This window comes from Lynx rufus, unplaced genomic scaffold, assembly GCF_022079265.1.
Source record: "Lynx rufus isolate CCGP_SWC_20201006 ecotype Redwood Valley unplaced genomic scaffold, mLynRuf1.p SCAF_9, whole genome shotgun sequence".
In the NCBI taxonomy this organism is placed as follows: domain Eukaryota; kingdom Metazoa; phylum Chordata; class Mammalia; order Carnivora; family Felidae; genus Lynx; species Lynx rufus.
The window spans coordinates 10,111,170-10,253,244 of record NW_025814897.1 but is presented as its reverse complement, the minus strand read 5'-3'; the positions used below and the strand labels follow the sequence as shown (position 1 = coordinate 10,253,244).

Below are 142,075 nucleotides of genomic sequence, written 5' to 3'. Positions count from 1 at the left end.
AGTTGAACTGGGCCATGCAATTTCCCTCCTGCTAAACTTCCTAACCTTGAATGTGGGAGGGAGAGGTTGGACCCCTAAAGGAAGAGGTTCCTGAGTTGCTCAAGATTTTCTATCTGATCCTGAGAACCATGCACATTATGAAACTGGAAAGTGGGGGGGGAGGCAGGGAATACAGTGACATTCTTTTCCACAGACAACAGAGAAAAAAGTCACAATTCTGTAGCCAGCAAAGGCCCATTCAGTGGTTTCTTTGAGTAATTTCTGCTGTAAGAGATTTGCAGCCTCCACTGACAAGTCAAGCAGCAGTATAATCTCCAAGTTTTCCTTTACCAGGCAGCCAGCTGCACTTAAAATTAATTGGTTTAGAATTGGAGAAATAATTTTGCTGTATTCTCTCAATACAAAAATTCAGGTTTGAAATTAAAGTTTACTTTTTCTTTGCAAGGAGGAAAAGAAATGGGGTAACTTTTAGAAATAGACAGTGAGATAGGTAATCAGATTAATGAGTAGTCCTACTGACATTCAGAAGCAGTCACACTGTCTCCCCCAACACATACCCTTTTTGTTTTGAGAGCATAAGACTACTTCATTCCAAAACACCCCAAATTAGAATGAAAAGTGCAGTTAGTTTTGTATGGCTCGGAGTCTTTTTCATCATCTTTCCTTTTAAAGGGATATTACAATATTCCTAACAACTCATACTTTCTTAAAGTATATAAAGGAAAAGTTCGAACTAAAATGGATCAAGTAATGGGGCACCTGGGTGGCCCAGTCGGTTAAGCATCCAACTTTGGCTCAGTTCGTGAGTTTGAGCCCTGGGTCGGGCTCTGTGCTGACAGCTCAGAGCCTGGAACCTGCTTCAGATTCTGTGTCTCCCTCTCTCTCAGCCCTTCCCCCGCTCACAGTCTGTCACTCTCTCTCTTTCAAAAATAAATAAACATAAAAAATTTTTTTAAATAAAAATAAAGTGGATTAAGTACTGTGATTATTCAAATAGCTACAGCTATCACCACAGTAATGCCAGTGGACTATTGCCTTAACTTGCAGATGCCAAATTGAGCAAGAGGTGTGGGGATTTCCACTCAGTTTCACGGGAAATGACCTGAAGACAAAATTATATTGAGATTAAGCAGCTCTTTTACCCCTGTGACTGGCCTTGGTTCATAAGTTTCATGGGCTCTGCTGACTCACTTCTCTATTTAAGATGTTTATCACCCAGGAAATAACTTACGCCATCAGAATCCATTTCCACTTTGAATGATGCCAAAGTTACAAAGCAACATGGGAAGAAGCTTAATTCCTTATGTGTGTCTTACAACATGAACGCCAGCAAAGAAAAAAAAAGTTTTACTTTTTACAGGAATCCTTTAATTGTCTGGCATTCTTGACCATCGTTCAGAAATAAAGAAGGGGCAGCTGACTGACCAGGCTGGGCTCCTCCGTTTGTCTGAGCCTTAGTAGGATTATATGGGGTCATGGAAATGGGCTTCAGGTTTCAGGACCAGATCCTTACACTTGTCCAGTTAACCGGTAGAGATTAAGTTCTGGCTGTGCTTTTAAGACACTAATTTATAAACCAAATGCTAATTTATTCAGTTTTTATACATTCACATACATACACACATAGAGACACAATAAAACTGTCAAAATTCTGGGGTCCACTAGTCAATATATATACTTCCCAGTTAAAAAAAATCTATTTAAAAACCAACCCATTTATTAGGGTGCCTGGGTGACTAAGTCAGTTGAGCATCTAACTCTTGATTCTGGCTCAGGTCAGGATCTCATGGTTTGTGAGTTTGAGCCCCACCTGGGCTCCATGCTGACAGTGCAGAGCCTGCTTGGGGTTCTCTCTCTCCCTCTCTCTCTCTGTCCCTCCCCAACTCCCGTGCACACATGCTCACTCTGTCTCTCTCAAAAATAAACATTTAAAAAATAATAATAAATAAAAATAAAAACCAAACCATTATTAGAAGTTTACTTTTGAGTATCACATCCTATCTATTGTCTTATGTGCATCCTCATTGAGCTTATAAACTCCTGGAGATCAGGAGCTATATCTTTTTCATTTTATATTCCCAGGGCCCAGCCACAGTGCCTGGTACATACACAGATATCTAGATTTTTTTGTTTTAAATTTTTTTAAAGTTTATTTATTTTTGAGAGACAGAGAGAGAGCACAAGCAGGAGGGGGGCAGAGAGAGAGAGGGAGACACAGAATCTGAAGCAGTTTCCAGGCTCTTGAGCTGTCACTGGAGAGCCCAATGCAGGGCTCAAACCCACGAACCATGAGATCATGCATGACCTGAGCTGATGTCGGACATTTAACCAACTGAACCACCCAGGTGCCCCAATATTTAGATATTTTTTAATATATGAGTGAATGAATAATAATGATGTATGTGAAATCTCTTTGCAAAGTGTAAAGCACTACATAAATGAAGAATGACAATTATGAATAAGGAATGTGTTAATGGCGCAGAGCCTCCTTGGGATTCTTTCTCTCCCTGTCTCTGCTGCTCCCCCATTCACACTGTCTCTGTCTCTCTCAAAATAAATAAATAAACTTAAAAAAAAAGAAATACTAAAAATACATTTTTGAAGCTTTTATTTATTTATTTTTGAGAGACAGAGAGAGTGCACAAGTAGGGGAGGGGCAGAGAGAAAGAGAGGGACAGAGGATCTGAAGCAGGCTCTACGCGCACAGCAGAGAGCCCGATGTGGGGCTGGAACTCATGCACCCTGAGATCATGACCTGAGCCGAGGCTGGATGTTTAACAGACTGAGCCACCCAAATGCCCCTGAAAATACTTTTAAAAAATAAATAAATATAAGCAAGATTAATGTCATGTCAATTAATGTTTTAGGTAACATTCTTAGAGATACACAGTACAGAAAATCAGGTTCTAAAGCATTTTGGATGACCAAAATATAAAAATGAAAAATGAATTGATATGAAGAGAGAGAAGTAGGGGATATCAAAAACTAAAATTTAATATCTCTGTACCATGTGTTCACCAACTTAGAAACTCAGGTTCTATACCTAATTAAAAGAAAAACAACTGGGCAATGTCTCTGCAGGAGACTGAAAATTTGTTTGCACTTCTTTTATCCTGGGAGTGGGGATGAGGGAGAACAAAAAATATGGGTCAGTCAAGAAATATTTTCCGGAGAATACTGTCAGGATCCTCTTGCCTTACAGAAAAAAAATGAGATCATATTGATTGTGTTTAGGTAAGATGTTGAGTATATTTGGGTTAACATGAACACCTAAGGGGGAGATAATCAGTAGAGGTTAGACCCTGATCTGGCCAGAAGAATGTTTGGATATTCCTAACTCTTTATCTAAGACAAAGAAGCTAAATTAAGTTATTGAATCCCCCCCAGTCTCTAAGTCATAGGAAGAAATCCACCAGTGACAAATAAGCCTCTAATTCTGTTGTAACAGCCTTGAGGGAGAGGAGCCAGTGACAGTCATAGTTTAGGGTTGGGGAACTGGTGCCCTGGCCACAAACTCACAGGGCCTCTGACACGGTTGAGTTGTAGTTCAGGAGACACCATTAATTTCGGGTCAGCCATTAGTCCCATCCACCTGCTTTAGGGGAAGAATATTCAGACCTGAAGCAGGAGAATTGGTAGGTAATAGAAAGTGCCACTTCCTTCTTTATTCACAGCATCTGAATTTCCTTTAAAGTATATGGTATTAAAAACAATAATAACAACTTTGTATTGGTAAAATATTGAGATAGCACAGGAAAGATTTGGATAAGCTAATCCTGACATCCTTTAGAAACAAAATCCCTTTCTTCCCGCGGGAAGGAGCAGCGTTCTTGCCTCTGGGTCCACAGTCTCCCTCCACCCAAAGTTGCTCCTCCCCCCACCAAAAGAGAAAAAAAAAAAAAAAATCAAACCTGTAACTATTTTTTAATTTTTGCTTTGTTGTATTTGCATTTAAATCACATGAATCTCAAATGATGATGATGATGATGATGATGATGATGATAAACTGGGTAGAAAGTTTGGGGAAACTAGTCCTTGAGTATAACCCTGGTATAACCTGGAGTTAGGGGAGGAAGCAGGTGTGATTTGGAGTTAGGGGAGGAAGTAAGAAAATCTTACTGGGACAGCATATTTTTACAAATCACAATTCCTCATGTCTTTGATTAGCTGAGACTGACAGACAAGCTGGCAACAGCAGTAAGAGGGAGATGCACTGTCAGCAGGGCAAGAAGCGCACAAAGACAAAGCCGTCAGGAACTGGGAAAGAGGCCCAGACACGTGCATACCAGTCTGCCCTCCAGATCACACTTTTGTTTTCAATTACTTTGAGAGAAAGAAAGAGCATGAGCGGGGGAGGGCAAAAAGAGAGGGGGAGAGAATCCCAAGCAGGCTCCTCACTGGTGGCCTGAGTCGTGAGATCAGGACCTGAGCCGTGAGATCAGGACCTGAGCCGAAACCAGAAGTCGGATGCTTAATCGACTGAGCCACCCAGGTGCTCCCAGGTAACATATTTTAAGGGAGGGTCTGACCATCAAGCCATTGGACAGAAATCAAAACCACAGGAAATCCTCACTCACTCTGCTTGGTAACAAACACTAAAAAAAAAGAAAAAGAAAAAAAAAAACTAAATCTAAACAGATTATCACTCTGTTCAAAGTTGAAAACAGAGAAAAAAAAGTCAGCATGGAAACTACTAGAACAAACCAAAACAATAAAGTAAGAGAAAGGAAAAAGTATTCCAGAGATTCAGAAGCTTCAGAGAAAACAAACAACAACAACAAAACTGTAGGAAATGGATGGGCATTTTATGTAAAACTGAAGAAAACGTGAATGTATAGTAGAAAAGCAGAAGACGAAAGATAAGCAAAATTTTGATAATTGTAGAAGGTGGGTGATGGGGACTTGTATACATTTTAATTTTTATAGCAGAAGTTTTTAAAACTAGAGATGTTAAAGATCATGAATTCTGCAAAACTGCAAAACATTGCATACATCTGCAAAAATACTAATTTCACTTCAATAAATGAGTTGTGTAAGAAAACATAATTTTGAAAAATCCCATTTATAACAGTAAGAAGGAGTATAGTGGGAATAATCGCATTTAGGTAATAAAAGCTACTCAGACAAAAATGATAAAACTTATTAAGAACCCTAAAACATAGAGAGGGCAGACAAGTCTAAAATAAAGTGAAGAGGGCCATGCTTTCCAAGTTAATACATAGATTTTATACAAGACCTAAAGTGGTACTGTGTAAATGGGTATAGATTAAATTTCTCAGTCTCACTTCTTTGCCATCACATTTCTTTTAAGCTCCTGAGCCTCATGTACTAATCCTATTTTTTTAAGTTTATTTATTTATTTATTTTGAGAGAGAGAGAGAGAGAGAGAGAGAGAGAGAGCACGCAGGTGGGAGAGGAGCAGAGAGACAGAATCCCAAGTAGGCTCCGTACTGTCAGCGTGGTGCCTGAACCCATGAACCCCGAGACCATGACCTCAGTCGAAGCCAGATGGTCAAAATGAATGAGCCTCCCAGGTGCCCTAATAATCCTGTTTTTTAAATTTTCTATATTTTACAATGTTTGGACATCCCTGGGGAGCCTTGCTGGCTGAGAAGAGACTGCCTTTCAAGGCTAGCTAATTCCTAACACAGTGAACAATTTTCAGATGAGTCCCTTGTTCCTATATAAACCAACCTAACCCAAGCCCATGTTCCCAAACACATCCTGTTAGGTCTAGCTCTCACACACAAGGCCAAGATTTGCCCTGCCCTGAATCATCCGAGGGCCAGAAACCAAACATGCAGAAGGGGCCCTATGCCCCACGGCCTGCTGGAATTACTCAAACTATCCAGTATTCAACTGCTAGCCTTTCCTGGCCCTGCCTTTCCTTAGAAAGTGTAACAATGGCTGTGCCCTATGCATGCCTTTGCTGCTGTCTCCTGACTAACACTGGGGCTTCCCCCTGTGGCCCTGCGAGGCATGGCAGGTCTTTCACTTCTAGTGCAACTTTTCTTTCCATGGCAATGACTTCTCTGTATTTCCACTCAGTCATTTTTATGAATTAAGAGTTGGGCACACACCATTTCACCTTTCTGCATTCTTTGGCCCTGATGTCTAGCTTCTTTGTTTTGTTTTAATGTCTGGTTTGTTTTGTCAGAAGCAGCTGTTCCTGCCAAGAAATACTTATTTAGAGCGTCACAGTTTTGTTGAGCATCTACACATGGTTCACTAGCCACACCATGCATCTGTTCTGTGTATAACACCTCCTTCCACACAGGCGCGCTTGCTCACTTGCTGATGAAAAAGAGGCCACGGAAGCCATGAGTCCTTCCTTCATTCAACAGCTTTTCTCCTGCCTACTTAGCATGCACCAGGGGTGCGAATACAAAGGCAGCTGAGACATGATGCCAGCCCTTAAAAGTGTCACAATCCAGCTGGGTAAGTAAAACAGGTCTGGATTGTAGATTTCTAAAGATTCTAAAGATTTCTAAATTGTAATAAATGTGAATTTCATTTAGGGAGTCAGTTCTTTTGCTTTGGCATCCTTCTAAAGGGTCTCCCAGAGAGCGGTTTCACAGCCATGAGGCTGATACTGAAGTCCAATTTGTGAAAGAGCTTACTTATGTTTCCAGAAGAAGGGAGAAGAGCTATTTAAATGATAAGTAGGTATCTTCTGAGTGAATAAAAGAAAACTATATAACCAAATTAAATCAAAATGGAATATTAAAAAACTCTCTAGTCAATGAAATAAATACGTTAATAAAAGAAATAAAGGGGCGCCTGGGTGGTGCAGTCGGTTAAGCGTCCGACTTCAGCCAGGTCACGATCTCGCGGTCCGTGAGTTCCAGCCCCGCGTCGGGCTCTGGGCTGATGGCTCGGAGCCTGGAGCCTGTTTCCGATTCTGTGTCTCCCTCTCTCTCTGCCCCTCGCCCGTTCATGCTCTGTCTCTCTCTGTCCCAAAAATAAATAAACGTTGAAAAAAAAAAAAAAGAAATAAAAAGGCAAAAGAAAAAAAAGATGAAACGACACTGGTGGCGACTCCGTCCCCAGTTCTAGAGCAGGTAGGCATGAAGAAGAGGCTGAGGAAGAGCTGGCAGAGAAGATAGGGAAGGCCATTCAGAGCCTCAGGGACAGGAGATGCCGAAGTATGGTAACATTTCTTTGTTTGTTTTATTTTACTTTATTTCATTTCATCTTAATTCCAATATAGTCAACATACAGTGTTATATTAGTTTCAGGTGCATAATGCAGTGAGTGACTCAACGATTCCATACATCAGCCAGTGCTCATAACGACAAGGGCACTCCTTAATCCCTCTACCATATTATTTAATGAGGGAAATTGTAGAGATACTAGCGACATTTCCCTTAGGGTTAGGAGCAAAGCAAAGATGTCAGCTACACCTGCTACTGCTCAACATTTAGTAGAGGTATTAGCTAATTCGATCAGTATGATAACATTTTTCCTTTAGCCTCTGATTGATTATCCACCTCGCGACCACACACCACTACTCAGTTTCTTCTGACCGGAAGCTTCTCTTCACTTTCACTACAACTATTAGTGCATCTTCCAAAGCGCTGGACTGGGACTTTTGCTTTTAACCAATCCTTTTCTGCATTAAAACTTGAAAACACCATGTGGGAAAATCCCTTTCTCCATTCTTTCTTCTCGGATTTACCTGTGAACTTATTCATGTATCATAGCCCTTCACAGTTTGAATCACAGACTTTCACTTACCTAAGGTCCCCCCACCCCACCAGACTCTCAAATCCTGGGGTGCAGGAATTCTCCCTTTTCCATGAATATTTACATAAATGTGGAGCAGAACCAGATAGGATGGGAAGGACTCCACCTCCTCTTTCTCATGGGATCCTCAGCAAGCCCATTTGTTTTCTCCATGGTTCCTCCTTTTCTGCCTGCTACACAGTAACATCACCCATTGTGTTATTAAGCTTTCTCATCTTTAGTAATCACTTAAGTGCTATAGTACCTAAGTGAGGTTTTAATTATTCAAAGCAAAGATGTTGCTATTTCCATGGACTTAAAAGCCATGTGTCTATTACTCTTGCTCAATTTTCTATAGGGTTGCTTACATAGATTTCTCACTGATTCATTTTCTAAGACAACACTTAGTTAATCTGTAAGACTATCCATTAAAAATAACATTCAACCTATTAAAAGGCTAGTTTTGGAGTCAGGTGGATCTGTGTTTAATTCCCAGCTCTGGGTATTTGTCATCACCTCTAAAAGGGAGATGAAAATACTTCCTCTCTCGTAGGGATGCACACAGAGATGCCATGAGTATGAAATGAGAAAAGCAGCAGTGTCCCTGGTATGTAATTACAGGTACCATTTGATGTTTACTATCATCATCATTATTAGAAATAAAAACAGCAACACAGTAATGGAAGATTATATTGGTACAGGATTTTTAAATGTTCTGAGTATTTTAACATCCTTTAAAATCTTTATAACCATCCTGTCCAGTAGGTAGGACTTTGCTAAGATAATGCATTATGTGTTCTCTCTAGACTAGAAGAGGAAATCGAGTTGTAGGTAAGAGTAAGTCGAGTTGTAAGGTAAGGTCAGACAGGAGAGAACACCAAGTGTAAGTAGGCTAGGTCTAGGAGCTAATTCAAATCACACCTTGTAAGTGAGGGAAAAACTCAATGCACAAGGCTAAGCCTGAATGGACAGGAGATTTGCATAGTATAGCCTGGATTTTCTTGAGCTCCAATATTATACGCAATGTAGAAACTCCAAGTCCCCACTTCCTACCCCAAAGATTCTGGAAATTCCTAGGAGGCATATATTCTCATGGTCACTTCTGGCTCCAAGCTCCTTCCTCCAGTGAATTGGTACATAGTACAGTCTGTGGATCATCTTGGCATCTACCATGTGCTTTCCAATAAGGATATTGCTTTGACCCTGAAAGAAATTTACTCTTGATACAATTTCTAAAATAAAACAAAACACTCAACACTCTTGCAAGATATAGTAGGTATTAGTGAAACTTCATGAGGGATAAAAGAATGAGTTATAGTGTCAAAATGCCAAAAAAAAAAAAATCTTCAAATTGTACATGGACACCCTTGTCCATTTTGGGGTCACTGCACAATCAGGCACTGTTTTCACTGGCTACTATATTCCTCTGGTCCCCGAGATCCCGGTCCCCCTCCATCTTGCCACCTCTTTTCTCATCTGTCCCTCTGATATCTCCTCTTTCCTAATTCCCTTCCTGGATTAGTTCTGGGAACTTCAAATTCTATTTTGCAGAACAATTCAGCTCCCCTCAATCTGTGCCCCCAAACTTGGGCTTACATCTGCATTTCCCAGTCCAATGCATCCTCAAAACAACAACAAAATGTTCATGTAACTGATGTTATCAGAAGACTGCACGTTGGCCTCATTCTCTCAGTTGTGATTATACAACACATTTTTCCCCTCTTTTGCATCATCATTTACAATTTCATACAGTAGCAACATACTTGGGTCCATGTCCATTCCCAGCGCTCAAATGTTCACTGGAGAAGTGAACACATTTTTTGGAGAATGAGGATGAAGGCTCCAGGTAACAACACTCTTCAGTCTGACAATGAGATTTGAGATCACCAGCCTATGTCTGTCTACTCACTACCGAAGCCCACCCAGCTAATTTCATCAACGAATGCAGAGCAAGAAGAGGCCAACACCAGCAGAATGATAAAATACAAACTACGCACTGTTGTTTTATTTTTTAATCAATCTTTTTGATTGGAATATATGTTCATCGTCAAAAAACAAACATTACAAAAAAAATTAAAAAAAAAAAAAACAAACATTACAAAAATATATAACTACTGTTAGTAGTATGGCACACACACACACACACACACACACACACACACAATTTTCTAAACAAAACTGGAATCAAACTGTAATAACCACGGCATTATTTTTAATTAAGATGTAGAAATACATCTTAACTTACACATCTTAACTTTAAGGTTAAATGTTCTTAACAATGTTTGTGCTTTGGGAGGAAGACTTAAAACGATAAAGAACATTCTACTAAAATTATTCCTTTAAGTCACATTGCTTGGACTGTTAGATTACATCAAGACAGATGCCAACTCTATCACCTTCACTGAGTTATGCACACTTCCTTAATGAACCGTGTTAGCCCAAAAACCAATCCCAACCATTAAGGCATGGGACTACTAAAGAATAAGATCAATCTTTAAATATAGTTTCTGTGGGGGCACCTGGGTGGCTCAGTTGGTTAAGCGTCAGACTTCAGCTTAGGTCATGATTTCACGGTTCATAGGTTTGAGGCCCGCATCAGGGTCTGTGCTGACAGCTCAGAGCCTGGAGCCTGCTTTGGATTCTGTGTCTCCCTCTCTCTCTGCCCCTCCCCTGCTCGCCCTCTCTTTCTCCCAAAAATAAAGAAACATTTAAAAATAAAATAAAATTAAAAAAAAAGAATACCCTTATGCCCTTGGGTGATGTTAGTGTTTACTGAGGTACTCTGTACATCAGCTCTTAGTCACCTGTCCTCTAGTTTTCTGTCTTTAAGGAAATTGAAACTTATTGCTGTGGTTAAAGATTAACCTAATATGGATGATCAAAACTATAGTAGATATAGTAGATGCAATAAAAGAATATATAAATTTGAAAACAAATGGCCATGTTTTGTCTATGTATCAAAGGTAGAAAATTCAATAAGATATGTGGTTACCTAACATGCTAAGATTAATTACATTTTATTTTTTTATTTAAAAAATATTTTTTAACTTATTATTTAATTTACATCCAAGTTAGTTGGCATATGGTGCAACAATGATTTCAGGAGATTAATTACATTTTAAAGCTAAAGACAAAAGTTTTAAATCTATTACCTATTAGTGTATTTGCATATGTGTAACCATATACATATGAAGACATATGTAGAATAAGATAGATCTTTAAAGCTTTTGTGCCTTTGTCATTCTCTTCAATCACTCTTAGCAAAAGTTCCTCACTTCTAAGAAAGCTTTCTGTTGTATGTATACATCATCACTCTAAAGCAAGATGTTTCCTTGCATTTAAGTATCTATGAGTTATGCCTATTAATAACTAATTTTCTCTAACAATTTTCATTTCTTAAGCACAAGGCTTAAATTCAGAATAACAGAATTATTAAGAAGCCTTTATATGTAAATGTTCTTGGGAATATCCCAGGTGGCTACAATTTTCTTACTTCATGAAAGGAGAAATACGAAAAACAATTAGGTATGCTTGGTATTCCTCATATCTTTTTTTTTTTTTTAATGTTTATTTATTTTGAGAGAGAAAGAGAAAGAGTACCCATGAGCAGTGAGGAGAGGCAGAATCCCAAGCAGACTCCACGCTGTCAGCGCAGAGCCCAACACGGGGCTCAAACTCACAAACCATGAGATCATGACCTGAGCCAAAATCAAGAGACAGACACTTAACCGAATGAGCCACCCAGGGGCCCCTCCTATCTTGATCAGCTAAAACACTGCATGTCCTGAACTTAAAATGTTCCAGAGCTCTACCCAAGGGATACACATGTTCATCAGATGTTCCTTTCTTTCTTTAATAACCTCTCATAATAATATCTAACTTTGGGTCTTCCTAACTATGAAACACAGGATTGTGTTTTAGTGATGCTTACTCCAAAATAGGAATCATATCAGTTCATTACTTTCCATAATATTATTTCGTTGTCTGCTTCCTTTATAAATTTTTAAAAATTTTTTAATGTTTATTTATTTTTGAGACAGAGAGCGTGAGCGGGGGAGAGGCAGACAGAGAGGGAGACACAGAATCCGAAGCAGACTCCAGGCTCTGAGCTGTCAGCACAGAGCCTCATGCGGGGCTCAAATTCACGAACCATGAGATCATGACCAGAGAGAAAGTCAGATGCTTAACCAACTGAGCCACCCAGGTGCCCCTGCTTCCTTTATAATTATTAAATTCTGCTCCAGTCAACTTCTAGCTGTCTTACTTTCCCTTCCTGAAAAAGAGTAATTTTAGTATTGTTCAATAGCTGTCAAACTCTAAGTACACCCAGTCTTGATTTGACTGATGTTATTCCAGACAACCGTGATGTATTGCCCTTTGATGATGACTCATAACTTAGAAAGAATTAAGGTATATACCTTGTGCTAAACATGCTGTAACTTCTAAAATATTGTTTTGGAATATTTTGCAAGCAACATCTCATTCTTGCTGAAAAATTAAGGATTAATGTTCATACTGTCTATGGATCAGCATTTAGAGCTGGAAATTTCAGCACTGACTGTGCAATCAAGAGTTTTCTAACCTCCTCAGACAATTCAAACAAAAATTGAAATTATTTTTTTATTGACGACACCTGAAGAAAGTTTCCTTTATTATGAATGCAGTCCATACTGAAATTAATACTATAAAGCTTACTACCATACAAAGATCCCTTCTATCCATTATCAGAGTATTATAAAGACAGTTGTTCAATCTGATTTCTGTATAAGGACTAAAGTGCAACACTGCCCTCACTATGTGTGTGTGTGTGTGCGTGTGTGTGTGTGTGTGTGTGTGTGTGTGTGTGTGTGGCGGGGGGGGGGGGGGGTAATGGGAAAGACATTTGCTTTGTCAAGGCTATTTGTATCATTTGGTAATTCCCAAACTACCTCCAGGCTGATAATATTTATGCTGAAGAGAATAATAATAGTAACAACCCAAATTACAGGAAAAAATTGTTTCAAACTGTACAAAAATATTAGTCATTTTTACCTAGGAGGCTCAACAAGTGACAAAATTTTACCCATTTTAATTATAATCTAGAAAATATATGAAGAAATGGCCACATTAAAAACCATTTGAACATTTATAAATGGATTAAGTCAGCTGACCAAATCATAATCCTTTGGGTACTTTTAAATAATGGTTTCTAACTTTTCTGATTAGACTGAAACTTTCCTCAGTTTTATGTCTAGGTTAATGACACTGCAATTTATATTTTAAAATCTCTATAAACTCTCCTATGAAACTGTTATAGAAAGACCCCATGAGGTTGGGCTTGACTCACCCTCTAAAAGATTCCATCTGTGGTATGTTGTAATTGTTACTTTTTTTAAAAAGTGAATCTCATATACGCAGTCCGTATACCCAACATAAAAGCTATTTTTCTGAAAGGCAGATCATCAGACATTTTGTGCCCCCCCCCCCCGCCCCCCCCACTGGCATGATATACAGCTAGAAAACCAGACTTATTAGAAGAGATACCCATAAAAGTCGGCCTTGGAACCACACTGGAAGTGACCATTTCAGGTACTTTGAACCTCACACAGAGGTCTTAAGCTCAAGGCCCCCAGCCATGGGTACATGCTTCCCACTGTAGCGTCAAAGTGCTTGGGATCTCATCACCAGGATATCCAGACCCACTGACTGACCCTGACATCCACCTATAAAGACTCTAGAGGAACAGAGGACTTTCCTAAGTAGACATCTACTTTTCAAGATTACATGGATCAAGAACATCAGGTGTAGGGCCACTTTCTCCAAAGTGACTTGTACTCAGACTTCCACCTCATTTTGTTTATATTCTGTGTCTGAAAAATTTTGCCAGAGTCTGAATTCTTTGTGACTAGGTTTCTGTTTTATCTGTGCTGATTCTTGTTCAGGCTGTCTCCTGTATATATTGTGATCTTTAGCTGGAAGTTCACATTCATTAGAACTTACTGGGAATTTCTGAGGCTTGTGTTGGGAGAAACCTTCCTCCAGTGAAAATTTGTTTACTTCCTACCAGGCATCTGGGGAACTAGCAACCCAAGGAAATGTTATATTAGCAGCATATAGTCTTTTCAAAGGTGCAAATCATATAAACTCAGGCCACAAACTGGCCTAAGGACTGGCCATGGGCCACACACTCTCAGAAATATGTTTTCCTCCAATCAGAACAAGGCAAGTCAGACAAGTTTCTATGCTGCTTTTTGAGGTAAAAATTATATTCCTAATTCACCCTTACTTTGAGGGTAAAACTCTTTATGTTTCCTGGTTTTAGGGAATCACCAATCAAACTCCAATTTGAGCCCAGAGCTTTGCTCCTGGCCTCTTGGTTGCCTTCTTAAACCTAGAGCTCTAGGCCACCTGAGATTACTAAATGATCCCGGGGCACAGGATGCCCTCAGCCCACCTCTTTAAATGCATGCAGACTTTGTTCTGGCTTGAGAGTATTTCCTTTGGCAAGCTGAATCACGTTTTAGAAGGTGTTCTTTATTGTTAACATTCTTAGGTGCATCTTAGGTGCATTAGCAAAATAATTTCTATGATTTAGTCTGTCATATTGCCAAAAATAGAGGTCTATAAATTCTGGGGTGTCTGGCCGGCTAAGTTGGAGAAGTATTCGACTCTTCATCTCGGGGTCGTGAATTCAAGCCCTACACTGAGCGTATGGATTACCAAAAAAAAATAAAAAAAATGAAAAAAAAAAAGAGGTCTATAAAGTCTTCCTAGATATACCAAAACTTTGGGAGCGACCTATCCCTCCACTATCATATCTAATTCTCCTCCAGAAATTAATGACCACTTCCCATCCACCTATTTTCAACAAAGAAATTGAGCATACCCTCCCTCTTCTCTTGATCTTCCACACCCCAGTAGAACTTAGTGGTTCTAACTTCTAAATATCTTTTAAATGTGTTCTCTTCTTCATTCCGGCTACTGACTTTCATCATTTCTTTTCTGCATCACTGAAACAACATAACATTTCCATGCTTACCTCCCTCAAATGCATACTTCACATAGCTGCCAGCAAAACCTATTTAAAATAAATATCTGACTGGGGCGCCTAGGTGGCTCAGTCGGTTAAGCATCCAACTTCAGCTCAGGCCATGATCTCATGGTTCATGAGTTTGAGACCCGCATCAGGCTCTCTGTTGTCTGCAAAGAGCCCACTTCGGATCCTCTGCCTCCTTCCCTGTCTCTCTCTCTTAGCCCCTCCCCAGCTTGTGTGCACTTCTGCTTGGTCTACCCTCTAGAGGCCCTCACAATTCACCCCAGCTTCCGTGGCTACTTGTCAGCTCTTTATCTTTCAGAAACCAGGTCAAGAATCTTCCAGGAAATTTGCAAGCAAATTCTTAGTGTGCCCTTTGTTATATCACTGCTTGATGTGCTTAACTGTTATTGCACTTACCACAGTGTACTGCCATCACTTATCTGTTGTCCGGATTAGACTCTTAACTCCTTTTAAAGTCAGAGGACTCACCTCTTTATCCATGGTACACATTACATGAGGTACTTAATACCTGTCAGATAAATGTATTTCATTTCTACAATACCTTTACAACTGACTCCTATGTCCCGCTGCCGCCATCAGAGTTCAGGCCCTTTCTTCCTCTATCCTCATACACGTCCTTCTGCATCTAGTTTGTCAGCCTTCCTCATGTCACCCCAGTTCTCTCTGAAACACAGTTGTGACCAGGTCCTACTTACCCTCAGAAACCTACTGCAACAGGCCCTGCCTCATTTTCACCTGCTGCGCCAGCAGCTCATAGCAACCCAAGGATCTGCCACAGCGACAGCTCAGCTGGGACCTTAGGGCAGGCAGTACCCAACCAGCCTAACCTCTGACTTCTCACTCACCATCTAATGAAGCTTATTAGCATTAGACACCTCTTCAGACCCAAACTGTGGTGTGATGGTGTTGGTGATATTCTCCAATTCCGGCCCTCCCCATTTCAACTATATGGAAAACTCTATTTTACAGCACTGGTGTTCCGGGGGCTAGGGGAGGGGGAAGAGAGGAATGACACACAGGGGGGATTATTGTCTACAGAGAACCTAAGGCCAACAATAAAACCGAATAAAGATCAGTCTGTTTTTTATGATCATCATGAACCAGCAATTTTTTTTTTGTTTTGTTTATTTATTTTTGAGAAAGAGAAAGCTCGCGTAAGAATGGGGCAGGGCAGAGAGAGACAGGGACAGAGGATCCAAAGCGGGCTCTGTGCTGACAGCAGAGAACCCGATGCAGGGCTCAAATGCACAAACTGTGAGATCACGACCTGAGCCAAAGTCTGATGCTTAGCCGACTGAGCCACCCAGGTGCCCCAAGAACACCAATTCTAAACAATGTAAGCTTCATTACTATTTCATTAGTAATATTATTACTAATATTTTATTTCTCCCTGCCAAGGCAGATAGGTCCTCCACCAACAGTCCCTGGTGAACCACTGGTATTCAGGCATCGTGCCCTTGCAAACATTTAAGCGACCCCCAAAAGAGAATTAATCGCCTCTTCCTAAACCCTTAATATACATCTGAGTCTCTGACAAGGCTGTAAGCACATTAAGGGGAGCTTACCTATAACCCCTAGTGCAGACATTCGTGAACACACTTACCCTTCTCGCCAGCCGCGCTTCCAAAGCTTGCCTCAGCTGCGCAGTAAGGTCCTCAGGGAAATGCGCCCAGTGCCAGCTCTACTATGTTGCTACGAGAAACAAACCATCATGCCTTACACTCACCCTTCAGACCAAACTAACTGCATACAGAATATAATTTAAACACCGAAGGTTGGCATTTACAGAACATCATGATGTGGAACATCATTCTAAATCCTACTACAGTTGACCCTTAAGTGACAAGGGGGTTAGGGACACTGACACCTTACACAGTCAGAAATCTGTGTGACTCCGCAAAAACTGAACTACTAACAGCCTACCAGTGACCAAAAGTTTTACTGATAACCTAGACAGTTAATTAGCATGTATTTTTTATGTTATAAGATTTATATGCTGTATTTACAATAAAGCTAGAGAAAAATATAAAAACCCCAAAGAAGAAATACATTTACAGTACTATACTGTATACATTGAAAAAATCCACATATTAACTGGACCCGTGCAACTGCTGTTCGAAGGTCAAATGTATTTAACACTCTTCTTATACCAAACCACTCATACTCAATATATTTCTGTCTCTTACATATGACTCTTTTTTGTATCACAGTACTTTGTAATTTACGACACTGCTAAGTCCTAGAAGGAAACTTAAATAGTCCTATTTTAGTGCTATATATGCAAAAGACACCAAGTACTACTGAATAAAACTATGGACAGTTAATACATAAAAGACTACAATACATTTTTATTATATAGCATTTTATTTTTAAAAAAACTTTATTTCATAGAATACATTTTCACATTAGAGATTCCTACAGTGGGAAAAATAACAATTTATTACTTACAGTTTTATATTTGTAGAACATTAGGACAAGTAAAATAAACACATTTGAGGATTAAGTCTCAGTTCAGAATCTGTAATATTTTGATACATCTATAAGGGTACCTCTTCCCTACATGGAATTTTTCTACACTCAGAAGCTCTCCAGGCTCCTCCTCCCAAGCTTTAGAAATGAGTAATGTCAAAGAGCAGGATTTCCTAACTTTAAAATTTCCCTAGGCCATGTAACCATTAATAACTGGTATAACAGAGAGGGAAGTTTTCAAAAATTAAACACTGACTAATTTTCTGCAAAGTCTTTACTTGTGAATGAACAGTCTTTCCCTTTCACCATCATTCCCAGGACAAACATAGACGTTTTATCAGGTATTGATAGTAATAAAGCTGAATTCCCTTTAAGAATTTGAAAAGCTAACAGGCAAAAGCTCATATGCAATGTTTAGTTATGCTGAGTCTTGTGAGAAGCTGGGAGACAACCCCATAAACTCACCAGAACAAGGAACTCAGTCCCCAAATTACTTGGATACAATTTCTCTCAAACCTTTTCCTCAAAGACTGAATTCTAAAAATAACCAGGCGATTAGGAGAAGAGGTTTGTCTCACCAATGGACTTATCTGTTATTTCCTCCTTATTGTGAGTTCAATGGCATGACAGAGCAGAGGCAAAGAGGTGTACAATCAATTCTCGTGGTATTAAGTCAAAAAGGTCAGAGCTTCCACAGCATGGCAACAGCTTTGCAGATGCCCACATCATGATAGTTGAAATAACACAGCCCAGCAAAGGTTAAAGCTGACAGGGCCAAAACTCCTGCCTTGGCGGTTTTCTGCAAAGCATCTCCATGAACGTAGTCAGTAACCACTTGTCCAAGGCCCCTAAAGAAAAAAATAACAGTACAAAAGAAAGCCAAACAGCTAACTTGACTGCAAAACAATAATTATCAGGTTCAAAGTACAACTCAAGGTCATAGAATCATAAACCAAAATGAAGGAATCAAGAGTTTCCCAGTAATGTAATAAAGACATCTCTATTCTTCAGATTCAATTTTCCAGAGTTACTTCTATCAAAGACAGTAGTTAACTGCCACTCTATATACAAAATCTTGGTTGCTGTTTGTTTGTTTAATTAAAACAAATGCTCCAGGGGCACCGGCCTAGGTCAGTCGGAGAAGCGTGTGACTCTTTGATCACAGGGTAGTTAAGTTCAAGTCCCACGCTGGGGGTAGAGATTAATAATAAATAAATAAATAAACAAACTTTAAAACAAATGCTCTATAGAATTTTTCATTAATTAAAAAAAATTTATGAAGCAGATATGTGCCAGAACCTGTTATAGATGCTGAAAGAACAGCAAATAAGACAGCATCCTTGCCTTTATGGAACAGATTCTAGTGAAGGAGAAAATAAATATGTATGTGCTATGAGAAAATATTTTAGAAAGGATGACCTGAATGAGAAGAACGTTCTAAACAGAAGTGACAATGACCTTGGCATCTTTGAGGAATAGTAAAAAGATTAGTGTGACTGGAGGACCAGATCATAACGGAAAGGCAGATCACATAGGGCCCTGAAGGTCATAATAAAAGTTTATTATTTCAGGGGTGACTGGCTGGCTCAGCCCATGGAGCACATGACTCTTGATCTCGGGGTTGTTGAGTTTGACCCTCACATAGGGTACAGAGATTACTTAAAAATAAAAATCTTAAAAAAAAAAGTCTGAATTTCATATGAAATGTAATGGAACACCACAGACGTGTTTTTAAGTAGGGAGTAACCTAAATAAGAAGTGACCTGGGGCGCCTGGGTGGCGCAGTCGGTTAAGCGTCCGACTTCGTCCAGGTCACGATCTCACGGTCCGTGAGTTCGAGCCCCGCGTCAGGCTCTGGGCTGATGGCTCAGAGCCTGGAGCCTGTTTCCGGTTCTGTGTCTCCCTCTCTCTCTGCCCCTCCCCCGTTCATGCTCTGTCTCTCTCTGTCCCAAAAATAAATAAACGTTGAAAAAAAAAAAAAATAAAAAAAAAGAAGTGACCTAATTTTACTTTTTTTTAATTTATTTTTTTATTTTTTTTTATTTTTTTAACGTTTATTTATTTTGAGACAAGAGAGACAGAGCATGAATGGGGGAGGGTCAGAGAGAGGGAGACACAGAATCTGAAACAGGCTCCAGGCTCTGCGTTGTCAGCACAGAGCCTGACGCGGGGCTCAAACTCAGAGACCACGAGATCACGACCTGAGCCAAAGTCGGACGCTCAACCGAATGAGCCACCCAGACGCCCCTAATTTTACTTTTTTAATAACAGCTTTAGTGAGATACAATTCACATACCATAAAATTAACACTTTTTAAAGTGAGCAAGCACTATGCCCAATGTGGAGCTTGAACTCACGACCCTGACATCATGTACCAGGCTCTACCCACTGCCCCAGCCAGGCACGCCCCATAAAATTAACCCTTTTTCAAGTGTACACTTCACTGGTTTCTAGTGTATTCACAAAGTTGTGCAACATCATCACTATTTAATTCTCGTCACCCCAAAAAGAAACCCTGCACCCATGAGCTCATTATTCAACAACTAACTTGTTTTCTATTTCTACAGACTTGCCTATTCTATACATTTTATATAAATGAAACATGTGGCCTTTTGTGTCAAGTTTCTTTCACTTCACATTTTCAAGGTTCATCAACATTGTGGCACGTACTTGGATTGTTTTTGCTTTTTGGTTATTGTAAATTACACTGTATGAATATTACTATTCAAGTTTTTGTGTGAGGATATGTTTTCAATTTTGAGGGGTGTACACATAAAAGTAGAATCGATGAGTTATATGGTGACTCTAACTTTTTGTTAGAACTGCCAAACTGTTTTCCAAAGCGGCTCCAACTTCTTAAATTCCCAGCAGACATAGGAGGACTCCCAACTTCTCCACATCCTTGAAACACTTGTCATCGCCCATCTTTTTGATTAGAGCCATCCTATTAAGTATGAAGTGGCAGCTCATTGTGGTTGTGATTTGCATTTCTCTAATAAAAAATAGTGTTGAGCATTTTTTCATGTTGCTTATGAGCCATTTGTGTATCTCCTATAAAGAAATGTAATTTTTCTTTTAAAAAAGACCACCTTGGCTGCAGTATGGTGAATGGAGAGTGCAGGCAGCAGAAGGGGGGCAAGAACAGAAACAGAAAACCAGTTAGGAGGCAAATAAAGTAGCCTCAGCAAGATTGTTGGCTCAACCTAGGCTGGTGACGGGGGAGATGGTGTGAAGTGACAATTTAGACAGGCTATGTTTTGAAGAGGGAACAAACAGAAAGAGCTGATGGACTGGATGTGGGATAAGACAAAAAGAAGTATCTGCAATAACTCCTAGGATTTTTGGCTTGAGCAACTATGATTTAATTGAGTTAGGGAAAAACAGGAAAGGAGGCAGCTTTAAGGGAAAATCAAGAGAGATTTGGGGCGGACAAGAGTGGCTTTTGGCAATGTTAAATTTGAGGTGACTATTACACATTCAAATGGACTCCACTGGTTAGACAAGTGGAATCACAGGACTGCAGATCAAGAAGAGGTCAGATCTGAGCTCGCCTCAGGAAATTAGAGAAATTAAGAAAGGAAAACTGAGCCCAGGATTCAGGGCTTTCTCGTTCACACGTCAGACAAGGGGAGAAGCTGGCATCAGAGACTGAGAAGGTGCAGCTAGTGAGGTGGAGGAAAATGGTGGGCACAGGGTCTACAGAGCCAAAAAAAATTATTTAAGGAGGGGATGGCCAATTAAGTTGAACGGTGCTGAGAGTTCAAGTAAGAGGAAGACCGAGAACAGACAGATAGATTTGGAAAAATGAAGGTTTTGGGGGATATTGGTAAGAATTACTTCAGTTATGTAGTTAGGATAAAAGCCCAATTAATGTGGATTAAAAGAGAATGGATGCTGAGGAATTAATGCACAATTATAGACATTCTTTTAAGTCATCCTGTGTGTATGTGTGTGTGTGTGTGTGTGTGAGAGAGAGACAGAGAGAGAGAGAGAGAAGGAAGAATTAGTAAGGTAACTGGAGAATAGAATAAAAAATATATATAAATATATTACGTTAGAATTCTTAATCTGACTTTTCGTTGATTTAGATGGATCTCCTGCCAAAAACCACATATTAGAGAAATATTCCTGTACTCGTGATCTAATATTTCATATGCAATGGAATCCTGTATTTTGAAAGGTCTGTAGATTAAAGGGTAATTCCCCTGACCAACCCTAGAAAATTAGGTAAGCAAAATCCCTTGTAACACTAATCTACAAAATCATTCTGATAGATCACTTAACCTTCCCCGGGGTTTAGTGTCCACATCTGTAAAATAACAGGGTTGGTTAAGATATTCCCAAGTCCTTTCAGTTCTAACAACCCAAAAATGCTTCCCCTGCCCACAATATCATGTTGTCCTTATAAAACAACATAAAATGAACTCAAAGATCCCAACTGTTATTTACAAACTTTTCAGAGGGTTCATTAACTTAGAAAGTCTAACAAACTACACTGGATAAAATAAATAGAAGCTGGGAATTCACTCATTCAATAAGTATTTACTTAGTGCGTGTCAGGGACTGCTCTAGGCATTAAATATATATAACAACAAATAAAAACAGCCAAAAGTCTGTTTTCTTTTTTTAAAAAGGGCAACACTTAACTACAGTGTCTAAGGATGCACAACTGAGTGATAAAACCACACTAAAATGTAAGGGAGTGATTACTATAAAAACCAGGATAATGGTTCCTAGTTGGGAGGATGCTGAACAGTTATGACTGAGGTAGAACACAAGGAAGAAGCTTCTGGAGTAGGTGGCAACGTTCAATTTCTTGACCTGGGCAGCATTACCCTTGCAATAATTCATTAAGCCGTGGATGTGATTCTTGTAATTTTCTGTATCAGTGCTTTCATTCTAATGAGGGGAAACAAGGAATACACAAAATGATAAATAGATGATACAGTATAGTAGAAGGTAATAAGCACTACTGAGAAAAATAAAACAGGGGAGAGGGATAAGACATACTGGGAAGGACACTATAATTGTGAATAAGTGGTTAGAGAAGGCTTCATTGAGAAGGTGACAGTTCAGATGTGAAGGAAATGAGGAATAAGCCATGTAACTAGAGAAAGAGAGTGTCAGGCAGAAGCAAAGTAGAGTCTTGAGGTCTGGAGTGTCCCTGGAGTGTCCAAGAATTATCATGAAAGCCGGTGTGAATGACAGAGAGAGTAGCTGGAAATTCGGGAAGAAAGAGAGCCAGACTACCCTGGGTCGGTAGACCATCATGAGAATTCTGACTTTTAGCCTGAGGAAGGTTAAAAGACTGCAAAGTGTTTTGAGAAGGAGAATGTCTTCATCTGACTTAATATTTTAAAAGGATCACTGAGACTGCTGTGTTGGGAATAGACAGAAGGAGGACCAGTTAGGTGACTACTACTGAAACCAAAGATGATGACCAGGTTTGAGGCATGCACAATTAGAAGAGTGCAAATGCCATTAATTCAGATCGGCAAGAGTGCTAGAGGAAGAGATCTGGGGAGTCGACGAACTCAGTTTTATAACATGCTATGTTCAAAATGCCTATTAGACATGGAAGAGAAGACATCAAATAGGCAGGCAGATACACAAATCTGGGCATACAAATACTTTATAGGTTTTAAAGTTGTCTACAGGTCTGAGTATCTCAATCAACTTCTCCCTCATCTGCAGTAACGGGACAAGCTCACAGCAAATAAATTTAGCAACGTAACACTGAAGGGTCTGCTGTACTTGCCAGTGACTATGGAGTGTGAGGGCTGCAGCCAAGGAGTAGTCCATCGCAGAGCTGGGATTCAAATAAGCAGCTGGAATTAGGCCCAGGAGCAAAACACTGACCACCCTCTCACCAGTCCAGTGGAGAGATGAAGCCTTGGAACCAGCTATAAAAAGGAGGGACCAGATTTGTAAGAGTTGAAAGGGGAAAACACACATATCTCACATTCAGTATTTGCCACAAAATAACCCAGCTGACAGAATGGCAAATAGTATGCATATGAGACTTAACTGAGCAGAAAGAGAGTAAGATAAAGAAGATAAATGAGAAAGATGCTATCTCCCTTCTTTGACGCTCTTTAGCTCGAGGTGTCACAGTGCCTATTTAAATGCATTAGAAGACTGATCCAATTTGCTGACAGGCCAGAAGATGGATGAACTACCTTTGCAGAACCACCAACCTTGGGCTTTAGTGTAATGGACAGATACTTTATGAATGTAAGTTAATACCAGCAGAGGAATTCCTTTAAAACATTACTCTTTTATTTAAACATTCTAATTTTTAGAATTTGAAGGTAATACTAAAAATCCTCCCCCCAAAAAAAACCAAACCAGCCAATTCAAAAAGTTCTGATGTGAACTTTTACGATTATGGTCCTTCTTCTGTCCCATTACTTATAAATAGTCCAAAACAGGTATGAACATGAACAGGAAAACTTCTTTTAAATAAGTGAAAAACAAAATGGGCTTTAAACATTTCTTCGGGAGCCTCTATCTTTTTTGGTTACAGATCTCTTTGGGAATCTAATAAAAGGACAGATATTCCCCAGAAAAACGCACATGGACGCATACATTAAAAACCATGTTTAAAACTTCAAGGGCTTGTTTTCAGTCCCATGCACTTTAAATTAAAACCACTCTGCTAAATTTAACTGAACTAAACAAAGGAATGCAGAAACAAAGAATTTTCCAAGACAAAATAACTCTAAAAAGCAGAAAAACTATACTTGCCTAATTTCTCATAATTCAGATGCAACTGTACATAAGTTATTGACTTAAGAATCAAGAGGAATCTTTATCTCTATAAAATACAGATCTTTCCAGACTCTAAAACTGGAAATAATAGTTAACTTACTATTCACTTACAGGTTTTCCATAATATTCACCCCAAAAATGCCATGTGATTTTAGTATCAACCTAAATAAAAATAATTCAGTTAACAGCTATAAATATGTATGACTTTTTAAATTGTCTACTATTCTAAATTACTTGTATATGGTTCCTCTCTATCAGCTAAATAAGAGTGACTATATTTTATAGACTCTTCCTACAAAACTATTTCCTTTAAAAAAATTGAAATTTTCATAGACTTAGACCAGAAGGGTTCTCTTTCAGTGTAAATGGCATCCTTCAACCATTGTGGCATTGTCTGCCCCAAGGTGCAGACTAAACAGGTCTTCATCTGACAGAGTTGGACATAAGAATTCCACTCCACAGATAGCAAGTCCTGCCAAAGGCATGAAAATTACCCAAGACAAAGATGAAAAGAGCCCAAAAAGCAGTAGCAATGAAAGAAAAAAAAAAAAACGTACCATGGTGGTTGGGTGACAGGTGAATGTGCTGTGTTCTACACTGTCCTGGGGTAGGTTGGTCCTGGAGAAATGCTGAGACATAAGCAGGTCTGACTACTGGAATTCGGAGAAACAGAGCTGAGGAAAGAGATATAAGGGAGGTCATAAACATTTCTCCTTTAACAGGAATAACAGACTTTCTAAATGACCATAAGCAAGCTATTTACTCCAAACAGGGGATAACAACTCATTTGTAAAATGAGGACAGTATATATTTCCCTGGATTACTATGAAGTCAGACTAAGTAGCCACTGAAAGATTGAAAAATCAATGAACCACTTATGTAAAAGGGCTTCACTCTTACCAATTTTATAAAGTAAATTATAGGGCACCCAGGGGCGCCTGGGTGGCGCAGTCGGTTAAGCGTCCGACTTCAGCCAGGTCACGATCTCGCGGTCCGTGAGTTCGAGCCCCGCGTCGGGCTCTGGGCTGATGGCTCGGGGCCTGGAGCCTGTTTCCGATTCTGTGTCTCCCTCTCTCTCTGCCCCTCCCCCGTTCATGCTCTGTCTCTCTCTGTCCCAAAAATAAATAAACGTTGAAAAAAAAAATTAAAAAAAAAAAAAAATTATAGGGCACCTGTGTGGCTCAGTTGGTTGAGGGTCTGACTCTTGATTTTGACTCAGGTCATGATCTCACGATTCATGGGTTCAAGCCCCATATGGGGCTCTGTTCTAGCAGTGTGGAGCCTGCTTGCTCGCTCGCTCTCTCTCTCTCTCTCTCTCTCTCTCTCCCCCCCCCCACCTGCTCGCATGCGCACTCTCTCAAAATAAACTTTAAATAAATAAATAAATAAATAAATAAATAAATAAATAAATAGTAAATTATAGTTCCTTTCTCTTTCCATTTATTCATCTGTTCATCCAACAAACATTTACTGCAGGTAAAAGCATGCTCTTCATTGGAGCAAGAGACAAGACAGTCTTTGTCCTCAAGGAATTCAATCTAATTTAGGAAGTACATCTATTACCATCTTCCTTTTCAAGATCAGTTTCTCTACTTGTACTCTTTTTTAATTTTTTAAAATGTTTCATTTATTTTAAGAGAGAGAGAGGCAGAGAGGAGGGGGGACAAAGAATCCCAAGCAGGGTCTGTGCCCTCAGCAAAGAGCTCAACGTGGGGCTGAATTCACTAACGAGATCATGACCTGAGCCTAAGTTGGCCGCTTAACCGACTGAGCCACTCAGGCACCCCTACACTTGTACTCTTGAACCTATCCCGTTCTGTCCCCTTTTTGATCCTGTCTCTTGGTTAAAAACTAGACCTAGTTCATGCAATGCCACCACTTACTAGCTGTGAGGTGATGAGCAATTAAGTTAAACAGCCTCTCTAAGTCTAAATGTCCTTATCTGTAAAATGAAAATAGTAGCACTTACTTCATAATACTCCACTGAAAATTAATATATGAAAGGTGCTTAGCATAACTCCCAGAATGTCATAATTACTCAATAAGAGGTAATTTCTCTCCTGTGTCTTTCACTTCTCCTTCCTTCCTATTGGCCATTTCCAACTATGCTTCTTTATTTTTTTTTAAATATAATTTACTGTCAAGTTAGATAATATACAGAGTATACAGCGCGCTCTTGGTTTCGAGGGTAGATTCTCATGATTCATTGCTTACATCCAACACCCAGTGCTCGTCCCAACAAGTGCCCTCCTCAATGCCCATCCCACATTTTCCCCTCCTCCTCCTGCCTCCCCCATCAACGCTCGGTTTGTTCTCTGTACTGTACCTCAGTTTGTAACTATTTTTTTCCTTCCCTTCCCCCATGGTCCTCTGTTAAGTTTCTCAAGTTCCATATATGAATGAAAACATATATGTCTTTCTCTGACTGACTGATTTCACTTAGCATAATACCCTCCAGTTCCATCCACACTGTTGCAAATGGCAAAATTTCATTCTTTTTCATTGCCAAGTAGTATTTCATTGTATATATATGCCACTGCTTCTTTATCCATTCATCAGTTGATGGACATTTGGGCTCTTCCCATAATTTGGCTCTTCCAATTATGCTTCTTTAAAGTGTTGGCTAAATCACCTCCACTTATTCACTTCCCTATCATTCTTCAACTCTGAAACTTATTGTCATCCCTACTAAAACTGCTTTAAGTTGCCAATGGTCTCCATGTGATCACATCCAACAAACACCCTTTAGTCTCCACCCTATTGGACCTTTCCTCTCTTCTGTTCTGATGAACTCTCTTCTAGTCCTCCCTTTGATTGTCTGACATCCTAGATCAAACTCCTCCTACATTCACTCTTAATGTTTTCCCAACTTTCTATCATCTGCCCATTGCTCTCCTCATGTCTTAAGACCACCCTTGGCCGTTTTGTCCACTCAGCTTATTCTACCCATAAGCTGATGACACCCAATTCTGTATCTGCAACCCTGCTATCTCTCCAGAGTTTCAGAAGTGTGAATGCCTCCTGGGTCTCTCCCCTGAGATATCCTACATGATCCTCAAACTCACCGTGCCAAAAATTACAATCATCCTTCAACTCACTTTCTCAACCAAACTCGTCTTCCATTTTTGCTTGTTCGCCACTTTATTTAATAACATCCCAGCCACTCTTTAACCTAAACCAAAAATCTGCAAGTCATGTAAAATTTCCCTCCCTAAATTATCAATCACCAAATGATACTGATGTATCTCCTTAACATTTCTTGAGATAATCTGCTCTTTGTTTGTACTACACCAACAGTGTCCTATCTCATCTCCCTGACGTGTGTCCTAGCCGGTCCCATCTCCTATGATGGCCATCTACCACAGTGTTACTCAAGCGATCGATTTAAACTGCAACTCTATGTCAAATCTTTCAATGGTCCCCTTCAGAGCAGGTAAATGCACACTCCTTATCAAGACAAGTTCTTCCATGATTTGATTCCAGCTCACCTTTCCAGATTCATCTCTCATTCCTCACCTTCAGTTTCATGCACTAATATCTAGTTTATTTACTCTCCTACTTCACATTCCTACACCTTCATCATTACTTTAGCTCATTCCAGTAGCTCCAACTGTAATGTCTTTCGTCCTGTGGCCTTCCTTATCCTCAAGACTCAAATAGGACACACTTCCTTCAGGAACCAAGAGAGGGTAACCTTTCCAAAACATACAGCTAAATATGTTCTTCCTCTGGACTACCATAATAATTTATGGACAGTACAACAGTTTGTGCTTTAAGTTATGCTTATGTGTGTTTTCCGTATAAAAATGAAAACTCTTCGAGGGCAGGAACTATGTTTTATTCACATCTGTATCCCAATCCTACTACAGTGTCTGGTTGAATACAAATGCCCAGTTGAATGATTATCAAGTTGATCTCCCGACCCCTATGCCAACTCCGGGTAAATGGGCAAGACCAGGCATTGGCACTTAGAGCCTAACACACTTTTCCAATGCAGGGTGGGTGCATTCTACCGACATTGTATGGGGAGAAAAAACAGAACTCTTATGAATAGCTTCAGCAGGACCGTAACTTCCAGGAGCTCTCTTTCAGATTATCCATCCCCACGTCAGCCCTGAGCGGGAGTGATAACGCGCTCGGGAGAACGTCTAGGCGCGTAGGCAACAGGGATTACCGCCATGGTTTCGACAGAAGCCAGATGGGCAAACGGAATGGATGGATTCCCTGCTCAAGAGGCCTCGTCGCCTGGAGGCAAATCCTCACCGCACTCCCTTCCCTGGCTGGAGACTGTACTAAGAACCTCCGGCTGCCAGGACCCCTCACCTCGGCCTCCTTGCGCACCACACAGGACACCCAGCCGCCAGAGATTCGCCATCTTTCTCCCGAAGGTTCAAGGTCACCCAGCAACCCGGAAGCAGTCACTCGATTACTCCCACCCCTCGACAACGAAGGAAAACAAGAAACAGGAAAATGCCTGGTGAACCGGAAGTCGGGAGCTGGCGCGCGTCCGCCGCGCATGAGCACACACGCTCGTAAGAAGGCCGGGAGTTCGAGGTGGACGATGGCGGAGCTGGGTGAGGCGGACGAAGCGGAGTTGCAGCGCCTGGTGGCAGCCGAACAGCAGAAAGCGCAGTTCACCGCACAGGTGCGAGGACAAAGACCGCGGTGGAGAGAAAGGAGGCTGAGGCTCAGGTTGACTTTTCAGGCCCTTTACTCAGCCCGCGAAGTGACTGCCTCTAGAAAAAAACTAGCAGAGCTCTGCCACCTCGCTACGGGGAGGCTGCCCAATGCTCGTTCTTGCTGCGCCCGGTTCTTCTCGGAAAAGAAATGAGCATGGCCCTCCAGGCCCTTGTGACCAGTAGTGCTCGGGTGCCTGTTCGGCAAACCCGGCGTGGGTGAAAGAGAAAGTGTAAAGCAGAGGAGAAAGGTTCGGGCGACGCCAAGGTCACCGGAAACTAGTTTGGCGGCGAGCTCTCTGGGCTTGGCATTCGGAAGGTCTGGGTTCTGATCCTGCCTCTGCCCCTTACAGGCCACGTACCTCTAGGCAAGACACCCACCCATATGGGTCCTGGTTTTGCAGTCGCCTGCTGCCTCACTGGATTGTAGAGACCATATGCGATAACGTATTTGAAAACGACAAAGTAGTAGAACATTAATGGAGAAAGGTGGACTCTGAAGTAGTCAGTGTGGACTGTAGTTTAGAACAAGTGTTTTGGAGCCCTTTCGCCACCGTTGAAACCCGGCCTGGTCGCTTACTAGCAGCAGGACCACTCCCAGTATGGCTTATTGCTTAACCACGTCTCAGACTGAGAGGACAGTCACACTTTAGGACCGCAGACAGTATTGACTGAGTACTCAGCATCCCAAAAAGGACGCCCTCAGTAAATGGTTAAAGAACTGCTCTGTAAGGGATAGATTTGGAGTGAGATGAATGCAGTGGTTTGGGGGACATTCATTGGTACCATACCTTTCCAGCTTACACTGGAGCTAATTGGGAAGATAAAAGATACTCACCCTGCCTGAAAATTTACAGTCTGATTAAGGACTTAACACAGTTGTAAAAAATAGACCGTGGCCTTTAAGGAGGTAAAAATTTGAACTGTGTTGAAGAATGGGAAAAATCTTTAGGGAGGTCATTCCAGGAATATTAAGGGTCGAGTATGCTATGCATGTACTTCATGGAAGCACAACAGGTTAGTGGTGAAATAAGGGAGTGCCCTGAGTGGCTGAGAGGAACTGATGCATTAAGCAAACACAGGGGTGACGTGATGGAAAGTAATTTTTAATCACTAAAGAGAAAAACAGTAATGGAGAGAATAAAGGATTATTGCAACGTAAGGACAAGGATCTGGGCCATACTGGTGACAAGTTATGAAGTGAGGAAAGAGGGGAGCCCATGGTTTGTTGATTGAATGATTCCATCAGGTGATAGAAAATGAGAAGAATGGGAAGGAAATAAAGTTGGCAGAGTTAGACCTATATGCAGACATCAGTGGTTATTTTCTTTCTTCTTAGGTGCATCACTTCATGGAGCTATGCTGGGATAAATGTGTGGAGAAGCCAGGGAATCGCCTAGACTCTCGCACTGAAAACTGCCTCTCTAGCTGTGTGGACCGCTTCATTGACACTACTCTTGCTATCACCAGTCGCTTTGCCCAGATTGTACAGAAAGGAGGGCAATAGGCCATCCCTTGGGAGAATGACAGAAGAAACAAAGGACTTGTTAGAGCAGATTGATGGGCCACTGGGGGAAGGTCGGCAGCCCATTGTCAGGTGAACTTGAGGCTGTTACCAAGCCTGTTGGTGCTTAAAAAGTCACAGATCAAATGTTCAAAAAAGTGAAATTTATTTATTTGGAATTCAGAAATTCCATGTTGTATCACAACAGTTGCTCAATAAATGTGAATTCTCCAACTCTTTTTTTTTAACCCCATTTTAGGATTTAATATAGAGATCTCTGATGGGCAGGAACACTAGAAACAAGTGTGTTCCAAGACCAGTAGTGCAAATGAGATCTTGGGTTTTGAAGGGCCATCCTAAACCACTAATTAAGGGGGCTAGAAGAACCATCAAAACCTTAGCCTAAGGTATAGAAGAGAAATTGGGGTTGAGAAGGGTGAAGAACAGAAAACAGCTTTATTGCTTATACATGACCAAGAAAAGGTAAACATGGCAAAAAAAAAAAAAAAAAACAAAAAAAAACAAAACAGGCAAGATGTGTATTCTTGGGATAGAAATAGGCCTGCTAGTATGGGAGAAAGGGAAGGTCAAGCCCAAAACAGAACCAACTTCCTGGAGATGCCTTGTTCCACTGGCCCATCTTCCTGAGTCTGTGCTAAAATCAATACTTTTACAGCACAGAAACAATGCTTCAAAAAAATACATGAAGACTCCTTCCAACAAAGATTTCACTTACTTCAAGAACAAAACAATTGCTTTAGGTTAAGAGGTAGTAATTACAGACGTCCTGCCCTCCCACCCGTGGGCCCCCACTAATCCCAAAGGTAAAAATATACGCCATGGAACAATGACAGTTGAGTACCAAAGTATTAATATTTCAAGTAAATATCCTCAAAGGTAGCACCTGCTTATAATCAAGGGATGAGAACCTCTAGCCAACCATGTATTTTGTGACTAAGCACTTTATTAGAAATCTGTTCTGGAAAGAACAAATTTAGTAGTTAGAACCACAAAGTATTACCACCTCATGGAATGTTGTTATAGTTCTATTCTATTGCTGGTGTCTTACACTGTCATGCTACCATGAAGTATTTCTGTATTCTACATGGGGAAGGTAAGGCCAGGAAGGTTAACTTACCTGTTCAGACCTCATAACTAGTTAGTGGCAGAAACAAGACCAAAAGTCTGGGTTTTCAAGTTTTCTACTCAGCCGATGAAGTGACAACCAGGAAAAACAATGTCACTTGACATTCCGTGATAATGAAAAAACTCACCTGTGTTCTACCAGCTTTTTTTCAGTGATATTTTGTTTAAGAATTAACAGTAGGGATCACAGTATAGAGCAAAGGGAAATAATACGGTCTCTGCTTGGTGCTTTAATCAGAAGGCTGACTGGGAAGAAGTGGGTGCATCCCTGAGAAGCCTGTTTCATTTTGGAACTGATTCAACATAACTTCAGGGAAAATCTAAAGTTCATTAATAGATTTAGAAATGAACAAGGAAGATAACATTTAAATGGCAGTTGCAACCCTGAATCCTGTTCAGAGCACCATTAAACAGCATGACCAATTCCTAACTTTATCCCATTTGGTTGAGGATTAAGACAACCGAAGAAAGAATTTTGAACACAAGGCCATTTAGGCAATAGACAACAAAGGAAGTAGAAAACCATTTACTATCCAATTACCATGTTTAGGGGTATACTGAGTGTAGCCACAGACCCTGTCCAGCAGAGAAATTTGACCAAAAAACCCTAGTCTCATAACAGCGGTCTATGGATGTTATGAAGGAAAAATATCTTGTTCTTATACATTTTTTCTCATTAAATAAACTGGACCATATCTAAGGGGCCAAATACAGAAAGATCAAAGCACCAAAGCTGAAGACACAAAAAGTTAAGTCCTGGCACCTGCTATATAAAGATAGCAACACGATGTTCCCTTACAGCATTCTACACAGCACCGGTTCCAATCCACCTCTCGATCCCAACCCTTGCCCTTCCCCAGATTCAACATTCCAACTGGTGTACCCAGGTCATTATTGGGTTCAGCTTTCTGGGTCCTTTAATTTGCTGTATATGCACTCTACCCTAAATGTGATTAATTGCAAAAAATAATCTCTTCGAGAAAACTTCATAACAAAATACCAGATTCCCTATTAACAGTAAGAGGATCAAGTTTAACAGGCCAAAACAAGACAAGTCTGTCAGAACATATATAGATGGCACAGGACAGCTCTGACCTCAGGGCCCCTGTGCTGGGCAATAGAGTCACTGGCAAAACCCCAAGGTGACAGAGCTGCAAGTAACCAGTCAGATGGGCAAATGAAGAATGTTTCTTTCTCATTTAGTCATCCTCTGAACTCTCTGCAGACCTTTCATCTGTAGCCACTTTCCAATTTGTGCGTTTGTTTGTCCTCTCCTGTATTTCATTGTTAACTACAGGGATATGGACTTTTTTCTCTCTCTTTTTCCTTTTGGTTTTCTTGGTGTCTCTTTCCTCGCCTTCCTCAGAACTGCTGGATGCGGAATCATCGGACTGGGAAGTATCACTTTCTGCATCCAAGAATAAAGCAGGTTTCTTGAGCGACTTTTTCCTGGATTTTTTCTTGCGCTTATGTGGCTGTTTCCTTTTCCCGGTACTAGAAGCCCCCGTTTCTTCTGAAAACTCGCTTGAGGAATCTGCTGTTACATCTGTGGCTTCCTTTTTGCTTTTCTTCTGTTTTTTGTGTGACTTTTTTTTCTGCTTTTTTTTGTGGGATTTCTTTGACTTCTTGTGTTTGTGAGACTCGTGGGTAGATGATTTTACTTGGGGAGATGTTTTTTTTCCATTGGTAATATCTTGCTGGTCACTACTAATAAAAAAGAGAAATTGCTTTACTATAGGAAATAAAAAGTCTATTAGTATTTTAGTATTCTACACTCTAGATAGAAAGTTGGGGTTAACATCTGAATTTTATTTTATTTTTTATTTTTTTATTTTTTTTATTATTATTTTTTTCAACATTTATTTATTTTTGGGACAGAGAGAGACAGAGCATGAACGGGGGAGGGTCAGAGAGAGAGGGAGACACAGAATCGGAAACAGGCTCCAGGCTCTGAGCCATCAGCCCAGAGCCCGACGCCGGGCTCGAACTCCCGGACCGCGAGATCGTGACCTAGCTGAAGTCGGACGCTTAACCGACTGTGCCACCCAGGCGCCCCAACATCTGAATTTTAAATAAGAGCTTTGACATAGGGTTACTATGAGACTATCACTCTTTTTGTTTCCTCATTTTGTTTTCTTAAAGATAAATTCTCATCTGTCACCTTGAGTTACTGTATGGAATACTATGTTGAAGAACCTAAATGCTATGTATATGCAGAACATCAATCAGGAAACGGCAAAATACCAAGTATCTCCAAACTAAATTGCCTATTATTTTCTGGTTACATTTTTAATGGCAAATGTTATCTCCTTTATAAAATTAGGAACCCACGGCACCTGGGTGGCTCAGATGGTTAAGTATCCGACTTGGTTCAGGTCATGATCTCACGGTCCGTGAGTTTAAGCCCCGAGTCGGGCTCTGTGCGGACAGCTCAGAACCTGGAGCCTGCTTCAGATTCTGTGTCTCCCTCTCTCTCTACCCTTCCCCTGCTAATGCTCTGTCTCTCTGTCTCAAAAATAAATAAAAAACATTTTTAAAATAAATAAATAAAATTAGGAGCCCAATTTATAGTTCAGATTTGGAATAGTATTACTTGGTATTGGTTCACTTGGTTTCTAACTTTTTTTTCAGTAAGCCTATTTGCCTTACCTGTCTGTTTCAAATTCTTCAGGGTATAACTCTTTGTAACCGCTGTGACCCCATCTGTAAGATGACACAGATATTATATGTATTATTAAGGCAATACATACATTTCTTTAAGTTAAAAAAAAAATTAGACAGACTTACGAGTGCATGCATACACAGACAGGCATACAGAACAAAGAAAACACCATAGAGCCAACCCCATCTTCAAGCTCAGTAACTTAACTGGCTACATTTTCTGTACTGCACACTATCATTTTAGACACAAAGGATTCTTTTGTCCATTTGTAAGAGAACTTGCCATTCTCAAGAACTCTTTTACTCTGCTCTTTAGCTGTGAAATACTTCTCCAAAAACAACTCTTAACATAATGCGGTCTATATTGGGACAATTGTTTTTTACAGAGCAATTTTACTAAGATGTAATTCCTATACCATAAAATTCACTCTTTTGAAGTGTCCAATTCAGTGGCTTTTAGTATATTCAGAGTTGTGCAACCATCACCACTATCTAATTTCAGAACACTCTCATCACCCAAAAAGGAACTCCATCCTCTAGCACTAACTCTCCATTCCTCCCTCTCCTGTAGCCCATGGCAACCACGAATCTACTTTCTGTCTCTATGGATTTGCTGATTCTGGACATACCATATAAATAGAATCATGTAATAAGTGGCCTTTTGTGTCTGGTTTTTTCCACCTGTTTCCAAGCTTCATCCATGTTACAGTATATCAGTACTTTATTCCTTTCACCGTCAAAGAACATCACATTAGTCCCCCTTATCTTCAGTTTTGCTTTCTGGAAGCAGATCGCCCTCCTTCTGTCATATTGTCAGAGGTCAGCAGCAGCCTAACGCTACATCAAAATGCCTACATCTTTCCCCTCACTTCATCTCATCACATAGGCATTTTATCATCTCACATCATCACAAGAAGAATGATGAATACAGTATTAATAAAATATTTGACAGACCACATTCACATAAATTTTATTACAGTATATTGTTACAATTGTTCTATTTTTAGTTATTGTAAAGCTCTTACTGTCTCCAATTTAGAAATTAAACTTCATCAGGGGCACGTAGGTGGCTCAGTCGGTTAAGCATCCGACTTCAGCTCAGGTCATGATCTCATGGTGTGTAAGTTTGAGCCTGGGGTCGGGCTCTCTGCTGTCAGCACAGAGCCCATTTCAGATCCTCTGCCCTGCCTCTCTGCCCCTCCCCTGCTCGTGCTCACTCTCTCTCTCAAAAATAAATATTTAAAAACTAGAAAAAGAAATTAACTTTATCATGAGTATGTATGTATAGGAAAAAACATAGTATGTATAGGGTTCAGTACTACTGACGGTTTTAGGCAACCACTGGGGGTCTCAGAACATATCCTTATGGATAAGGGTGGGGACTACTGTACCACATTTTGTTTATCCCTTCATCAGTTGACAGACATTTGGGTTTCTACTTTGGGGCCATTATGATAATTATGCTATGAACATTTGTGTGCAAGTTTTTGTAGGGATAATTAATTTTTAAAAGTATATACTCTCAAGTCAGATATCATTAATGATCACAAGAATTTAGTTACAAACCTGTCTGGCATATTAGCTTCATAATCATATAACTTCTTATTCCAGGATTTAGCCTTAAGAAAGTCATCTTCCAGTGCCCCAGAAATTTCAGTCTTTGGCCTCCAATAGTCTCTTTGACTTTCTTCATCAAAACCATCACTACGCATCCGGCTATAAGGAAAACAGAAGAACTTTTATATTTGGAAGCAATCTGCAAGGTTCCTTTATGGAATGTCATACACAAAACCCACTGAACAAGCTAAGGGGAAAACAACCACCTGATAATTAGTATTAAAAAAAAAAATGTAAAAAGTCATGATCTGTTCTACTGTCTAAGTCTGTACACTTATCCAGGGAAAATCTGACCATTACTACCCATCCTATTGCAGAATGCAGACAAAAATGACTTATGGACTATGGCACGCTGTAGCTCGCTCACTGATTCTCAAGTAGGAGGGCATGCAAAGAAGGATGCTGAGAATAATCACAGCTGGTGACAATTTCCAACTACTCTGGAGATTTCAGAATCTCCAGGGAAGGTTTTCCCTTCCTCGAAAACCAGCAACCTTCTGCACTGAGGTCGTAGTAACAGTAGGAACAAGGCCTAACCCATGAGGATGCTGGGGTAGAAAACCAGTTGAGAACCATTGACACAGCCTGTGCTTACAAGGTCCACTAACAAGTCACTCTGCAAGCTAACTAATTATCAAAAATGTTTAAGGGCCGCCTATATGCTAGGCACAGTTCTAGCTGCTAGGAATGTAATAGCAAATGAGACAATCAGAATCCTGCCCCTAAAGAGATTATGATTTAAAGATTTATTAGACCATGACAGGTATTAATAATTCACTCTAAAAATAGTATTTTGTTCCTGGAAATGCCTCTTGGAATTGAACAAGCAATACAAGACAAACCATCATCTGCACTAACTTCTAAATTCTCAAAGGACCATCTTTAGAAAGGAAACATTTTATCTGCAAATATCTGCAAAGATATTTATTTTTATATTGAGACCATGCCTTCTTTACCTTGGAGACCCCAAATACTTTCTTGTTTAAAGTCCTTCACATACAGCCAATCCTGAGTTGTATGTACTCCAAAGCCTGAGTACTCCGCAGACACACTCACTCTCCTTAAATATCTCATATATTGTTTCCCTGGGTGGCTTTAGAAATTAGCATTATTAGTATAGTCATTTTTCATATACACAGCTCTACACTAACACGCATATGAAGCCCAAGAGATGTTCCCAATACTCAGACATTCCTATACCTCCATAGATAAGACAACTAAGCCTGTATTATCCTTTATACTCAACACTGCAACTATTTAGAAGGTAATGTGAAAGGCTGTGTGACTTGGTGAACACAAGGAGCTGGGGTAAAGAAAAGGCTCACAGAGATTCTAAGACTAACAGAGGAAAGGAGTGAATGATAGCTTAAGTGACTGTAAGTTACCAACAGTAAATCTTAAAAGCCACCAAGCAAGGTCAGAATACACAAAATCCTTAACTTTTAAAGTTGTTCAAGGTAGAATTTTGGAATTCAGTACCAAGAATTAAGCCATATGTATCATAGCCACTATCTTTATGTGTGGGTCTAGATTTATGAAAGAAGGCTTAAAGATTCACAGAACTGAACTCATCTATCTTTAGCATACTAAAATGCTTTTAAGTGAAAGTTAATGGTTCTAAAGAAGATCAGAATTATTTTGGTTCTTAGAGCTGCAATTTCACCTTGAACTACTGGGTAACATTTTCCTTTTGGTTCCCCGGTAGGCATCTTCCATCTGTTTCTCCAGTTCTCTTATTTTCCACATATCTGATTCCTCCTGAATCTACATTTTTTTTAAAGAAAAGAAATACAAATAAATAACTAAAAATAACATTTTACATCAAAGAAAAGTAACTGACAAAACACTCTGCACTAATTATTGCATTACAGATTGGGTTATAACCAGGAACCTGGGAAACAAATTCAGGATTTCTAGAGTGGTTAAATAATCCGACCCAGTGAATCTCAAATGTTCTGCAGCCACACGAGAACTTTTTAACCCTGCACAGACACACCTATCACCTTACTAATTTTGCAATTATGCCGCAATTATCAAATGATAATCCTTTCTGTTTCAATTAGTCACCAAGTTCTTGGGATTCTATCTCCTAAATTCCTCTTCATCCCTACAGTCACTGTTTTCATGCGAACGGCTCATCATCTCTCACCTGTAGCACTGCAATTGCCTAACTGGTGTCTCTATTGTTTCACTCCATCTGATCTATCCCCTACCCAGCTAACTAATCATCTAAGATACAAATACAAATTAAAGACTTTGATGGTTTCATTATAATTTAGAGGAAAAAGCGTCACAAGCCAACTCTAACTTACCACTCAAGCTTTATCTTCCGTCACTACCCCATGGCCCCGCCCCCCCCACTCCCTACTTTCTGAATGCACAGTTTATTGCCAAGCCCCAAGTGCTTCATGCTCCTTTTTGTTGCCATGTGAGTACATGATGTTCCTTCTGTATGGAATGATCTTTTACACATGGTAAAGTTTAACCTGTTAAACGAGAACTAATTCAAATATCATCAGCAGCTCAAATACCACCCATTCTATGAAGCCTTTCCTTATTTCCCAAGGCAGATTTCATTATTCATTCCTCAGTGCACTGAAGCACTTTGTGTATGTCTCTATTACAGTACTTATCAAACTGATTATAATTACCGATTTTATTCACCTTTGTATCTCCAAACTGTCAAAATAATGCTTGGCACACTGTATGCCTTCAATAAATGTTGAGGAATAACCAGATTGTACCTCTTACCTTATTGTGAGCATCTGTATGCCGGATGACATTCCTCAGGAGGACTTTCCCCAATGGAACCCGGGACATTCTTCAATCTGAAATTAATCAAGACATAACACTTAATAAAAATAATTTCCTTTATTACCTTCTCTTTTATTACAATATTATAAGGAAGCACGAGGTAAAGAAAAGATCACTGAACAAGAAGTCAGAAGTCCTAAGGGGTAGTTTTCCCTTTACATTAAAAGAAGAAAAATGTCTGACCACACTAATATGAAGATGAATGTAACTGAGATAAATGTACGTCGAAGTTCTTTTAAACTGCACAAAGTTATGTGCTTTCAAGAGCACCATTTTATTTAATCTTCAACACAATCCTATGTTTTATATGAGGCAAGCATCTTCATTCTTATTTTGTAGGTGAAATTCCCTTAAGCCATAACTTGCCCCAGGCCAGATTGCCCAAGGCAAACCAGGTGCAGATTAGAAATCAACTGTGGAATCCCAAAATCAGTTCGTCATGAAGCAAATATCTAGATTTGAGACTATCAGGGACCAGCAAATGTCAACATTTGACATCAAATGCAGAGAGGCCCTAAATTTCTCCACTCAGGAGAATTTTACTTTCTAATTTGTACAGAAGCCTCCAACATACAGATGACAAGGGTATCCAGTGCGTAGCTAGCAGCGGTTTTGTGCAACCACCCCACCGCTCACTCACCCCTCGATCCTGAGGAAATCAGGCATCTTGCTAGTGTGAGACGAAGAACCACTCCATTACAAGATCTCCTCCGACCCAGGAAGCCAAGGAGTCAGGGCTCAAAGGCAGCTCTGCAGCTTCACCCGAGTCCTTCGTGAAAACGCAGCCTTCCCACCGGTTATTCTGCCCTCACCCGCGGCCCAGGCCACCGCTGCCTTGCCCCCAGCCCAGACCGACAGGAAGATCTCTTTCCGGACTGAGGCCGGAGTCTGCGCCGGCGCGGAATCCGGAGGGCCGGGTTGACGGGGCATTCCCCGCTCACGTTCCTCTGGGACGGACCCGGGGGTTGGGCTTCGCTCTCCCGAAAGGATGGGGAGGCTCTGGACGGGTACAATCCTCGACTGGGCCCCAAGAAATACCTAGAGTGCCCGAAGGGGGGGTTGAAGCTTCCAAGGGGAAGTCAGAGAAAATACCCCCATCTCTGTCACCGGGATCCCTGCCCCCCAGCGGCCACGGAGCTCCCGGTAACCTTCCCTCCAAACGCCCTCCCCATACAGACACACACAAACACACCCATACCGTGCGCCGCAGCCTCGCGTGGCGGGGATTTGGGGAGGGGGGAGGGGGAGGTCTGGGAGACAAGGGAGCGGACTTCCGTTCCAGGCCGGAAGTCGTGCTCCTGAGAAACTCTTCCCACCAACAGGAGACGCGGAGACTCCCACAAGGAGAGTTTCCAGGATCCTCTGGAGATCGAAAGGTGCGGAAGGGAGGCGGGCGCCTTCCTGGAAAAGAAGTGGGTCGGGCTCAGCTGAAAAGCAAGGAGGAGATTCCGGAACTAGATGTAAAAGTCCTTTCTGCCTGGAGCTTTCCGGACCCAATTAGATGTTGGACCCGGTCTGGTTACCCTGGTAACAGGTGTCGCTGTTTGTCAAGGAACCGAGAGAGGAGGTGGGTTCGCCGACCTCTGGAGTGATTGTCCTTTAGTTAAGCTTCCCATTTAGTATAACCCTACTAAAAAAAGAAAAAAAAATAGTTTAACCCTACTATAGTATTCGGAGAACCCAAACCTCCTCTTTGCCTCATTCTGTGGCTGCTGTGGGACGCCTCTCCAGTGGGGGAGAAGGGCAAGGGAGGTGATCTCTAGACACAGATGGTGTATTATTACTCTCATACAGTGTTAACGAAGTGTCCCAGTTTCTCCATATTAATTAATTCTCACAATAACCTATGACATAGGTATTACCGTCATTTTGAGGAGAATTAACTGATGTATATAACCTAATTGCTCAGGGTCACACACCTAAGTTAAGTGATAAAGCTAAAATGGGATCTAGGCATTCCGGCTCCAGCTTTGCCTAAGCTGGAGGAAGCTATGAGGATGTCTCCTGTGGCCCTCACCCCACACACACCTCTGGCAGTTTCAGGACTGGATAGGCACCGGTCAGCCAAAACCCAGGTATTGGAACAAGAAAATCACCCGTAATCCAGACTTTCAATGACTACCCTCAGCACTTGAGAGGGTCTAGGCAGAGGTAAGGACTTGATATCTGAGACGACAACCTGAGAACTTTAAGAAGGGGTGCTAGATAATTAGAGAATAAGGAAAAGAAAAGTGGTGCTGATCCACAATTTGTTAGACACAGGTGCTGACTTCACCCAAACAAGACCTGTTCTTCCTTCTCCAAAAGAAGAAATGAATCACTACACAGACCTTTTTCCCCTTAAGTCATATCTTTCCACAGACTTAAGAGGCCTATTCACCTCTATCATGGAGTCTTCCTCAAAGGGTCTGCTCACCCAAGTTACTCAGTTCTGGAACCTCCTAGACGATCTGGCTGAAAGCAACCCTGAGGGCTATGAGAAGTTTATTCAACAGCAGCTGAAAGAAGGGGAACAGCTTTGTGCCGCCCCAGAACCATGGCTCTGTCTACAAACCAGGATCCTGGTATGTAGAGTTGGTTCCCAGGGATGGGAGGTCTTGACTGAAATAATCCTGGAATAATCAGAGAATAACTTACCTTTAGCTATTGCGACTTTAAGAAAACTCGAGGGAAACTACCACTCTAAATGGAGAGTGAAACAGTGTGGAGGATCATGCTGAAGGAGTAAGAATGGGAAGTTCCCACTGGATACATTTTGGAGATCTCACAATAAGCCATTTTCTACTAGAATAAAAAAAAGTAAAATGATTTAACAGAGAATCCTAGAGTTGGAGGTTTTTCACCTAAAGAGAACTTAGTTGGCTGAGAGGTAAGGAAGTGGTGAAATAAGGTCAAATTCACCTGGAATAGCTGCTTGGATCAGTGCCCCCTCCTTCCTCCCAGTTCCTCTGGCAGTGGCAGCTGTATATCGAAGGAAAGTCGGTAGCTTGGAGGAAATCAGGTAACAGTACAATTTCTCAGACACAGTTTTGTTTTATTTTTTTTATGGTGAAAAATTTAGATTTAGCTAGCTGGACTCAGTTTAGATGATCCCAATTTTGTTGGCAGCATCCAAAGCATCATAGTCAGGAGCCAGTCGAACATATGCTTTCTTTTCTCCATCGGGCCTGATCAGAGTGTTGACCTTGGCCACGTCAGTGTCATAGAGCTTCTTCACAGCCTGTTGGATCTGGTGCTTGTTGGCCTTGACATCCCCAACGAACACAAGTGTGTTGTTTTCTGTTTTCTTCATGGCTGGCTCAGTAGTCACGGGGAAAGACTGGTCAAGCTTGTTTCTCCTGGGGGCTCTGTTAACGAGGATATTCGGGTTGCCTTTGGAGACGCGGTGTCTTGAGCCATTGGAATGTAGGTGATGTGCGGATCTCCTTTGTTTTAATGCCCCTGGATGCCTTTCCGTACTGCTTTCTTGGCCTTCAAAGCCTTTACTTTGGCTTCAGCATTGGGAGGGGCAGGGGCTTCCTTCTTCGCCTTAGGTGCCATCTTCGTGAAAGGGCTCAAACACAGTTTTAATACACAGAATGGCTATTTTAGAGCATAAAATTATCTGAGTTACCTTTAGGCTATGATTAAAAAAAACAACTAGGTTTTGAGATATGAAAAATTATTTGCTTTTTAGAAACCAAAGGAAAAAATACTTTTCATCAACCTGTGTCAGTGGAAAAGGATCCCAGCTCCCCAGTCAAACACTCATCCAGTACCTCTAAGTATTGGCAGACCAGAAGATAGGTCTGAGACATCAGGTACATAGAATTATGGGGGATTAAGCATATTTTAACTTTATTGGGAATAAGCATGTACCAGATTTTACTTGGTAAAAGGCAGTATAAGTAAAATATTGTATTTGGTTGTAATGTAGTTAATAACTAATAAGCACTTTTATTTATATAAATATGGTTCAATTTTTCTAATAATAATCCATATAAAATGCCCAGAAATGCCCTAATTGAAAATTTGTGTATATAGCAACTGTGTGATTACCTCTGAAAAATACAGGAATATTTTATATTTTCTAGTTTTATCAGGATTATGGCTTAATAAATTAACTGACAGTACCATTAGTGAAATGAGTTGTCTTCATTTCACACCCTCTGAATTACACACACAGATGTTTATACAGTCATCGATGTGGCCTACAATCCTGATGTTCTCCAGGCAGCAGAAAAGGACCAAGTGAAAAAAGATCAATTAATACAGATGGCCATGAAATGCATTGAGGAAAAACTCCAATTCACTCTCTCACACTCTTACAGCATTACTAACTTTAGAATAAAAGGAAGCATTCAAAGGATGAAACAAAATCTGTTGAGAATGCAAACTGACCCCACAGATTTAAGAGAGAAAATGAAAAAGGGTAAGTTAAGAAATGTAAGTAGAAAATTTAACTGATTTAAAATTGTTTTTGCATCCTGTGTACATTTTGCAAACTAGAAATCTTGATTTTAAAAGAGAAACTTAAGATAGAAAAATAGGAAGATTGGGCATTAGAAATATTAGCATGTCCTTAAAGATTTTTCAGTACTGCAAACTTTTTAACTAAGTTCTTTGGTTTAAGATTCCCAAACTAATTTAGCTTCAGCTTTATCTGTCATTTTGGCTAACACCACACACACTAAAGCTCATAGTATTTTATGTTGTTGATTAATTTTTTTTAATTTCATCTCCCCCCCCCCTGCCTTTTATTTTCCTGAAGAACTAACCCTTGAACAGATAAGTAGTGCTGTGAGCAATCCAGACGACTTCCAACTTTTATTGCCAAAAGATGAAGTTTCAAGCAAAACAAGGTGTCTGATAGAGGAGATTTCCAGTACAGAGAGCCAGGTAGAGATGAAGGAACCAGCCTATGAATTAAAAATTGTGGCTGATCAGAATGAGAAACCTCTAAAAATTGAAATAAAAGTTGAATTACCTGGTATTAATTCCGCATCTCTCTGTGACCTTAGTGTTTCTGAGGTAAGTCGAGTAGGTAATACTATAAATTTGTGTCAGTCAACATTTACTATAATGCACTCTAGTAACAAACTGCACAATCTCAGTGGTTTACAGCAGTTTACTCAGCTTACATGTCACCTAGGCCTCTGCTCCAGGGTCTTGCACATTTCAAGATACAGGTGAAGGGGTAGGTCCCATCTGAGATATGCCATTCTTATGGAAGAGGGAAAATACAAACGGGTAACTCATGCAATGGCTCCTAAAACTTTCTCTCAGACATAGCATATATCACTTTTACTCCACATTCTGTTGGCCAAACTCAGGTCACAAGGCCAAATCCTACATCAATAGGACTAGTAAGAATATTCTCACAGGAATTCAAATGGCAAGGATGTATAATCCTCTAACAAGAGAAATAATTGGTTGAAAATAAAACTTAGTCCTATTTCTCAGTCCTGACGTTTTAGAATTCCTGGGCTCTGTATATTCTCTTTTAATCCTACTTACAAACTGGGAAATTCTTTTCTCAGCTCATCTCTTTTTGTAGTAGCTTATTAAATGTAGCCAGTAAGACTAATGCATGCTACCAACATTCTATTTTCACACTTCTTTACCTAAAGACACAAACCAGGTACACGTTACTTGTCTTTCAAATTATTGTGATAGTTTTACTAAGGCCTTTATCATCACTGTTAAAACCTGGATCACCGTTTTTCCTATCGCTGATAAATTTTCCTTGCTGTTTCCTGGTCAGTCACAAAGTCAATGCCACATAATCTGGGGACAGCAACAGCTGTTTTATGGCACCATAGCAGTGAACTTTTGATGTATTGAGGAGCAATAACAAATAATCCCAAAACCTCAGGGAGCTACAACAGCAACTTTACAGTTTATTGCCAAGTCACATGGCAGTAAATGGGATCCTCATTTTATAGGAAAGGTATGAATAACTGGGAATAATCCCCAGTAACACATATTTTAACCAAGAAATCCTTTCTATTTTCATCTTTGTTATTCTTAGGATGACTTATTGATTGAGGTCCCTGAGAAGTACAGATTATATCTGAATCTTCCAGAGTCTGTGGATACTGAGATGACTACAGCAAAATTTATCAAAGAGAAAGCTACATTAATCATCATAATGCCACTGGTATAAGTCAAGAGCATCATCTCCTTTTGGGTTTTCAGTGCTACAGGCATGTGAAGGATAGGACCTTCATTATGGGTGAAGAGGTAGTGGTTTATCTTCAATACTGGTTTCATGTTTCCTAAGAGTTCTTTTGGATGAAATGAGATTTTCTCATCATGTTTATACTTTTTAACTCCCCTCACACTTGGCTAGAAGCAGAAACTATTAAAACAGTATTGCTATACTTGTTTTGAAGCTATTTCTAATGGTCTTAAAAGTAACAAACTTGTCATTTAGGAAAATCCTGTTTCCAAGTAAATTGTGAGAATTCCTGGTTTACTGGTTGAAATTCTGGTCTACTTGTTTTTCTGGTCTCTAGTAAATGTTTGCATCAGGAAGAAATCCCAGACTATGTAAATTTTTTATTACCAAGAACTGAAGCAGTTCCTCCAGCTATAAAGATACAGGGCCAATGTAAAAATATGCAAACCTATGCTTCTGTGAACCTCTGTACTTCTATAAAATAGCCCTGATGGTAGGAGTGCAAGCTACTCAGACCTTTTAACATCAAAAGGACTTGTCTTGGATACAGTGATGCAGTAACAGTAGCTGGGTGTTACTGCACCTAAGACGCAAAATAATCTAACCTTAAGAAAAAGGAGCTGACTTCGGGACATGTGCCTTTCTCCTAAGAAGATAATTTTAAACGGCACCTAGGTGGCTCAGCCAGTTAAGCATCCGACTGGATTTCGGCTCAGGTCATGATCTCTCGGTTCAGGAGATCTGCACTGATAATGCAGAGCCTGCTTGGGATTCTCTTTCTCCCTCTCTCTGCCCCTTTGTCCCCAAATAAACATAAAAAATGATTTTAAGACAGAAGTGATGTATTTCTCAACTTCCATGCATCTAAGTTGTCATATGGTTGTTCAACACAAAGATACCAACTTTCCAATTTATAGCCCAACAATGTTCACATCAAACTTTAAACATCCTTGATCATCTTGTATAAATACATCTTCCTTGTTAAGTTTCTAGTTCAACATAAGGTCTTTAAAGTCCTGGTTAATTTTAAAGCTTTTTATTTATTTTTAAGTATTTTTCTTAGTAATCTCTACACCCAACGTGGGGCTTGAACTCACAAGAACAAGAGTCACATGCTCTTCTGACTGAACCAGCCAGGCGCCTCTAAAGCTTTTTAACTTTACACACTAATAAAGTGTCAGGGCACCTGGGTGGCTCAGTAGGTTAAGTGTCCACCTCTTGGTTTTGGCTCAGTTCATAAGCTCAGTTTGTGTGTTCAAGCCCCATATGGGGCTCTGTGCTGACAGTGCAGAGCCTGCTTGGAAGTCTCTCTCTGTCCCCTCTGTTTCTGCCCCTCCCCTGCTCGCTCTCAAAAATAAATTTAATAATAAAAACACGAATATAGTATATGTAATATAAACAGTTGATACCGTGATATTTAAAAACAAATATAATTCTCCTAAACCTGGTTGGATTTGAATTCTCCCAGCAATAGGATAATTTACTGTCTGAAAATTTTCTAGAGCTGTATAATATAATGTCCTAAAGTTAACACACCTAGTATATTTCCATCCTTCAAAAAAAGTTGGAATGCTTCCCACCTTACCTTTCCATATCATCTCTCCGGCTGGTTAACTTTTTTTTCAGACCAGGCCTAGGGTTCCTGTAACTTCACTCACAAACCTCAGGATCGGTGTCAACTATCTAACAGGGCCAGACTATGCTTTCACCTTGCTATGTGCTGCACCCCACCACGAGGTGCTTTAGAACTCCTTGAGCTTGAAGTGTTAGATTATATTCTGCTAAACTCAGTCCTTTATTTTACCAATACTGTATGCTTAAAATGTGTTGCTATTAAGAGTGTACACATACATAGCTATCCCTGGCCTTAATCATTTAATGTGAAAAATAATTACCAACAGATCAAAAATTAGACAAGACGCATTGAAAACATATAGTTTAATTTTTAAATAATTTCAACCAAAACTTTTAACTTTTTTTCTTTCAATTCTGGTAAGAGAAATAGACTGAGTCCAGATTTAGGTTATAGCTCAGATTAATTTTTAACTCAGTAATTCTTATGAGAAGACAACCTTTTATTTTTCTTTCAAGGGAACAATAGAGCCATAAACATTTGCCAAGAATGAATTATCTTTGAAGTTTCATGTATTTGAACCAGATGTGCCTCATACTGATGGTCCCTTGTGATAAACTTGTTCCTTCTGCAAAATCTTCAATTCAAGCTAACATTACTAATTACTGAAAAATCAGATTAATGAATTGTTTTCATAATAATACAGCAAGGGAAATATTTCTGGAATATATGCAGTGTTACTTGTGCACCATGTAACCAAGAACATTTAGAAATAAATTCAACACCAAAAGACCTAAATTTCGGGGATTGTTCCACATATACACAAGAGAACACTGATCAGATTGATTTTAAATTATCATAAACAATTCTAAATATTTATTAAAACACATCAATTCAATAGAAAGTCTGGAATTGTGATAATGTTCCCAGTTCATTTTTATTATCCTGAATATCACCTCCTACTCTTCCCCCCCACAAGAAGAAAGGCAAATCATAACAAAATGGAAAAAAAAAAAGTCTAGGCTGATCGGGTAGCAAGCAACCTAAACAATTTTTTTTTTTTCTCTCCAATAGGATTTTAGGACTTTCATATTGTACATGAGACAACACTGGGTGGAAAAACACAGAACACTTTTTTTTGTACACACTGAACATTTCTTACTTTATCCAAGTAGAAGTGACCACTTGGCTTCTAACCTTTCAGCACTCCCAACTGCTTACCAGTGTATCTCTTCCCTCTTCTTTTCAGACAGGTCTTGGTGATAAATGGACTTTGGCACACATCTCACCAGAAACCATATTTTACATATGTACACTATTCCATAGTTACTTGATATAATTTTCCAATATTATTTGAGTAACAGATTCTGGCAATTAAGTTCATTTGTCAGTAACCACCAGTTAATCATGGAGGAAGAATTCTACTCTCACAACTTCTCTCTGTTAAATTCTATAAGCATATTCTTTTATTTGGAGTTAATTGTAAATTCTGCTCTCAGAATTACACATGTAAGTTGTTTAAATAAATACCCACACAAATTCTCATTTATACCAAGTAGCTGGTTTATATTTATATCTTCCATCTTAAGAGGTGAAAACAACCATTTTGGAATTCATAGAAAAATAAACAAAGAACACTCAGTTGCAGAAGTGTAAGAAAATGTTAACTTTTAAAATGTCACTTATTTTCCTTAAAGTTCTCTACCCTTCCCATCCACGATAAACCAAGATCATGTAACAGGGTTAAATTCCAAAATCAATCTTTAATTCAAACCCTTTCTCTAAGAGAAAGGACTTCTCTCTTTCCTTGACTTCTCTTTCCCTCAAATGAAGCAAAACATGAGGCAATTAAATTTCAAAACCTCAAGGTTTCATCCAGATTACTTTTATGTATCTGTTTCAGTAGGGAACCACAATTCTACCTCTGCATTTCCCAATGGAAGTACTTCTCACCAAAGGGCTAGGCCACATGTTCTCTTGACTAGGAATACACAGCTCAAAATCTGGTGTTTATTGAATGTGTACAATATGTAGGTGTAATTGGCATTTTAAAAAAATTCAGTAATGCCCATTACAAATAACTTATCTGGACAGACTCAAAAATAACTGGTTAACTTCAAAATAAAAAGAACCACTTGCATAATAACATATTTGTATCTTGATAAGAATGAACCACTGTGACCTGGGAGAGTCTAGAAATTCTTGGGTTAATTATAACAACATGGTGATAGGTTTTTCAAGGTACTTTCTAAACTCAGCAAGCCACTGGGCTCCAACTGCTCCATCCACAACCCGATGGTCACAACTGAGTGTAACAGACATCATGCTAGCCACATCAAATCTAGAAAAAGATAAAAACATTATTAGGTATTCTGAAAGCAATTGCTAATTTTTAGCCAGTAACCAGCCCAAATGCCAACTCCTACCCTGTGATTCCAACCAGATACTATTATTTTACACTTACTCGTTATGTACTATACACCTCTAGCTCAACCTCCAGTTTGACAGACCAAACAGTCATCTGGAGCATGGGTTGGCAAACTACAGCTCACAGACCAAATCCCGCCAAATGCATTTACGTAGTGCCTCTGTCTGCTTTCACACTACCACGTCAGAGTATTTGCAACAGAGACCATATGACTCAGAAAACCTAAAAGATTTACAACCCGGCTCCACAAAAACGTATGCTGATCCCTGACCTGTGATAACTCAGCCTTCCCATCTCATATAGGATTAACTGCATTTAGTAAAAGAAGAATTGCTGCTCTGAGAAACTTCATTCTAGACTTGTATCTGACTCCACCTGAAGCTCCAACAGGCTATGCCAATAATTATAAAACTGAGACTCAAAAACAGGTATAATGGAATGAAAATGAGCTTACAACTCCCTCTTTATTTTGGTACTTACCCTTTTTCATTATCTGCTGGAACCAGTCTATCCTCTGAAGCACCAATCGCCAAAATACATGCTTGAGGTGGGTTAATAATAGCAGAGAAGTTCTTAATTCCAAACATCCCTAAATTAGATATTGTAAAAGTACCACCCTAGAAGAAAAGAGATTAAAAACAGATCATGTTAATTGCTTCTCAACATAAAAAAAAAGACAAAATGTTACATGAAAAGACCTTAAGATCATCTTTAAGAAAGGCCTATGAACTACCATTTAAAAAAAAAAGGAAAGGAAATTGATAAGCGCATGAATACACATACCAGAACATCAAGTTGTGCAACCTAAATGTATATAATTCTTATTTGCTATTTATTTTATTTTTTATTTTTTTTTCAACGTTTATTTTACTTTTGAGACAGAGACGGAGCATGAATGGGGGAGGGTCAGAGAGAGGGAGACACAGAATCCGAAACAGGCTCCAGGCTCTAAGCTGTAAGCACAGAGCCCGACGCGGGGCTCGAACTCACGGACGGTGAGATCATGACCTGAGCCGAAGTCGGCCGCTTAACCGACTGAGCCACCCAGGCGCCCCTCTTATTTGCTATTTAAATACAATAAAGCTGAAAGTGGGGAAAAAGGCCTGAATGGAATACACGTTAATGAAAATATACAAGCATTACAATATGAACAAAAGTCAGTTGTGTGCCTTTTGCAAATTGCTGGAAAATATCTTATTTTCAGCTTCTGATAGGTTATTCACTTTTTATTTTCAGGGCCTTGTGTTCATGAGAATACAAGGCATAATCAAAAGGTGGAAAATGCAATAAAAGCATTATGCTGCCCTTAAAAATAACGTAATTCTTAACATTCAGAAGGTAAATAAGTAATACTGTACCTGGAACTCATGAGGCTGGAGTTTACCCTCTCGTGCTTTGGTTGCTAAAGAAACAACATCATTAGCAATGGCTTCCAGTCCTTTTATATGTGCATTAAATACAATAGGTGTAATGAGTCCTGCAGGAGTGCTGACTGCAACACTGATATCGACTACATGATTTCTATTGCAAAAGAAAAAAGAAAAGGACACTTCAATAATCAACAATATTAAGAGCTTATGTGTCAGGTTAAGCAAGAATATCGATATTTATCTCAGTTTGGCCTACTGGTCAGCCAGAGAGATATCTCTTCTGGTGTTGACATTTTGCTATGCCCTTTCCCTAACTTGGACTTTTGCAAATGGACAAGAAATGGGGTTGGTTACACATAACCTCTAACTGCCTCCCACTTGCCTTGACTGGCAGGTGGAAAATGCCCGGCATTCAGTGAGAATTAAACAAGAACTCAAAGAACTCCCTGGATTTTGAGATGCAGTGGACTGGCTGGAGCTGAGCCTCCAGGCAGAGCTCGAGCAGATGGAAGGAAGAGTGGAGGGAGTGTACTGCACCGTGGGAGAATCAGAGCTCAGGATGCAGGATGGTGGTGTCTCAGGACAGAAAAATAGGATTCCCAATCTGTATTATGCCACAGGTACCTTTGCATCTGTGTCGTTTCTCAGAGTATGTACTTTTAACACAGAAAATAAAATACTCAAATTACAAATAACAAAAAAACACAACCAAACAAAAAGCCCCAACTACACTGAAATTCAATTACCAAACTATTCAAAAAACAAAACTGCGGGTGCCTGGGTGGCTCAGTCGGTTAAGCTTCCGACTTCGGCTCAGGTCATGATATCATGGTTTAGGGGTTTGAGCCCCAGCTCAGGCTCACTGCTGTCAGCCTGTCAGTGCAGAGCCTGGAGCCTACTTCAGATTCTGTCTCCCTCCCTCTCTGCCCCTCTCCTACTTGAGCTCTGTCTCTGTCTCTCAAAAATAAATAAACATTAAAACATTTTTTAAAAATTGTGACACATGTGCTTCTGTATTAATAAGATCAGGCAAGAGGTCTAATAATTGCTACAATTTTGAAGTAGTGATAAGCAAAAACCACTTTTAAGACTCCTGCAACAAAGCTGTGATATGAAAATAGGTGATTTTTACTGATCACCAGCACAAGTACTGTTAATACCTCTTTGATTTATTCTCTACATTTACGGTAAGAGGAAATGCCAAATTTCAGTTAGAGGTTAGTGGAAAGGAATGACTTTTTCCCCCTCAGCCAAGTTCCCAAACTCCCAAATTATATCCACAGCCTCCTTGGGGTCTGTGTAAGGGCCCGTGCTGATGTATTCTGCAATTGAGAAAAAGTTAAAACTTCACAGGAAGAACTCCAGCTATTTCTAGGCACAAGCTTTAGAATATTATGGTATGGTACCAAATCCCTCAAAGTGCCCAAGCTGAGCCCTCAAAGTGCCCAAGCTGAGCAGGGCAGTGGGACTGTCACTTGTAAACATAAGGATGTGCTCTAATGATAGTGTGTGACTATCACAACTGGGCTCTAGCCAAGGAATGACATAACGAACACTCCTTTCTTAACTACCCTGTCCTCCTAAGCGAGTAAGCATGGTGTTTCTCACCTTGTTCACTGATGAATATAGCCAACAGTACATGTTCAATAAATATCTGTTGAATGGCTATATAAACAAACAGATGAAGGGCATTTGGTAGGAATCAATGAACAATTCATAGAACTTGCCCTGTAGCCTTGATCTGTTCTTCAAAGAAGTGTTTTCTTCAAATACTCTTAAAATGTGAAACATTAATTTACCCTATGACCCAGCAATTCTACTCCAAGGAATGAACCCAAGAAAAATAAAAATGTAGGTCAACACAAAGAATTATACACATATGTTCATAACAGCTCTCTAGAAGATACATCTTTGTCTTAATCCCAGAATCTATCAATGTGATCTTATTTAGTAAAAAAGATCTTTGCAGATTTAATTAGGATCTTGAGATGAAATCATCCTGGATTATCTGGGTGGGCCCTAAATCCAATGCCAAGTACCCTTGTAAGAGACAGAAGAGAAGACATGGACACAGAGGAGAAGGCCATGTGAGGATGCAGGCAGAGGTTAGAGTTATGCAGCCACAAGCCAAGGAATGCCTGGAGCCACCAAAACCGGAAAAAACAAGGGAAGATTCCCCCCTAGAGCCTATGGAGGGAGTGCAGCCTTGCTAACACCTTACTTTTGGACTTTTGGCCTTCAGAACTATGAGAGAATAAATTTTTCTTTTAAGCCACCAATTTTGTAGTCATTTGTAACAGAAGCCCTAGGAAACTAATATAGTCTATAAGGCATAGTAAGACCCTCAGATGTCCTCCCAGAGGGGGATGGCCAATGAAAAAGCATGAGTAGGTTACTGTGACATCTGACAGGACTGAAAAATGGCTTAGAGTTCTCTGGGAACTTTCAGAAAGAACTGATGGTGAGTACAGAGAAAACTAGCTCCTTCTTAGGGAACCACTAAGATCAGCCTGGTCACTATTCACAGCATATTACATCTCTTAGTCATAAATAATTTTTTATGGGCATAAAAATATTAATACTGAATACCGATTTATCCAATATTTGTGCTGTAATCAATTTGATAGGATAATGGTGTGTGTGTGTGTGTGTGTGTGTGTGTGTGTATACAGAAAGCATAACAAAGCTAAATCTTAGCCTTCCTTAATACCAATAAGTTGATAAAGAAAATGAAAAACCCATAAAAGGCAAATGAAAAATGTTTTTTAGAAATACAAAAGTAAATACCAGGGGGAAAAAAAAACAGTTTAAAAGTTGTATTTGCCTCTTGGGAGTAGACCTCAGATTAAAAGTTGAGTAGGTTGGGGTGCCCAGGTGGCTCAGTCGGTTCAGCATCTGACTTCAACTCAGGTCATGATCTCGCAACTTGTGAGTTCGAGCCCCACATGAGGCTGTCTGGTCTCAGCACAGAGCCTGCTTTGGATCCTCTGTCTCCCTCTCTCTGCCCCTCCCCTACTCACTCTCTCTCAAAAATAAATAAAAATTAAAAAAAATTTTTTTTACCATACAAAGCTTGAGCACTGGGTGTTATATGTAAGTGATCAATCACTAAATTCTACTCCTGAAACCATTCTTTCATTATGTTAACTAACTTGGATTAAAAAAAAAAAAAAAAAGTTGAGTAGGTCACTGTAAGCCAGGGAACAATATTCTAAAAAAAAAATTTTTTTAATGTTTTATTTTGAGAGAGAGAGAGACACACACAGAGTACAAGTGGGGGAGCGGTAGAGAAAGAGGGAGAGTTCTGAGCTGTCAGCACAGAGCCTGGCATGGGGCTCAAACTCACAAACTGTGAGATCATGACCGGAGCCAAAGTCAGATGCTTAACCAAATGAGCCACTCAGGGAGCAATATTCTAATGTATACACTCTTATTTTAAAAAAAATTAAATAATAACATAAAAGAATCTACATAGTACAAGCCTAGGCACAGGAGTCAGAATCCTGGTTCCAGTCACAGTTTTGCTACTTCCTAACAAATTAATCCAAGGAAAGTTATTTAACTCATTGAGCTTCAGTTTCTTCATCTGTAAAATGGAAGTGAAAGTCCCTAATTCATAAGGTGGCCATAAGGATTAAAATGAGACAACATGTGAAAGCATCATGCCAGTCACATGCTACCATATACTTTTTTTTAAATGTTTTTTTATTTTTGAGAGATTAAGAGAGAGAGCACACGAGCAGGGGAGGAGCAGAGACAGGGAGACAGAGGATATGAAGTAGGCTCTGCACTTCAGGAAACAATATTAGTTTCCTGAGACGCAGAGCTCAAACCCACGAACCGTGAGATCATGACCTGAGCCAAAGTCAGATGCTTAACCAACTGAGCCACCCAGGAGCCCCACAAAATGTTAACAAATATGTTTCTTGGTACTGTTTTCAATTTGCCTTCATTAAAGTTCAGCAGAATTAACTGGTAAATAAAAACCATTTCAACCTTGCTTTCTAAAGTTTGTTATCAACTTTAATTATTCATATCTGTAAATTTACCTTCCTTTCCTACACTACAAGAATTTGTAGTCCTTCCTAACTGAACATTACCTCGTCAACAGTTTTACATTGTTTTCAATCTGTTTTGCCTATGGAAGTCATCTCCCTCCTGTATTCCATTTCTTCGCACCCCCTATACTCCTAGTTCTACATGAGAAACCACGAGAAAACTGCTGATGGATATACACCTTCCCCAGCAGTATCTTACTTACTGTCTTATAACTGTGTCCAGCCAAGAAGAATTGGCTTCAGGAACTTTTAAACATGCCAAAGCTGAAGCTTTTATGATGAAGTCATTGACAGAAATTTTGCTTCTCCCTTCTAACATCTGCAAAGACAAGAAACCATTGTATTTTCTTCAATTCTCTTCCTGAAGACTGAAACTATATCACCTGGCAGGGGATGTGAGGGGGCAAACACAAATGTCCTGAGGTATAAAGGATGAAATGAAACTAAATTTGGTTGTTTCAACTTTTTTAACGTAGGTCTTTTCAGCCATAAGTTTCCCGCTAAGCACTCCTTTAGCTATGTCCCATAAGTTATGGTATATTAAAAAGGCCGCCTTTTTTACTTATCTCAACAAAATCAAAAGTTGGTTCTTTGAAAAGATCAACAAAATGATAAACGTTTAGCCAGACTGACAAAGAGAAAAAGAAGACTCAAATTCCCAAAATCAGAAATGAAGTAGAGGACATTACTATATGCCCTACAGGAATAAAAAAGATTACTGGTAATACTATGAACACCTATATGCCACAATTAGCTAACTTTGAGAAAAATTCCTAGAAAGACAAAAACTACCAAAACTGAATCAAAAAGAAATAGAACCTCTGAATAGATCTAGAGCTAACAATAAAGAGACTGAATGATAATTTAGAAACTACCCACGTAAGACAGCCTAGATCCAGACGCCTTCCCCAACTGGTGAATTCTGCCAGACATTTAAAGAAGAATTAGTATCAATTCTTCACAAACTCTTCCAAAATAGGGAACACTTCCCCACTCATTCTAGAGGTCAATATTAATCCAATACCAAAACCACACCAAGATATAATAAAAAAACAAAACAACCCAGAAAAAACAAAACTACAGACAAGTATAATTTATGAATATAGATAACAAAAACTCTCAAAAAAACTCTAGCAAACCAAATCCAGCAATACAAGAAAAGGATTATTCACCATGATCAAATGGGATTTGTCCCAGGAATGCAAGGATGGTTTAACATCTGAAAATCAATTAATCTAATAATGTCCTAATGGAATATAGGACAAAAATCACACAACCATCTCAACAGACACAGAAAAATCAGACAAAATTCAACCACCACTTCATAAAAACTAGGAATAGAAAGGAAGTTCCCCAACCTGATGATAAAACAGATCTACAAAAGCTCATAGTCATCATCATCATACTTTAGTGGTGAAAGACTTACATCCCCTTAAGATCAAGAACAAAACAAAGACGTCCACTTTACCACTTCCAGTCAACATTTTGCTAGCCAGAGAAGCCAGCCAGAGAAGTTGCCCAAGAAAAGGTATCCAAATTGGAAAGGAAAAAGTACAACTATGTTTGCAGATGACATGATTTTGTATATAGAAAATCCTAAGGAACACACTAAATAAAAAATAAGGTTGTAAGATACAAGATCAATATACAAAAATCAATGGTATTTCTATACAATAGCAGTGAACACGAAATTTATAATAGTATTAAAAAGAATAAAATACATAGGAACAAATTTAACAAAAGAAGTACAAAAACTTACACTCAAAAAATTATAAACATGATTGAAAGAAATGAAAGACCTAAATAAATGCAAAGACACCCCCTGTTCACGGAGTGGGGACACTGTTAAGAAGGCAATACTCCCTAAGTTGATTTATCGATTCCATGAAGTCCCTATCCCTATAGGAAATATCCAAAACAGGCAAATCTAAGATGGAAAGTAGGTAAGAAGTTGTCTAGGGTTGGGGAGGATGAGAGGGGTGGGGTGGGGGCTATGGCTAAGGAGAGAATGGTTTCATTTTGGGGTGATAAGAAGGCTCCAAAATTTATTGTGGTGATGGTCACAGAATTCTGAATATACTAAAAGCCACTGAATTATAAACTTTATATGGGTGAATGGTATTATATGTGCATTATATTCAAATAAAGCTGTTTAAGAGAAATGAATAAAATATTACATTGGACATAAATTTTTCACGCCTGATTTTCAAATAAATTATAAAATAGCTTTAACATTTTGACAATGAAAGTAAGCAATCAACTTTAACCTCTGTGCCAGTTAAAAAGCTCTGTTAAGGGGCGCCTGGGTGGCACAGTCGGTTAAGCGTCCGACTTCAGCCAGGTCACGATCTCGCGGTCCGTGAGTTCGAGCCCCGCGTCAGGCTCTGGGCTGATGGCTTGGAGCCTGGAGCCTGTTTCAGATTCTGTGTCTTCCTCTCTCTCTGCCCCTCCCCTGTTCATGCTCTGTCTCTCTCTGTCCCAAAAATAAATAAACGTTGAAAAAAAAAATTAAAAAAAAAAAAAAAATAAAAATAAAAAGCTCTGTTAATGCTTCATTGCTTCATTCTTTCATGCATCTAATATTTGAGTACTCCGTTCAGACATATAGCTCTAAAGCCCTGGATATAAAGCAGTGAAAAAAATGGGTAAAAATTCTACTCTCAGGGGGCTTACTTTTTTTTTTTTAAATGTTTACTTATTTTTGAGAGAGAACACACGTGCACAAAAGGGAAAAGGGCAGAGACAGAGGGGGACAAAGGATCCAAAACAGGCTCTGCGCTGATAGCACAGAGCACAATGTGGGGTTCAAACTGTCAAACGGAGAGTTTGTGACCCAAGCTGAAGTCAGACGCTTAACCAACTGGGCCACCCAGGTGCCCTGGGGAACTTAACAATCTAAAGGGGTGGATAGATAATAAACATACAGCATGTAAAATAATGTTACATGATAAAGAAAAAAAAATAGAGGAAAAGAACTAGAGGGAGAAGTGACCACTCACCCCAATCCTCTTCCCTTAATTTTAGAATAAGGTGACCAGGAAAGACCAGAGAAGGTGATATTGAGTCAGATCCTCACGGTGGTAAAGGAGGAAGCCAGGTAGATGCTAGGGGGTGAATATTCCATGCACAGGGAACAGCAAGTGCAAGGGGCCTCAAGTAGGAGTACACAGGTGGAACGTCAAGGAACAGCAAGGCAACCATTGTTTTTGCAGCAGAGTGAACAAGTGGGAAAAGTAGTAGGAGGTCAGAGAGGCTACAGATAACCTGTGTAAGGCGCTGAATGCTGTTCTAATGCCCTCAGTGCCACTGGCTTTTACTTTTCACTTCTTTGAAAACATCTTTCATATCCCTCTCCTACTCCATTCTTAATGCAACCGTCTAGTCCAGACCCTTATCATGCTTACAGGACAAGCATAACTAGTCTCGGCCATTAAAGCATACCACTATATATCTATTTAGACTAAACTTACTTAAAATATTGCTATCATCATGTCACTATTACTGGTTTCTTCATGTCTAATTCATCAAGTCCAAATTGTTCTGCTTGTAAACAAGGTCTTCCCTAAACCAACAACTGCATACCCACCCTAGAAAAAGGTAGTCTCTCTTCCACATCTGCAATACTTACTTCCTTTCTTGAAAGCATTTTACCTCTATGGTATTCCATCATTAGAATGAACTTTCTACAACTTCTTTGCAATTCAAACACATACTATTCTACATGGCTTAACCAAGTTTTTCTTACACCACTGTGAATTCCCCAACTACTTTTACTGGGTTCCTCCTCTGAATTCCTAGAACACTTAACCCATACAACATAATTTAGCAGACAAAGGACATTACCATAAAGAGATTGATGTACAAATAAGTATTTTTATTTTAATAAAAATTGCCTTCTCTGTTTTTCACATGCATTATCTCAATTAGATTATAAACTGAAACTCATGGAGAAGGACTATACCTTATTCTATCTTCCCAAAAGTGCCTTATACTAAACACTAAATAGGTAATTGGTACTTAACTGCAAACACAGAGTAAACATACTCTTATCTAGCTTATCTTATCTAGCTTCATGGGATCATAGTGACTGAGCTAGGCTACAATGGATCCAAGGCAAAATCAACTTTAAATAATAAGCTTTAATCAAGGATTAGAAAATGAAAATTGTCCAAGATATTCTCTCGGCAAGTTAAAATTATGAAGACACCATTTTCCAACATCAACTGGCATATTGGAACAAAAAATATGGGCAAAAATGTATATGTTTAGTGGGGAAATACAAACATTTTAGAATTTACAGAGTTGGAATTTCCAGACCTTTTACCTTATTAAGTTCTTTCCGTACCACCAAAACTTCTCCCATATTTACATCAATGGAAAGGTAATAATGAGGTATGGTTTGCTTAGACTGCATTAACCGCTGTGCAATAACCTAGAATCAAAGACATTAAAACATCACTTGTCTTAAGTGGTTCTTTTCTTTATTACCTAATTCAGGACTCTGTTTGCCCCTTTACTAGCTCCCTGGTAATGCTTACCTCAAGCATTATAACTGGAATATGGAGGACTGCACCGTAACCTGGGCCCCTTCTAGTGGTGTTTAATCAATATAATGTTTGTTTTTCCCAAGTATCTAATTGGCCAAAGCAAACATCTTAAACTAGTCATCTATGATTCCCAACTAAAAAAAGTCTCTGTTAGTGTTTCAAACCATGAATGCAATTAAACAATCAGAGTAAAGACGCCCCCTATGGTGCTGGTTGCAGATTTAGGGTAATATTCTTACGCGACGAATGTTGCTGACTGGGACATCTGTGAAGACACCTGTGGGAACGGGTGCCACTCCTGGACCCGGGGCAGGCACAGCAGCCGCTGGAGCCTATGGGGAAGTAAAAAAGCTCTTAGTAACTGATTCAATCCTGGCATATACAACTGGGGCAAGTCAGTGACTCTACAGATGGCAAAGTACAAATTAGAAGGCTTACAGAAAATAGCTATTTCTATCGCAAGGGAGCAAAAGGGACTCATATTTGTACTGTGCTTACACAACAGTTCTGATTTTAATTTTTATACTTAGAATTCTGTAATCATGTCTTAAGTATAATTTTTCTTTGTTCAATGATTAGTTTATCAAAATAATTTTGTATCTGCAAAATTACCTTCAAGAAAAGCAATCAAAGCATTCTTAAACTGAAAGAAGTAGACATAAACATAAACAAGGTAATTATTTTTCTGGACAGTGTTAAAAAACAATGACATCCTGGGTCTCCTTGTGCCACTAGGGGGCGCGCTAGCCTTTCTAAAAAACAATGACAAATCTTTCATTTTAAAACAAACATCTAAATAACTAAATCATTTTCCTTACTTTTAGCTAATAATCTTAACAATTTAAACCAACTAAACATTAGTTGATTGGTTATGTGGATTTAATCCCTGTGTGGAATAATTAACCACATAAAATTCAAACTCTATTCAACCAACTTGTAAGCATGCTTTTTTTTTTTTTTTTTTAATTTATTTTTGGGACAGAGAGAGACAGAGCATGAACGGGGGAGGGGCAGAGAGAGAGGGAGACACAGAATCGGAAACAGGCTCCAGGCTCCGAGCCATCAGCCCAGAGCCCGACGCGGGGCTCGAACTCGCGAACCGCGAGATCGTGACCTGGCTGAAGTCGGACGCTTAACCGACTGCGCCACCCAGGCGCCCCAGTAAGCATGCTTTTAAAAACAGAGCTAGTCAGGGATGCCTGGGTGGCTCAGCCGGTTAAGCATCCGACTATAGTTCAGGTCATGATCTCATGGTTTGTGGGTTGGAGCCCCGTGTGGGGCTCTGTGCTGACAGCTCAGAGTCTGGACCTGCTTCAGACTCTGTTTCCATCTCTCTCTGCCCCTCCCCCACGCTCGCTCGCTCTGTCTCAAAAATAAATAAAACGTTAAAAAAAAAAATTAAAATAGGGCCTGAGCGAGGAGGGTTTGTTAGGAAAAATTCAGTACCGCTGGAAAAAAAAATTGGAATGAGTGTCAATGTAGCATTATCAACTTTCCTCTTTTTTTCCTTTTTTTTTTTTAGAAAATTTTTTTTTCAACGTTTATTTATTTTTGCGACAGAGAGAGACAGAGCATGAACGGGGGAGGGGCAGAGAGAGAGGGAGACACAGAATCGGAAACAGGCTCCAGGCTCTGAGCCATCAGCCCAGAGCCTGACGCGGGGCTCGAACTCACGGACGGCGAGATCGTGACCTGGCTGAAGTCGGACGCTTAACAGACTGCGCCACCCAGGCGCCCCTTTTTTTCCTTTTTAATGTTTGTTTATTTTTGAGAGAGAGTGCACACGATCAGGGGAGGGGCAGAGTGAGAAGGGGACAGAGGATCTGAAGCAGGCTCTGCAGTGAAAGCAGTGAGCCCGACGCAGGCCTCGAACTCGTGAACTGTGAGATCATACCTGAGCTGAAGTTGGACGCTCAACCGAATGAGCCACCCAGGCAGGTGCCCCTCATCTTTCCTTGTGTATGCTGAATGATAGCACATTCATATCTATATAGTGCTAGCCAGTGAAATTAGGCAAAACACAATTCTGGTCAAGCTATTTCATTCATAAATAATGTATGAAAGGGTCTAACAGGTTGGACAAAACATTTTGTAGGAACAAAGTGCCAAAAAAAAAAGCCAAATGTAACTCACAGGAGCAGCTTTAGTAGGCACAAAAGAGTCGATATCCTTCTTGATGATTCTGCCTTCTGGTCCTGTCCCTGGAAGAGACGCATAAATATCACACATGTGACAGCACACCACTGGTTCCTCCGGGATATCGACACTGTGATCCTGAAGTGCAAGTTCCTAAGGGTTCTCTACCAAAGACCCTCTGAAGTGGTCACTGCTCTACTCCTGCACCTTAAAGTTCTCTCTAAAAACAATAGCAGCTTTTATGCAATTATTAATTTTGATTCACAGAGTGCTCTTGTTTGAGCTGTAGCCGTTCTTTTCTTAATTACTACAGCAAATGCTCTGTTAGGCGAATGTGATAACCGCTACACTACGGAAACCCTGTGGCAGCAAATGCTCTTTGTTAAGTATTTCTCTTTCAGAGTTTTGTATCAGTTTGTTCTTCATTTTTTCATGTCCTTTACTTTTAAATTGGGAAATACTGGCGTATGGCTAATGCTGATACCTCCAAAACAAAGTCTAGCTGCCTCTTCTCCTAGGCAGCTCCAAAAAAACCCCTTTCTGAATCTTGAAATGGATCTCGTTTGAGTTCTAGATTCGTTTGATCGTAAAGAATTCCTTTTGTACAGAGTCGACAAGACAACTATTTCAGATAATTTTTTCACCCCAAAATAGCTTGAATAACTCTCAGCTGCAATGATCATATCTCTACAATTGTTTCTTCCTCGTGTGGGCTCCATCACTCACAGCTCTGTCACACTTGCCAAGGCTCTAACCCGGCCTATGTCAGAGGCCTGGGAGTGAAGTGTGTGCAATGTCACACGTGAGGAAAAATCTTTAAAATCCTCTCACAACAGGCTGAGTTTTATTTTCACTCAATTTCCTTCCTCCTCCCATCCACAACCAATCAGCTTTAACTTTAGACCCAAACAGATTCCTGAACCTTAATTCTAAGGAGATTCAGAATTTAGTTATTTAAAATACCTTTTATACTGGCCCACTTCTAGAAAAAATTTGGTCAAATTGATTCATCTTCCCCCAAGGCAGACTTTTAAAAGGATTCTTGTTGTACGCAGTTCGTCCCAACTCCTTTCCTTCATTATGAAAAATGAGTTGGCTAGGATTGTGCTTATCCTCACCCGGAGCTCTAGAACAGAGGTAGCAGTACCCCTATTAGATTCTCCTCTTTTATAAAAGACAGAACCCATAACCTCCCATTACCACCAAGGCTGATCTGGACACCACAGCCCCTTGAGAGGAGGAGACCTACAGAATCACCTGCCTTTGGTTGGACTTCAGCCACCCTCAAGAAATTCCCATTAGGAGTCAGCTGAAATCTTTTAAATGTTTCTGTCCATCTCCCTACAGAGGCACAACAGGCCATCATAAAGCAATATGGTATAAAGGGAAGAACACCGGGCTAGGAGGAAAAATGCAGGGCTGTGTCAGATAAAAATTAGACACAGTCTCTGTGCTGGTCTTTTTAGTCTCATCTGTAGGACACAGGTTATAATGCCGGCCCCTGCTCAAAGGAATGTGTGAGCACTGAAGATCAAATGGGATAGTGATGTGAAACTGCTTTGCCTCAAAGAAATAGAAAACAAACACGGGGACCTGGGAGACAAATCAAACTTGGACACTAGGGTTTAGGCTTTAAAACGGTTTCTGTCTGGGACACCTGGGTGGTGTCTGTCAGCACAGAGCCTACTTGGGACTCTCTCTCCTTCCACTCCTCCCCTGAGCATGTATACACTCTCTCTCTCAAAACAAATAAAAATAAACGTAAAAAAGAAAGTTTCTCCCCAAATGAATACAAGTAGTCATATTTGCTAAGTCATTTGTCCCTCCAAGAAGGGGGGGGGGGACTAGAGGTTGAGTTCAACAGTTCACAGCCAAGGATTTAAATAACCATGCCTTCTTACTGAAATCTCTATCAAATAAATACTCTTAACAACAAGATTTGGAGCTTCTGGGTTGGTGAACACATCAATGTGCTAGGAGGGCAGTCCTCTGAGCGAGGGCATGCAAGCTTTGCACCACCCCCCCACCACAAACCACTCCTCGTCCTATGCATCTCTTCTACTGACTGCCCCTACACATCCTTTACAGTAAATCAGTAACAGTAAGTACAGTGCTTTCCTGAGTTCTGTGAGTCGTTCTAGTGAATTTTCATACCTAAAGTGGGGTCTTGGGAAGTCCTGACTTACAGCCAGTAGGTCTGAAGTATGGGTGGTCCCTGGGACCTGTAACTGGCATCAGAAGTGGGGCTGTCTTGTGGGGCTGAGCCCTCAAGCCTGGGGGGCCCGATGCTAACTCTAGATAGTTAGTGTCAGAACAGGATTGAAGTGTTGGATACCCAAATGGTGACAGAGAATGGACTGTTGGTGTGGAAAAAAAACATACATTTGATGACAGAGAGGTGTCAGAAAACCCCACGCAATCACTGATCCTCTCAACTCGCTTATTCTAGACCATTCCTTCCTACTGCAAAATTTCTTCAGTCTCACCAAGACCCCCCACTCCACTGACTTGACCGCTCCCATCATCTACCATCTCCCTATCCCCTACACTTCCTCACCCAGGAATGGATGGATCACGGTTATAGTCACTCCCTGGTCAAAATCTAAAATGTCTGCCGGCTCAAGGGAAACAAAAGCAAATATGAGCTACTAGGACCTCATCAAGATAAAAAGCTTCTGCACAACAAAAGAAACAACAAAACTAAAAGGCAAGTATGGAATGGGAGAAGACATCTGCCAATGACATCTGATAAAGGGTTAGTATCCAAAATCTATAAAGAGGTTATCAAACTCAACACTCAAAAAAATAAATAATCCAGTTAAGAAATGGGCAGAAGAGAGGAGCCTGGGTGGCGCAGTCAGTTAAGTGTCCAACTCTTCGTTTCGGATCCAGTCACGATGTCACAGCTCGTGGATTTAAGCCCCACATCGGGCTCTGCGCTAGCAGTGTGGAGCCTACTTGGGATGCGCTCTCTCTCTCTCTTTCTCTCTCTGACCTTCCCCGGCTCATGCTCTCTCTCTTTCAAAAGAAAAAAAGAAAAAAGAAAAGGGCAGAAGACATGAACCGACATTTGTCCAAAGAAGATATCCAGATGGCCAACAGAGACGATGCTCAACATCACTCATCATTAAGAAAATACAAATCAAAACCACAATGAGATACCACCTCACACCTGTCAGAATAGCTAAAATTAACAACAAAAGAAACAACAGGTGTTGGCAAGGATGTGGAGAAAGGGGAACCCTCTTACATTGTTGGTGGGAATGCAAACTGGTGTAGCCACTCTGGAGGAACATGGAGGTTCCTGAAAAAGTTAAATAGAACTACCCTATAACCCAGCAATTGTACTACTAGGTATTTACCCAAAGGATACAAAAATACTGATTCGAAGGGGCACATGCCCTCTGATGTTTATAGCAGCGCTACTGACAATAGCCAAACTATGGAAAGAGTCCAAATGTCCATCGACTGATGAAGATATAGTATATACATAAATGGCATATCACTCAGCAATCAAAAAGAATGAAATCTTGCCGTTTGCAACAACGTGGATGGAGCTACAGTGCATTTTGATAAGCAGAACAAGTCAGTCAGAGAAAAACGAATACCATATGATTTCACTCATATGTGGAATTTAAGAAACAAAACAGATGAACACAGAGGAAGGGGAAAAAAAGAGGAAAGCAAACCATAAGAGACTCTTAACTATAGAGAACAAACTGTGGGTTGATGGAGAGAGGTGGCCATGGGATAGGCTAAATGCAAGATGAGTATTAAGGAGAGCACTTGTTGGGATGAGCACAGGTATTATACATAAGTGATATAATCATTAAATTTTACACCTGAAACCAACTTTACCGTGTATGTTAACTAACTAGAATTTAAATAAAAACTTGAAAAAAAAGGTCTGCCTTCTCAGTGCCAGCATCAGAGTAGCTTAATGCTGTTGGGGACAAAAAAAGTACACACTTAGGTGACTGATTATACTCTAAATTCAGAGCCACAAACCTGAAATAGACACATAAACTGCCCAGAAACTAAGTTATATTTCCTTCGAATTCACTTTCCCTGAGAATACTACCTAACAAATTCTCTAACTGCAAACCTCCCCATACTCAGTCTCCAGCCGATACCTTCACTTCAGACTTTCTTGATCAAACTGCAGCAATCAGAGTTATTCTCCTTGTCCTCCACCACCAAGCCTATAAATCCACCCCATATTCTCCTCTCTCCTATAAAAATAACACAAAATGTCCTTAATTCCTATCAAAAGCCAATCCTTTCCTTCCTACATTTTCAAAAACTGTTTCTTGCCAAATTATTCTGCCCTTTCCTCACCATCTATTTATCCCTTTCTATTAGACCACTAGTTCTCACCAACACAATTTTGCCCCCCGGGGAACATGTGGCAATGTCTGAAGTTGTTTTCCGTTGTTACAAGTGGGCGATGCTACTATGACATAGTGGGTAGAAGCCCCGGATGTTACTGAGCATCCTACAAAACACAAGACACCTCCCTCCCCCAAACAAAAATTATCTGGTCAAAAATATCAACTCTGCCACAGCTGAGAAACTCCATACTAGACCTCTTCTACTATCACTCACTCTCAAAAGCCCTCTCTTGAGCCCATATTCTCCTAAGCTACGTCCTATTTCTATGCCTTCCTTCATAGTGAAGCTTCTTAAATGACTTGTCCACAAAGCTATCTCCACTTCTCCATCCATATTCTACTTTTCGGCTTACTCAGACTTCCACCACACCTTTCTTTTGAAGTAACTGTTGTCAAGTCCCCATGTACCATCCTTGACTAAGTTCTGTTGATTCTGTCAAAAATGTATCTTGAAGCTGTCCATTTCTTTCCATTTTCACTGTCACCATGCTGGAAAAGTCACCACTGTCAGCTCCAGCAAAAGCCTCTTAACAGGGACCTTGGCTTTCACTTGACCCATCTGCATAAAGCAGCTAAAATGATCTTTTAAAAATACTTCCCTATTGGAGCGCCTGGGTGGCTCAGTTGGTTGAGTGCCCAATTCTTGATTTCATCTCAGGACTTGATTCTGAGGTTGTGGGATCGAGCCCCATGTCAGGCTCTGTGCTGAGCATGGAGCCTGCTTAGGATTCTTTCTGTTTCTCCCTCTGCCCCTCTGTCCTGCTCCACTCTCTCTAAAAGTAAAACACACACACACACACACACACACACACACAAAGAAACCAAAAAACCTGTCCTTATTTTAATCTTTTAGTGGCTTCCTACTATGCTTTAATAAAATTCCAATTATACAATGACCCATAAAGTGCTCCTGCTTCTAGCCCCTATACTTCTTTCCAACCTCACCTCCTTCCACTAAACCCTCTGCTCACTATGCTCCATGAACGCTGGCCTCCTCTATGTTCCTCAGACGTGCCAAGCTCTCTCCCACTTCAGATGTGTACTACTGGTCTCTCTGTGCCCAGTTCTTCACATGGGTGGCTCACAGCTGACTCCTCATCTTTCAGGTCGTATCAAATTTCACCTCATCAGAAAGATCTTTCCCAACCACCATGTCTAAAAGCAGTCATAACTGCACATATATTCACCTTGTCACTCAATAGTGTATCACTTGGTTTCCTTCTTGGCATTCATCTTATGTAACAATAACAGGTTATTTTCATTTTTACAGCTAATATCTCTATATGCTGTCTATGTGCAGGCACTCTTTGTCAACTTAGTTAATCCTCAAAACCTGTAAGCCATTATTTTTATACAGAAATGAAAAAACCGAAACATAAAAGGTCATAAAGCTAGAGTACAGGAGAGCCAGGATTCGAACCTGAGCATTCCAGCTCTGGAGCCCATACTCCTAACTACTAAGCTGCATTCCCTTTCTGTTCATTTAACTCTTTATTGTTGGTAATACAGGCATCTGAAACTGAAATCTTGTCTGTCTTATGAACAAGTGTTAGATGCACAGACAACACTCGATGAATTTTAAATACTGGTAAATGAATCACCTAACTCTAATTGCCTGATTACGAACATGGGGATTTCCCCACTCACATCTTGTGTATGGCAGCCAGTGTTGCTAAGTATCTCATAAACGGTCCTTGTTCACTTGTCTAAATTCTTCAGATATAATTATTAATCCAGCCCCTCCTCCCCTTAAAATCTATTCCAACTTACTTTGCTAATTCTAATCCCAAATAACACAAAAAAGTGGCCATATGCCATTGAAACAACATGAAGACGGAAAAAAGCATCTTAAAATATTATAAAAATCCTCTGAGGTCCAAAAAATTTACAACATTCTATTCTTATTCTTTGGGGACTGGCTTGCCTTCCAAGCATGAAACAAAAGCCAGCAGACAGATGATAACCAGCACTGAATGCCCACAGCCAGACAACTGGGGAAATAACCAGTATCTAGACTCAAATTGCAACTTTACTACTTAACATAACATAAAGGGAGATCCCTTAAGAGTATCTTCTTGGGGCACCTGGGTGGCTCAGTCAGTTAAGCGTCTGACTTCAGCTCAGGTCACGATCTCACAGTCCGTGAGTTCGAGCCCTGCATCAGGCTGAGTGCTGACAGCTCAGATCCTGGAGCCTGCCTTGAATTCTGTGTCTCCCTCTCTCTCTGTCCCTCCCCTGCTCATGCTCGCTCTCTCTCTCTCTCTCTCTCTCCTTCAAAAATAAATAAAAATTAAAAAAAAAAAAAAAAGAGTATCTTCTTATCCAAAAAATGGTGAATGAGAATTCTCATTTCAAGAAAAGAAGTGCTAAATGTGGTAATTCAGTGACTAGCTCATAGCAGAAGCCATCAAACCAGGCTTCAGGATTAGTAATTTCCACTTTGTTCAAGTAAGTACACTAATTACCTTACATTTAATTTTAGCTCAAAGACATTTATTTAAATGCCAGGCAATAATATTAATATGAACAGAACTAACATTTGTTGAGTACCTACTATACTCTAGATATTGTCTTAAGCCCTTTGCCTGTTTTAACGTACACATTATTTCAGATTTACAGATGGAAGAGCAGATGGTTTAAGTAATTCATCTATAGACATACACAAGTAATTCATCTAAAGCCATATTACACAGAAGATGATAGAGCCAGGAGTAAACCCCAGATGGTCTGATTCAAGACCCCATACTCTTACCACGAAGCTATACTTTCTCTTTGGGGAGAGAAAGATAGGAGTAAGACATTTCCCTTTGCCCTCAAGGAGCTTTAGTTCAGTTTTATATGAATTCTATTATTCAAAGTCATTTCAAATCACCCCAGGTTTAGGTTTTGTTCACTAACAGAGACTTCTTAATACAAGGTCAAGTCATAAAATTCAACTTTGCTGCACAAGCACATTATACTTTCACCAACAATTAAGTAGTTCCCAAGAACCGAGAAAGAAAAAGGCTGTCTATACTATATAGGTAGATCCTAAATAGACTGAATACAGCACAAGTTTCCCTATCTGTGGTGGCAACAAAGGAGATTATTTCACTCTCTCATCCTTGTCCCCACTGTTCCATGTAAGATGACTGTATAGTTGTACTCGCTAGTCTTTTTTTTTTTTTTTATAATTTTTTTTTTTTTCAACGTTTATTTATTTTTGGGACAGAGAGAGACAGAGCATGAACAGGGGAGGGGCAGAGAGAGAGAGGGAGACACAGAATCGGAAACAGGCTCCAGGCTCTGAGCCATCAGCCCAGAGCCTGACGCGGGGCTCGAACTCACGGACCGTGAGATCGTGACCTGGCTGAAGTCGGACGCTTAACCGACTGTGCCACCCAGGCGCCCCTGTACTCGCTAGTCTTAAGAAGGAAACTCAAGTGAGTTTTATCTTTACAACCCCATTCCACAGAGACAGACTTACCTTTTACCTGTGTAAGGTCAATCCCTTTCTCTGCTGCCAATTTCTTTGCAAGAGGACTAACGAACAACCTTCCCTTTGGTCCAGCAGGAGTAGTAGGGCGGGTGGCTGAAGGTGTAGGGGCTACAGGTTGGGGAGTTGGAGGAACAGGGGCCACCTTTTGAAAAAAGTTAGATTGTTAATTCACCACTGCAAAGGCTGGTCTGAAAGATAAGGACTTTACATTTTATTAAGAAGTCAAGATATATTAAGTAACTTTTATCTTTCTCTTAAAGATCATAATGCACATTTCCCCTGCTTAACCAACTTAATATAACAATATGAAGAGGAACAACAATACTTTATGTCAAAGACAGTACCAAGTTATCTTTGTGATAACATGGAGAGGCAGGAAATTTAATACTGTTATCCAGTATATAATATCTTCATAGGCTTTCTTCACTTTACTCTCTTGCTGCTTCTTATTCTCATTTTCTTACATGACCAACATGGTTTTTGTTTTCAGTTAACGTCATTTCAAACTAATAAATTATGCTGGAAGGTTCCATGTTGAAAATATCTTAATAAACCAGCACTACTACTTGCCAGCTCCCCACAAACGTAGGGCAGTAAGAAATCAAGTTTCCTTTGACAAAAATATTGTACGTAATCTAAACTCACATGATTCTCACATCTACAGAAGGCTGGTGATAATGTTATCTATGCCTGGACTTCACACAAGTACATAATAGATATATAGTATATAATGTAGAGCATATAGCAACAAGACTAAATTCTAAGCAAAACAAGCCATGTTACATCAAGGTTCTAATGTATTATAAACAGAAACCTGACCCACTATCATAAGCAAATACCAAGAGCACTGACAGTAACAAAGATTAGTTGACCCTCCAACGACATGAGTCTGAACTACACAGGCGCACTTACACACGGATTTTTATGGTATGGGACTGTAAATGTGTTTTCTCTCCTTTATGATTTTAATAACATCTTCTTTCTCCAGTGTGCTTTAAGAATACAGCATACAATCTATATAATATACTAAATATATGTTAATGGACTGTCTACGTTGTTGGTTAAGGCTTCTGATCAATAGCAGGCTTAGCAGTTAAATTTGGGGGGAATCCAAAGTTACACACGGATTTGCAAGGGCGCAGTTAGTGCCCCAGTCCCTGTGTTGTTCATGAGTCAACAATACATAATAAATTCTACAGAAACTGGGGAATGAAGTATTAACTTCCATATACATATCTACACCTAAAGCATAAAAAGAATATGTCATCTCAGCTTTGTTCTCAGCAGACCTCATGACAGTAGGAAAAAAGAAACAGACACAGGTCAAACAACTATTAGGTGGGCAGTGCAGTGCCACATACCTGTAGATCTCCACAAATGCTCACTATGTCCATCTTTTTTTGTTTTTCTTTTCAGATTTTTTTTTTTTTTTTTTTTAGTAATCTCTATACCCAACATGGGGCTTGGATTCACAACCCCAAGATCAAGTCACGCACTCCTCCAACTGAGCCAGCCAGGTGCCCCTAACTATCTCCTTCTTTATTCGTAGAGACTTAGGGCGGGAAGGAACCCAGGATATTATCCAGTCTAATCCCTTAATTTAGAGATGAACAAGGTAATGTTTCCTCAATTCTAGAAGCATACATACCGGGGGTGGAGGAGATGGTGGTGCTTGTGGTTTTAAATCAGTTACTTCAGTTGGCCTATAGTCAGCAAATGCTGGTATATCTTCCTCTTTTTCTACAATGATACAGAGTGGGGTTCCTAGAGGGACATCTCTTGTGCCTTCAGGGATCAGGATTTTTGCCAGGTAACCCTCTTCCTGTACTTCAAAACCTTGAATAGAAAGAAAAACCATTATGGAACTTAAGGGACTCCACTATCTCACCAAACTCAAAGCAGTTTTAAGTAAAAAGTTCTTCTCCTTCAAGCAAGCTACCCAACCTGTGGTGAGCTATTCTGCCTCTCTATGTCACAGCTCCTTCAACTACAAAATGGGGTAACAATAATACCTACCTCACAGGGACGTTATAAGAATTAATATTTTCCAAGAACCTAGAAACAGTACCTGATACAAAGTAAATACTAAATAAATAGCTGTTAAATAACACTCTGAGAGATTACAGACAGTAGTTAATTCTGAATATTTTTCTAAAACATCTCTAAGGGAAGCCCCTACACAGACCCATAAGACCCCAAGCTGGCATCAACTGTACCAGTATGACCTCAGCTATACTGCTAAAAATAAGAACCACATGGATGTTAAATTAAGGGAACTACTAGGTTTGACAGTGATGTGGGATAAATTATGCCCCTAAAAGCACCTTTGGAGTTTTTCAAAGAGATTATATTGGGTATTCAACTATTCCAATGTAAAGAATATGGTATTACTAGGGTTTCTAAGGAATTTACAACTTAACATTTTATTCAGCTACTGCTCTTGGAAAGAACTCCAATGTGAAGTGTTTCAAGAGTAAAACTAAAAGAAGCCATCGCAGAGAACAATTTTTGCCTTCCAGATCTGGGCTTTCTGTTGTGTTGTGCCTCTCCCTGATGAACACATCTTTGACGAATCTTTCCCTTCTCCAGTTAAGCATTAATATCCATTAAGAGATTAAAAAAAAAAAAAAAAAAAAGACTTCAGGGCCACAATAGAGTTGGACCAAGGTAATACTTCTCCAGTGCCTAGAGTCTCTAGAATACTATCTCCATAGCTATACTGGTATTCAAGTTAAAATGCAAAGCTCATCTATTGTTACCAAGATGTTTGTTTATTTCTTTTTCACAAACAGAATCCTTTCTTCTAATAAAATCTTCTGGGAGGAATACAATATACAAAAGGATAAAAAAGTGGTTGCCCTGGTGGAAGTTGGGAAAAGGGGCAGGGCACAACAAAGTCCTGTCATGAAGTCTCCTTGCCCCAAGGTACCATCAAGGACTCAGGGGGCTGGAAGAACACAATCTAAAAACCACCATTGCAGAGGATGCCCAGAATCTCCCACTGCATCTTTGAGGACTGGACAGGAAATAGATTCGTCTACTAATTATCTGTAAATACCATCACAAATATGCAATTGTCTAGGTGGGTTTTGTTCTGAGCATAACAATGAATCAGAAAGGGAATACATGGAAATGTGACATGATACCCGAACAGGTATATAAACACTCTATCAGTCGTTCTCAAACTATGAAACCAATCCAAACCCTGGTTTTAGTTTTTCCTCACAGTCATCTTAAATTCTTTGGTATTTTCCTGCCTTAGAAGTACTTTTCTCATGTTTCTTCTTTTTTCCCTTGCCCAGTTTAGAGAATGGTGGTTCTGATGTAGCTTCTTAGCAACATAAGAATGTTAAGAAGCAAACTCTAACCTAAAAATAATCTCTAAGTTGACATATCCTTGATTCATTTAGAGTGTGGTGTGGAACTGACAAATCCCACTACATACACTTCTGTTATGACATATTCTGTTCCAGGAAATGAATCCCCAAAATTAAAATTTTTCATGTTATCACTCACTCATTATAGGATAGGACGGCAATCCTCTTCCCTCATTGGAAAACTCAGTGCCTCAACCATTAAGAGCTGAAGAAATCTCACCTATAGTGGCCTTGTCAGTCTCTATCTCTGCCAATAAATCTCCTTCACTTAGCTTCTCACCCACTTTTTTCTCCCATCTCTGAACTGTGCCCATGGTCATGGTGGGAGAGAGGGCAGGAAGAACCACCTGCAGAAATAAACACACATTACTGCTTAATACGAGGAAGACTTGGAAACAATGGCACTCAAGCAAGCTTCAATAGCTTTATGGAATGATAGTGACTCTGATGATCCAAATTCCCATCTGTCTAATGCCTTCCTAAAGTAAAAGTTCAATGCCTCAATGTCCCACCAGTTAAATCATCCTTCAAATCTCAAGCTTTACATTATCACTCATACTTTGATTCCTCCCCCTCCAAAGTTAAAAGCAATGGGTATACATGAAAGATTTCTTCCTAGATAGTCAAAATTAATTCAATTACATCTCTAAACACAGAATATCTTTTCTTCTTTTTTATTACATAGGTTAAGCTAGAATTTTTCATTTCCACAGAATGACCTTGGTCTAGAGTATTTCATTAAAATTTTGCTGTGCTCTCTATGAGCATATATCCTTTTACTCAGAGGAAACTTCATTCTCCCAAACTTCCGGATACCTTACCAAGAGAAAAAAAAGAATATTATGAAAAATTATATACCAACAAATTGAACAACTGAGAAGAAATGGATAAATTACTAGAAACATATAACTTTCCAAAATTGAACTGGGAAGAAACTGAAAACTTGAACAGACCAATCACTAGCACTGAAACTGAACCCAAAACTCCCAACAAACAAAAGTCCACAGATGGCTTCACAGATGAATTCTACCAAACATTTAAAGAAGAGTTAATACCAGGACACCTGGGTGGCTTAGTTGGTTAAGCATCTGACTCCTGATTTTAGCTCAGGTCATGATCTCACAGTTCGTGGGATCGAGCCCAATTTCGGGCTCTGCACTGACAGTGTGGACCCTGCTTGGGATTCTCTCTCCCTCTCTCTCTCCCTCCCTCCCTCTTGCCCCTTGCCTGCTTGTGCACACACATGCTCTCATTCTCAAAATAAGTAAACTTGAAAAAAATAAAGAGGAGTTAATACCTAGTCTGCTCAACTATTCCAAAAAATAAAAGAGGAAGAAAAACTTCCAAAATCATTCTACAAGGCCAGCACTACCCTGATACCTAAACCACCAAAAAAAAAAAACAACAACAAAAAAAAACTACAGCCAATATCTGATAAACATAGATGCAAAACTCCTTAACAAAATATTAGCAAATTGAATCCAACAATACATTAAAAAAAAATTCATTCACCACGATCAAAGAGATTTATTCCAGGGATGCAAGAATGATTCAATATTTACAAATCAATGTGAAAGATCACATTAATAACAAAAAGGATAAAAACCATATGATCATTTTGACAGATGCAGAAAAAGCACATGACAAAGTACAATACCCATTCATGATAAAAACCTTCAGCAAAGTAGGTTTAGAGGGAACATACCTCAACATAGTAAAGGCCGTATATGACAAACCTACAGCTAATATCACTTTCAATAGTGAAAAACTGAGAGCTTTCCTTCTAAGATCAAGAAGAAGACAAGGATGTCTACTCTCACTTTTATTCAACACAATACTGGAAGTCCTAGCCACAAGCAAACAAGAAAAAGAAACAAAAGGTATCCAAATTGGTAAGGAAGAAGTAAAACTTTCACTCTTTGCAGGAAAAATAAATAAAAGAACTATTCTTACAACAGTGACTTCCGCTCCAATAAAATCTAAACATCAGATTGGCTGACCTAAATGAAAAAGTGCTTTGACATTCGTATGGCTTGTGTGTCCACTGAATTTGGACGCTTTACTCCGTTATTATGGGTTTTGTTTGCTTCCTCTCAACACCAGGATTATGCTGAGAGAAAAATCATTTCAAATAAAGCCTCAGGAAGGCACGAAAAAGAAGAAACACAAACTTAGAATGCTAATTACAAACTTTTTTAAATGTTTTTTTCTGTTCAGAAGTTGTCATCTCCACCTACTTCTTAAAAACTAGTGAGGCCAATAATCTCTACACAGTATCTTAAAGGATAATTAAGACACAACTGTAACACTTTGCACACAAAGCTACACACAGAATATGGAGAAAAATGAGTGAGTCTTATGTAGTGAGAGACAGTTTGCTAAACAGGATGAAATAAATGTGTGAACTGAACATCGCACAAAACGTCACCACACAAAACGTCTATTAACAACAGACCACGGAGAAGAACATCACGCCCAAAAAAGAAAATGATTCCTATACAGAAATTTCTACAAATACACTAGGTGAAAGAAAAGTTTTAGTTTTAAACCTTCAGAAAAAGGCCAGCTACTTTTTTACCCATTTCCAATATTCAAAAAACAAATATACATGGGATAACCCTAGTATCTAATAAACTGCTTTAGTCTCTTAGAAACAGATTTAACAGAACCAACAGTGATTACTATTTATTCCCTTCAGCTCTTTTGCAATGCTATTATATGTTTATTTTACACTGACTCTTTATTGTCAGTTTCCTCATTTATTAATATTACTGGACTACTTCACCCACTCTTAGAAAAAAACACCATATGTCAAAGAAAAACATCAACTGATGACTTTTATCCAACAGATAACATGTGAGGCCTACTAAACACTCTATAATGTTCTTGAACGAACACTGCCAAGAACTATCTTGTCCACCACATGGAGGTTGGGAAAGGTTAAAGGAATTGTCCTAGTTCATATACCTGGAAATAACAGCTAGGAGTAAAACTCAATTTTCATATTTCAATCTCAACTTACTTTCAAATGACAACAGCTAGCCATATTTAACACCAGTGTCCAGGATGGGATAGCCATCGATGAAAAATAATGAACAATAAATTTTCTAGAGCAAACACCCAGAGGCAGAGGCTCACCTGCATGTGAGTGGGATAGGAGCTACCAGGAGCCTGAGCAGAAGGTGTGGGTGGTGAAGCAGGGGCAGCGGGGGTTGGCGCTGCGGCTGCTTGTGGGGTAGGTGCTGCTGCGGAATCCAGTGTGTAATTTTTAAAGGCCTCAATATCCTCAGGCCTAAGGAAGAGAAGGAATGGGTAAATACAGGGAGTTATAAGGCAAATTTAGCTCCTAGAAAAGTAGTCTTAGAAACCTTTAACTCCTATTTTCTCAATTCTGGGTTAAAATACTCCACCAAGCATGTAAGTTCCACAAATTACCAAAGTACTACTCACTTCTCAACTGTGATGCAGATGATTGCTCCAACTGGAACATCTCTGGTACCTTCAGCCACAAGTATCTTTGCCATGTAACACTCCTCCAGGCTCTCAAATCCAACAGTGGCCTTATCAGTTTCGACCTTTTAACACAAAGCAGGAGCTTAAGCTCGTGCTACCAGTATGAAATTTATTAGATTGTGCCTAGAATCACACAGTTCAACAGTCTGGTGAAGATGTGAAGATAAAGCCTCTATTATAGATCTGAAAGGAATTATTTAAAAAAAACACCTTAGCTAAAAATCAGTCTGGCTAGTTGCTGACAGCATCTCTAATCAACCTTCTCTAATATCAGGTTGTAAAAACCATCTAAGTGTCTTAAGCAAAAAGAATAAGTACCTATCCGGAAAGCGAACACTCAGTGTAGCTAAGCCAGTTTCTTCTGACTCATTTCCATATTTTAAACAACTTACCTCTGCAATTAGTTCACCCTCATTGATTTTTTCCCCTTCCTTTTTTTCCCAACGGGCTATGGTGCCTGCCTGCATTGTGGGGGAAAGAGAGGGCAATGGAACCTGGAGGGAAAAAGGAGAAACAATAAATTTTAAAAATGTTATCTCTCAGTCTGGTTTAATGTTTCATTCAATTTTACTTAATGCGAAGAGTGTACTGAGTCTCATCTCATGCCGGGCACTGGGGACAGAAAGGGAGTTCCTGCCACCAGTTCTCCAGTGACAGGGTTCCTGCTCCACAATCCTGTGGGACTGACAGAGCACCTAATTCAGCAGACACTGCACAAATAGCTTCAGGTTTGGAACCCTTCTTTCAATGGACTAGATCAGGAGAGGGAAGCCTGGAATTCTTTCCCTTCAATAGAATAAACAGATCAGAAAGATAAGCTCAACAGCCAGAGCAAAGCTGGGTATTGGAGAACGGACAAATGATACATACTAGGAACGGGGTGGAGGATCACTGAGGACTCAGAGAGAAGATTCCAACGCCAAGAAGTCTGCCCTGAAGGACAAACTGGCTCCCGTGAAGGGCAGGTCTGGGGCTCACCTTCTGATGCGGGGGCAGGCTGTAACAGCGGCGGCCAGGTGATCCCAAAAGCTGCAGCGCGAGGCGATTCCTCGGTGTGGCCCACGAGCTGGGGCTCCACCCGCAGAGTGCGCGGACCCTGCCATACCCCGCGGTCCCGCTGCTGCAACGAGCCGGAGCCGCGCCAGCCCGCGGGGTCACGCACGGAGCTCCCGGGTCCTCTCGCAAGGCCGTCCACCGAGCCCCGAATCCTGCCCTTGGGGCCACATTCCGTGCTCGTCGAGCACAGACTCGCCACATACTGCCAGCGACCCCCACACCCCAAAACCAAAGCCGTCTCCGGAGTGACCTCTCCAAGAGCAGTGCGGCGTTGCCGTCAGCCACACCGCGCAGCCGCACATTGTCGTAAAATGGGCTCCAAAAGGTTGGCGGCACCCCTCCCCAGACCAGAAATGGGTGGAACGTCCGCTGTTCTCCCGGTAGTGGGGTAACGGGTGGCCCACAGCGGGTAGGGACGACTACTTTGGAGCCACGGGGGCAGGGGTGTTCCAGCGGAGGCAACGTAGGGGCAAGTTTGGGAGAAATGAGACGCAGGGAGGAGTAGGAAGGTGGAAGGGTTCTAAGGCATCTCAGGGTAAGACGGAGCCGCCAGGGAGGGGCCTAAAAAGGCGGCAAGAGCCGGCTACTAAAGGCAGAATGGTCTGAGAGGTGGGCTGAGGGGAGTGGCCAAGTTTTGAGAAAAGCGGAGTGGTGAGCGGGAGGACGCGCCTGATGCTGAGAGCCCGAGGCCAAGGGCGCGGTCTTGGAGCGCTGAGGAAGGTTTGGCGAGCGGAGCGGGTCAGCTCGTTTCTGTGGTGTAACCTCCCCCACCCCCGTTCCCGCCCTTCCTGACCCTTCCGTGCTCAGGTGTGGGCCTCGCTCGGTGCAGTCTGCGGGAGGTTACAAAGCCTTAGTTTCGCGTTTGTAGCATAACCGGCAATCCCAGTGAACAGGTTTTCCAGGCAAATGAAGGGCAGCCAAACGGAAGGTTAGTTTCCCCATTCAGCTGTGCTGTAACGGGACTAAGCGTAGGAAGATACAAGGTTACAAAACAGATTTGCGTTTCTAATCTATGGAATCCCTTTAGATCGCAAAAAACTTCGTTATGCTTGACATATTTCTTTTTTTTTTTTAATTTTTAAAATGTTCATTCATTTTTTGGGAGCCAGAGCGTGACGGGGAGGGGCAGAGAGAGACGCAGACAATCTGAAGCAGGCTCTAGGCTCCGAGCTATAGGGCTCAGGCGCTCTGTGAGATAATGACCTGAGGTGTAGTCCCACACTTAAACGACTGAGCCCCCCAGGTGCCCCTGTTATGCTTGAAGTATTTCATACCGAAACTAAACTATAACCCCGTGAGAGCGGGGAGCATGTCTATATTGTTCTTTGATGTATCCCCGGAGTTTAGTATCTGGTAAATAGTGGAGGTTGAGTTCGTGTGGTTTGAATTAATAAATGAAGTTACCTACAACATTTGTTAGGTACGCTTCTGTAGGATTATCATCCTGTAATTTAAAAAAAAAAAAAAAAAAACCTCATTTCTGAGCTGTATTTAGATCTCTAAGTCCCCAGTGTACAGATGGTCATAGAACACCAAGAACAAGAAAAAAAGGAAAAACCAACATTTGAAAATATGTCAACCTTTGCTAGTAATTAAACATTTGGAAAATTAAAGACAGTACTATTTCATACTCAAGTAGGAAACTGTAAAAAGTAAAAAATGAGATGGCAGAGAAAGATGCAGTTGTTGAGCGGACTGAAGAGTTGGTTGTTTTTTTTTTTTAATGAAGTTTGGTTTTCTTTTGTTATTTTATTATTTTTTTAATGTTTATTTATTTTTGAGAGAGAGAGACAGGGAGACACAGAGTCCGAAGCAGACTCCAGGCTCTAAGCTGTCAGCACAGAGCCATTCGCCCGGCTTGAACTCCATGAACCAAACTGCAAGATTAAGACCTGAGCTGAAGTTGGACGCTTAACCAACTGAGCCACCCAGGTGCCCCTGGTTGTTTTAAATACACATTTTTGAAAGTCTCTAATGTCTCTTTTGCATTAAAGACTTTTGTCATACAGGGGCTCCTGGGTGGCCCAGTCAGTCGGTTGGGTGTCCGACTTCAGCTCTGGTCATAATCTCATGGCTCATAGGTTTGAGCCCCGTGTCGGGCTCTGTGCTGACAGCTCAGAGCCTGGAGCCTGCTTCGGATTCTGTGTCTCCCTCTCTCTCTGCCCCTTTCCTGCTCACACCCTGTCTCTCCTTCAAAAATAAACATTTAAAAAAAAAAAAAAAAGACTTTTGTTATATAGTTGATGCTCAGGTTCTTATTTGTTTGCACATTTACATATAATTTCAAAAGAAGTGCTAAGTCAATGAATTTTCTTTGACAATAATAATGTTTCGTGCTTACATTTGAAATAACAACGGTAAAATATCTATAGCAATGAAGTAATCCTTATCTCCACTCCCCAAGTAATGAGTAAACATGCTACCAGGGAGATCACTTGAGGGAATGGACTTTCACTAAATGTAAATGGCTTTACTGATTAATTTCGGTCAATAAACACAAGTGAAAATGATGAATGGTATTTAGTTTGCAAACTCCATTTTATTCATGGTTTTTTCTGCTTTTTTAAAAATTAGTTCACAAATCTGGTACATACAGGCAGTTAAAAAACTGGTTATCACTTTGATAATCAGAAGCCTCTGGTATAACACAGTCTTCATGAAAACATAAAACAGGAAGAATGCATGGTGGTAATCTCTTTGAAAGCAATGCTTGCAAACATCCATGTTTCTAAGAAAAATATAATTTTACATATATATTTTGAGCAAGCTATACCTCTTACATAAATTCAGACAATAGGAGTGTGCAATCATAATGCTTATTTTATGGAAAAAATGAAAATTATAATTATGCCATAAATGCTTTTCAGTAATTATTAGAGTCCTCTTGGATTTGATGTGTTTTCCCTAATTTTCAACTATCCTGGTCAAAAGGAGCTGAAATGGTAGTAAGTAGGAATGCCAATAAGGAGAGTTTAACTCAAATTCTTTAGGTACAAATTATATAGTGTTCCAATTCCAGCTAATTTAGGGAACTGAGAATAGTTGTCAATTTTTAAATGATGACTTTTGAGGAACTGAGCTTTCTTCTAAACTAGTTTTTGTGAGAGGATCATTTTTTTTTTAATCTAACAGGATTTAGAGGTTATGTGAGCTCAAGACATTCTAGTCCCTTGGTTTTTTCAAAGAGAATTTCAGCAGTATCAGGATGGACTACCCTCAAAAATGTCACTAGGGGACAGTTCTCTGAATAAATCAAGAGGCTTCTAGTGCAGCCAGAGTAACAAACAGGAATCAGTTCAAACCAGAAGGAACCAAAGACAACACTTCCTCACAAGGTTCTGGTCTTCAGAAACTGGAATGAGGATCGCCAATACACTGTACACAAGAATTACTGAGGTGACATCCTGTAATCCGGGTGTTTCGTTATTACCTGTGGCATAGGAGATTCATGAGCTAAAGGGGAAAAAATTATCTCATTTTCTCCCCTGACTTCAACTTCAGATTTCTATAGAGGCACTAAGGCCATGCATCTCCTCTTCCAAAGGACAGAGCTATAAAAGCCAAATAAGGTGAAAGACTTTGGCATTTTTCTTCCACTCAATTTTCTCTGAAAAGTTAAATTCTCCATAATGGTAAGGACGTTTGCTCAAAGAAAACTGACAAGTAAAAACTAAAGAAACAGACATTCAAGATCAATTGTACTGGAAATACAGTAACGGATTTTGGCCTGACAACTCTCATGCTGTCTTATAGTAAAACACTAAAATTCATGCAACAGAGAAATTGGTGACATGAGGACTTTTACTCCAGACTTCCTGGGGGAAAAAAACACTCAGAATATACTGTGTTCTTCTGTTTGCTCATAATGTATTATTCTTGCTTTTGACTGATGTCCCAAACTTTCCCAGTCATTTTTGACGAGAAATTCTTCAAAAGGAGAAGATCAAGTGAACTTATCAGGTATCTTATGAGCTCCTTCCATCTGCTAGAGGAGCAATCAAATAGATTATGTAAAACTACCTCCACAACATAAAACTACCGCCACAAGGAAAATGGCAGGTAGAATTAGAACCAGGAGTTAGTTGTCATCAGCATACTTGTAACAAAATAAAGCTTGTTCTGAAACCACAAGGGCTAAGAGAAGAGCCTGTATAAAAGCTACTGGGTTCTCTAGAAAATGGATACAGTATACAGAATGTGAGAAGATACAGAACTCACACTCAAGTTACAAAAATAGACATGGTTCTCAGACAAAAGGCAAATGAGTACAAAAGAATTCTCCAAACATGAACTATTTTTAAAAGACACATCTATATAAAACAACAAAATGTCATTTCAGAGCTCCAGTGAGTAGTTTGTTAAAACAGTTGGAAAAGGGAGATGAAATAGAGACAGACAGATCAAGAACCCAGAACTGACATGTCTGACTCTTCTGGTTGGCAGTGGTCACAGGCTGACTGCTTTGGGGAATGAATGTGTGTGTGTGTGTGTGTGTGTGTGTGTGTGTGTGTGTGTGTGTGTACATACATATATATACATATGGCTGATTAGTTGATGGTGTTTGGTAAGTGACTGAGAAAACCCTAGTTATTCAGTAATCTCTGAAAGTTTAACTCTTCTTTTAGCTTCTATACTGGACAGTGTTGCACATGAGAAAGGATTCTAGGTTTTTTACCCAGAATCAACCCTGCCATTCACAACTCATGCTCCATGCCCCATGGTTCCTATTGTGCCCTAAAGGATCAACCTAGACTAAATATATAATAGAAAATAACTCTGGCCTTGAAATGAGGAGGGGCAGACCAGTGACTCATGCTCAGTACTCATAAATCACAAATACCAAAATTAATGGTCTGTCTCCTTTTGACTGCAGAGGAGATGCCACGAGCTACAGGAAGTCATGAGAGAAAGAAAGTCAAGAAAATATGGGTAGCAGCACCTTTCCATACCCGCCTGGATTTTTAAGGAGACTTTAAACTCCTTTTTCCTTTCAAACACAAAGTTCATCAGTTGGAAGGGGAAAACATGGCTCTACAGTGACAGAGTCCCTAGAGAAAACTGGCAGTACATGAAACATGCCCTCCATGGGCTAAAGGACAAGTTGCAGAACCAGTTAAGACACAAGAGGCAGCCAAAGGTCTTCCTCAATCGTGGTTTTAGCAAGTATAGCACAATATGGGCTTTTTCCATCCAGTCAACAGTTCAGCACCATCCATGTCCGGTCCAAAAAATTCCTGAAGAGTGGGTTTTCATCTTTGGTACCGCCTCATGAGTTATTCTTGGTTTGCAATAGCTGCAAAGAAGCAAAAAAGCTGGTACCTTTGCCTTGTCTGTGAGTACAAATGCTGGGACTCTGATTGCTGCAACCATTGAGGCCAATTAAAATAAAACTGTAACACACAGGAGCGATGCATCCAATTCCCAGGTTCCAGATAATAGCAGCCATGTCCCTACAGGAGCGGGATCATCCATTCCCATTGGTTAAGGCCTTTGGTTTGTTGTCCTCAGAGTAGAATAAAACACTGTGTTCCCACGGACAAGGAACTCCAGATGGACCCATGGTCTACAGTTGACAGGGGTTTTAAAAAATGTACTACATATACCAGGCACAGAAACAGCACTGGCCTGGGGCTGTTACACTTGGAGAAGCTTCTGTTTTGGTAGCACTAACTAGAAACTTCTTAGTGTATTCTGGTTTTAGTCCTCTTTCCTGAGTGAAACAGCCAGGGGGCGCCAAGTTCCACAAGCCCCCAGTCTAATACTCAGCATTAATTCTCTCCATGGTCTTCTTCCACCCAGGCTACAATTTTCCCTTCCCAACCAGGGATGGCATCGTCATCGTGGAAAACCTAGAGGAAGAAAAAGAAGCCACAGTGAAAAAATAACAGGATAAGACAGTGACTCTCACTAGACAACTGCTGCTGCTAAAAGTAAGATCTCAAACATAAAGGATAAGAAAATATAGAGAAAAGCTTGAAGCTAGAGGCTATGTCCCTTTGGTTCTGTCCCTAAAGTTATAACTACATATTTATGTATTTAATATTTTTAATGCATGCAATACATTATTATATGTTATTATGTACTATATATTCTTAGTTCTACATCTATGAAATGGTAAAAGCATCCCTAACTCTGCTTTGCTCATGGAGATCAATAAGATTTAATATATTACTAACCATGAAGCACTTTGGGCTCCTTGGGAGAAAGCAGTAGCATAAGCATTACACAAGTGAGAAAGGGAAAAATTTCGGTCCCAAGTATTATAAAGAAAGGGTTAGAAAGAAGACCAAAAGAACATGCAGTTCTTTTTATTCATTCATTCACTTAATTTCTTAAGCCACCAATACAACAGGGCTATTAAAGCATGTTGAGGAAATATTTATGAAATAAAACATCAGCTTTAATCACAATGCAACCACTTGTAATATGTCAGAACCCAGAATTCTCTTCCCTGTATATGGCAGATGGATTATAAAGAGAGGCGTAGGCTAAGAATATAGTCAAGGAGTTGAGAATAAGCATAGGTGATTTTCTAGAAGTTCCTCATTTCCATTATCTGAGAAACTACCATCACAATGTACAGTTCCATATATTCATACCTATTTTACTCTACGTAGGAAGCAGAAAGGTTTCTAAGATTTGACTGCACATAGAAAAGGGACCACCAAACCAGGCGTTTGTTCAAGCTTAGGTCCTTTCCTTTTTAAAATCAGTAACTGTATCCAAGTCTGGTCAAAGTGGTTAAGTCCTTGAACCGAAGAAGCTGTCAACTCCTTGTGCAATTCCCTGACCATCTAGGTCTAGGGTAATCAGACTGTGGTCTGAGGCTCTGGGAAATTCCGCTGACCTGGTTAGGGAACTCGGGTACTGCTGGGTATCAGTCCCTGAGGAGGTGGCTCTGCGAATCAGCAGCACACCACCCAGACTCCCCTCGGATTCTGTACCTCCTCTTTGACAGTGCCAAACTCAGGATCCAGCGCTTTAAAATGATACCGGTGATTCCCCTCCCGGTCAATGGCTGCTTTAAAATCCTTTAGTGTCACCTCCCCCAACCTGCAACAAAAGGCAAGAGCGCTAAAACAGACTGTTCATCAATAGGCTGGAAAGATGAGACGTTAGCTTTAAACCCAGGCCCCTGCCAAAGACTCTCCAGGAAAAAACAGCATGGCCTTGTTAGGTCCCTGCCCCTGATAACCCAGACAATTCTACAAGAGCAGAGCTGAGGGAGCCAGTCACCATGAGGGAATGAGAATGGCATTCCATCTGGGGTGATCTGGGAATTTAAAAGAGATGTATTGTTTCAGCAGCAGCCAAATCACTTTTCCCTGTTTTACTCTGGAAATAAGACATACGGTCTCGGAGATCTAATTTGCTGAGCCATCAATATGTCTAAGTTCTCTTGATTTCCTTCTCTGCAACAATGTTCCATTTCACCATCTTCCTCCTTCCAGCTTCAGAAAGCTCCCCTCTAGCCCACAACAAGTAAGCAAACTCTCTAGGAAAGGGGCAGCCTACTCCTTCTCTCAGTAGTTGTTTCCAGAGTTAAAAAAAAAAAAATCTTTCTTTCAAAGCCATTTGCCTTACAAGGGAGCATAAATGAATGTTTGAAGGCTGTTAACGTGAATTCTCAACTGCTCAGATGCAGTCATCAGACAGTACCAAGATCAGTGAGGAACAGCCTGGAGGGCTAGTGTGTGATCTATGGCTATCAGCGGAGCTATTTTATGAGCCCTTAAAAAAATTATTTTTCCTAACTTGGAACATATCTGTGTATCAGGACTGGAAGCGCTATTACGGTGTCTGTACCCAGAAGCAGATCAAGACATGTCCCTTGTAGTGCCGCTGGTTAGTGGTAACAATGAGACTAGAATCCTGGTCCTGTATTCTTACTGCACTGTACCGATTCTCAAACACTGCTCAGATGGTTGCATGGGCAGTAACTACTGATTCTGCCTCCTGTCCTTTTTAAAAGAGGAATAACGATCCCAGAATCTCACCTCTTTGGTATATTGACCATGAAGGGTGTAAGTGACCGGTCAGTGAAATAGAGCACTTTAGTGCAGGTGCTGCTGACAGCCGGAGAGCTCTGTGAGTGAGGCAACTCTGCAATCAGAGAAAGACTCTATGGTCAGAACCGAATGTGCTCCCAACCATCCCACATTTCCAGTTATTCAGAGTGTCCCAGGAGAAGGAAGCTGCCTGAGGTCACAGCACAGCTTTCACACCCTTGCAAAACACCACGTCCATAGGGCGTGAACCACAGGAAGTCACCACTGAGGCCACAAAGCCAGGAGGTGCTTCGGACACGGACACTATCATGAAGCCATTTCTCACCCGTTCCAGGTTATTTCTAACAGGGAACAGGAACTTTCCTGACAGGCATTGTTGCTCAGAGTCAAAAGAGGTCAAAGAAGCCAGGCAAGATTTCAGCAAAGGAAGAATGGACACAATAGCAGGAGCTACAGACACAGCCAACATTCAGACAGCAGGAGAAAATGCTCATGCAATCCACGGACAGAGAAATGAGCAGGGACGAGAATCACAGGAGCACAGTAACGTTAGAAACTGAGATTCCAAGGGACCTTATGCTTCCTGTACCAAAGGTACGAGACCAGGGTGCCTGGGTGGCTCAGCTGGTTAAGTGACCACCTGTGCTGACAGCACAGAGCCTGCGTGGGAGTCTCTCTCTCCCTCTCTTTCTCTGTCCTTCCCCTGCTAGCATGCTCTCTCTCTCTCAAAATAAATAAATAAACTTAAAAAAATAAAAATAAAGGTACAAGACCTACCTTATCTCTTGGCTACACAGGATCTATATGTGTGGGTCCCATGGTTTTTAACTCAAATTCCTTGGTCCACATCTTATCTCTACCCTTTGTATAGGTACTTAAGGAAAATTTTTAATTAATAAGTACCTATGATTATGACTTTAATAGGAGAAAAGACTAATTAGAAACTTTTATCATAAGAACGAACAACAATTATTGTTGTATCTTATAATCTACTTAATGTAATTGTTATAATCCTAAAATCTCTCCTGCAATTCCACTTACACATATTTTCTTAACTTATTCTAGGCATTTCAACATCCTTGTCATATCTGAGTCTACTCTCACGTAGACACTGATGGACTCTTAACAGTGGCTTGCATCTTTCTTGCTTTTGTGGATGTCTCCTAATTTACTACTGAATGTCAGACATCATATGTAAGACAGTAGAGAGTGACTTACAAAATGTTTATGTTTAGAAATGCGCACACTGCTTGTTCCCCAGCCATTAGTAGGGATTGTTAATCTAGACAGGAATTGAGCTGGGATTGGGATTTTTGTTAAGGTTACTTTTGGTGTACCACCATCTTTAAATTCCTCTAGAGTTATGTTTATTTAAAAACAGATTTAAAAAATAAATAAAAATAAAAGGATTCACCCAACTTCTATCCTTTTGTGTCTGACATCATTCACTTAACGTTTTCAAGGTTTATCCATGTTACAACATGTTATCAGTGCTTCATTCCTTTCTGTGGACGGATAATATTCCATTGTCTGCACGTGCCAGACTTTGTTGATCCATTCTTTGAGTAATGAACATTTGGGTTGTTTCTACCTTTTAGCTATTGTGAATAATGCTATGTACAAGTTTTTTTGTTTTTTTTTTAATTCTTGCCTTTAATTCTTTTGAGTATTGACACCTAGGAATGGAATTGCTGGCTCATACAGTAATTCTATATTTAGGTTTTTGAGGAACCACCAAACTTTTCCACAGCAGCTGTATCATTTTATATCCCCACCAGCAATGCATGAGCATTCCAATTTCTCAACATCCTCAATACTTATTTTCCATTTCTTTAGAACCACCTAGTGAGCGTGAAGTGGTATCTCACTGTAGTTTTGATGTGCATTCCCTAATGACTAATGGTTTTTGGTTTTGTTTTGTTTTTCTTTAAGTTTTTATTTATTTATTTTGAGAGAGAGAAGGAGAGAGAGCAAGAGAGCGCACCCGCCAGCCGAGCCAGGTAGGGGCAGAGATAGAGGGAGAGAGAGAATCCCAAGCAGGTTGCACACCCCAGCACAGAGCTGGATGTAAGGCTCAAACTCATGAACCGGGAGATCATGACCTGAACTGAAATCAAGCTTAACCGACTGAGCCACCCAGGCACCCCGCCCCCCCCCCCCACCTCCAGTGACTAATCCTTTTAAGCATCTTTGGATGCTTTGGAGAAATGACTTTAGAGAAGTGACTATTCAAGTCCTTTGCTTATTTGTTACTGAATTTGTCTTTTGTTGTTAAGTTGTAAGAATTTTTTATATATTTTGTATCCTAGACATGATTTTCAAATATTTTCTCCTATTCTCTTTGCCTTTTCACTTTCTTGATAGTGTCCTTTGATGCAAAAAAGTCTTTAATTTTGATGAAGTCTAATTTCCCTATTTTTCCTTTTGTTGCTCATGCTTTTGGTATCTGAGAACCCAAGCTCATGAATATTTTCCGTATGTTTTCTTCTAAGAGTTTTATAGCTTTAGCTCTTATATTTGTATCAATGATCCATTTGTAGTTACTTTTTGTACATGTACTTTATGTACATGGTGTGAGGTAGGGGTCCAGCTCTGTTCTTTTGCATGTGGATACCCAGTTGTCCTAGCGCCATTTGTTGAAGAGATTCTTTGCTGGTCAAATGACCACAGATTTAAAGATTTTATGTGAATTCTCAATTCTATTCCACTAGTCTATTGTATCACTCTTTACGTTTGAAATAATTATTATTGTTTTCCCTTAAGAGTGAAAGTTCAGAAAAGAAGTAAATTCAGAGAGAGGATTACTCTTTCAGGAGATTTGGCTGTGATAAAAAAGGAGAAAGACAGGGTATAGCCAGAGAGGAATACCTGGAAGGTATTTTGAGACAATTAACATTTGCCTTGCACCTCTCACATGCCACACACTACACCAGATTATTTGCATACAATATTTCATTTTATGTGCATCATCCTTAAAGATTTTCTCCAATTCATGAACAAGGAAACTAAAATGCAGTCATGTTAATTTAATACCCTTGCCTGTGGTCACATACCCTGCTGAGAGCCAAAACCGCACCCCAGATCTGTTGGACTTCATACGCCATATTTTTCCCACTCTATAGTTTTGTATCCAGTTTTGGACATGAGTTTTAAGTGCCCTTCTACCTACAGGGAGATACCTAGTTGTCATTCAAAAATATAGCTCTGAAGTTCAGAAAAGGGCTGGAGTTAGAGATTAAAGTTTAAAAATAATCAGCACATAAGAGTATGTAAGCCATGGTAGTGGAAGGGATCACCAAAAGAAAATATGAAAAAGCCGAGGTCTAGACCTCCTATGGATCCCAGGGCACACCAACATTCAACAGTTCGACAGAGAAGAGAAGAGATCGTATCTAGTTCACTAGACAGCACACGCCAAAAGGGCAAGTACCAAGTCTATCTTGTTTCTTCCTGTACCTCCAGCATCTAACATGGTGCTACACAATGGATGCTCGATAAATATTTGTTGAATGCATAATTGGTTGGCACTGAAGTTAAAGAGGAAGAATGTTTACAGAAGGAGACTATTCAAGAATAGCAAATGCTTTTGAGCAGTCAATGGAAGATAAGGTTTGAAAAGTAACCACTTTGATGAGGCAACAAGAAAGTCAACAGTGAGTCAATAAAAAGAACATTAAGTGGATTAAGAGAGTAAAAGTCCAGCTGATGGCTTGAGAGTGAATAGGAAGAAAGGATGGAAAAAGAACAAGTGTAGACTGTTCTTTCAAGGTTTGATGTAGGGGAATAAAAGAAGAAAGTCAGTAGCTAGAGGGCTAGTGAGTTACACACTCACTGTATTTTCCGAGAAGAGACTATTTAGCTTATTTGTGAATACAGAAATTAGATTAACGCCCTGGTTTACGAGCAGCCGGGGATTTATTTGCAGGGGATAAGTACTGCATATACACAAAAGGGTTTTTCCAGGAAGGGAGGAATTTTTTAGACTTAAAAAATAATTTTCAAATATTTAGACTTGTCTATACATTGGGAGTTTATATTAGCCTAAAGAAAGTACTGAAGAGGATAACAATAAAATAAAAAGTCTCTCAAGAAAACAGAAATGACTGTTTCAAAACAATGCTAGCAAAAGAAATTGAAACAGAAATTGAAGAGAAAAGAAGTTAGTACCAAGTAATCTTGGTACTAATATAATTAGATATCTGGAGGCTTAGATGTTATTTTATTTACTCTACAAAAAATATTTTACCTTTCATATTTTTGCAAATATCTTTAAGTGTTTTACTTTAGGTGTTGTTTATTCATCTGGTTTTCAAAACATATACATATATGTGTGTGTGTGTGTGTGTGTGTGTGTGTGTGTGTGTGTGTAACATACAAAACTGGTTATGGTCAGCTTTTCACTATTTGGTTTTTGTAGATTATTATTTACTTTTATATTTGGCCTGAATACACTATAAAAGATAATAAAAGGTGAGCTTTATTAAACCAAAAGGTAAGATACACGATAAAAGAAATTACCAGGCAGGTTTCATTACCAACATAATTGAATGAACGGGGAAAGAAATGTAACGACAGGGCTTAGAGCAGGTTAAATTACTTCTTAGGCAGGGCCACTAGATGGCGCAAATCCTTTGTGGGACTTAAACGGAAAGACCAGAGGACCTAGTGTTAAGGAAAATCTCCAAAGAAATTAAACATCTTGCCTCCAGGAAGAACTGGAAATTTCCTATGCTACTTGGGACTGTGTGTTTTTGTTGTTTTACGTTTTTCTTTGTTCAATGTAAATGTTTTGATCGTGTATATTTTCCAAAGAGATTTTAGCCTGAGTCAGTAGCATCTTGCACGTGGCTAAATGGTACTTGGGGTGATGGTAGTGATGATGACGGTATGTGTCTCCAGAGTTCTAGAAGTAACTCGATTCGACTGTATTGCTATAGCAACAACATAAGAGTGAAGTACTACAAGAAAAATTCTGTTCTCAACATGTTAGCAGCAAGAAAAATACTAAATTTCTGATCTAATATGCTACGAGTCCTTACTGAACAATAAGGTGTACTTACTTGAATTAGGGGGCCAGGATTCCCGGTATTCACTACCTGCTTGAGTTCTTGGTAACTTGCCCCGAACCTGAGGAGCCACACAAAAATCCTAAAATGATCAGCAGGAGAATTTATCCAAGAAATTTAAATCATAAAAGTACATCTAAAATATATACTTTCCTACCACATCTTCCACAGTATACCAAATTAGACACATTTAGCCTAATATTAATGATGTACATTTGTAACAGGCTTTCTAGTTTCCAGTGCATTTTCCCACATATTTCCACATCCAGTGCTGAGCTCATTCAGGGGAAAAGGGGAAGGGGAATAAGCAGTAAAGAAGAGACCCTGTGGGGTCAAGAACCACCATTCCTTAGACACTTAGGCAATTTCTAGGAGCAAGAGTAATCATGAACTCCCTTCCTGGAGAGTCACACCATGACGAAGAGTCCACTCCACTGAGAGGAAAACCAAAGAAAAAGCAGCCACAAACTCTGACAGGATCAGCGTCTTTAGCCCTGCCTTTATCTCAATTAAACCTGATGAAACTGAGTTCTGTGGGAGCCTGCCTAAGAGAAACACCACAGGAAGAGGATTACCCTTCTGTCTTGTTTCTTCTGGCTCTCCATGGCATGCAGGCGCTCCATAAGGCTGGAGATGCCCTGTTCCAAGCTGTCAATGGTATGGTGCTGAGGATCGTGGCCACTGAAGCTATTGCGCAGGCTTCGGAGGGCATCTCGAACCAGCTGCAGATCGCTGGTCTGTGGGCAGAAAGGAGGTCACACTGACGTGGTGCAGTGCCGTATTCTTAACCGTGTCCTAGCCGCCGGGCTTAGGACAGTAGAGGAGAGAGGCTTCCAGGATAGATCTTTTATTTTCGAGGGAGGAGGTGTGAATTTAAGAAATGTTCCTCCACAGAAGTTTGCCCACTAATTCTTAATTAGGGCTTCACACCTTCACACACCCAACAGATGCAAGACTTAGGGAACTGGGGTACCAAAGGCCTAGTGCGCTGGCAATGGCCAGGCTACTCTTGTGGTTTTAGCTGGAAGTGGAGGTCTGCACTCAAATCCTAAGAACCTACCCCTTTGTGAGTGACGGAAGCAGCTCCTTTTCCTGCCGCTGGAAGGAAAAAACCATTGCTTTGAGAGTTGTGTCTGTTGTAGCTGGTCACCTATAGCAGCAAGAAGACATGATGCTTGCTATAAGGGACACTGCAAACCAAGATGCCCTGTCTTATACTGATTTACATTGATCACTTCCTGACAGTGTATCATGGTATATTTGTTCATGTCTCTCTCAGAATGTAAACCTGGAATGGGCGCAAAGACGTTTTCCCCCTTTTGTTCACTGCTGTAACCCCAGTGCTTGACACTTCGTAGGCAGTGCTGAATGAACAACGAGCAAAATGGTAACCTCATCCCGGAGGGCCCCAAGCTAGCCTCAGCCTGGCCACCGGAAGGCCTGAGAATGGGGTCCAGCACCTCCAGACTTCACTTTAGTGATTAAAAAAAAGAAGAACAGTGACTAATATTTTTTGAGCCTGACTTTGTGCCAGGTGGATCTATCATGACTATCCTTTTTCCAGATGAGTCTTATTCCTAAGGCTCAGAAGCTAAGCAAAGCAAGGTCACACAACGGTAAAAAGAGTGTAAAGCTGGAATTTGAAACCAGATTTTCTTAGTGTGAAACCAGCACTCTTTTTATTTGTTTTAAGTTTTGTTTATTTAAGTAAACTGTACATCCAACATGGGGCCCGAACTCTCGACCCCGAGATCAAGAATCGCATACCCTTCCGACCGAGCCAGCCAGGCGCCTCTGGAACCTGCCACTCTTAACCCTCTCACCAGACAAACAGCCTCCTAACAAACCAACCTGCAGCCTTGGTTTCAGCCCTGAGTCAGAAAGAGTATCTCCCTCTTTGCCCTTGCAGATGCAGGAGGGGGGACCCTGAGCCGGGGGTTACCTCGTCTGCCTCTCTTTTCATACAGTGAGCCAAAAGGACGTCTTTGTGTTCTAGCTCCCGCTCTAGATCCACCTGCAAATCAGAAACTAAATCAGAAAAGGATTTTCTCAGGCAGAAGGGGAAGGAAGCCAGTGGCTGACTGTGTCCCCACCTGCTGGTAACTGGCCTCAGAGAGTTTCCGGAGTGCGTCTTCCAACTTAGCCTGGTGCTGCTGAAGGAGGCGCTCCTTCTGCCCCAGCTCTTTCTGCAATAGAGACAGAGCTTGCAGATGTGTGGCAAAGCCAAGGATGCCCAACAGTTCACTGTTGGCCACGCAAGTTCACTTGAGCAAAGTCGAGCCTCAGGGGGAGGAGTCTTTCCCCCCAAGCTACACAGAAGACATCGCACACCGTAGTAATCTTACCCAGTGCAAAGGCTTCTTGGAAAAGTAAGGAGGAAGGGAACTACCATCTGTAGGAGGACCACTACGTGCCATCCGTGCTAGTTAGGCATAAAGGTGAAGACTGAAGTTTGCAGACAACTAGCTCTGGACTCCTCTTAGACATGCTATCTATTCTTCAGGGTGACTGAATCAAAGGAACACAGAAGAAGATTTCCTTGCTATCTACTCCTCAGGGTGACTGAATCAAAGGAACACAGAAGATTTCCTTGCGAAAAAGCAACAATGAGAACACAGTACTTAAGAACTCTTTGAACAACAGCCAACAGTAGGCTGTTCATAAAAGGTCTAATGGAAATCATTTCCAAACTCATAAACGTTCTTACTTTATAGTCTCCCAAGAGCCGGTTCCTCTCATCAAGCTTCCTCTGCAGATCCACCTGCAAGAAGGAAAAGAATTAACTGGCACAGAGATATTGTCTACCAACCCCAGTAGGAAACCAGCTACTTAGTAACCAGAGTGGATGTTGGCAATTAGAGTACACAGCACAGAGAGGGCAAGGTTATGGTAAAAACACACAGCTGCTCTCTGTGTCTTGAGTGAGATAATCAAATTCTCAAACCACAATTTAGCCTCTCAGTGTCCTCAAAGTTGAAAGGCTCAAGGCCAATGTAGTATGGGCTTTCAGCCAGGAACAGAGATGAGTCTGACAGGAAATAAAAATAATTGCAGACACTGAGGGCAGGCATCCCAGAAATAAGATAAGAGAGATTAATTAGGATGGCAGATGTAATAAGACTTCATGCAGTATCCGATTTTGCTACTGGGGCTCAGTGAGGTCAGAGTTCATTCATTTAATTTACATTCTGGTTGTGTAGCTCGTCTTTGTCCATATTTGCCCTCAGCAGTTCCTGTTTGAGCTGAAGAACAGATGTGTCCTGCTGAGTCAGCCTCTGCTGCAAGGCATCCTGGGGGAAAAGAGCACACTCACTATTACTGTGGTCCCAATTAGTCAGTCAGCCATTTGTCACTCTAAGCTTTAACCCCCTGACTGCATATCCAGCATTAATTCTGGAAAACTACGAGACAAAAAGAGGGGTCTTGCTACAAGGAGATGAAGAGGAATTTTTCTGTCCCCTCCCGGGATGCTAGCAACCACTGTCTTACCTAGCTGAAGGAAACCTGATTTTTCCTCTACCCATTACTCACCCCTACCCGCCACTGCAATCCTGACAGCATGCTGTCCTAGAGAATCAGTGGCCTCTGGGATCAGATAGATCTAGATTCAAATTTCAAGTCCACCACCTTCACGACAGTGACCATGGACAATGCCTTCTCCTTCCTTCCACCCTGGCTTTCAAATCCATTTCTTGGGCACATAACTACTAAGGAGCTCTTTTCCTTCTTTGCCATCCCCTAGAGGGCTGGGCCCTACTGCCGCCTCCTACCCTATTCATATGGAACCCCTGGAATCACTCCCACCTTGCCTTCCAGAGCCCTGCTCCCATTGCCTTCCAATTCCTAGTGTGGACTGGGATTGGGATTATATTTCCATGCTCAGAACTATCACTGGGACTGATGGTTTCTCTTCCCAGTGTCCTACAATCTTACCAGCTTTAGGGTGTCTTTCTCTCAACTTGGACCCTCTTGTTTCCTACCAAGCCTAAGAAAAGGTTGGTTGTACACACTTAAAAGGGTCAGCAAGAACACATTTCTCCAACCATCATGACTTCAAATGGAACTAATGCACTGCAGTGTATTTACCCTGACTTTTCTCTCTTTACAGACTGCAAAGAAATGGTGCAGGCTCTGGAGAATGTGAGAGCCCATTCTTTTTTCTTTTTTTTTAAATTAAAAAAATTTTTTTTTTATTTTTGAGACACACACACACACACACACACACACAGAGAGAGAGAGAGAGAGAAAGAGCTGGGGAGGGGCAGAGAGAGAGAGAGAGAGAGAGAGAGAGAGAGAGAGAGAGAGAGAGTCTGAAGCAGGCTCCAGGCTCTGAGCTGTCAGCACAGAGCCCAATGCGGGGCTTGAATCCACGAACCACGAGATCATGACCTGAGCCCAAGTTGAATGCTTAACCTACAGAGCCACCCAGGTACCCCGTGAGAGCCCCTTAACTGTGCTGTCAGCCATGAAAGTACATGGCAAAGGTAGTCCCAGATGCCCCGGGCATCAGCAGTTCAGAGGAACATTTCCCAAAGTGTGCTCTATGGGATGTTAGTACATGCTGCAGGGGAGAAAAGGCACTTCTGTGGTTAAGAATTCCAAACTCTTGGGGCAGCTGGGTGGCTTGGTTGGTTAATCATCCAACTTCGGCTCAGGTCATGATCTCATGGTTTGTGAGTATGAGCCCTGCAGTGGGCTCTGCACTGACAGTGCAGAGCCTGCTTGGGATTCTCTCTCTCCCTCTCTCTATCCCTCCCCCGCTTGTCTCTCTCTCTCTCTCAAAATAAATACATAAACTTAAAAAAAAAAAAAGAATTCCAAACTCTTTTTACTCCAACCTTTTTATGACAGATTTTCTCAGGTCCTTTAATAGGCTGTTATTCACTGGGACTCTTCAAGCCTACAGGGCATGTCTCAAACTTATTTAAGCACAGAACACATTTTTCTGAAGTATCTCAAAGGACTAAGGCTACAAAACATACTCTGACAAATGCAGCTGAGTTGCACTCTAGTCCAGCCTATGGATGGGAGTGTAGGGACGAGGGGAAAAGCAGCAGCTTAAGAACATCCTTTTCTACTTCTCGGTGTTTCTTCAATAGGCACACTCCCACTGGGGTGAAACAACACCTATTCAAGACTGTTAGCTAGAGCACTGTTTGTATCACCAAAGACTGGAAATAACCTAAAAGACCAACAACAGGAACTGACTAAATTATCATATACACATACACTGGCATACTAAGTGGCCATGAAAGACTTAGGAAGGTCTTTACGTACTAAAACAGAATGATCTCCAAGGTACGCTGCTAGATGGAAAAAGAGCAACGTTTCAAGCTGTATGTATGTATTGTATACTGTTATGGGGGGGGGTTATATACATACATATTTATTGATAACTGGTAAGTTACCTCCAGGAAAGAGAACTAGGTGACTGGGGCAGACAGGGCTGGAAGACAGACTTTCCAAGGATTATCCTTTTATACCTTCCTCACTTTAAACCATGTCATAGTATTAACTATTCAATGGGGTGCCTGGGCAGCTTTAGTAGGTTAAATGTCCGACCTCGGCTTAGGTCATGATCTCACGGTTCATGGTCAAGCCCCACACTGGGCTCTGTGCTGACAGCTCGGAGCCTGGAACCTGCTTCAGATTCTGTGTCTCCCTCCCTTTCTGCCCCTCCCCTGCTCACACACCTCCCTGCTCGTGAATGTGCACTCTATCAAAAAATAAACATTAAAAAAATTTTAAATACAGTATTTACTATTCAAAAATGAAGTAAGTTAAATTTTTAAGAAGACAGTTTTCTTTAGAATGGAAGAAAACTGTAAAAACTGATTGTTTTTACATATAAAACTACCAGGGTGGCACAGTACCATGGGTCCTGACTACCAGAAATAAGCCTCAACAAAACAAAGGTATTTTCCTCAACATTTCACTTCCCATCCACAAAGCACTTGGCTTTACTAATACCCCACAGCCCGTTAAAGGCTCCAGCAAATGTATATAAGGCCATAGGACCCAACTACCCTCCTACTACCTACTCTCAGCAGTAGACAACTTTACCAGGTAGAGTTTATTTAAAGAGTGAAATGTCTTCCTTTTTACCTTTATCCCCTGTAAGTTTCTGGCTTCTTGTTTACATTTCAGCAGCTCCTTCTGCAAACCAAATATAGTTAGATCAGATGGTAGCGTCTGGGTTGCTTCAGAAGCATTACCTCATTCTGTCAGTAAGAACACAAAACTCAGATAACCAGTCCACAAAAAATTAAGCCTCTACTGAAGCAGAAAGCAGGTCTGCTCCAGTCAGTAGTAAAGGCTGACTCATAGAGACAAGAAGGAGACCTATTCCATTCTTCCCTGAGGTACCCAGGCTCAAATGCAGGTCGAGGAGAGTCCTCCAAGAGAGAAGACACCGTCCATTCCCATAGGCTCTCATTCCTACAGTTAGCACTCTTCACTGTCAGGCAAACTTCATCATAACAACCTAAATCCCCCTTACTGACATATACAATCATATCTTAACATGCCTGCCCCCAATGTCATTTGTTCAGCAAAGGGTCAGAGTGCTTCTGATTCCCCAAGTAGGCATTATTCTTTGTAAACTCAACAAAAACACATTTAGCCCAATGATGAAATACTAATTATCCCTCCCTTATAATAGATTAGATGTATGTACATAATTGTCACTAGGAAAGAGATTTTAGGAGAGGAATACCTATAACTGAGACCCTACCCTCTTCTTTTCCTATTGCATCACATCAAGAGTTTGGAATTAACATATCTAAAATGGGGATTCGTAACATGTGCTCCACAGATGGGCTCCAAAGTTACTCTATTAAAAATTCAAGTCAGCAAGTATGTGTGTATGCACTCATACATATTCCTGGGGAGAGGGTTCATGGCTTTACTCATATACCTAGAACACCAACAAATTAAAAACCCACTGAACTAAAAGCATTCTGGGAAGACATCATTATAAAAAACCATACTAGACTATAGTTAATAATACTGTATGGTGTAGTTGAAAGTTGATTAAGAGAGTAAATGTTAAAAGTTCTCACTGAAAGAAGAAAATGTGTACCTGTGTGGTGATGGATGTTAACTGGACTTATACTGGTGATCATTTCATAATATATACATATATCAAATTAATGTTATACACCTGAATCTAATGTAATGTTGTATGTCAACTATAAAAAAAAAAGACCATACTAATATTAGATCCGTTTTTAGTTAAAAAAGAAAAATTATGGGGCACTTGGGTGGCTCAAATGGTTAAGCATCAGACTTTGGCTCAACTCATGATCTGAAGGTTTGTGAGTTCAAGCCTCACGTCAGGCTCTGCACAGACAGCACAGAGTCTGCTTGGGATTGTCAGTCACCCTCTCTCTCTGTCCCTCCGCCCTCCACTCTCTCCCCCCAAAAAAATTTTTTTTAAAAAAGAAAAAGTATGAAGCATTTAAAACATAAAAAGTAGAACCAATGACACAGATACCTATCATGATCACCAACACTGAAGAGACAGTACCTTTTTGCCATATTTAGGACATATCTCTCTCTTTCAATGAAAGGCATAAAACAGACACAGCTGACGTCCCAAGTCTGCATCCCTTCCCCTATACCCATTACTGTTCCAACAGTGCTGTATAATATTCCCATATTTTTTTTCAAAGAGTAAAATGCACATGTTCTGACATACCTTTAGGTCCTGATTCTCCTCCATACTCTGATCCAGACGACTTTGGATTATAATCTGAATAGAAGGCAAAAAGAGATGACTATGTAGCTATGTTGTGAAATTCAGAGGTCATTTATTCAACAGATATGTCCTGAGCACCTTTCCAGGGCTAGCCCAGTACTATGAACACAGAGGACAGGAAGCAGTCCCTCCCCCTCTAATGGAAGTATGTACACATGCAGTACAAGTAGTGACTACGGGTGAAGTTTACACACGTGTGTGTGTGTGTGTACTGGGCACAGGGCATCGGAGAAAAGGCAAAAGTATGACAAAATGAAGTTTGCCTTATAGGTAAGTTATGGCTGCTGTTTTGCAGAAAATGAGTTAGAGGAACACAGGAGAGGAATGAGGAAACCAACTGGAACGCTGCTAGAATCCAGGATGGGGGCCTGAGTTAAGGTAGGGGCTGTGATAATAGAGAGAAGTAGACAGAAATATATAGAAAGTGAACTGACAGAACCTGGTGACTGACTAGGTACAGACAGAAGGGCCAAAAGGATTCAAGGATGATATTGAGATGTCTGCTTTGGGTATCTGGGTGGGTGGATAATGATAGACAGAATCCAAAGGGGCAAGGAGTTTTGGTGGTGGGGAGAGAAAAGCTGTTTAATTTAGGACTCTGAACTGAAATGCTTATGGGACACAGAAGTGGAGATAATCAGCAGGTAGTTAGATGCTGCACATACAAATCCCCAACTCCGTAGAGAGCACTGAGCCAGAGATAAATACTTGAGAAGCAACACCTGAGTCAAGCAGGAAGTGAGTGCAGCCATGGAGGCAGGTAACACTGCCCAGGTCGATGTCTAAGACAGAAGGCGGTCACCAGTGGAACTCTGAGGGGCACCAACATTTCAGGCATAGGCAGAGAAAGAGAAGCTTCAAAGGGAACCTGAATGTAAATGCTGTGAGGGTAGGGTCTTAGGTCTGCTTTGAGATCACCGTATCTCTAGCACCTCAAAACAGTAGCTGGCACTCAATAAATATTTGTGGATGAGGGATGGAGGAAAGATGGAACAAAGAGTAGTCGAGAAACTTATGAGGAAAACCAGGAGAGCTGGAGTCAGGGAAGAGAGCATTTCAAGACGGTATGGACAACAGAGTCAAAGGCTAAACGAAAATCAAATACATAAAGCAGATTATCTGTGGTCCAGTCACAAGAGAAAGAGCTCACCAGTTGTTCCTCAGGATTGACTCCCGGTTCACAGAGGGCCAAGGGCCTGTCCTGTTCATCTTCAGGTAAGGATCCATTGAGCAGTAAGGCCTGAATAACCACAAAAGTAGAAAGAAACCAGACTGGCATCAGATGAATGAGTGCAGGGTTGAGCTTGGTAAGCTTATCCCAAATTGAAATCACAACTGGGCTTCCTCTAGTGATCTCCTTGGTAATTTTCGGTCCTTAGATACCTCCTATTGCTCATTTTGGAACTATGGAGAGTTCCTTTTGTCAGTCCCATGCTTAGGCCTCTTTCATCTCTCTGGATGCACCTGGATCCTCTGCTCCTTGGTCCTAGTAAATCCTCAAAAATCTAGAACTTCCCTCTCAGAAGTTACATTTCAAACCACAGCTGCTCCAACTGAATTCTACCAGCCGGGAAGTGAACTAAAAGTAGTGTTGAATTATCCCAGTTTAGAAAGTTTATTATAGGGGCACCTGGGTGGCTCAGTCAGTTAAGCATCCAACTCTTAATCTCCGCTCTGGTCAAGATCTCACAGTTCGTGAGTTTGGGCCCCACGTTGGGCTCTAAGCTGAGAGCACAGAACCTGCTTGGGATTCTGTCTGTCCCTCTCTTTCTGCCCCTCTCCACTTGTTTTCTCCCTTCCCGCCCTCTCTCTCAAAATGAATAATCAAATTTTTTTAAAAAAAGGAAAACTTTATTATAATGAATTACTTAAAATACATTTAGGTATGTGACTCTTGATGTCAAGGTTGTGCGTTCAAGCCCCACACTGGGTATAGAGATTACTTAAAAAAAAAAAAATCTTAATAAAACATTTACAGCACTGACTTGGGTTTGTTTGATTTTTTTGTTTGTTTTAATAATTGTGCATTTTTACTCCCTAGGGCAACCTGTATAGAACAAAAATGAAATCATTTACAGAGAGATGTCCTCATTCATTTCCACTCCCCACACCAGGCTTTGTTTTCATTAGAATATGAAGGAAGGGCAGATTTACCCTAAAGCTAAGGAACCTCAAACCCCAGGGCCCCCCCATATGCACTGCCCCTCCAAAACCCTATATTTAATATTGTACAGTTGAATTTGAATGACAAGAGTCTGAACTGCCTGGGTCCACTTATATGCAGATTTTTTTTTATACATAGTACAGTACTGCAAATATATTTTCTCCACCTTATGATTTTTTAAAAAGTTTTTATTTAAATTCTAGTTAGTTAACATACAGCATAACATTGGTTTCAGAAGTAGAATTTAAACTTTTTTTAATGTTTATTTTTAAGAGAGAGACAGACAGACAAAGCACAAGTGGGGCAGGGGCAGAGAGAGAGGGAGACACAGAATCCAAAGCAGGCTCCAGGCTCTGAGCTGTCAGCACAGAGCCCGATGCGGGGCTCGAACTCACGAACCGTGAGATCATGACCAGAGCCAAAGTCGGACGCCCAACCGACTGAGCCACCCAGGCGCCCCTGGTTTTAGGAGAATTTAATGATTCATCACTTACATACAACACCCAGTGCTCATTACAAGTGCCCTCTTTAATGCCCATTGCCTACCCACCTCCCCTCCATCAACCGTATATGGTATCCATCATTTAAGTCTCTTCTGGTTTGCCTACCTCTCTTTCCCCCCCTTTCCCTTATGTTCATCTGTTTTGTTTTTTAAATTCCACATTATGAGTGAAATCATATGGTATTTGTCTCTGCCTGACTTGTTTCATGTAGCATAATCTACTCTACTCCATCCACGTTGTGGATGGCAACATGAAGTGCATGTGGATGCAACATGAAGTGTTGCAAATGGCAACATTTCATTCTTTTTCTTTTCTTTTTTTTTAATTAGACAAGGTTAAACCAAATGTGGACCATTTTCTTTTAGTTTTTTTTTTTTTAATGTTTATTTATTTTTGAGAGAGAGAGACAAAGTGTGAGCAGGGGAGGGGCAGAGAGAGGGAGACACAGGATCCGAAGCAGGTTCCAGGCTCTGAATTGTCAGCACAAAGCCTGATGTGGGGCTCAAACTCACAAACCATGAGATCATTACCTGAGCCGAAGTCAGATGCTTACCTGACTGAGTCACCCAGATGCCCCAATATTTCATTCTTTTTGATGGCTCAGTAATATTCCATTGTATGTGTGTATATACATGTATACATACCACATCTTCTTTATCTGTTCATCAGTCGATGGATATTTGGACTGTCATAATTTGGCTATTGTTGATAATGCTGCTATAAACGTTGGGGTGCATGTGTCCCTTCAAATCAGCACTTTTGTATCACTTGGGTAAATAAATACCTAGTAGTACAATTGCCGGGTCATAGGGTAGTTCTATTTTCAACTTTTTCAGGAACCTCCATACTGTTTTCCAGAGTGGCTGCACCAGCTTGCATTCCCACCAACAATGTAAGAGGGTTCCCCTTCCTCTGCATCCTCACCAACACCTGTTGTTTCCTGTGTTGCTAATTTTACCCATTCTGACAGGTATGAGGTGGTATCTCGTTGTGGTTTTAATTTGTATTTCCCTGATGATGAGTGACGCGGAGCATCTTTTCATGCGTCTGTTGGCCACCTATGATGTATGTCTTCCTTGGAGAAATATCTATTCATGTCTTCCACCTGTTTCTTAACCTGATTATTTGGTTTTTTCCTTATGATTTTCTTTTCTCTAACTTACTTTATTGTAAGAACACAGTATATAATACAGATAACATTCAAAATATGTATTAACCAAATATTTATTAGTAAAGCTTATGTGATGAGGGAGCCACAGGCAAGCTGAGGGCAAAGCGCAAGCTAACGCCCCGCAAAGACCCCATCCCCACCCTCCACCCAGGTGGCACATGTGTGATATTCCTCAGGCACTCCTGGGTGCCCAAGAACAAAGGAAAGGAAAAACCAAATAACTGATAGAGATCACAGTCGTGTAGGACAGGAGTCTCCATCAGTTTATAAATGTCTTAGTAAAATTATAAGAAAAAGGCAAGTGTGGGGCGCCTGGGTGGCTCAGTTGGTTAAGTGTCCAACTTCGGTTCAGGTCATGATCTCACGGTTCATGAGTTCGAGCCCCACATCACACTCCATGCTGATAGCACGGAATCTGCTTGGGATTTTCTCTCTCTCTCTCTCTCCCCCTCTCTGCTCCTGTGCTCTTTCTCTCTCAAAATAAATAAACTTAAAAAAAAAATTTTTTTTAAAGGAAAAGGCAACCTTATCATTAGCCTAATGTCCAGAAATCTATAGACTCAGTTTCCTGGAGCCCCAACATTACCCATCCCTCCACAGTGATGTGGGGAACAAAGGCAAGAAGGGAATGGCAGGTAAAATTAAGTTTCCTTATAACCTGCAGCCCAGTGACAACTACTTGAGATAGGCTGAGTAGAACGTTTCTCCAGGAACTCCCTCCTGTCTTAATGTTAATGCCTTAGTAGAGGGAAAAACAACCTTAGCTTGACAATAGTTAGGCCTCCAGTATCTTAAGAGTCTTCTTGGGGAACCTGGGTGGCTCAGTCAGTTAAGCGTCTGACTTAGGCTCAAGTCATGATCTCACGGTTCGTGAGTTCCAGCCCCGCAATGGGCTCTGTGCTGACAGCTCAGAGCCTGAAGCCTGCTTCAGATTTTGTGTCTCCCTCTCTCTTTGTCCTTCCCCTGCTTGTGCACGTGTGCTCTCTCTCTCTCTCTCCCTACAACGCGCACACGCACACACCCTTTTTCCTTTACCTCCTCAAACTCCAGTGTGTAATCAATCACTACTCACAACCCCAGTGCAGCTCTTTCTGCTCAGTGGCTCTGTCCCCGTGCTTTAATAAAATCACCTTTTGCTCCAAAGATGTTTCAAAAATTCTTGGCCATCAGCTCTGGACTCCCCCCTGCCCCACACTCCAAAAATGCATCATTATGATCAACAGTCAGCTATTAGTAATTACGTTTTAGGGGAGTCAAAAGTTACATGCAGATTTGCAACTGTGCAGGGCATGGGTGCCCCTCCGCCCCACCCCTGAGTTGTTCAAAGAGAATTGTACTCATAGTCTGTAATCTAATTTTTAAAGAAGGCCCCCAAACTGTATTCTTTAGCACTCACAGAACTTGGAACTACCTATGCAGGTAGGTAATTTGATACCTGTCAGCTTAGTGAAAGATTTAAGAATGTGTCCCCATTTTATATTTCAATTCTGTCTCTATTCAATCCAAAGAGTTACAGAGGTTAAGTCCTGTTTCAATAAACAGAACACAAATTGCATCACAAATGCTGGGATATAAAAACTGTTTGAAATCCAGCCACTGGTTGGTCTACCAAGCACTAACTAATAATAAGATTTTATTTAATAAATCAAACGAGTTCGGTTATCCCCCGGAGCGTGGCCAGAGGTGTAAGAAGACAAGTTTAAGAAGCCACAGGGCTGCAGGGAGCGAAGGGAGAGCAACATCACAGAAATACTAACTCCCATGGCCACGTATTCAGCAGGCTCTAACTGAGGCACACAGTGAGTCAGAAATCCTGGACGTGGCTTAGCGCGCAACCTGCTTATCAATGAAAGAGTTAAGAAGCCTAGTGGATGCTCTGAGCCCCATTGTATTCTATTAATGGAACTGAATTCTCATTGTGATCGTGTGGCTGTGAATGAAACAACTCTGTTTGCAGGGAATATTGGGATGCTGACTTTCTGCCTGTCGAATCTCTTCTTTTTCTGTCCAACCTGCCATCGGATTTCTCCCAGACTGAAAAATGCAAACCAAACTGAAAGCCAAACTGATGGATATCTATGTTCATATCATGCAAATTATCCTGGGAAAGACCCACTTGGGCATAATCCCAAAGTCAGCACACACAAAAAAATTCCATTAATTAAACCAGCCCTTAATGGAGTGGCAGATAAGGGATCTCAAATGCAAACATTTAAAAAATGACAAAGCAAATGGGGAAAAATCAACAACTCTCCTTGGGAATGTTTAGGCAGGAAGCATTCCTCCAGCCCTCCTCAGCTCCTGGGGCATACATTATGCAAACTGTTTCACCGGGCACCAATCTCCTTTTTTCTTTAGGAACCCTTTGTACCCCATGGCTGGCTACTGGGAGCACGCCCTCCACCGCCTGCCGGCTGCCAGAGCCACTCACATAATGTGGCCTTTGTTTACGTATCCATAAATATTTGACAATTCAGAAGCGGTGCAGTTCCCAGCACAAACAGAAAGGAATATTCCTAGGCAATTTCAGGGTCACCAGCACACTACAAGGGCTCCCCAACACAGGGACAGACGCACAAAGAAAGAGGATCGGGGGTCATTCAGGGTAGGAACTAAGTCAAGTGGGTCAGTGGGCCTCTGGGAGAGAACTGCCGAGCTGGCAAGAAGGTATAGAAAAGACTGAAGGGCTTTGTTGCTCGAGGAAAACCTCCGTTACCTGATCATTATGGCTCGGCACCCGCTTGCACATGCTTTAGGAGGGAGTTAAATCCCTTAGCTAGACTCAAAGGGAGACCTGTGGTATTACTGGCTTACACTCTTCCTGCTGGAGAATTCCTAGGGAAAAATTTCTGACTGTTCACAGTGCCATTCTTGGGTGAAGCCGGCAACTGCAGGTCTGTAGCTGCGGACAGGGGAGAAACCCACCTGCCGGCAGAAAGCCAGAAAGAGGGTTTGGTAGGGGTCCATGATGGCCCCCATGCCTGCAGAAATCCCAACAGCCGTGCATCCGTACAGCCCATTTAGGAGTCCTCATACCCGAGGAATGTTCCGCTCTTTGAGTACTTCTCCTTCTGTCTGAACTCCCCATTCAACCCTGACCTCATGCAAAACGGAGTCACTGTATTTTCAGTGGACACTGGTGACTTAAATAATCAACTGTCACACCAAGGATAAACCATGCGGGAAAGAGCTACCTGTAATCCTGATATCATTTTCTTTGCTTCCTCCATTTCTTTTTCTAAGTGTTCTTGTTGTTCCAGCAGCTGTTCTTCCCATGAGGTCTCCAGACAGGTCCCGGGGCTGCCTGGTCGCCAGTCTCGGGAAAACGGAGAGTCTGTCTCCTCTACAAAATGAGAGGGGGGCGTATAGTTCATGTTGGAGCAAACAGTCGCCGGCAGAAAACGTTCACAGTCTCTGCGCTCACAGGTCTGGGTCACTGGCCTTCTGAACCTGTCCTCACTGCACAGACCGGACTCTCCGCTAGGTGGGGTTGTGAGACATGAAGAACCCACTGTTCCCTCAGACTCCAGGCTGGGCCGGCTGGAGGCATCACTTATTCTGCTGGGGAAACTGGTCCCCTTCAGAACCTTTAAGAAGTAACAAGACGCCCTCCTTGGGAGTCTTGGTATGGGACACATAGACCCTACTCTTAATTCTCTACAACTGACATCCCAAAGCTGGATTCTGCCAGGTACAAAGACAGGAGCTTTGGAAAACCAAATTCCTGTTGGCTGTTGTGGAGCTTCAGGGGGGAGACTTCAATTTAATATTCCTTGGACCCTTCCCACGTACCTGAGCCCCTTTCACAAACAACACTGTGTGAGTCACACAGGAAACAAACCAGTGAAAACACACTTGCATAAATTGTTCAATCTTGCTCCCTGGTTTTGTTTTATTTTCCTATGTTTATGGTCTCTTTTCGCTGGTTTCTGTTTCATCCCATCTAATTGTGTGCACACCATTAAAAATGCATTATGGAATACCGAAGGGTATAAACTCTGAGTAAATGTCTTCATTTGTCGGTGTGAATGTAATTAGCTAATTCCTCTGGGTTGCTGTGAGGATTGAATGAGGTAACTTGTGTGCAGGACTCCGTGGTGCCTGACCCAGAGCAGTCACTCGGTAAATGCTCTCCCTCCCCAAGGTCCCAGGAGTTTCCGAGTCAAAAACATGACTGACTCTTTGGTGCTAATGCCAGGGATAGTGGGAGGGATTTAACTCGTTTTCTTCTGAGGGCTTCAGTTTTATTACAACCCTTAGAGATGAATAAAACTCTATTGAAATCACATGCTTTGCTGCCTCCTTCCTTCCCTCTATGTTTATGTAAGAAAAAGGAGAGCAACTGAGATGTAAGGAGAAGTCTAAACAAAGGGATCCCTTTGTGGTCCTTTCTGTAGTCCAAAAGCCGGATGTAGACCTGCTTTTTAGCCTCCCACAGATACCTCCGCCCATATTATATGCTCCTGGTTCAAACTTAAGTCAAAGGGTTACTGCAATTATTTCCATAACACAGGAATAATAAAAACTGTTTACTTGAATGAGGCTTCAGACTGCCCCACAGTCGTTTCCTAATTCATAGGCAGCCAGCAGAGGAAAGGCCTATCTCCCCTGCTGTAAGATTCTGGACAGCTGTGACATCAGAAGTGACATTCTGCAAGAGGATAACCACATTCACTGGCTCAAAGACATCAGAGCCCTCTAGAGCTAACCTAGCATGCATGGATTTTGGGGAGGGAGAAGGCCAGGAAGTTTATAGGTAGATAGGATCCCCCAAGCCTTCAAGGCAAGGGCTGTGGCTTGAGCCAACCCAGGCACGCTGACAGACAGTACCTGTTCTGTTCTCTATCCCTTCAGAGGGAATAATCACAAAATCTGCCTTCTCCTCCGACTGGGTTATAATGGACTCGCTCTTTGCGCTGTGGATAGGACTGGGTGAAGTCAGGCTGTGATTGAAGGAAAAGGAAGAGAAATGATTACTGTGAACAGCGGTCTGGAAGCCAACTTTCATAATTTATCCCAGAGACATGTTCTTACTCATCTTCCTCCTAGTGCCTAACACAGTCCCCAGCCCACAGTATGAATGGACATTTGTTGAATGAGTGCAGGATGAACTTACTGAAGGAATGAAATGAATGTTGAATGAATGAATGACCCAGTCCTAGGAAGTCTTTGCCACAGCAAGGCTGCCTCAAAGCCCAATTCATAAAGAAGAGATTTACTGGAAGGACGGATAACGTAGCATCTTAAAGAACCCCCAAGGTTTGTTTTGTTTTTTGTTTTTTGTTACTTACCATCACCTCCGTCCCTGGGCCCAGGTTCAAAGACTGACGTTAACGTGTGTCTTAGTAGTTTTGGGAGCTGGAAGGAAAAATCTACTTCCAATCCATTGGTGTCCCACAGACACAAGCATCACCAGCAGAGTAACATGGCAGATCAGCCCTAGGCTGATCCCGAAGGAGGGGGCAATGCTGAGGGTGATTCAGGGGGAGAAAAGGCCAGAGTGTGGACAGTGCGGGGCTGGGCAAAGGGGCAGTGATACATCAACAAGGATGGGACGTGATAAGGAAAACGGGAAAAGACTTGCTCGGCAAAGGGAAGGGTTTACTTGATTGTACCATCAAAGAGTTACTTAGATCCCTGCTACACCATTTGTGAACTGTCATCAGAATCCTCTCAGCAACTCCTAAATTATGATCCAACTATCAGCCTTGGGAGGGACTGCTGGGATTGTCAGGGAAGATGAATTTTAAAGCCACACAGAATAACAGCAAATCTACAAGACAAGATACGAATGGGAGGCTGATGTTTCCATCTGATAGGGGAAAGGAATCTGAAGAGCCTCTTCTCTTTGCACCGCACCTTGAGAACATCAACTCTGAAACAATCTCAGGGGCTGTGGGGTCTCCAGGCCCAGCCCCCTCTCAGGAATTCTTTCCAAATCCATCACCCAGACAACAGTGAAAGTGTCTAGGACTCGCTGACCCACTTAATGTGCCCCTGAAGTCTCCCAGGCTAATCCTCACAGCCATGATCAGGAGTTAACATTTTGTCTTCCTAGAAACCAGTAAAAGCAAGAGCTGAGCACACGTGGATGTAGTCAGAGATTTCAAAACCTCGAAAGCAGCCTGAGGACTGGTGTCTCGTCCTCCTCGTTGATCCCGAGTTTGAGGGCTTTGGCGGGAATGACCTCAGCCAGTAATACATTCTCATCCTTATTAGAACCGCAGAAAAAATGTAAAGTTTTTTCCTTCTTCAAATTAAAGAACGTCGCTGAACCCTAACTACAGATCCATAGTCCAAGCAGACAAGAGAAGTAGAGAGTGGCAAGAAGTGGTATTTAGTAAAGGTAATTGCTTTTATAGAACTCTCTTATCCATCTTTCACCATTTAGGTAATCTGACTTCCAGGCCAACATGAATTAGCTGCTGGAAAAGCATTAGTGTACTTTGCTTTTATATAATACTTTTGAGAGTACTATGTCATTTAACAGGACAACAGATTTTTGACCATTCAGGCCGCGGCATTCGCCTCCCTGCAGAAATGGGGATCGACGTTCAGAAAGACGCCTGCATCAGCTGCCCTCCTTTGAGAAACGATAAAAACACTTCCTTAGCTGACAAGGTGTTATGGTTGACGCGATCCGCTGTCTGCATTTGGCTGGACCACAGTGGGTATGTGTGAGACGCGGCGGGGGGGGGGGTGGGGGGGGAGCGGGGGGAGAGTGGGAAGAGGGGTGTGAAGCAAGGATGCTGGAAAACTGCTGGCCTCAAAGCAGAGACGCATGCTCAGCTCCACCTTCTCCCTCTTAAGTGAGCGGTCCCCCTTATAAGGGCAGGAGGAGGAGGATGTCTGCATACCCAGCCCCACTGGGGGAGTGGCAGTGCGGCCAAAAGAAAAACAACATTTCTCTTTCTTGAATTTGAGGCTGCCAGTGTGTGAGGCCACAGAGAGGGGAGACCAGGAAACTAGGTGGTCAGGTCAAAAAAATAAAGGGCCGGGGAAGCAAAATCCTGGGGCACATGTGGGAGCAGGAAGATTGCTGCTAGAGACGGGCCACATCGAGATGTGGGCCACATCGAGATGAGGCTTCCAATCTTCTGCTTCAGGTCACAGGAAGAGTATTGTAATGCCAGGCTCTTCCCGATTAGCTCAAAACCCCTATTTTGTAAGCAAGCAATCCCCTACCTGCCATCATAATCCCCGCAAATCAGGGAACTGATTACAAATCAGGTGTGACTGATAACATTTCTTAATTCCCACAGGCCTAACATCTCTCCAATCTTAACATCAGACAAACAACCCCCCAGCGAGGTCCAAATTAGAGTAAAATCAATTTTTTGAAAACGGGTAATGGGAAAGAGTCCTGTTTACTCCTCAAGTGCCCTCCCACGGCCAAGACAGGATAAGGTAAAGGGCCACTCCTCTGGCCCCTATGCCGGCTCCAGTTTCCTACACCCACTCACTGTATTTTGTAGTGACAATCCAAGACCAGCAGCCCGTCCTTCCCAGTACAGCGCCCCCACCCATCCCGGTCGGTCTCAGGCCGACAGCATCCTCCAGTCCTGGCCCTGCGCCCGCCCGCTCCCCCCCCAACTCCAAAGCCAAAGTGGCCTCTGCTCACCATTTGACTTGCGTCCCTCCCATGGTCCCCCTCCTGGCTCCGGCTTCAGCGAGCCTGCTTCCCCGGGTGAAGCGCGAGGCTGGGAGTCCCGGCGCTCCCGAATTCGGGCATGTCTCCCCGCGCTGGGGCCCGAGGAACCACTCCACCGGCAGGCCGGCTACCACAGCTGCCGGCCGCGACCGCGGGAGAGAGTCGGCAGCGCAGGGAGGCGGGCGTCCCGGCCCCGGGGACGGGGATGCTGCCGGGTCTCAGGCGCGCTGTCCCGGCCGCTCAAACGCTGCAGCAGCCCGGCCTGGGCGGAAGCCACCTCCCCTCGCAGGCTGCGGGTCCCTGCCGGCGGCATCGCGGCGGCCGCGCGACTCCGGGCGTGCCCCCGGGCGCGGGCATCTCACCCCATAGCCCGCGCGGGGCAGCGCCGCCCGCGGCTCCGGCTGCGCGGTCGGGTCCCGGCGGCGAGCTCGCGGGCGCCCCGGGCTCCGCGCCGCCTCCCGCCCCTCCCCGCTCCGCCCCCGCTTCCAGGCTGGCGGCGCGACGGGCGGCGCGGGGCTCGGACCGGGCAGGGGCGGGGCGGGGCGGGGCGGGCTGGGGGGGGGGGCGCGAGCGCGAGCCCGGCGCGGGGCAAGGGCGGGGCCGCGGGCGCTCCGGGGCTGGAAACGCCTTTTCCTCGCGACCCCTCCCTTCGCGGTCACGGAGGTCTGGGGCCGGTGTCACCGGCTCCTCGAGGGAGGGGGCGCCCAGCGTGGTGTAGAGTCGGGGTCGCGCCCGGAAACCCGCCGAACGCCGATCTCCCACCTTCCCAAAGGCGTTTCGCGTGTTCTTTTTTCCCAGCCCGAGGTCGTTTTGCGTGGACACAGTTAAGAGGCCGGCCGGCCCGCCCGAGGTCTACGGAGCAACAGGCGGTCAGGGCTCCGCCAGGGAATCTGGAGAAGCAGGGGGCCACCTTCCCCATCTTCTGAGCCACTCCCCGTTCAGAGTTACCTCGCGGGGTCTCGGGCCTTCAGGGGTCACTAAGCCATGAGATGGCCTCACCCTGAGGAAGGGGGTGGGCGGGCAGAATGTTCCAAAGCCTGCTGGGTCCGGGAGCTCATGGAGGAAAACGCAAGGTGCTGACCCAGCCTCCCCAAGAGGTGAGTGAGCGGTCAGCTTACAAAAAAAATTAAAAACCAGGAAGGAGTGAAAGGGAAATGCGAACTATTATCTGACCCCCTCCCAGAAAACCGTCACTGTCTACCCACTACAGCCCGATTTCCAGTGGGTCCCTAGTTCCGGCTGTGTCACAGCCCCGGCCCCAGTCGGAGTTCTGCCAGAAAGGAAGGAAGCAGGTGTTCTCTGGAAGAAATGCAGACTTCTCTCTCTCCCTCTCTTCCCCCCTGGCGCTCTCTTGCTCTCTCTCTCTCTCTCTCTCTCTCTCTCTTTCTCTCTCACTGGCAGGCACAACAAAGTGAAAGGCCTGTAGCCATGCAGGAAGCTATACATCTCATTATACAATGAAACGTCCTTTGATTCTGTACCAAGTGATAGTCTAAGGAGCAAGCAAGGAAGAAATGGCTCAGATTCTCCCTACTAGCACACCCCTTGCTTAATGGGTACAGGGTTTCCTTTTGGGGTGATGAAAATGTCTTTGAACTGGATAGAGGTGACGGCTGCACAAGATGATGAAGGTACTAAATGCCACTGAATTGTACACTTCCAAATGATTAATGGCTGATTTTATGTTATGTAAATTTTATAAATAAAAAGGCAATCTATTAAAGGTGAAAATTAAAGTTGAGCAAGATTATCAGTTTAGTGAAGTGCTGGGAAGAATTCCATGTGACTGCAATAAATTAAGAAATGGTCTATCAATCTAAGACAGAATTTTATGTGGAAAAGAAATAGGAAGAAGACAAATGCACATAAGATACATGTAAGACAAGGAACACTTAGGTGTAATGAGAACAGGCTAAGCTGGGTTGGGGTAGGAAAGAAAAGGTCATAAGAGCATAAATTAAGTATGATTCAGCTATGAAATGAAGTTAGTAAATAAGCTAACATGTTCTGGGGATGTATTTATGGAGCATGATTTACATGAGCTAGGAAAGTAGTCTTTTTCTGCCACTGCACTTGGCATCGATCAGGCTTTTATTAGAGCACTGTGTCCTGTTTTGGTCTCTGCACTTGGCTCTAAGAGATACAGATGGCCTTTCTGCTAGAGTCACAAACATCTTAGCCCACTCAAATTCACACTAATCTGCTGCAATTCCTAGCCCTATAAATGAAAGTTTGGAACATTCTCATGCTCTCAGACAACTCTGCTCAGTTTTTTCTCTTGTTGTAAATGTTAGACAGCCTTCTCGGGCCATGCTTAGAGTTAAGCTCAGGTGCAAAGGCCATTCTGTGGAACTGGCTGTCATAAACGGGGGCAGCTGATACGCAAGTATCAGAACCAGGGGCTGGGCCCTCACAGGCCCCCATGTGGACATACCTAAGCAGTGACACTGAGGCTCTGCACAAAAAGCTTCCTTGTGTGGGAAATTTACCAGCACCCCACCCTCCCTGCCTGCCTGCCAGCACAAAACCGCAAAGCAGTGCCGAAGACTGCCCCCTTTGAAGTCAAACAAACTGAGGGAAAGAGAAAAGGTTTAGGAGCCTTAAAGCCTGTTGTGCTGCTACCTGAGGCCGAGAATCCCCAAGAATTCCACCTTTAACCAGGACGGCAGTGGTGGGAAGTTGGCGCCACACTTACCTGTTACAGCTGGACTCAGACGGGGACCTCTGCTGCCCTTCATACTGCTGCACCAGGGCTCGCACGCTCCAGTACGGGTTCTCAATCTCCTCGTCCACACTGTTGTTCCTAAAGCCGGAGGATGCCAGCAAAGGAGAGGGCATCAGTCTTTCAGTTCGGGTCGACTCAACGAGAACCGGTAGCTGGCCACTCTGAGAGTGCCAGGGGAAGAAGGAGGAGTAAGGCCAAGCCCCGGCCTTAAAGACCCTCGACACCCAGCAGGGAAGACAGACAGATGGATTTCCCTAGGGTCTGCAACACCTCAGGGTCTTGCTCTCTCCCAGCAGACATATAACCCCCAAAATGTTTCCTGCCATGACTTCCTTCAGGACAGGATGGCTTTAGCATACATTCTAGGGAGACTCCCCCAGATGACTTGAACACTGCTCCCACATATCTCCCGGTGTAGAAAACACGCCGTGCCAAAGGCATATATTTAAAATTCTGGGCAACAGAGCAAAAAATTACAAATGTGATTCCTTTACTTTCTGCTAACTGCAACATAAACATCTCTTTTAAAAGGGCTTTTCTCAGGGTGCCTGGGTCACTCAGGAGTTTCAACCTCCAACTTCGGCTGAGGGTATGATCTCGCAGTTCGTGAGTTCAAGCCCCACGCTGGACTCTGCTGACAGCCTGGAACCTGGAGCTGCTTCAGATTCTGTGTCCCCCTCTCTCTCAGCCTCTACCCAGCTCGTGCTCTCTCTCTCTCTCTCTCTCTCTCTCACTCGCTCTCAAAAATAAATAAAAACATAAAAATTTTTTAAAAAATATTAAAGGGCTTTTCTCAGGGTGCCTGGGTGGCTCAGTTGATTGAGCATCCGACTCTTGATTTTGGCTCAGATCATGATCCCAGGGTCATAGGATCAAGTCCCATGTTGGGCTCTGCGCTGAGTGTGGAGTTTGCTTAAAATTCTCTCTCTCCCGGGGTGTCTGTGTGACCCATTTGGTTAAGCGTCCAACTCTTGATTTTGGCTCAGGTCATGATCTTGCGGTTTGTGAGTTTGAGCCCCGTTTCGGGCTCTGTGCTGACAGAGTGGAGGAACCTGCTTGGGATTCTCACTCTCTCCCTCTCGCTCTCTCTCAAAAATAAATATTTAAAAACACTCTCTCTCTCTCTCTGCCCTTCTCCCCTGCGTGCACATGCATGCACTCTCTCTCTCTAAAATAAAACATAAATTAATTAAAGGGCTCTTCTCTCGTGGAGTGTCCTCTCTGACCTACACTCCTTGCTCTCTTCTGCAGCATGGGGCTGTTTGGGTGATCCTTCTGTCTACTGCACAGTATCATTTAAAGGAGGAAATTCAGAGAGGAACAAGTTCCCAGCCCCAGATTTCTACCCTTACCTCTGCCTGTATCGAAAGACATCCCGTCCCGACCGTGACATGTCATGACACACGTCGGCCAGAGCGGCAGCTGCCCCCTGGGCCACAGCAGTGGCACAGTGTGGTTGGTGACTCTGCAGAGGGGTCCTGGAGTCCCGTCCTTGGCTCACTGTCCTGTTGGAGCCAGGTTTGAAATGAGCTGCCAAGGCAAGGACCAGCCTCATGATAGACTTCAGGTTTCCTTCCACAATATCTGAGGGACAGAACACACCCAGAGGTCCTAAGACAGAGGCAGAGGGTTCACTCATTGAACACATATTTGCTAGTGATACAGGTAAGCGAGGCAGTCAAGGTCTTTGTTCTCACAAAGCCATGTTCAACAGGAAGACAGAACATTTAAAAGCATTTACAGGGGCGCCTGGATAGCTCAGCCGGTTGAGCATCCAACTTCAGCTCAGGTCACGATCCCACAGTTCGTGGGTTCGAGCCCCGAATTAGGCTCTCTGCTGTCAGCACAGAGCCCACTTCAGATCCTCTGTCTCCCTCTCTCTTTGCTCTTCCCCTGCTTTCACTCATGTGTGCTTTCTCTCCCAAATAAATAAACATTAAAAATAAAACAAGCATTTACAACAAAGTATGGTAATGTGTTACGGTAGAAGTACAGGATTCTCTGGGAGCTCAAAGTAGAGGCATCTTGTCTAGTCTAGAGGGCTCAGGGAGAGAGTATAGGGGAAATAAGTTTTAAAGTGAGACTTGATTGGTTCATCAGATGAAGGAGGAGAGGAGTGTTCCAAGAGGATGGAGCAGGTGTGAAGGTCTAGAGGTGAGAGAGAGCATGACCTACGAGAGCTGTGCCATCTGATATGGGAGCCATTAGCCACATGTGGCTACTGAGCGTTTAAAAGATATAGTCTGGGGACACCTGGGTGGCTTAGTTGGTTAAGCATCCGACTTGGGCTCAGGTCATGATCTCATAGGTGGTGGGTTTGAGCCCTGCATCGGGCTCTGTGCTGACAGCTCAGAGTCTGGAGCTTGCTTTGGATTCTATGTATCCCTCTCTCTCTGCCCCTCACCCGCTCACACACACACTCTCTCTCTCAAAAATAAACATTAAAAAAATTTTTTAAAGGTATAGTCTGAATTGAATGTGCTATAAGGGTGGTACTTAGCACAAAAAAAGTCAGATTGAAACTCATCTCATTAGCTTAGTACAAAAAAAGAAGAATGCAAAATATCTCATTAATAGCTTTTATACTGAATGCATGTTGCACTGATAATACTTTGGATATTTGGGGTTAAAATATATTATTAAAATTATCTTCTATTTCCTTTTTAAAAAAAATATGGCTCTCAGAAACTTCCGTATGTGACTTGCATTATATTTCTATGCATGCCACTGTGGCAGATGAAGTGGAAGAAGTACAGCACAGCTAGGGCCCAGAGTGCAAGGGGAGAGGATGAGGGGGTGAGGCCACAAGGGGAGAAATTAGAGGTCAGAAAGGGCAGGGCAAGCCCCAGGAAGGACCTTGGATTCTCCCATAAGGACCTGCACACACAGAGCAGTGGTAGGGGCATATGTCTTGGCAGAAAGATCATCCTGGCTACAGTGTGGAGAGCGGATGGATGGGAGGCAGTGAGACTAATTAGGAAACTGCTGCCCTTCTCCAGGTAAAAGACAATGATGTCCTCAATGGCGGTGTTCCCTCAAAATAGCTGACTTTAATGGGCCAGATCCCTAAGCCCACCCCTCATGGGGACCAGAGCACGGACATTACGACACCCTAAATTTTGCCCTAGAAAAAAAGAATGCACACACAAAAAACCAATGTGATAGGTCTGTGAAACCAATGTGAAAGTTCACGTAAGGGAATGGGTAAAACTCTCATGTTTTTAGTTTCACAGCATTGTAAATATGCAAGGCTTGGAAAAAGATTGATTGATACCTTCTACAGGGTGCTCTCAATGGTAAGAATCGGCCGACCTGAATGACCCCAACACCTAGAACGCCAATAATCCAACACAGAAGGAAGGCTCCCTCTGGCCCCCTTTCTCATCAGAGCCCTGGGCCATCAGACCCAGAAACTGAAGCTGAAACAGAACCAGATCTACAATCAGTTCTAAAGAAACGGCGGGAGGGCCAGGGAGCCTGTGCTCTCTCAAGACACCCTAAACAATTGCTTCCTTGCAGCCTGGGCTCAAAGTGAATTGAGCAGTGTCCTCTTCTGGTCGTGTGGCTATAACAGAAGGTATGTGCAGAGGTCCCAGAGCCCCTTTCCTCTTGCCCAAAATATTCTGTGTTATCCAAAAAAAAAAAAAAAAAAAAAGCCATAAATATTTTTCTTCTGGAAAACTGGATGGAAAAAAATAAAGCTAATATGATTTGAAATAATTCCTGGGCATGAAACCCAAGTAACTTGGAAAACATCATCTATCTTCAATTTGATAACTTAAATGAGATATTCTAGAGTTTATTTTTTTTAAATGTTTTTATTACTTATTTTTGAGAGAGAGGGAGAGAGAGAGAGAGAGAGAGAGAGAGAGACAAAGCACAAGCAGGGGAGGGGCAGAGACAGAGGCAGACACAATCTGAAGCAGGCTCCAGGCTCGAGTTGTCAGTACAGAGCCCAACATGGGGCTCGAACCCACAAACCATGAGATCACGACCCGAGCTGAAGTCGGACACTCAACCAACTGAGCCACCCAGGTGCCCCTTAAATGAGACATTCTAAAGTTAATACTCCGGTCTTGTCATTTCTACTCGATTAATTTTTGTACACACACTCAAGCAAACCTTTATTCAATTAAAATGAATACAGAATGTCTATCTCCACCCAGGTTTTCAAAAGCACTCAGATTTTGAGAATCGCCCCATCCCAAGAGGGTAACTCTCTTTATGGAAAAATGATATGAGGCCACAGACCTAATCCTATTCCAGTCTACTCAGAACCCTCAGCTACACGACGGATGGTCCTTCTGAGGCTCATAATCACTGGGTAAAGCTGACCCAGACGTGATGAGGCACTGACCTTTAGCCGAAGTCTGGTGCATTCGAATCTTTTTGGAGGCCACGAACTGTAGCACTTTCTCCACATTGTTCTTCATCTCCTGTTGGTTACTGGGACTCAACTGTACCCCATTCAGCTTTTCTCCTGCTGTTCAAAGAGAGAAAATATGTGAAGTTATAGGGAGGAACCATACCAAAGTTTCATAATAGCCAGACACTGAGAAAAGGAATATTCGATGTAAATGCTCAGATTATATATAAATGTGCAAGTGTGTTAGGCCTTGGTGCTTGTAATTTGGATGGAGGAATAGGAGAGCAAAGTCCTTTCGGTGGGCTTTCAAATTTTCAAAGCTGTATCCAGGGGCCTGTGAAGTTACTTTGTGTCCCCTTATTCACTCAACAAATATTCATTGAGCCAGGTACCGTTCTGGGCAACAGTGAAACAACAATAAACAAGACGGACACAGCCCCTTCCATCACAGAGTTTATATTTCTAGGGATAACAGATGATCACGTTAACCAGTTTGTGTTTAATAGAATTTCAGGTAGTGATAAGTGCTACGAGGAAAAACAAAAAAGTGTGGGATCATGATACTATATTTAAGCAGAGACTTGAATAGTAAGAGATGTTAAGATTCAAGGAGGAAGCATTCTGGACTGAGGAATCACAAGTCCAAACCCCAGGGTGGGAATGAGCTCAGCTTCTCTGAAGAGCAGCTCTAAGCCCAGCATGGCTGGAGTGGAGAGAGAGAGAGGAGTCAAGTCCTAGGAGAAGTTAGACAGGTAAACAAAGCCATATCATTTAAGGCTCTGTGGACCAAAGTAAAGAACTTGAATTTTATTCTAAGAGTAATGGGCAGCCAATGGAGAGTTGGAGGCAAGGAAGTTACGTGATCTGTGCTTTCAAAAGTTGACCCTACAGGCGCCTGGATGGCTCAGTTGGTTAAGCGTCTGACTCTTGGTTTCGACTCAGGTCATGAACAGATGGAACCTTGCGTTAGGCTCTGCGCTGACAGTGCAGTGCGGAGCCCGCTTGGGGTTCTCTCTCTCCCTCTCTTTCTGCTCCTTCCCCATGCATGCATGCACATGTTCTCTCTCTCAAAAAATAAATAAACTTAAAAAAAAAGTTGGCTCTATATGGGCTTAATTTATGTGAAGCAGAAACAGGGAGATTGGTTAGAAAATGAAACTTGTCAAGGCAAGGGATAATGGTTTGGGCTTGAGTGGGAAAGGCTGACAGGTGAAAAGCCAGGTATCAGGTAAAATTTTAATATGAAGCAGACAGCACATGTGAAGGACTGGGTACAAAACAGGCAGAAAAGAGAATAATCAAGGACAACTTCCAAGAGTTCTACTTTAACAGCCGCCGTGTGTGATTTCGGCGAAGAAATCTGGAGGATAGAGGGGTTGGTGGAGAGAAGGGTATCAAAAGCTCTGCTTAGGGCATGTGGAGGTAGAGTCGCATTTTATTTATTATTTTTTTTTTAATTTTTTTTTTCAACGTTTATTTATTTTTGGGACAGAGAGAGACAGAGCATGAATGGGGGAGGGGCAGAGAGAGAGGGAGACACAGAATCAGAAACAGGCTCCAGGCTCTGAGCCATCAGCCCAGAGCCTGACGCGGGGCTTGAACTCACGGACCGCGAGATCGTGACCTGGCTGAAGTCGGACGCTTAACCGACCGCGCCACCCAGGCGATTAGACAGCCAGGCTAGGATGCTGAGCAGGAAGCTGATATTCATGTCTCAAACTCAAGGAAAAGTTTAGAGCTTAAGATGCAGATGTGGGAGGAGATCACTTGGGGACAGAGAAAACACAAGGGATAAGGACTGAATGCGGAGCGTCTCAACATTTAGAGGTCAGGAAGGGGGAAAAAAGCCAGCAGAGCAAGCTGGAGGAGCCAGTAAGGAAGGAGAGTCCTGGACGCCAAGAAAAGAGAGTGTTTGAAGGAGGGAGGGAGTGACCGACCGTGTCAAGTTCTGCTAAGTCGAATAAAATGGGGACTGAGGCCGAGCCACTGGGCTGGATAAGGCAAAGGTTGTGACCTTGACGAGAGCAGTGTAAGTGGAGAGGTGGGATCAAAAGCCCAGTGAGGGTTTGTTAAAGAAAGAACAGGGAACAAGGCAGTGAATTCAGCGGGTTTTTCCACATAGCAAAATCACAATAAAATGCAGCATTTAAGAATCTGGGTTTCGGGAAACCAAAGAATACATATTCATATTGCTTGTGTATGCATAGAATATCTCTGAAAAGAAATGTAAGAAACTGCTAACACTACTTGCTTCCAGAAAGAACACGTAGTTGGTGCGGGTGGAAAAAAGGCTTTTATATCCTTTTGTAGCTTCTGCATTTTCTGTCTGATTATATTTTCAAGTATAATCTATTCCAGCAAGTGAAAAATAATGTTTAAAATGAGCTTTGGAATTAAAGCAGGTCTAGCTTTTGCCACGTACAGTTATGTGGCCTTGTACAATTGCCCAGCCCTTCTCAACCTCGTGAGAGATGGCATAAAATGGTAGTACCTGTATCACACCTGTAGCATAAACCATCCAAGGTAGCATGCTTAGCGCAATGCTTCATCTATTCTAAGTGCTCAGGGAATTCATTTATTTATGTTTATAAATGTTCTCTTTTGAGCTTCTTTCCTGAAAACAGGGATGATAGTAGGTGCTTCTCAAGGCTTGACGATCAAAGGAAATGAAATGAAATGAGATTAAAAAGTGTCCGACAGATGGCAGCTATTACTATTACCATCGTTATTTTCATTAGAAACGAATGCCCTGATGAATCCGTGAGCTGGCCCGGTGAGGCAGTCACGGAGAGGCTGCCTGTAGCAAACCTGGCTCCTTCTGCACCACTTGTAAGGACGGAGCAAGTGACTCTCTCAAGGATTCTAAGCAGGGTCAGCTGATGAATATAACAGTAATGTCTGAGTACCTATTACGTGCCAGGCACTTGGTAGGAGGTGTGGGAACAGAAAAAAAAGTTACACTGTACCTGCTCTTAAATAAGAGCTCGGTCTATACGGGAGAGAGAGGTAAACAGTCACCGCTCAGTGTGTGGGAACACATAGTAATAACAGAGCTCTGGACAAATGCTGTAGAAAGAAGGGTATGGTACCATCCAATAAGGGCGACTGGCAATAGTTACAGGGCTCCTCATGGAAACCCTTCTGTGAGGCATGATGGTAGTTTCACAGAAGGGGTCCTTTTGCTGGGAACCCTCCTTCTTCTTTCCTGACTCCTACTTCCTTTTCCAGCCTCGGTTTAGACATCGGTGCTTCTGGTAAGCCACCGCTGAGGCCCTAGAACTGGGTTGGCACCTGCATCCACCCAGGTGCTCCTATCTGTCCTTACTCTATCAGAGTCCTAAGTACATTAATGGAATGAGTTCACTTTCCAGCCTTTCCAACTAGATTGGGAGACTCCTGAGAGCATAGACTGTGCTTACAATCACATTCCCAAAGCCTAATAGAGTGCCTAGCACACTGTTTATTGACTAATAAATAAATGAGTTAATTATGGACAAGAATGTTAAACCTTCTCTACTTCCATTTCCATAGGTTATAAAGAAGAAGCAAACTGCTCGGAAGGGCACATGGAGGATAAAGAAGGCATGTTCTGGTTTGTGCTGGCATCGGTCCAGGGCCCACTGACCAACGATCTCGATGAGATATGCCAGGATCACCCCATCCCGAAGATCCTGTCGCAGGTCCTGCACGGGCTTCACTGCTGGCCTCTTCTTGAGCTGTGCATTCACCCAGGCCACATACGCCTGGAGCTGTTGCTGGAAAATCAAAGGTGGAAATAAGGGAAAGGAATATGATTCTTCTCCTTTGCCCTGCACCCTCTGAGGCAACATTTGAGACTGGACTACGGTGGGAAATCCACATCCAGAGGGAGGAGGAGGTTTCAAGGAAATGAAGAAAGATGGTGAGACATGGAGCATGTTCTAAAAATCTCTAATTTTATGCTAGTTGTTAGTCTTCAGGGAAAGCTAACCGCTGACTTGGTGGCAGTGTAGACACAGAGAAACAGATGAGTGTTTCAGTGAGTAGGTCTCCTGCTTTCCTTGAGTTTTGCTCCCTTGACCATGGATGGGGGCCAGTGGAGAAGCACAGCCAGTTTTTGGGTGTGATCACTGCTGCCAGTAACCCATTGTGCTTCTCAAGAACAATCACTCATTCTCACATGCACAATGGACACTGATACTCATAAGGCTGGTCTTGGGGAATCAGAAATAAACAACAGCAAGCCAGCTCAGAACAACCTCTCCCATCACTAGGTTCTTCACAATGAGACTTAATGGAAATCATCTCACTGTCAACCCGAGATTTATTCTCCTGAGCCCATAATCCTGGGATTGCTACAGAGTTAGTGTTAATCCGTGCTTTATGTTGTCAAAGAGGATCTAGTTGCCTAAAATCTGCACAAAGAAGGAAAAAGAAAAGCTTTGGTGAGCAGTACCCTGAAGACTTGGGCAGAGGTTGTGGTGCAGGGGGCGGGCAGGAGTGGGGGGGGGCTTTCATTTATTGTCAGACAAAGCTAAACCCAGTATCATCAGAAGCCTGTTGGGCCCAGATAGGGACACACAACTCATCCCAGCCCTCGGATCCCCCTACATAGTCCATTTTGTCCCCTACCAAAGCTTGCATCCAGGTGTTTATTCTAATTTTGCATGTGTTCTGAAGATGGACACTTAAATATCAAAAGAGCACATGAACAATATCCCAGAACAATCAGCAGCTCTGTCTGGTTTCTGTAGAAGCCCAAGACCCTGACCCTAAACATTAGGTTCAAGGGCTAACGGTATTATATTACAAGCTGGTTGAAGAATAGTTGATTTCTATGCCACAAGTACTTCTTCAATAAAATGTTGGAAATTACCCACTGATTGCTCCCTGAGCTTAAATTAAATCTTCGTTATTTTCTCTGTGTCGATTTGTGGCAATAAATGAAGTCCTTTATAAAGACAGTACTAAGGCAATAATCTATCAGCTGCTGACAAACTGTAGGAAGTGCCATATCAGCAGGCAGTAGGGGAAGGAATCGAGTGTCTACATGACTAAACACTAGTTCTGGAATTTGATATGTGTTTTATCGTATTAATGAAGGTGCCTGGGACAGGACCTGCCACGCAACTGATGCTTGCTTAACAGTCATTATTATTTTCATCGTTATCACCATCTAATTAATCCTCACAAAAACACTGAAGGGTCAGTATCCTCTCCATTCTACGGATGAAGTTCAGAGAAGTGATGGAACATCCCCAAGGCCCCAGCCAGGACACAGCAGATCTGGTATGGAAACGCCTAACTGTGGTCCAAGCATTGACCAAGGGCATTGTGCTACCCCACTCACTTGGTATAACAGGGGTGGCCACACCTTCTGCCTAATGTGGGCCAGACCCTTGCCCAAGGTCTGCTCCTGCTGCACAGCCCAAGCACCGTGGGAGGCAAAGGGTACCTCTGTAGTAAACCACTCTGCTCTGGAGCAAAGGAGTTAGGACCAAAAAAGGCATTAAGGGTAACAGTTGGGATCTGACCCTGGCTTAGGTATAAAACACCTAGGGGTGCCTGGGTGGCTCAGTTGGTTAAGCATCCGACTCGGTTTCAGCTCAGGTCACCATCTCGCGGTTTCGTGAGTTTGAACCCCATGTGGGGCTCTGCGCTGACAGTGCAGAGCCTCCTTGGGATTCTCTCTCTCCTTCTCTCTGCCCCTTCCCTACTCATGCTGTCTCTGTCTTCCTCAAAATCAATCAATCAATCAATCAATCTTTAAAAAAAACCATATATGTGTGTATAACATATATATATATACATATATAAAATAATAAAATTCCTAACCAGTCTCCCTGTATCTACTATCATCCTCAACCCACCCTCCACACATTCCTGCTTCAGATCCTTCACTGGCCTCTCTTGTCAAGATAAAATCCAACCTTCCTGGCTGCATTTAGTCTGTCATGTGCTGGCCGCTGCCTCTGCTCCGCTTACTCACTACCCTCCCATTTGCCTGCTGCGTTTCGGTTGGTCCAAACCATGTGCAGTGCCCCAAACGCACCACACTTTCCAGCCACTCTCCCTCCCTGAGCCTGCAGTCTCCTCTTAAGGCTGAGCCCAAGCATCACCTTTTCCAAGAAGCCTTCCCTGACCCTCCCACAGCCCAGCTCTGATCTCCCCGAGGACGTCCAGTGTCACACACGGTGCTGAGATCATAAGCCCAACCTGAGCCCACACTTTTGTGGTTGTGGGTGGGGGGTGGTTCCTGAAAGAGGAAATGAGGCAAAGGGAACAGTGAGCTCAAAGGAGCTCAGGTCCGAAGTATGCTCTATGCAGGGAGTCACAACAACTCAGAAGTACTGGACTTTAGGGTAGCAGGTGCACAACAAATATTTGTTTGAGTCAGTGAATCACTTGTCACATTTCATCAGGCCGAGACTTAAAATGGTTGCAAAAGCTAATAATGCAGGGGCAGACAAGAACAAATGGTTTATGTTAGACCAAGATCATTTCTACTTGAGAAACCACAGCCTTCTTTTGGCTATTGAATAGAAGTTGTGTCTGATGCAAAACTGATGAGAGGTTCTAACAGTACTTTTCATGCACATTAATCTCACCTCTGGATTCCAACAAGAGGATTCTACAGCATAAATGATAATAATAGTCACCACTGTTCTGAACACCTACTCTGTGTCAAGGGTTATGCTAGATCACTCATTCATTCATTCATTCATTCATTCATTTTTAAGTAAACTCTGTGCCCAATATGGGACTCAAACCCATGACCCCAAGATCAAGAGTCGCAGGCTCCACCAACTGGGCCGGCCAGGTGCCCCTCTGCTAGGTCCTTTAAACACATTTTCCCTAATGCTAATCTGCCAGGAAGATTTTACTATATCTATTTTGCTAATTGGAAACTGAGACTCAAAATAGGTAAACTCATTTGTTCCAGGTCACCAGACAGGAAAGCATGAATATGAAACTCTAATTCTCAAGCCAATGCTCTTTCCACTCAACCACACTATCACCTAAATAAATGCATCCCTGAAGTTTCAGTGAACCTTCCTCAAACTCTCAGAATGGAAGGCCCCTTAGTCTACACCACTTTCTCCCCCACATCCAATGTTTGGGTCTCTTGTGTAATAATCTACACTAAGTAGCTATCTACTATTCCAAGGGTGGCCCCCAGGCCAGCAGCATCAGCATTACCTGGGAGCTTGGCAGAAATGCAGACTCTCAGACTCCACCCCACCCCTACTCAATCAGAACCCACACTTTAAACAGATCTCCCAGTGATTCATATGCACATTAAAATTTGAGACGCACTGATCCAGCCTACTGTTCCCACCCCTGGCTGTGCTTCAAGATCACAAAGAAAGCTTTTAAAAAAACAAAGACATGTAGACATTACCCCCATCAAATTCTCTCCATAGGGTAGAACTCAGAAAGCTTTATTTTCCCAAGTTCCCCCATAAGATTCTTGTAGAGCTAACCTGAGTTTTCTCCTAGCTAAACATCACAATTCTTTAACCAAGGGGTTCTGTAAATACTGATTACCCATCAGAGTCACTGGAGAAGCTTTTTAAAAATACTAATATCTGCCCAGCAATTGTACTACTAGGTATTTACCCAAAGGATACAAAAATACTGATTCAAAGGGGCACATGCACCCCGATGTATACAGCAGCATTATCTACAATAGCCAAATTATGGAAAGAGCCCAAATGCCCACTTATAGATGAATGGATGAAGAAGATGTGGTATATAAGGGGTGCCTGGGTGGCTCAGTCAGTTGAGCATCCGACTTCGGCTCAGATCATGATCTTGCCATCTGTGAGTTCAAGCCTGCATCGGGCTCTGTGCTGACAGCTCAGAGCCTGGAGCCTGCTTTGGATTCCATGTCTCCCTCTCCCTCTGCACCTCCCCTGCTTGCACTCTGTCTCTGTCTCTGTCTCTCTCTCAAAAATAAAATAAACATTAAAAAAATTAAAAAAAAAAGATGTGGTATACATATACAATGGAATATTATGCGGCCATCAAAAAGAATGAAATCTTGCCATTTGCTATGACGTGGATGGACCTAGAGTGTATTAGGCTAAGCAAAATAAGTCAGATAAAAACAAATATCATATGATTTCACCTATATGTGGAATTTAAGAAACAAAACAGATGAACATGGCGGTGGGGAAGACAGGGAAGCAAACCATAAGAGGCTCTTTTATTTTTTAATTTGAGAGGTGGGGGGGAGTGCACGTGAGCAGGAAAGAAGGGCAAAGGGAGAGAGAGAATCTTAAGCAGGCTCCACATTCAGCACAAACCCTACTCAGGGCTCAATCCCACAACACTGGATCATGACCTAAGCCAAAATTAAGAGTCAGACGCTCAGCTGACTGAGCTACTCAGGCACCCTGAGACTCTTAAAAATAGAGAACAAACTGAGGGTTGCTGGAGGGGAGATGGGCAGAGGATGGGCTGGGTGGCTGATGGGTATTAAAGAGGGCACCTGTATTGAGCCCTGAGTGTTATATATAAATGATGAATCACTAAATTCTACTCCTGAAATCAACATTACACTATATCTTAACTAATTAGAATTTAAATAAAAACTTAATACTAACGTCGGGGGCCCACTAGAGAATAGTTAGAATTTCTGAGGGTGGGGCCCAGTTATACCAATATTCCTTAAATTCTTCTATGCACATCCAGAGTTGCAAGCCAAGCTCACATTCCTTACCCAAAATGGTTTCAAGTATTACTGATCTTCTGTCTAAATCTATCTGAAACTGAGACATCTAGAACCTAACACAATACTCCGAGTTTAAAGGAGACATGAAGATTCCTCATTCAAGATATTTTTCTTTTCTTTCCTTCTTCATTCTTCTCTTTCCTTTCTTCCTTGGCCACCAGAACACATTACTGACCTACACTAGGGGGTTATTCAAAACCCCTAAGTATTATTTTTTATTTCATTAGCTGTTCAGTTTGAAATAATTTCAGACTTACATAAAAGTGGCACAAAGAGCTCCCCTATATGGTACAAAGAGCTCCCAAAAATGGTACAAAGAGCTCCCCTATACCCATTTACCTAACTGCTTCCCCAAATGTTCACTTCGTCCATAACAGCAACAGAACAGGACATTAACACTGACACAGTACTATTACATAATCTCCAGACCTTATTCAGATTTCCCCAATTGACCTACTGTCCTTCTTTGGTCCAAGATCTCACACGACATTTAGTTGTCCTGTCCCTTTGGTCTCTTTCAATCTGGCTAAGTCTTTCTCTGTCTTTCATGATCTTGACAATTTTGAAGAATATTTCCCAGTTAGTTTGTACACTGTCCCTCAATTTGGGTTTGTCTAAAATTTCTTAGTGATCAAATTCAGGTTATGGATTTGAAACATACAATACCCTTCTCTGTGCATCATATCAAAAGACACAGGATGCTGATACATCACATTATTGTTGAAATTAATTGTGATTACACAGTTAAGGTAGGTGTCTGCCAAGTTTCTCTACTGTGAAGTCGCCATTTTTTCCTTATAATTGATAAGTATTTTGTGGGAAGATTTGAGACCATGAAAATATCCTTTTCCCTATCATCGCTTTACTTAACATCCATTTTTCCTTTCTTAAAAATCATTGAGTATTCTTTTCCTGATTGATTACTATGACATCTCCTAAATGATGATTTTCTAATTCCATCATTCCTTCTACACTTACTAGTTGGAATTCCTAATATGAGGAAAAGCTCTTTCTTTTCCCCCATTTACTTATTTATATCAGTATGGGATCATGGGTATTTATTTCACTTTCATTATATTAATCCATTACTATCATTATTTACTTGTGCTGCTCAAATTGGGACAAATGTTGGCTCCTGTATCCTTTTCAGATGCTCCAGTCACTTTTTTAAAAATTGTGGTAAAAAGATACATCACATAAAATTTGTCATCTTAGTATTTTTAAGTGTACAGCTCAGTAGTGTTAAGTATATTCACACTGTTGTGCAATGAATCTACAGATATCTTCACATTGCAAAATGAAACCCTACGCTCATTAAACAATAAATCCCATTTCCCTTCCTCCCGGTGCCTGGCAACCACTGTTCTACTTTCTGTTTCTATAAATTTGACTATTTTAGAGAACTCAGACAAATGGAATCATACAGTACTTGTCTTTTTGTGATTGGCTTATTTCACTCAGTGTAATGTCCCCAAGGTTCATACATGTTGCCCCTTGTGTCAGATTTTCCTTCTTTTTTAAGGGTGAATAATATTCAATTGTATGTTTATACCACATTTTGCCTATTCATTCATCTGTTGATGGACATGTGGGTTGCTTCTACCTCTTGGCTATTGTGAATAATGCTGCTATGAAAATGAGTGTGCAAATACCTCTTCAAGATCCCACTTTCTTTTGGATATAGACCCAGAAGTAGGACTGCTGGTTCATATGGCCTGATCATGTTCTTTGAACATTTCCTTACTTCCTGGCATCATGAGATATTCCACACTCCTTGTCTTAGGCTTTCTCTGCCCAGCTCTGGAATCAGTTATTTCTCAAAAGAACTCTAGTTCTTTGGTTTTTAGAAACCAAAATTTGGGCATGAGTTGTACTCATTGTTACTGGGGTTACATTCTTGGCCCTCTCAGTAGTAGAGTAGAAAATGCACGTATGTAGGGGCGCCTGGGTGGCTCAGTCAGTTGAGCGTCCGACTTCAGCTCAGGTCATGATCTCACCACTTGTGGGTTCAAGCCCTGTGTCGGGCTCTGTGCTGACAGCTCAGAGCCTGGAGCCTGCTACAGATTCTGTGTGTCCCTCTCTCTCTGCTCCTCCCCTGCTCATGCTCTGTCTCTCTCTGTCTCAAGAACAAATAAAACATTTTAAAGAAAACAAAGAAAATGCATGTATGTATACACACATATGCACATACACCTTGAGAGACAGACATACAATGAATTACAGCATAAATTACACTGATCCCTCCTCCAACCAAGCCCACAGAGTTCACTTCTTTGTCCCTTTTCTTTATTATAACTCCTTTCTCCCAGTGAGAAACCAGAACTGTCACTCTCCACTATATATTTACTAATATTTGCTTGATCCTAGAAACACATAAGTTAGTGTCAGACTTGCTAACTCATACCTTGTGAAAAATTAATTTACCAACCATAATATAATATTTGTGCATAGTTCTTTTCAAGTTTAGAGTCAAAATGCTGATGCAAAAAGTGACTTAGGTTAGTTCTTTTCTTCTCCAGTCCCTTCAGTGTGGTTATGTTATTCATTTGTAATACAGTGGGGTTCGTTTTGTACTATCAGTAGTCCATTTTGGGTTCTCTCCACATTTTGGATGATTAGGTGCATGGATGACTGCATGATTAGCATGATCCTAAAAGTCAGAGCTATACAAAAACATCTAGTCAGGAAAGTGTCACTGCTACGTCATTCTTTCTACTCCATTCCCTTCTCTCAGTTCTTTCCATCTATTCCCATCCACCTCATAGTAACCAACCACATGAGTTCCAGTTTATCCAGAAAAAGGACACGTGTATACTTGCTTATTTCCCTTTCTTTCTTATGTGAAAACTAGCACAGTACTGATATTCTTTTTGTACTTGGACTTTGCACTTCACTTCACTTAACATAGTCTGGAAATCACTCTACACTGGTTAGAGACTTTCTTTATTCATGTTTACAGCGACCATAGCACTCCATTATGTGGACATACCATAATTTATACAACCATTCTCCTGTGTATGGGCACTTAGGTTTTTCCCAATGTTTTGCAATTACCAACAATGCTGCAATGAGTGAACATCGTATAGGCCTGGGTATTTTCACGTGGATGCAGGTCTGCCTTCAGGGTAGATTCCAAGATGTGGGATTGCTGGACCAAGACGCACGCAGGTATGTAATTTTATCAGATATTGCCAAATTCCCTGCCAAAAGGATCGTATCTCTTTGCATTCCCATGAGGAATGCACGAGTGCACGACTTTCCCACAGTCTTGCCTACAGAATATGTTGTCATACCTTTAATTCTTGCCAATGTGATAAGTGAGAAACTGTACCTCAGTGTTTTAATTTTCATTTCATTCATTATGAGTTTGAATTTTTTGTAGGTTTAATAATCCATTTTATATATCTTACCTTTTATAACTTTTTTCATATCTAAATGATTGGTCTGTTCATGTCTTTTTCTCGTTTTTCTATCAAAGTTTCTGGTCCTTTGTCCTGCCATTTTTAAGAACTCTTTGTATCTTGGGAATGTTACCCTTTTGCCTCTGACATATGTTGCAGAGACTTCTCAGCTTTTCAGTTGTCTTTTGACTTGACTCAGGTTGTCTTTTTGGCCATGAAAGTTATTTTTATATAATCAAGCTTATTGATCATTTATTGTATTGCTTCTGAATTCTGAGTGATGGTTAGAAAGGCTTTCCCTTCACTGAGGTGAAAGAAGACTCCACCTCTGTTTTTTTCTAGTTCTTGTCTGGTTTTATTTTTTACATTCAGATCCCTAATCCATTTGGAGTCTATTCTTATATATGATGTGAGAAATAAATCCAATTCATCCTTTACAAAAAGCACCATTTATTAAAAAGTCCCTCTTTACCCCAATGGTCTGAGATGCTACCTTTATCATATACCGAATTTCCAGAAGTCCTTGGGTCTGTTTATGGACTTTGCATCCTACATAACTCGTATATTTGTTGATTCATGCATGTTTTAATTATAGAGGCTTTACGGTACCTTTTAATGCTCAGTAAAGCTAGTCCCCCCACCCCCTGAAAATTTCCGTTTTTTAGTATTTTCTTGAATATTCTTGCATATTTATTTCTCCATATGAATTTTGTTATCTTTACCTAACTTCCTAAAAAAGTCTGTTGGAATTTTTATTGGCAGTATATTACATTTATAAATTAATTTAGGAAGACCTGTCATATTTAGAATGTTAAATCATAGTCCTCAAGAATGGTGATGTTATTCCTTTGGTTCAAATGTGTCTTCCAGTAGCATTCAAAAAATTTTTTATTGTTTATTTATTCTTGGAGAGAGAGAGAGAGACAGAGCGCAAGCAGGAAGGAGACACAGAATCCGGAGCAGGCTCCAGGCTCTGAGCTGTCAGCACAGAGCCCGATGTGGGGCTGGAACCCACGAACCATGAGATCGTGACCTGAGCCAACATCGGACACTTAACCGACTAAGCCACCCAGGTGCCTCTTCCAGGAGTGTTTTAAAGTTTTCCTCCTCCTACAGGTTTTACACATTTCTTATTAGGTTCATTTCTATGTACTTAGTCTTCCTTGTTGCAATTGCAAATGAGCTTTCCTGTATCATTATGGGCTCTAATTGGCTACTTTTTGGGTATATAAAACGATTGATTTCAGGGGCGCCTGGGTGGCTCAGTCGGTTGCGCGTCCGACTTCAGCTCAGGTCACGATCTCACAGTCAGTGAGTTCAAGCCCCGCATGGGGCTCTGGGCTGATGGCTCAGAGCCTGGAGCCTGCTTCTGATTCTGTGTCTCCCTCTCTCTCTGCCCCTCCCCCGTTCATGCTCTGTCTCTGTCTCAAAAATAAATAAACGTGAAAAAAAATTTTTTTAAAAATAAAACTATTGATTTCAGTATGTTAATTTTATATACTGTTACCTTATCGCTTATTATTTGAGATTTATCACTAATTCTCTCAAATATTTCCAGGATTATTATCATATCTGCAAGAAGAAATAGTTTTATTTCATTAGTAAGCCTTGTGCCTCTAAACCAACTTCTCTAGTCTAGTTGCGCCAGTTAATACCTTTGATACGAAGTGGAATGTGGACGCCTGGGTGGCTCAATTGGTTCAGCGGCTGACTTCGGCTCATGATCTCATGGTTATGAGCTCGAGGCCCACACAGAGACTGCTTCAGGTCCTCTGTCCCCCTCTCTCTCAGCCCCTCCCTGCTCGCTCGCTCTCGCTCTCAAAAATAAGTAAACATTAAAAAAAAAATGTTATAGAGTGGAGAATGGGTATCCTACCCATGTTTCCAGCCCTAGAAAAAATATTTGCAGTGTTTCCCAATTTAGGAAGATACAAGTTTTAGGACTAAGGTATATGTATTTTATCATGTTAACTATATCAATCAAGTCTTATTTTCATGACCATTTTATGAGGAATGGATGTTGAATTTCGATAAAAGTTTTGTCAACCTTCATTGTAATAATCCTATAATTATTTTTCTTGAGATCTATTAATATGGTATATGATACTAACGGATTTCCTAATAAAGAACTTATCTTGCATTCTTGGAATTAAACCCAGGTGATGATAGTGAATTGTATATTTAAAATTTTTTTTTAATGTTTATTTATTTTTGAGAGAGAGAGAGAGAGAGGGAGCACAAGCAGGTGAGGGGCAGAGACAGAAGGAGACACAGAATCTGAAGCAGGCTCCAGGCTCTAACCTGTCAGCATAGAGCCCAACCGGGGGGCTCGAACCCATGAACTGTGAGATCGTGACCTGAGCTGAAGTTGGGTGCTTAACCCACTGAGGCACCCAGGTGCCCCATGAATTATATTTTTAATGTGGTATTGGATTTTATTTAACAGTGCTATGTTAGTACAATATCTATATCAATATCGATATAGATAGATATAGAATATGATATACAGAGCATTGGGACTATCTGATGATACGTGGCAGTTTGGTAGAATTCCTCTATGAAATAACCTGGAGCTGGTACTTTTTTTGAGGAACAGTTCCTTAATAAGACTCTCTATTTCTTCCATAGAAATTAGTCTGTTTAAATTTTCTGTCTCTTTCAATTTGGGTCATCATCATTTCCCTAGGAAATTATCCATTTCATCAAAGTTTTAAAATGTTTTTTACACAGACTTGCAAAGACTCTTGCGATTTTTTGTTTCAATGGTTACTTCTCCCTTGTCATTTCTTACTTTGTATACTTGTGCTTTCTCCCCTTTTCTTCTTCATTGTGTTAACTAGTAGTTTGTCTAGTTTGGTGATTTTTTCAAGAAGTCGTAAAAATAAAATGGTTTCAAGAATTGTTGCTATTAAGTTCCTCTAAAACCATGATACCTAGAACCAAACACAATGCTCTGGCTGTAAAACCAGACACTCAGCTTCCTCATTCTGTCCTCACATTCTATCCTCCTCCTCCTCCTCCATCTCTCCTCTTCCTCTTCCTCCTCCACTTTTCTTTTTTTGTTACCACCTCACATTGTTGACTCATACAGTACTGCCAACCAAAACCCCTACGTAATTTTTAACACATTCTACTGTTAAACCAATCTCTTCCATCTTTGTTCTTGTAAAATTGGTCTTCTTGATCCATATTTACCTATAATAAATTTCACTCGTGAAATTCCATCTCACAAGATCCTTCTAGATGGTATCATTTCAAGCATTCATTCATTCATTCATTCAAATCAACCAACATTGCTAGGAATTGTGCCAAGCCCAGCTTACAGGCTATGATACAAAGTAATTACAGTGGCGATCGAGAAATACTAACAAATGCTATCTGTGCACAGAAGGAGCAACAGGATGGAAGGATGTGGGGATGAGGGTAGGGTCTAGAGGAAAGGAGACATTTGTGTGGTTCCCTAAGGATGTTTGGCAGTTACAGAAGGGGAGAAGGGCATCCTACAGAGGGGTGGTTAAAAAAAAAAAGCACAGTGAAGGCATATGGTGTTCTGGAGGAATAGCCAGTTCACAAATTAGCGTGTGGGCAGAGCCATCAGAGGCAGGCAACGATGATGGAGAAACAGGTCAGCACAAGACCTATCTATGCTCAGACTCTCAGCTCAAAGACCTTCAACAGGAACGTGTGGAGTTTTGAAACCGGAGACTGAAACAGTGAGACCTGCAACTTAGAAAGGTCTACTCTGGACACAGAGGAGAACATGGGGTAGAATAAGAAGCACCCAGATTTGGAGAAACCAGTGAGAAGACCAGGCAATAATTCAGGTGAGAGAAGATGAGAGCCTGAACTGAAGCAGTATAATTAGAAAAGGACAAATTCCAGAAACAAGTCAGGTGACTGACACGACAAAAGCAGCGACAAAAAGAGAAGGTCCAAAAAGTCATACCTGAGGGATGGGGATGCTTTAACTGAGATGGAAAATATTTGAAGAGCAAATAGTTCAGTTTTGACAACAGTCTGAGCTATTTGAAGCATTAGAGCAAAGATGTTCCACAGCAAGTTGGCAAAACACAGGTACTAGAGCACAAGAGATGGGGGAGGGGTGGGAGATGCATGTTTGAGGGCATCTGTGTGTGACAGGTATAGACTAGGTGCAAGTAAGAGCGTAACTATGACCTATTGAGTGCTTGCTACCTACCAGGACTGTGCTAAGCACTTTACCACTTTATTTACTTACAAAAATAAATATATAAAAATATTTTAATTTATATATACATAAACAATATATATATTTAATATTGATTTATTAACCATCCCCCCCCCAATGCATACACACACAATCATCCTCATTTTACAGATGTGGAAACCAAAGTTTAGAGCAACAACATGCCCAGGGTCAAAGGGCTGCTAAGTGGAAGAAAAGGGATTTGAATTCAATGCTGACTCCAAATCCTGGGATCTTACAACACCCCAAAAATTAAAGTGAACTATAAAAAGTTTTTTGGCAAGAAAGGGAGTGGAAGGAGCACCAAAGGGAAAGAAGAAAATGAAAGTGTACTGACTGCCAATTCTTGTCAGTCATTGAATGAGGCACTTTTTATGTACTATCTCCTTTAATCCCCATACCCGATCGCTAAAGCCTATGTTATTAGCCCCGTTTCTTATATTGGAGACTTTGCTCAAGGCCATAGCACTGGTGAATGATGAAAAAAGGGATTTGAACCCACTCCACCTTACTCCAAAGAATATAATGACATGAGCAAAAATGAAATTACTGGAGTGCCTGGCTGGCTCAGTCAGTAGAGCATGAGACTCTTGATCTCAGGGTCGTGAGTTCAAGCCCCATGTTCGGGGTAGAGCTTACTTTAAATAAATAAATAAAAATAATTTTAGAATAAGTGATCCAATGAATAGAAAAAAAAATCAGGAGAAAGTGTTATGTAGGAATCCAGGAATGAGAGAATTTTAAGACGGATGGTCAGGAAGGTCAAATGCTGTCAAGAAGTCAGGCTAAGGACTGGAAAGCCCATTTCGTTGAATAATTAACAGGCTCTGGTGACCTTTTTGAGCACAGATACTGCAGAGTGGTAGGTGAGAAGTCAGACGGCAGTGAACCCAGTGAACCTAGAAGACACCAGGAAGTAGGAAAGCAGGAGCATTGAGGGGAGGAGAGAGGGTGTGAGCTGGAGCGCAAGGGGGGTGAGGGAACAAGGGTGTTTTGGGATGGGAAGACACTGCAGGCAGAGACGAGGGCTTGGTGAAGGAGAAACAGACTCAAGGCGAGGGTGAGTGATGTGGCAAGGTTTCAGAGGAGAGGACTACATCCTCCTCTGTGAGGAGGCGGGAACAGGTACCTATGTGGGGAAGTTATGAGATGGGAAAGAGGTGTAATTGGACTAAGTAACTAACGTGAGTTTGCTCATGGGTGAGTCACATATAGAAACCACAGCAGGTGGAGCTGTCGCACAAAAGAAACTTTATTTGCAGCAAATTAAGGAGATCTAGGGAATAACTTGCAAAGCTGAAACTCCCTGAGGAAGAATGGATGGGTTCCTTTTCTTTAGGGTTAGGATGAATATTTAGAAGGGGGAGCCTTTGTCATGGTGTGTAGATGTGGGCATAAGGTCACACATGCAGCCTCAGGTAACTTGCCTATACGGGCATTGCATGTTATGTAAATGAGGCTTGTGCTCCTCCTTGGGCAGATATTTTAGTATGATAATGAGACGAAGGAACTGTCGGGCATCCCATGGGTCAACCCACCGTCCATCTGCTCAGGGGTGTCAGGGGTTAAGCTCAAACTGGTCTGGGCAGTATTGCTTCAGGGGTAGTTTCTTGGTTTAGGCCCATGGGGTCTTCAGCCTGAGTTAAGAGATAAACTGGAAAGAAGAACTCAAGGAAAAAATGTGGGACAAAGATCAGTGGGTCTAGGCAGGTCTACGATGCAGTAGGTCCACTAGCTGTGGAGAGTGAGAGGGAGGAGCAGAATGAAGGAGGCTTCGGGAAGGGATGCTGTGGAAAGCTGGGAAGAACAGTGACTGCTAAAGATGTCCCGGCAACACCAAAGACTCAGCCAGGGCTGCAGACCAGGATTCTGTAACTGAATCTATCAGCGAGGCTGCACGATCTCCTCTAACACTGCTCGGCAGGCCTGCCGGAGGCAACCAGGGATGGGCTCATCCGGAACAGGCAGCAATCAACCAAAGCAAAGGGAGTGCGGGAGGTGGTGAGAGTGTCTTTCAAGTGACTGATGGTGGCATCTGCACCGGGGACAGGAAGTCAAAGGAGCGCTGAGAACCTGACAGGACAGAGAAGGCCGATGAGATTGAAAACGGGTTTGATGGGAAGGAAGGAGTGTGGAGATTGGGGTTGTGAGCGGAGAGCGCAGTCTCAGAGTTCAAGATGTCAAGGGTAGGACCCTCCTGTGGAATATGTCCCAGGATGTGGCTTTGCTGTGGTAGCACAGAGGGACAATCACTGCAGTGGGGAGGGGAGGCTAGACTATCTTCATCTCGGGGCCTGAAGGCAGTCCAGGAGAACGGTAGGGATCCAAATGCTGAGCACAGTTCCTATTCTGCCCAGATTCAAGTCATTTTAAAAACTCAGAAGCATGAAATCATTAATAAAATGAAAGCATTAATATCACTGATCATCATTGATTGAATCCTTGAGAAAATCTTTTTGGTTGAAAAATGTCATGTCACTACTATGTCTGCATGTTGACAGAGACCTCCTCAATGGCATCTAACAAAGTGACCGCAGAATCACAACTGAGTGGGGCCACTCTCATCCACAGGTTAGGGTGCCCCCGCTTTAGGTCTCTGCTTAGCCAGCAAGTCGGATCGGGGAAGCTGAGCACTGAGCCAAACCTCCTCTTTGATCTGAAGGCATCTGTACCTCACACCCAAGGGGAAGGCCAGACCCTGTTCTTGCTATAAATGCCTACTGCTGGCTCTGAAAAAAGGATTTGAAGGACAAAGTAGACACCAGGAGAACCAGCCACACCACCCACTTCCCCCACAAAGATGTTTATCTTAAAAGAAGCCTGTGTTGCAAGCCTAGGCCCTGAGTAGCAATGCTGCTTGGCTTTAAAATTTACTAGAGTTCGTCTGCAGCAGATGAAATACCATATGCTTTTGCAAGAGGCTGTTACTCTCTGGGGATTGGACTGGTAGTTTTATTTTTCTTTCTTCTCATCCTTGTCCTTGTCTTCCTCCTTCTTCTCCTCTGTTACTCTCTGGGGGTTGGACTAGTAGTTTTATTCTCCTCCTCCTCCTCTTCCTTCTTTTTTTGGTCCCATAATCGTTTCTCAAATTACAACCCATGTGAAAGCCAGATATGTAAAATAGGGAGAAGTAGAGATTCCCTGATTAGGGCCAGGGTGAGGGATCCTGAGCCTAGCTCATCCAACCCTCTTTTTCTCCACCTCCAACTCCCTATCCTAGCCACATGAGATAATTTCTTAAGGGGTTCTTGCAACAGGTGGGGAAAAAAAACCCACTGGATTTCATTTACTTCTAGCACTATCATTTTATTAGTCAATTATTCCGTGAAGACAAGATGCCAATAGGTTCAGCAAAATGAAAATATCTGGAATATGAAGATATACATCTTGATCATGCCTCTAGTTCTTGGTCTATTTCCAAAAACAACAGGTGGAGAATCACAACAGGACAATAGATTCAAATCAGGCCCACACGGTGGTGGAGCTAGCGGCTCTCAGGGTAGCTGCCCAGGTCACAATGATTCCCCTTCTGTAGAAACACGCACCCTCTGCACACACAGTGATGGGCCCTAGGTCTGGGCTGGTATGATATCACCTCCTCCAATGGCCACAGCTGATTGGTCCAGTTGAGTTGACTGTTCAAGTCCAACCAATCTCTGGAATTTTTTATCTGGCCTCCAAGAATAGAATCAGTCTCCTTCTCCCCACCCATCTTTCTTTGACAAAGTTGTAAGATATAAAACTTAGATGTTGCCATAGACTGTGATCCCCACCTGAGAGAGAAAAGCCATATAGAGTGAAAGGGAATAAAGCCACCCACAGAAAGAACCAGAGAGAAGTGGCAAAAAGCAGAGGGAGGGAGCCTCCAGTGTTTGAGTTCTTGATTTTCATTGGGACTCTGCTCCATTCTTGCCTTTCCATGGTTTAATTTTTCAGCCTTTCCTTGGATTCCATGAGTCAGTAAATTCCACTTTCTATTTCTGCTAGCTCAAGTTGGGTTCTTGGCACTTGCAATCAAACCAATAAAAAAAGCAAGACAATCAAATACACCATGTCAGTGACAGAACTAATCTTGGTCCAGATTTAACATCTCTAACTTGTTCTGAGGAAGCTGGAAAGATACCTGTGTAATCCAGAAGTCTAGAAAGACAGGCTTTTTGTGCCAGTCCTTTGAGTCGGGCATCAGGGGGAAGAAAAGTAGATACAGCAACACTTCTCAGCTCTCTGAGCAGGATTTTGGCTTGGTGAGACCGAACGGCTGTAAAGCTGTGTCAGCAGCGGTAGCACCAAAGAGTGGCTGGTGTGGGCGGCCCTTAGCAACCCCATAATCTCCATCAGCTCCCTCGAAGACACTCCAAATAGCCCTACAATATAAGTTAAAACTCTTCCAAGTAGAGACAGTTCTGTTCACCATCTTCACTCATATAGGAATCTTGACCTTGAGACCACTCTTGTGCCAACTGTAACTTTCTTTCCTGTTTTTCTTTGGGACCTGCCCCTCCTTCCAAACAAGTTTGCAAACCCAGCCTCTCCTCTCTGTCTCCTCTAAGCCTCAAGGTCGAAGAGACTTCCTGCAGGAGACTTGTTTGGTTAGAGTTGCAAAAGGCACTGACTGGGCTTTACCAGGAAAGTCTGTGATTTACTGTTCCTCGTGTAGAAGCATCCAAAAGTGAGCTCTGTGGCTCCTGCTGGGAAGCAAGAAAGGCAAACAAAAAAAAGCAGCAGGGCTTTGGTGGTGGGCTAGAGTTCAGGAGGAGATCTGACTGGCTCAGGAAGGAAATCAGCTTCACAGTGAAACCAGATTCCTGTGTGGAACTGAGACCCTCCAACCACAGAAGATGAGGGGGTGGGGAGACCCTGCTGAGAAACTGGGGGGAAGGCAGGTTTGGAAACCTTAAGTTCTTCTTGGCCTGAATTCTGCCAGGAAGAGAACATAATATGGTATATCTTTTCTGTTAACTCTTTCAGGCCTTTACTGAGCCAGGAAAGGCTACTTATTCATTGAACCTGGTGGCTAATTAGGTAAAAATAAAGATCACAAGTAAAAATACCATTAAATTTCTTCTTCCCATATAGGCAGCGCTCTTCATATTAGAGTTCAGCCTGGTGGTCAAAGGATAATATTCCACAAGGTGAAAAACCGAAGATTTTCTTTTTTAAAAAAAAAATTTTTTTTTTATTAGTTTTATTTTTGAGAGGCAGAGAGAGACACAGCGTGAGTTGGGGAGGGGCAGAGAGACAGGGAGACACAGAATCTGAAGCAGGCTCCAGGCCTGAGCTGTCAGCACAGAGCCCGATGCAGGGCCTGAACTCATGAGCCACAAGATCATGACCTGAGCTGAACCTGGACGCTCAACCAACTGAGCCACCCAGGCGCCCCAAAAACCAAAGATTTTCTGAAAGATTTCATCTCCTAACCTTATCTTTTTAAAAAAAATGTTTATTTATTTTTAAGAGGGAGAGAGAAAGAGAGCACACACACTCAAACGAAGAAGGGGCAGAGAGAAAAGTAGACAGAGGATCCAAAGCTGGCTCTGCACTGACAGCAGAGAGCCTGATTCAGGGCTTTATCCCACAGACCACGAGATCACAACCTGAGCTAAAGTCAGACACTCAAAAGACTGAGCCACCCAGGTGCCCCTCCTAACCTTATTTTAAAATTTCCACTAGTTGCAAGTTCCACAAACACTTTGTTCCTTCAGTACAAGTTATAAAGTAAGTGCTCAATAAATGAATGTGAATGAATGAATGAATGAATGGGACATCACTATATAAGTCTACAAGTGTCGCCTATCCTAGAAACAGGTCATGGAGCAACTCTTAGAGCCTTTGGGATTGGTTCCCTATTCCCTTACCATCCCTGACCATTGAAGGTCATGTTCATTACCACTTAAATGGGGCCTGGTTGGGGGTTAACATACAAGGAAATATATTCAGTAAAGTGTCATTTTGAGACCTGGTCCCTGCAGCATACACAAGGCCAGTAATGGCCAGTGAAGCATTTGCGGTGCTCCCCAGTCTCTCTGAAGTGCCTAGGGGAGTGGTACTCGGCAAACAGCACCCTATCACTGCTCCACACGCCTGGCCAGCCCTTCACTCACCATGAGGAACAGAAAGCTGCCTGATAGCTTGCTGCCTGGGAGCATCTGTTTAGCTGGCATTGACTCCTGTGGGAACAAAGCCAATGAGCCTGGGTGAGGAGAGGAGAAATCAGTCAAGATTAGAAGAAGGAGGGGGAGGAGGAGGAGGAGGAGGAGGAGGAAGAGGTGGTGGTGGTTGGGGAGTGCAGTGCTTTGTTACATTGAAGACTTAACAGGCCTTTTAATTTCTACAGCAAAGCACAGAGGAATTCATTGTGGAAATGTCTGGAAGCCTCTGGTTGGCCCCATGTTGCAAACCCTACTTCATGGAAGCATGGGGCAGAGGGGTGAGGTTTGCTGCAGCGTTCCACGCTTTCTACGTCCCCCTTAGGGGACAACAGCAGACAAAGGCTCTTCTTGAATTTCTCAGGGACCACCATGTGGATGAATTTCCATGTGGGAATACAAATGTCTACTATTCTACCTGGAGGGAAACTAGTAAGGAAAGTCTTCCAGGTCACACGTTTTAAAAATGAAGGCTCAGACAAGTCACTTCCAGTTGACCAACCCTTTAATAAATCATTCCCCATAACTTTCAGCCCCTCAGGCCATTTACACAACAGCCAGGCTCAGGTTCGCTCTGCCTGACAAATAAGATTTCTACAACACCACAGTTTCCCCGGGTTTGATACTCTGAATATTTACTTTATTTTCACTGACCTATGAGCTCCACTAAGGAACAGACTCGATGTTATTTGACTTCTATTTCCAGAGCCTGGCAAGGTGTCTGGTAAACACAGCAATTCAGTGAATGTCTGTTGAGTGAGTGCTTCCATGCATGGTTTTACCATGCGGGGAAAAAAGTCTGGTCTCAGCGAGCAGGTAGGTTGGTAAATAGTTGGTGCTTTTCAGGATAACATTAAGTAGAAGCTAGCCCTATGATCTCCCATGAACACTACCCCTTTTAGGATGCTTACCACATTAAGCATCCCATTACGGTTTTTTTCAGTACACCTACAAATTACTCCCTGTAACTTCCTTGGAAGCAAGAACCAGGTGTTCCTGCTTCAATTATTTCATCCATCCCTTTGCCCGGTAAATGAACCAGACAACTGAATGAGTGAATGTTTATTAGCCAAACCATATTAGAGCCTCAGGTCTATCAAAATCTTCCAACACAATCACTGAAGTCTTTTTAAAAGTAAGTTCAGCCGCCCGAAAAAAACACTTGCAGAAACGAATGCTGGCACATCAGCCAAAGACAACGCTCATATGACGACATCAACACCAAGTAGCAGAGGGAAAAAACAGCTTTAAGGCACATGCAGAATGGGAAAAATGTGAACCATGGAAAGCCTGGCCAGGCCCAGAACACAGGAGACAGGGGATGACAGCCAGGGTAGGCTACAGAATATGGCAGCAGCCAAAATTTGTGGATAATTCACAATGCAGATTAACCGTGTCAATGAAAGGAACTGCATTCACAGCACTGACATAGATCAAGCCTGTGGGTAATTTGTCAGGTGTGTTGAAGCCAGGGATTTGTCCAGGGAATGTGGAAGAAAGTGGTCATGCATGGTGGCAAATGGACTGAGAACAGAGGCCAACAATGCGTGGAGGGAAGCCTTGATTCAGAAGGCAGGGTTTTTCTCTGCTGCAGGATTCCCTTATAATTAACCAATTAAGGCCAAAGCTTCATTTCCTGTGGCAGTTTTCTCTGCCACACAGAATGAGGTCACAGCCCTAACCACACAGATCTATAGAGCATCTGGGTGATGAAGAATGGCTTCAGATATGCTTGGATCATTCCCCGGAGATGATTGGACACATGTGTGGTATTCTTAGCCTCAGTAGGAAGAGTTTCCCAGAGGAATCAAAGTGTATTCTGACACCAGCTTTTAAGTCCTTATTTACATCCTTATCACATGACTCTAACAAAAGAGATAGAATATTACTGGATCTATTAAGCAACCCTAGAAGCTGCAATAGATCAATCAGGCCTCCATCAACTCTGAAATAACCAACTGTAGCATTATTCTGTACCACTAAATGTGATTCTCTATGTGAAAAGAATTATTTTTAACATTTATTTTTGAAAGAGAGAGACAGAGCATGAGTGGGAGAAGGGGAGAGAGAGAGGGAGACACAGCAGGCTCCAGGCTCTGAGCTGTCAGCACAAAGAGCCCTATGCGGGGCTTGAACCCACAAACTGGGAGATCATGACCTGAGACCAAGTCCCGCGCTTAACTGACTGAGCCACTCAGGAGCCCCGAAAAGAATTATTAATATAACTTATTATGTATGTGAAAGAATTATTTACACTCTAAGGAGCCACTGGGATTTAACAAATCACTGTTAGTATTATTTAGATGATGTCAATTTCTGAGAGAAACCATAAGTATTTATTGGCTATCAGAATTCTACAAACAGAAGAATCTACAAATAGAAGGGATGGATTGTACCTAAGTCTGTGAAAGGAGTGGAGGGAAACTGACAGGATGGGCAGAAAAATCAAACATCAGAGAGGGACAAGAGGCATTGCTGCATTATTCTAGATGAGTTAATCATAAATTTGTGTGTGTTGTTTTGGCCAAGGGACTGTGTTACCACCACAAGCAGAAAACTCTCCCGCTGTCCTTTTTCCTTACGTTTTACAAGAATGGGAGGTCAGAGGATATTTATGGAAGCACACTAAAGCATGAAAATGCAGCCAAGCCTTTTGCCTCTTCAGTTTACCCGGCTTTTCAGCTGAAAGGTTCAGGGGTAAAAAGGATGAGAAGGCAAAGGCTAGGGCTGACTATGCTGCTTTCCTCCTCCTAATAAGACAGTGGGACCTGATACTGGGGGTGGGGCTGGGGGGGGCGGAGTTAAAAAAAAAAAGCGGGGGAGGCCATGGAAGGACCTAATGAGCTTGTGCCACAATTAGTGGATAAGTCAAATGATAGGAAGCCTGAGACCAGGAGATGCTCAGAGGCCAAGAGTGAGAGAAGAGGAACCCAGAATACCGGTAGCATTCAAAGAGGTGGCTTCCTGGCTTGTGTGTGTTTCATCTCTCAGAGTGTAGCTTTCTTAATAATCTTTCCTAATAATCCGTTCAGGGAGGGCTGGTGCACAATGAGGAGCCCTGCAGTGCAGGCAGGACGCAAGCCCCGCCCTTCGGGGAAGGTTGTGACATCCCTCAGCCAGAGGAAAATTCCGACTCCCTTGATGAGGTGAGGACAGCGTTTCTACAGTTTTCCTCTGTGTCAGGAACAAGGCTGGGGCACAGGGGCCAGGGCTGGTAAGATTCCGAGACAGGTGAGCTGCAGAGCTTCTTAATTAGAAACAGGAATTGAGGAAAGAGCGTACAGTGCAGAGGGAGAAAGACAATCTCATGCGCAAATTCATGAGAAGGGTAGCCTCTGGGGAAAAGGCCAGGATTGGAGGGGTGGCCAAAGGCACTCAGTCTTGTCTGTAATGTTCATATTTAAGAAGACAATGTATTCATGTGTTAAACTAATCTCTAAAAAGTCTTATATTTAAGAGAGACATAGAGGGAAGTGAGGGAGAGGTAGGAAGAAAGGATGAAAGACACAACTAACAGCCTAGGTCTCCTTGTAAAGGTCTCCCTGGATGCTGGAATAAGGCGACCCACAGGGGTGGGGCTCAGAAGCAATGGAAGACACATGGAGCAAATCACAATGGGGTAGGATCCTAATCCAGAATTCCCTGGGTCACAAAAGGGCATGGAAGA

The 142,075-nt window shown here is 41.8% G+C and overlaps 7 protein-coding genes and 1 pseudogene across 18 annotated transcripts; 2 read left to right on the top strand and 6 right to left on the bottom strand.

Annotated features, from left to right (window-relative positions):
* Nucleotides 1-17,106: 17,106 nt before the first annotated feature.
* On the bottom strand, nucleotides 17,107-28,423 carry SDHD (succinate dehydrogenase complex subunit D). 2 transcript variants are annotated; one of them, XM_047070537.1, is made up of 4 exons: nucleotides 28,325-28,422; nucleotides 24,559-24,675; nucleotides 22,989-23,133; nucleotides 17,107-18,078 (listed from the first exon to the last, which is right to left on the bottom strand). In XM_047070537.1, the coding sequence occupies exons 1-4, from the start codon at nucleotides 28,374-28,376 to the stop codon at nucleotides 17,913-17,915; spliced, it is 480 nt and encodes a 159-aa protein (XP_046926493.1). In that variant the 5' UTR covers nucleotides 28,377-28,422; the 3' UTR covers nucleotides 17,107-17,912. The 2 variants fall into 2 exon arrangements, with proteins under 2 accessions (XP_046926493.1, XP_046926494.1); XM_047070538.1 differs by lacking the exon at nucleotides 22,989-23,133 and having other exon boundaries at nucleotides 28,325-28,423.
* A 105-nt stretch (nucleotides 28,424-28,528) lies between these two features.
* On the top strand, nucleotides 28,529-30,415 carry TIMM8B (translocase of inner mitochondrial membrane 8 homolog B). The gene is made up of 2 exons (XM_047070536.1): nucleotides 28,529-28,646; nucleotides 30,017-30,415. The coding sequence occupies exons 1-2, from the start codon at nucleotides 28,563-28,565 to the stop codon at nucleotides 30,182-30,184; spliced, it is 252 nt and encodes an 83-aa protein (XP_046926492.1). The 5' UTR covers nucleotides 28,529-28,562; the 3' UTR covers nucleotides 30,185-30,415.
* Nucleotides 30,416-30,618: 203 nt separating this feature from the next.
* NKAPD1 (NKAP domain containing 1) lies at nucleotides 30,619-39,733 on the bottom strand. 4 transcript variants are annotated; one of them, XM_047070532.1, is made up of 7 exons: nucleotides 39,618-39,728; nucleotides 39,060-39,457; nucleotides 38,357-38,433; nucleotides 37,269-37,369; nucleotides 35,555-35,704; nucleotides 33,977-34,030; nucleotides 30,619-33,034 (listed from the first exon to the last, which is right to left on the bottom strand). In XM_047070532.1, exons 3-7 carry the CDS (start codon nucleotides 38,423-38,425, stop codon nucleotides 32,527-32,529), a joined length of 882 nt encoding a protein of 293 aa, XP_046926488.1. In that variant the 5' UTR covers nucleotides 38,426-38,433; nucleotides 39,060-39,457; nucleotides 39,618-39,728; the 3' UTR covers nucleotides 30,619-32,526. The 4 variants fall into 4 exon arrangements, with proteins under 4 accessions (XP_046926488.1, XP_046926490.1, XP_046926487.1 ...); XM_047070534.1 differs by having other exon boundaries at nucleotides 30,619-33,031; nucleotides 39,060-39,733; XM_047070531.1 differs by having other exon boundaries at nucleotides 39,060-39,730.
* Nucleotides 39,734-40,754: 1,021 nt separating this feature from the next.
* Nucleotides 40,755-44,744, top strand: PIH1D2 (PIH1 domain containing 2). Its single transcript, XM_047071606.1, has 5 exons — nucleotides 40,755-40,983; nucleotides 42,096-42,219; nucleotides 42,585-42,830; nucleotides 43,170-43,429; nucleotides 44,430-44,744. Exons 1-5 carry the CDS (start codon nucleotides 40,807-40,809, stop codon nucleotides 44,562-44,564), a joined length of 942 nt encoding a protein of 313 aa, XP_046927562.1. The 5' UTR covers nucleotides 40,755-40,806; the 3' UTR covers nucleotides 44,565-44,744.
* Nucleotides 41,491-41,959, bottom strand: LOC124505614 (60S ribosomal protein L23a-like; annotated as a pseudogene).
* A 2,474-nt stretch (nucleotides 44,745-47,218) lies between the features above and the next one.
* On the bottom strand, nucleotides 47,219-76,749 carry DLAT (dihydrolipoamide S-acetyltransferase). Its single transcript, XM_047071605.1, has 14 exons — nucleotides 76,429-76,749; nucleotides 75,843-75,944; nucleotides 75,388-75,512; nucleotides 75,076-75,229; nucleotides 72,158-72,284; nucleotides 70,209-70,396; nucleotides 68,549-68,702; nucleotides 60,689-60,756; nucleotides 58,795-58,887; nucleotides 58,333-58,440; nucleotides 54,212-54,327; nucleotides 49,939-50,101; nucleotides 49,061-49,197; nucleotides 47,219-48,493 (listed from the first exon to the last, which is right to left on the bottom strand). The coding sequence occupies exons 1-14, from the start codon at nucleotides 76,705-76,707 to the stop codon at nucleotides 48,364-48,366; spliced, it is 1,944 nt and encodes a 647-aa protein (XP_046927561.1). The 5' UTR covers nucleotides 76,708-76,749; the 3' UTR covers nucleotides 47,219-48,363.
* Nucleotides 76,750-79,025: 2,276 nt separating this feature from the next.
* On the bottom strand, nucleotides 79,026-111,568 carry LOC124505182 (dixin). 8 transcript variants are annotated; one of them, XM_047071038.1, is made up of 16 exons: nucleotides 111,525-111,568; nucleotides 106,009-106,121; nucleotides 104,373-104,521; nucleotides 98,491-98,580; nucleotides 97,281-97,334; nucleotides 95,687-95,737; nucleotides 92,767-92,871; nucleotides 92,289-92,342; nucleotides 91,675-91,767; nucleotides 91,524-91,595; nucleotides 90,642-90,731; nucleotides 90,157-90,318; nucleotides 89,576-89,663; nucleotides 84,504-84,609; nucleotides 83,451-83,559; nucleotides 79,026-82,355 (listed from the first exon to the last, which is right to left on the bottom strand). In XM_047071038.1, exons 3-16 carry the CDS (start codon nucleotides 104,406-104,408, stop codon nucleotides 82,275-82,277), a joined length of 1,191 nt encoding a protein of 396 aa, XP_046926994.1. In that variant the 5' UTR covers nucleotides 104,409-104,521; nucleotides 106,009-106,121; nucleotides 111,525-111,568; the 3' UTR covers nucleotides 79,026-82,274. The 8 variants fall into 8 exon arrangements, with proteins under 8 accessions (XP_046926994.1, XP_046926986.1, XP_046926987.1 ...); XM_047071030.1 differs by lacking the exon at nucleotides 111,525-111,568 and adding an exon at nucleotides 108,800-109,210; XM_047071031.1 differs by lacking the exon at nucleotides 111,525-111,568 and adding an exon at nucleotides 108,800-109,209 and having other exon boundaries at nucleotides 89,576-89,642.
* LOC124505076 (dixin-like) lies at nucleotides 111,521-138,423 on the bottom strand. The gene is made up of 7 exons (XM_047070827.1): nucleotides 138,364-138,423; nucleotides 122,019-122,155; nucleotides 121,250-121,376; nucleotides 119,546-119,675; nucleotides 115,912-116,037; nucleotides 112,907-113,138; nucleotides 111,521-111,632 (listed from the first exon to the last, which is right to left on the bottom strand). Exons 1-7 carry the CDS (start codon nucleotides 138,421-138,423, stop codon nucleotides 111,521-111,523), a joined length of 924 nt encoding a protein of 307 aa, XP_046926783.1.
* Between the last annotated feature and the right edge of the window lie 3,652 nt (nucleotides 138,424-142,075).

Excerpts from the sequence above, each read along its gene's own strand:
- SDHD (XM_047070537.1), bottom strand. The coding sequence starts at position 28,376 with ATGGCGAATCTCTGGCGGCTGGGTGTCCTGTGTGGTGCGCAAGGAGGC. Across the intron at positions 24,676-28,324 it reads TGGTGCGCAAGGAGGCCGAG|CTCTGTTTCTCCGAATTCCA; the intron begins GTGAGGGGTCCT and ends CTCTTTCCTCAG. Across the intron at positions 23,134-24,558 it reads CCTGTCACCCAACCACCATG|CTGGTTCCAAGGCTTCATCT; the intron begins GTACGTTTTTTT and ends TCCTTTTTATAG.
- TIMM8B (XM_047070536.1), top strand. The coding sequence starts at position 28,563 with ATGGCGGAGCTGGGTGAGGCGGACGAAGCGGAGTTGCAGCGCCTGGTG. Across the intron at positions 28,647-30,016 it reads AAGCGCAGTTCACCGCACAG|GTGCATCACTTCATGGAGCT; the intron begins GTGCGAGGACAA and ends CTTTCTTCTTAG.
- NKAPD1 (XM_047070531.1), bottom strand. The coding sequence starts at position 38,425 with ATGTCCCGGGTTCCATTGGGGAAAGTCCTCCTGAGGAATGTCATCCGG. Across the intron at positions 35,705-37,268 it reads ATGTTACCCAGTAGTTCAAG|CCGGATGCGTAGTGATGGTT; the intron begins GTGAAATTGCAG and ends TTTTCCTTATAG. Across the intron at positions 34,031-35,554 it reads GAAGCTAATATGCCAGACAG|ATGGGGTCACAGCGGTTACA; the intron begins GTTTGTAACTAA and ends GTCATCTTACAG.
- PIH1D2 (XM_047071606.1), top strand. The coding sequence starts at position 40,807 with ATGGAGTCTTCCTCAAAGGGTCTGCTCACCCAAGTTACTCAGTTCTGG. Across the intron at positions 42,220-42,584 it reads AGATAGGTCTGAGACATCAG|ATGTTTATACAGTCATCGAT; the intron begins GTACATAGAATT and ends TTACACACACAG. Across the intron at positions 42,831-43,169 it reads AAGAGAGAAAATGAAAAAGG|AACTAACCCTTGAACAGATA; the intron begins GTAAGTTAAGAA and ends ATTTTCCTGAAG.
- DLAT (XM_047071605.1), bottom strand. The coding sequence starts at position 76,707 with ATGTGGCGAGTCTGTGCTCGACGAGCACGGAATGTGGCCCCAAGGGCA. Across the intron at positions 54,328-58,332 it reads TACGGAAAGAACTTAATAAG|ATGTTAGAAGGGAGAAGCAA; the intron begins GTAAAAGGTCTG and ends TTGTCTTTGCAG. Across the intron at positions 48,494-49,060 it reads CCAGCAGATAATGAAAAAGG|ATTTGATGTGGCTAGCATGA; the intron begins GTAAGTACCAAA and ends ATCTTTTTCTAG.
- LOC124505182 (XM_047071030.1), bottom strand. The coding sequence starts at position 108,822 with ATGGGAGGGACGCAAGTCAAATG. Across the intron at positions 92,872-95,686 it reads GAAACTTACAGGGGATAAAG|GATGCCTTGCAGCAGAGGCT; the intron begins GTAAAAAGGAAG and ends CTTTTCCCCCAG. Across the intron at positions 90,732-91,523 it reads TGAAAAGAGAGGCAGACGAG|GTGACCAGCTACAACAGACA; the intron begins GTAACCCCCGGC and ends TTGCTGCTATAG.
- LOC124505076 (XM_047070827.1), bottom strand. The coding sequence starts at position 138,423 with ATGCCAGCTAAACAGATGCTCCCAGGCAGCAAGCTATCAGGCAGCTTT. Across the intron at positions 121,377-122,018 it reads GGGAAGGCTTCTTGGAAAAG|AGCAGAGTGGTTTACTACAG; the intron begins GTGATGCTTGGG and ends CCTTTGCTCCAG. Across the intron at positions 116,038-119,545 it reads ATATCTCATCGAGATCGTTG|CAGGAGAAAAGCTGAATGGG; the intron begins GTCAGTGGGCCC and ends CTCTTTGAACAG.